General features: G+C 43.1%; 3 protein-coding genes and 1 long non-coding RNA gene across 7 annotated transcripts; 2 read left to right on the forward strand and 2 right to left on the reverse strand.

Annotated features, from left to right (window-relative positions):
- The first annotated feature begins 7,024 nt into the window (after positions 1 to 7,024).
- Positions 7,025 to 10,543, forward strand: lamtor5 (late endosomal/lysosomal adaptor, MAPK and MTOR activator 5). Of its 2 annotated transcripts, none has more exons than XM_071373119.1 (4): positions 7,025 to 7,242; positions 7,330 to 7,391; positions 8,970 to 9,087; positions 9,841 to 10,543. In XM_071373119.1, the coding sequence occupies exons 1-4, from the start codon at positions 7,208 to 7,210 to the stop codon at positions 9,875 to 9,877; spliced, it is 252 nt and encodes an 83-aa protein (XP_071229220.1). In that variant the 5' UTR covers positions 7,025 to 7,207; the 3' UTR covers positions 9,878 to 10,543. The 2 variants fall into 2 exon arrangements, with proteins under 2 accessions (XP_071229220.1, XP_071229219.1); XM_071373118.1 differs by having other exon boundaries at positions 7,080 to 7,242; positions 9,867 to 10,543.
- Positions 10,544 to 14,045: 3,502 nt separating this feature from the next.
- On the forward strand, positions 14,046 to 95,291 carry slc16a4 (solute carrier family 16 member 4). The gene is made up of 10 exons (XM_071373121.1): positions 14,046 to 14,628; positions 23,853 to 23,985; positions 49,430 to 49,568; positions 49,922 to 50,054; positions 50,678 to 50,821; positions 51,365 to 51,526; positions 51,702 to 52,391; positions 71,847 to 72,058; positions 82,417 to 82,510; positions 89,923 to 95,291. The coding sequence occupies exons 2-10, from the start codon at positions 23,963 to 23,965 to the stop codon at positions 90,147 to 90,149; spliced, it is 1,824 nt and encodes a 607-aa protein (XP_071229222.1). The 5' UTR covers positions 14,046 to 14,628; positions 23,853 to 23,962; the 3' UTR covers positions 90,150 to 95,291.
- Positions 95,292 to 105,456: 10,165 nt separating this feature from the next.
- Positions 105,457 to 111,868, reverse strand: rbm15 (RNA binding motif protein 15). The gene has a single exon (XM_071373122.1). It carries the CDS (start codon positions 111,697 to 111,699, stop codon positions 109,084 to 109,086), a length of 2,616 nt encoding a protein of 871 aa, XP_071229223.1. The 5' UTR covers positions 111,700 to 111,868; the 3' UTR covers positions 105,457 to 109,083.
- A 733-nt stretch (positions 111,869 to 112,601) lies between these two features.
- Positions 112,602 to 120,538, reverse strand: LOC139557860 (uncharacterized). Of its 3 annotated transcripts, none has more exons than XR_011671483.1 (4): positions 120,439 to 120,538; positions 114,637 to 114,844; positions 114,434 to 114,532; positions 112,602 to 114,156 (listed from the first exon to the last, which is right to left on the reverse strand). It is a non-coding gene; the product is annotated as an uncharacterized lncRNA (long non-coding RNA). The 3 variants fall into 3 exon arrangements; XR_011671482.1 differs by lacking the exon at positions 112,602 to 114,156 and adding an exon at positions 119,856 to 119,940 and having other exon boundaries at positions 114,194 to 114,532; positions 120,439 to 120,524; XR_011671481.1 differs by lacking the exon at positions 112,602 to 114,156 and having other exon boundaries at positions 114,194 to 114,532.
- Positions 120,539 to 133,262: the final 12,724 nt, after the last annotated feature.

Genomic DNA, 133,262 nt, shown 5'->3' on the forward strand with positions numbered 1-133,262 from the left:
CTAGGTCTTGTGGCATATTTTGGTTAAACTATCCCCAATTCAATGGAATTGCAACCCTCTGCATGCACAGTGCATTCTTCCATCATATGTGCAGTGCACTCTCATCACATGTACAGCATATTCTCAAGATCTTGCACACTAATGAGATGCTATTGAGCCCACACCACTACACTGTCTGAGCCAAGGACTACATGCTTTCTGGTAAGTTTTGATTACAATACTGGTTGGGGTGAATATATTTTATATGACATATGATTTTTTGTTAACTAGTAAATAGTAGCCTACAGCAAAGTGTGTTGAAATCATTTCTAACTTGATAACAATTTCTGCTAGTTCGTTTTTGCTACCATGTGGGGTTTTGCTTGCTTGAGCCTGCTAACTGAGGAGTGTTAATACACCTGTTTCCATACATGTTTCATTTTAAAACATTTATCTTACAAAGGAGTTGTTTAATCTAACTGCTTAACTATTTATCTGTACATGGAATTGTATATATATTTGTTTTTATACAAATGTTTTCTAATCTTTACAGGAGAATGGCACGGGCACTATCTGATGTGTGGAGACATTTCACTGCAGCTAATGTAGAAGGAAAAGCTGTGTACATTTGCAAATACTGTGCCAAATCATATGTGAAGAATGCAACAATGATGCAGAATCATCTGGCCAGGTGCATAAAGTTCCCTCAGCGCTCACAACAAGCAACCTCTGACAAAAGTCCTTCTACTTCTATTCAAGGTAAAAATGATGAATCAGACGCCTTATCGATAGCAACAGCTCATGGTCCTCCTGGAATCAGAAGTTTTTTGACTCAATGGAGGAACGTAATCAGAGAAATGCTGATGAATGTCTTGCTCGAGTTGTGTATGCAACTGGTTCACATCTGATGCTCACAAGCAATGGGTATTGGAAGAGATTTCTGAATGTTCTTTGCCCAGCATACACCCCTCCAACCAGACATGCTTTATCTACTAATTTGCTGGATGCAGAGTTCAACAGAGTTCAAGTGAAGGTCAAGCAAAACATAGAGAAAGCAGACTGTATTGCAATCATCTCTGATGGGTGGTTGAATGTTCGTGGGCAAGGAATAATTAACTACATCATCTCCACCCCTCAACCAGTATTCTACACGAGCACAGACACAAGGGACAACAGACACACCGGTCTCTGCATTGCAGATGAGCTGAAGGCAGTCATCAATGACCTTGGACCACAGAAGGTATTTGCACTGGTGACAGACAATGCTGCGAACATGAAGGCTGCTTGGTCTAAAGTGGAGGAGTCCTACCCTCACATCACACCCATTGGCTGTGCTGCTCATGCATTGAATCTGCTCCTCAAGGACATCATGGCACTGAAAACAATGGATACACTCTAGAAGAGAGCCAAGGAAATGGTTAGGTATGTGAAGGGTCATCAAGTTATAGCAGCTATCTACCTCACCAAGCAAAGTGAGAAGAATAAGAGCACCACATTGAAGCTGCCCAACAACACCCGTTGGGGTGATGTTGGCATCATGTTCTCCTGGAGGGGAAGGAGTCTCTCCAAGAAATGGCCATATCACAGTCTGCCGATATGGACAGCCCCATCAAGAGGATCCTCCTGGATTATGTATTTTGGGAGAGTGCTAAGCATCCTGAACCTCCTGAATCCTATAGCAGTAGCCATTGCACAGATTGAGGGAGACAATGCCATCCTGTCTGATGTTCAGACTCTACTTGCAGAAGAACGGAAGAAATCCGTACTGCCCTGCCCACTTCACTGTTGATCCAAGCAGAGGAAACTGCAGTTCTGAAATACATAAAATAGCGTGAAGACTTCTGCCTGAAGCGGCAGGTAGCCTAGTGGTTAGAACATTGGACTAGTAACCGAAAGGTTGCTAGATTGAATCCCCCGAGCTGACAAGGTAAAAATCTGTTGTTCTGCTCCTGAACAAGGCAGTTAACCCAATGACCGTCATTGTAAATAAGAATTTGTTCTTAACTTGCCTAGTTAAAAAAAGGTTAAATAAAAAAAAGCCCATACACACCGCAGTGTACATGTTGGACCCCAAGTATGCTGGCAAGAGCATCCTGTCTGGTGCAGAGATCAACAAGGCCTATGGCGTCATCACTACCATGTCTCCCCACCTTGGCCTGGATGAGGGCAAGGTTCTTGGCAGTCTGGCGAAGTACACTTCCAAGCAAGGGCTTTGGGATGGAGATGCAATATGGCAGTCGTGCCAACATATCTCATCAGCCACCTGGTGGAAGGGACTTTGTGGATCTGAGGCTCTTTCCCCTGTTGCCTCCATCATCCTCCAAATCCCACCAACATCAGCCGCCTCAGAGCGCAACTGGTCCTTGTTTGGGAACACACACACCAAAGCACGCAACAGGCTGACCAATACAAGGGTTGAAAAATTGGTGGCCATCTGGGCAAATTTGAGGCTTTTTGAGCCTGACAATGAGCCATCCTCAACAGGGTTGGAAAGTGAGTGAAGATGAGGCCTCAGAGTCTGATGTTCAAGAGGTGGACATTGAGGAGGTCCAGGGAGAAGACATGGAAGCCTGAGAGGAAGACAATCAAAGCTTTAGTTTCTAGACTATCATTTTACAGATGAATGTTGAAAACGTTTTTAGGAGATGCGATGGATCATTGGGGATCATTCAATATTCCCTTTCTTTTGGTGAGCAGTGAAATCATCCCATGTGAAGAGTCAATTCGTAACTACATTTTTTCTATTTTTTTTTTTCTATTGGAAGGATTTAATCATTTGCAATTATTTCTACTTATGATAAGGTAAAAGGTTTATGTGTCTCCATATGATATGGTAAATATATCCAATGCAAAAAACATCTACATTTAAATTGTATTCATTTGCATATATTTCTGTTAATTCCCATATTTTCCTGTTAATTCCCACGGAAAGTTTCCACCTCTGAATATTCCCCAAAATGTTGCAACCCTAGTCCTGACTGAAGCCCAGTGACTCATCCTCTGGTGTCTTGGCTATGTGATGGGAGAGTGTGCGCCATGCTGACATTCTGCTGGAGGTCAAAGTCTATTTCCTTTTGTGGCACTTCTTTCAAATCGCCATTCAATCCTGCTGCCAATCATCACTCCGTATTCCTGCGAGACAGTTGATGAAAAGAATCTGGTTCAACTTGGGTTACGGTCCGTTTTCTTAGAACTTGTCTACGTGACATAATGGGTGATCTCTAAGAAACTGATAAAGACCCAACCTGCCAATGGATATGCACGCATGAACAAAGAATTGGTGATGAATGTATTATTATCAAATTAAGCTTTTAGGGGTTCATGTTTAGTAGTAATCTCACAGGACACAGGAGAGGAAGACATTATCATAGCTTATTCAAGTTATACATCAAATGGATGGGGAGAAATGTGTATACTATATACGGTTTATCTCAATAAAATTACACTTTCTAAATAGGAAGAATGATATGATATTTATTTTAAACCTTGCATTAGTACATATTGTAGGCTTCTCATTAATGCATGAAATCAATGTGTGAAGTAGGGCCTACATGAATATTGCCTTCATAAATGACATTCTATTTCCATGATATTATAGAGCCCATTATATGAGGGAGATTCAAACTGAATCCTGAGATGAGAGTTCATAACAACACAAAGAGAGAGAGAGAGAGACATTGTTGCCGTGGCTACAGCAGGAAGTTAGCTTGGCCTGCCTGCTGCTTTTGTCCAGATAACAATCAACATCCCTTTTGAAATATTTGCCAGACACTTCTGTTGAGCTGAATAGAGTAGGTGTTTTTATAGCACCGTGATAAGGACACAGATTGGTGGTGGCTCAGATATGATCCTATCATAGAGGATATACCGAACAGCCTGTCCATCACCTGTTGAGAGTCAAGACATCACTGTCAGATGTGAGATGGGCTTAATAAGAAATGTTTGTAAAATTACATACAGTATATGGTGATGATTGTGGTAGAAGAAGCAGACTGTAGCATACACCAGGTTAATTGTTTATACAGTAAAACATACACTGAGTAAACAAAACATTTAGAAGTCAATGTTAGGAAGGTGTTCCAAATTATAAAAAATAAAAATAAACTTTATTTAACAAGGAAAGTCAGTTGAGAACAAATTCTTATTTACAATGACGGCCTACCCTGGCCAAACCTGGACGACGCTGGGCCAATTGTGCGCTGCCCTATGGGACTCCCAATCACAGCCGGATGTGATACAGCCTGGAATCTAACCAGGGACTGTAGTGATGCCTCTTGCACTGAGATGCAGTGCCTCAGACCGCTGTGTCACTCAGAAGCAAATGTTTGGTATACTCATTGTCCGTTTCATATATACGTCAAAACACTTCTTTCATGTTAAGAGATTGATTTGTTAAAGTTGAGATGCTGAGAAGAGACTTTATAACGTTGCAAATGCACTAAACAAGTGATGGGATTTCAGTCCTGGCCCGCAACAGGTAACCCTCATTGACTCTTGTTTTAAGTCACGTCCTCGTTAGAGGCATTGGCGTGGATCAGAAAACCAGTCAGTATCTGGTGTGACCAACATTTGCCTCATGTAGCACAACACATCTCCTTCACATAGGGTTCATCAGGCTGTTGACTGTGGAATGTTGTCCCGCTCCTCTTCAATGGCTGTGCGAAGTCGCTGGATATTAGCGGGAATTGGAACACACTGCCGTACACGTCGATCCAGAGCATCCCAAACATGCTCAATGGGTGACATGTCTGAGTATGCAGGCCATGGAAGAACTGAGACATTTTCAGCTTCCAGGAATTGTGTACAGATTCTTGCGACATGGGGCCGTACATTATCATGCTGAAACATGAGGTGATGGTGGCGGATGAATGGCACGACAATGGGCCTCAGGATCTCGTCACGGTATCTCTGTGCATTCAAATTGCCATCGATAAAATGCAATTGTTGTTGTCTGTATGGGGCACCATGGGGCACTCTGCTCACAACGTTGATATCAGCAAATCGCTCGCCAACAAGACGCCACACAAGACGCCACGTTGTCTGCGGTTGTGAGGCCGGTTAGACGTCTTGACAACTTCTCTAAAATGACGTTGGAGGCAGCTTATGATAGAGAAAATAACATTCAATTCTCTGGCAACAGCTCCGGTGGACATTCCTGCAGTCAACATGACAATTGCATGCTCCCCCAAAACTTGAGAACTCTGTGGCACTGTGTTATGTGACAAAACTGCACATTTTAGAGTGGCCTTTTATTGTCCCCTGCACAAGGTGCACTTGTGTAATGATCATGCTGTTTAATCAGCTTCTTAATAGGCCACACCTGTCAGGTGGATGGATTATCTTGGCAAAGGAGAAATGCTTACTATCAGGGATGTAACAGGCTATGTTAGAGATGCAATCTAACTTTGTTGCCTAACATAAAGCCCTGGTTGGTTTAAAACTTGCACTAAATACATGTTGTTCTCTAATTCTCACAAAAATTATTGGCCGATCGATTGGTTTCCCGCCTATAAATATCTGGACATTTGGATTGAGAAGGATTGAATGGTTAAAAAACATACAGATGAGCTTAAAAAACTAAGAATTAATAATAAAATAATAATTTTTATTTTATATCTTACCTCTCTCTAAATAGTAGGAAGCAGATTGTACAGTCCTGCTAGTTCTTGACTGTGGTGACACCATTTATCAGATTGCAGCAGCCACTACTCTTAACCTTTGGATGCTGTCTACCATAGCGCCCTTTGCTTTATCACAGGTGACTGTTTTTGTACTCACCAACGTATCCTGTATCAAAAGGTTGGCTGTTCCTCATTAAAGTCCCGTAGATCACTTCACTATTCCCTTTTTGTTTACTAAGCTCTACTACACAAGCTTCCAACTTACTTACCTTTGTTGTTAAAATATAAAAACATGAGGTACCAAACCCGTTGGTTAACTCGAGGTCCTCGGGTTTCCAAACTAGTGAAGTCCTCTTTTAGTTTTAAAGCCCCTCATTGCTGGAACCAACTACAAAATACATTACAATTGGATGTTCTGATGCCGCTCGGGCAATTTAAAATATTGATTGGGAACCTTCTTATTGTGGACTGTAATTGTTTTTCTTGAATATTTATGCTGTGCTGTATTTTACTTGTTTTATATTGTATTTGATTTTTGAAATTGTATATGCAGGACTCCCTTGTGAAAGAGACCCTGGTCTCAATGCTGACTCCCTGCTTAAATAACGATAAAAATGTAGTGTAAATTAAATCTGTTATCTAGGCTGCAGTCAATCCGTCAGGGTGGTTGATGGCACTGCAATCCCAGAGAGCTCTTCTCGTTTTGCTTACTGTAGCTAAATGCACAGTGGCAGCCAGGCTGTAATTCAGGGTGGGACATACACAGTACGCTATTTATAGAAAAGGTTAAAATATGAGTTTGGAATCATTTTCACCAGGTGAATCACTCTGGGATGCTGATTTGTTTATTTATCAATCACTTATGGCCTAGTTCAGGGGTATTCAACCTTAGGTCTGCGGTACTCCAGGGGGTCAGCGATTTTTATTTATTTATTTAAAAATGGGAAATGTTTTTATTTTATTTCAATGTTTTTATTTTATTTCAATGTTTTTATGAATATCGATAGCAGAATAAATGCATTTTGAATGACATACTTGCAGTAGAAAAAGATGAAAGAATATAGTTTAAAGAAGATATAGACATATATTCTCAACTACTTCTAAATTCCTTTTGAGCAAATTACACTCATTGTAGCTAATTACACTCACTGGCCTACCAGTAGTGGGGGGGGGGGAAATGCTGCTGGGCAGCTTTCTTGTCTTGGACATAAATTTTTACCAACACATGGCTAACCTTTGTTTAACCAGCTAAACAGCTGCTATTTGAAAAAATGCGTTTGGAGATGCCTTTCCAAAAAGATAGTAAATTGTTGACATTGTACATATATTGCTTTTGGAAGAAAAAAACAACAACTGTTCTTACGTTGCTTTACCACCGATGTCTGTTGAAATGTATTAACATTGTGTGATTTCTCCCCCTCCTTTCCCATTACAGAAAAAAAAACAGAAGGAATCGCGGTTGGTGTAATTTAGCCTTCGCGAGTTTCCGTAGGAATGCGTATCACGTGAGTTCGAGAAAAGTCAGGAAGCAGACAATCACAAACAATTTCTTGCACAAATATCAAATGTATTAACTGCAAGTTAACTCGATTTAGGCTTTTGTTATCATGGAGTCGACCCTCGAGCAACATCTTGATGATACGTAAGTGATTATTTGATCGAGACTCGTACAAAACCGTTACATTTTGTGTAAACTTTCCTGAAATGTGTATCCATGTCGTTTTGATAGCATGAAGAGTCCAGCCATTGTCGGAGTTCTCTGCACGGACCAACAGGGACATATTCTAGGCTGTAAGTAAAGTTAGACAAATTTCTTGTTGTTTTCATTATTTATCTTATTATTCAGCAGGCAAACATTTGACTGACAACCGCACGCAGTCGTCATCATCGTGGGTGTTTGAAAAGTGTGAAAATATCCCCTTGAAATGGCAGTAGCTACAAATATTAGACAATGCAATAAGTAAAATGAATAGTAGCTATAGCCCACGTTTGTTCTCTGGTAGGGGGTAAACCCATTTGAATTCAATCACTTTTTGACAGCACCCCTCTTTGATTTGAGCGAAACCTTACACAGTTACACAGTACACAGTTATCTTCAATATTTTACCATTGTAGAATTGCTAATAGTGACATTTTGGACCTGAATAACAAAACATTCAAGATAACTGTGTACAAAGTACACCTATTTTGCATAGCCCAATAATGTACTCCTGAAGATGTGTAGGCGAGCAAACCATTACTCCTTAAAAGGTAGACTCAGCGACATGAAATAGATGCAGAAGGTAAACAGCATAGTGTGGCAATTTCCACAACTAGGAGTGCGTGGCTCAACTTCTCCGCTATTTTGGTGCCCTGGCAACCACGCTGTGAACGAAGTCATGCATCTCATTCATCTCAATAGTTGCTCGTTGCAACGTCATCTCGTGAAGTCTACCTTGGATCTCATGTTATTTTCAGAGATAGACTGGCTCTGGCAGCCAAAACATCCAAATACTCCATCTAAACGTGAATCAATTCTCAATAGTGATACTGTTCTATAAACATAACGCCCTCTCATATCACGTCAAAATAATTTCAAATGCAAAATACACACTTACTGTTTTAACCGGCTTTATCACAGTTGCAGCCGATTGTATTTTTCTATTCCAACACGTTTCTGGTGGCATTCTTCCGTTACACACACACACGTGTCAGGAGCATGCTATAGTTCATTAGCACAGGTGATCGTCTCTCTTCTGTCGGTCTCTCGTAAGCATATGCCGTAACATGGAGATATGGCCGTGTGGGAACACTAGCCCTATAAAGGTGTGTAGTAATTGAACATTTTAGTTAAAAATATATATATTTCTCGCTGATATGAAAGATATGTTCCTTTTTATGTTTTGAAAAACCGCACAGCAAGCGATGCGTGTTCACGTTTAGACCGAGCGTCAGGTTTATTAACAAAAGTCACCTGGGAAGAAGACGCCTTGATCCATAGGCACTAAAGGTAGTTAGCGTCTATCAATGGGGTAACTCCACCATACCATGAGACATGTCTTTAACACTGGAAAAAGATAAACGGTTGAGATTTATATAATTTAAACGTTTATAAACAGGGTTGTCAAACTATTTCATAAAAAATTTTTAAAACAATTTTTTTTAGTAAACATGTCATTTTTTAACCTTAAATGTAAATGATCTAAAAACATGTCAACCCCCCCCCCCAAATTTTTTTTTCATATTCACATGCCGGTATGTTGAAACTTAGACCCTATTTTACATCATCTGAGGTTTTGTGTTGTGCCCTCTATTGAATACAGGGCCTAGCTAATGTATCAGGCCCACTTTTGATACTAGTGATACTTTGTCTTCTTGTGTTTATTTCAGGTCGTGGCTCTCTGTCTGATGAGCATGGTGGAGTGGTGTCTGTACTGGCCAGACAGGCAGCCTCTCTCACCAGAGACCCTACAGACAGCCCCACAGTGTGCCTGGAGTCAGATTCAGGGTGAGGAACCACATCCAATCAGGAGTCAATATTAGGGGCGAGTTCCTTTTTGCATCGTTTGGTGCCCCGGGTTGGTAGAGATTTCAAAATGAACTCACCTTAGTTATATAACCAGTTTAACCGGTCCAGGTACTGTTTACAAATAGAGTTTCTAGCTCCTTCCTCTTTGCCACTTGTATGGATCGTAAACTATTGGATAGATAATGATGCAAACTCTGCCCAGCCTTTCCATCAGAGGGAAAGGCCTGACATATTATTATGTTGCTGATACCTTTGCAAGTTTTTTCACATCTACATGGTGGGCATAGGTAGGAACTAGGGGTGGATTTGGGACTCGACTGGGAGCTTATCTGCAAAGTGCATGTCTTGTCTAGTTAGGTTTTCTTTGACTGTGCTGCCACCTTGTGGACATCATAGGTATGTGCACAGCTTCATATAGTTCCCTGAACTTCACCTTTACATTGCTCTGTGCATATCTGAGCAGTCAAAAGAACTCATTTGAAACTATGTTCAAGACATAGGCATAAAACACTGATCCCCAGTGGGCAACATGCTATATTTATAATGATGGACAGCTTAAATGGGAAGAGATCATGTGGCAGCATCCTGTGGATTCAAATTACACCATGACATGCTGCCTATGGTATTTAATGGCATGTCGAGCAGAGCCAGAGTTGGTCAGTTTCTGCTGATCTAGGATCAGTTTTGTAGTTTAAGTAATGTCTTGATTGAAATGCAATTGATTGGCCACAGGCCATATTGTTTTTTTCCCCCCACAGGAATATTCTAGTGAGAGCACATGGAACCATCACAGTAGCTGTTCATAAGATGTCGTCATGAAGTCGCCTGATGAAGATGGAGGAGTCTGTTTCTGTTTGTAAAGCTGTTTGTTTACTAATGCTAAATAATCCCACACAATACTGCCCTACCAAGCAAAAAAGGGCAGTAACTGCTTGGAACTGAGAAAAATTGCTTTTATTTACCTTGGTTTAGCAGTTACTGCTAACATGACCCCCATTTTCTCCAAAACGCAATACAATGGAGGCAGGATACTTGTCGACATGATTAAGCATGTATTTAGTGTGACCAAATGAGCAGTTATTGCTGTTTTGCTTGGTAGAGCAGAATACATGGTCTGGATCTAGGAGGTCACATGCAGGTGTTAGAAGATTCCATTTCTTCTTCTTCAACTGTCTGTTTGGCCAAGAGTCATATTTATCTGTCTGTTTGGCCAAGAGTCATATTTTATCTGTCTGTTTGGCCAAGAGTCATATTTAAAAGTCGAGTCCATACTATTTGAGTCATGTTTTGTGTAAGTTAATAGGTCTGATCAGTTTTTGTGCCAATATTTGTTGACCTGGCAATTACTTTTTGGGACATTTTTAATCTGCAATCATGTCTGATTTCAAATTCCTGTAGAGATATTGTATTCATATTAAAAGCAATGTAACATCAATATGCAATTTTTCACTTTTGTTATGGTGTCTGTTCTGTAGTAAAAAGCATACTGCCATGTCAGGGGGATTTAGTTATGTCACACTGTACTGGCTGGACTGAGATCCTAGTTTTTAGTGCAATTGTGAAGTATGCCAAATGAATGTACCCCTTGTTGGGATACTTGACCTGAGACAGATGAACATTGAGTCCTCATCACAGTTCACTCTCTTAAGTGCTGTCTGTTTTCAAATGAGTGGTGTGACACATTTCCCTCTTGTGGGATGAGTAAGTAAACTTGACCTACAAGCCTACAGGAGTTGAACATTGAGTCTGGCCCACCTCTCAGTCTCCATTACAGCCTGAAGGTCACCACTAAATCAAAATCAAATCACATTTTATTGGTCACATACACATTTAACAGATGTTATTGCGGGTGTAGTGAAATGCTTGTGTTTCTAGCTCCAACAGTGTAGTAGTATCTAAGAATTCACAACAATACACACACATCTGAAAGTAAAAGAATGGAATTAAGAAATATATAAATATTAGATTGAGCGATGTTGGAGTGGCATTGACTAAAATACAGTAGAATAGAATACAGTATATATACATATGAGATGAGTAAAGCAGTATGTAAACATTATTAAAGGGACTAGTGATTCCATGTCTACTTATATAGGGCAGCAGGGTTGCGTAACGGGGTGGAAGCCGGCTAGTGACGGCTGTTTAACAGTCTGATGGCCTTGAGATAGAAGCTGTTTTTCAACGGCATCCTATTCCCAATTAACTATAGTTAAGTAATTAGTGCATTAAATAGGGAATAGCATGCATTCTGTGTGTTCATGACCAGTACAGTGCTCACTCAAGTATCTCAAGTGTGTAACATTTATCACAGCCCCAGTTTGATCTATGTGTATTCCGAAAATATTTATTTTAGTGATGAGTTAATTCACATATATGGAATTTAGCCATCAGTGCTCCGTCAAAACAAGGAGTTGTATGTTCCTCTGAGTGTGATTTATGTATTGTTCAGCTGCTCTCTCTCTTTCTCTCCCTCATCTCTCTCGTTTAATGGTTAGACGTGTTTTTACTTTTGTGAACATTCACAGTTCACATGTCCCAACAGGTGCCCATGCTTCCAGTTCAATTCATTTATTTCTAGGGCGTTTCAGGTGGATCAACTTTAACTGAAATATGGATTAATCTTCTGACCTTCTCCATGTCAAGTCTTTTATTTTCTCCTTTAGATGGTTCAGTATTTCTCTTAGCAAAAGCGCGTCCTGCAGAAGTAATTCTATGCAAATAATAGGCCTAGATGTGGTAGGTGGTATTCGTGTCAAAACCTAGAAAAGTTATATGGTTTTATACAATTATATCATCTCTCATTATTACACAATTGGAGTTCAGGTCACACAGATAAAATCTTGCGCTAATGTTCCTCTGCAGTGGATGGGATGTCCCGTTAGCTGCAGAGAGAACACTGCAGTCAGCGATTCCGCCTGGGCTGGCTGGCTGTGTCAACCTGCAGAAAGACTCACCCCAATCTCCGACTCTGTAATGGTTCTCAGCTAATAGCCTAGCTCTACATTAACCCACTGGCCAAGTTTTTAGCATGATGTTTTGACAGCAGAGCAGACGTTGTTTTTCTACGTTGGGAGGTTTTCGGAGAGAGCTCCACGTTTCAATCACGTGTCAGTCCCTGTGGAGGGCGGCTTTGGTTCACGCGACCTCTCTCACTTCATCGCCAATGTGCTGTTGACTGTTGAGGTGGTGGAGTTTGAGTCGCAACTCCGAGGACGGAATTCACACGTTGAACTAAAGTTATTATGCCGCCTTCACCCTCAGTGCCATCAAGTGAACGGGTCCTGTTCTGTAGAATTATATGCAAAGGAAACTTCTCCAAATAGGCCTCCTTTCAAGTGCACTATCAAAAGGATGGATCGCGCACCTCAAGTGTAGGAATCTCCATCTCCTCGAGCGCAGAACACCACCTTTGTTGTTTACTGAAGTTCCTATGTAAAATCAAGAGGGAAATTGGTCAGAATCTTATTGAAAATTAAGGTATGTATATAAGTATACCAAATAGACTGTATTTCAGTCATAATTAATCAATAGTTATTGTTCTAGACAAGTGTTTTTGCAGTTATGTGTTTATTATATATAGGGTTTTAGTGATATGCTTTAATATATATATTTTCTACTCACAAATACACAACAATTTAGTGTTTTCCCACCGGGCACAAATTGATTGCATCAACGTTGTTTACACGTCTTTTCAACGACTCAAAATGCAATGGGGTTACGTTTAATCAACTTGAACAATTGATTGGATTAGCAAAAAGTAATCGATGTCAAGGAATTTTGGAAATGTTTCTCTTTTTTTACCTGACTTTTAACCTACAGTGAGCTCCAAAATTATTGGGAGAGTGACATTTTTTTCTTCTTCTGGCTCTGTATTCCAGCACTTGGATTTAAAATGATACAATGACTATGGGTTTAAAGTGCAGACTGTCAACTTTAATTTCAGGTTATTTTCATCCATATTGGCTGAACCGTTTAGAAATTACAGCACTTTTTGTACATAGTCCCTCCTTTTAGAAGACCAAAAGTATTGAGACAAATTCACTTATGCTGTATGTGTATGAAAGTAGTCAAAAGTTTAGTATTTGGTCCCATATTCCTAGCACGCAATGATTACATCAAGCTTGTGAAGCTCAAATATCATACAACCAAAACATGCTAACCTCTCACCCTTACAATAGGGGAGGTTAGCAGTTTTTGGGGGTATGATATTTGTGTGTTTGTGTAACAGTATAACTTTAAGCCGTCCCCTCGCCCCAACACGGGCGCGAACCAGGGACCCTCTGCACACATCAACAACTGACACCCACGAAGCGTCGTTACCCATCGCTCCACAAAAGCCACGGCCCTTGCAGAGCAAGGGGCAACACTACATATTGGTTTCAGAGCAAGTGACGTAACTGATTGAAATGCTACTAGCGCGTACCCGCTAACTAGCTAGCCATTTCACATCCGTTACATATGAGCCTCTGAGTGTGATTTATGTATTGTTCAGCTGCTCTCTCTCTTTCTCTCCCTCATCTCTCTCGTTTAATGGTTAGACGTGTTTTTACTTTTGTGAACATTCACAGTTCACATGTCCCAACAGGTGCCCATGCTTCCAGTTCAATTCATTTATTTCTAGGGCGTTTCAGGTGGATCAACTTTAACTGAAATATGGATTAATCTTCTGACCTTCTCCATGTCAAGTCTTTTATTTTCTCCTTTAGATGGTTCAGTATTTCTCTTAGCAAAAGCGCGTCCTGCAGAAGTAATTCTATGCAAATAATAGGCCTAGATGTGGTAGGTGGTATTCGTGTCAAAACCTAGAAAAGTTATATGGTTTTATATAATTATATAATTTCTCATTATTACACAATTGGAGTTCAGGTCACACAGATAAAATCTTGCGCTAATGTTCCTCTGCAGTGGATGGGATGTCCCGTTAGCTGCAGAGAGAACACTGCAGTCAGCGATTCCGCCTGGGCTGGCTGGCTGTGTCAACCTGCAGAAAGACTCACCCCAATCTCCGACTCTGTAATGGTTCTCAGCTAATAGCCTAGCTCTACATTAACCCACTGGCCAAGTTTTTAGCATGATGTTTTGACAGCAGAGCAGACGTTGTTTTTCTACGTTGGGAGGTTTTCGGAGAGAGCTCCACGTTTCAATCACGTGTCAGTCCCTGTGGAGGGCGGCTTTGGTTCACGCGACCTCTCTCACTTCATCGCCAATGTGCTGTTGACTGTTGAGGTGGTGGAGTTTGAGTCGCAACTCCGAGGACGGAATTCACACGTTGAACTAAAGTTATTATGCCGCCTTCACCCTCAGTGCCATCAAGTGAACGGGTCCTGTTCTGTAGAATTATATGCAAAGGAAACTTCTCCAAATAGGCCTCCTTTCAAGTGCACTATCAAAAGGATGGATCGCGCACCTCAAGTGTAGGAATCTCCATCTCCTCGAGCGCAGAACACCACCTTTGTTGTTTACTGAAGTTCCTATGTAAAATCAAGAGGGAAATTGGTCAGAATCTTATTGAAAATTAAGGTATGTATATAAGTATACCAAATAGACTGTATTTCAGTCATAATTAATCAATAGTTATTGTTCTAGACAAGTGTTTTTGCAGTTATGTGTTTATTATATATAGGGTTTTAGTGATATGCTTTAATATATATATTTTCTACTCACAAATACACAACAATTTAGTGTTTTCCCACCGGGCACAAATTGATTGCATCAACGTTGTTTACACGTCTTTTCAACGACTCAAAATGCAATGGGGTTACGTTTAATCAACGTGAACAATTGATTGGATTAGCAAAAAGTAATCGATGTCAAGGAATTTTGGAAATGTTTCTCTTTTTTTACCTGACTTTTAACCTACAGTGAGCTCCAAAATTATTGGGAGAGTGACATTTTTTTCTTCTTCTGGCTCTGTATTCCAGCACTTGGATTTAAAATGATACAATGACTATGGGTTTAAAGTGCAGACTGTCAACTTTAATTTCAGGTTATTTTCATCCATATTGGGTGAACCGTTTAGAAATTACAGCACTTTTTGTACATAGTCCCTCCTTTTAGAAGACCAAAAGTATTGAGACAAATTCACTTATGCTGTATGTGTATGAAAGTAGTCAAAAGTTTAGTATTTGGTCCCATATTCCTAGCACGCAATGATTACATCAAGCTTGTGAAGCTCAAATATCATACAACCAAAACATGCTAACCTCTCACCCTTACAATAGGGGAGGTTAGCAGTTTTTGGGGGTATGATATTTGTGTGTTTGTGTAACAGTATAACTTTAAGCCGTCCCCTCGCCCCAACACGGGCGCGAACCAGGGACCCTCTGCACACATCAACAACTGACACCCACGAAGCGTCGTTACCCATCGCTCCACAAAAGCCACGGCCCTTGCAGAGCAAGGGGCAACACTACATATTGGTTTCAGAGCAAGTGACGTAACTGATTGAAATGCTACTAGCGCGTACCCGCTAACTAGCTAGCCATTTCACATCCGTTACACTCACCCCCCTTTCAACCTCCTCCTTTTCCGCAGCAACCAGTGATCCGGGTCAACAGCATCAATGTAATAGTATAACTTTAAACCGTCCCCTCGCCCCGACCCGGGCGCGAACCAGGGACCCTCTGCACACATCAACAACTGACACCCACGAAGCGTCGTTACCCATCGCTCCACAAAAGCCACGGCCCTTGCAGAGCAAGGGGCAACACTACATATTGGTTTCAGAGCAAGTGACGTAACTGATTGAAATGCTACTAGCGCGTACCCGCTAACTAGCTAGCCATTTCACATCCGTTACACTTGTAACGTTCTCAATCATCATTATTCATGGTTCATTCAGGACTATCCGTAATCATGGTAGGATCCACATTAATGTCGAAGTGTTAAGAAACATATTATATTCTTATTTACAATAAAAGTGACTCTAAAATTACATTATTTACCATTAATTTACATTGGGCATAAAATAATCTAAAACACAACCAAAACAAACAGCAAATGCATCCAAAAAGTTTGTAGAGTCACAAGCTTGATGTAATCATTGCGTGCTAAGAATATGGGACCAAATACTAAACTTTTGACTACTTTAATACACATACGTTAATTTCTCCCAATACTTTTGGTCCTCTAAAATGGAGGGGACAATGTACAGAAAGTGCTGTAATTTCTAAATGGTTCACCCAATATGGATGAACATACCCTCAAATGAAAGCTGACAGTCTGTACTTTAACCTCAGTCATTGTTTAATTTTAAATGCAAAGTGCTGGATTACAGAACCAAAAATTTTTTTTAAAATGTCTCACTGTCCCAATAGTTTTGGAACTCACTGTAAATCCAATGAAATGGTTCACATTTTGAAAAGCATTCCAGGTGAAGCTGGTTGAAAGAATGCCAAGAGTGTGCAAAGCTGTCATCAAGGCAAAGGGTGGCTACTTTGAAGAATCTCAAATATAAAATATATTTAGATTTGTTTAACACTTTTTTGGTTACTCCATGATTCCATATGTGTTATTTCATAGTTTTGATGTCTTCACTATTATTCTACAATGTAGAAAATAGTAAAAATAAAGAAAAACCCTGGAATGTGTAGGTGTGTCCAAACTTTTGACTGGTACCATAGGTTGTAATCTCATCGATCAACGTCTCAACCAAATACTTCCCAATTATCCACGTTGAAATGACGTAGGGTGCCCAGTGGGATATTTGTTCCTCTAACTAAATCCAAACAGCTAGTGGGTAGTGATGATCTGTTTGTTCCAAACAGAGTTGTATGATGTCCGGTGAGTGAGGGGCAATAATGCAGCAGGAAAACTCTGATCTGAAGAGAGCAACTGGTCCAGCCGAGTTTTATACAGTACAAGACCTCTCTATGAGTTCAAATTTACAATACTGTGGTGTTGTACGGTCCAGATCTGGGTTCAAATCATACTTGAAATCATTTCAAAATGTAAGCTGTGCTTGATTGCCTGCCCGTGGGCATACAGACCTGTCCACTACCTCCTCTGACCATATGGCTATGAGCTTCCAGATCCTCTCAAGAGGCTTCAAGTGTTAAGAAACATATTATATTCTTATTTACAATAAAAGTGACTCTAAAATTACATTATTTACCATTAATTTACATTGGGCACAAAATAATCTGAAACACAATCAAAAGATCCTCTCAAGAAGCTTAACACCATCCAGAGGCTTCAAGAAGTACTCAAGCTGACTTGGATCTATCTGATCTAGCTACTGTTGTAGCCTATATATATTTTTTTACATGACTTCTGGTTGTTTATTTAGCTTAACAAGCGCTTTGAGATTCTGTCTTTAATGAAAAGCTCTATAAAAGTTGAATCTATTATTATTATTATTGTTGATTGAGCTCTCCCTGTCGCAATGGAACTAATAGAAACGTCCCAAAAGTGCAAACCCTGTGCACTTGGCACTCCAGACGAGCTAATGCAAACGCTCAAAGTTTGTGGAAGATTTAAAATAGTACTTGAACCCTTTTGAATTCTTTGGTGTATGAGTTCACAGTACTGTGGTGTATGGTCGTTCCGTTCTCTTTTTCAGGGATAATAAACTAAGCCAAAAGCTTTTCAACTAACCACCAAGCAGCTTTTTTAGCGACGTAATCTCACCATTCCTCATGACTAATGTATTTTTGCGTTTCTTATTAACACCAAAAGAGAATGTGAGAATGTCGGATTGGCTTTTAGTATGGTATTGTATTACTGGAGTCTACTGGGGAGGCAGAGCTATGGATCCGTGGTCACAAAGCTTGTTTGTACAGTAATGCCTATCAAAGTAGACTGATACAGTATCTCATTGTATTCAACACTTAATAATGTCTTAAGGTCTTCATTTCAGTTATTTGCTCTCACATAATGAAAAAACCTTGAGTTGAGAACAATTACTCTGAGATGAGAGCGTCTTTTGTTCTGTTAATTGAACTTTCGTATCGCCTGATGACCAAAAACCCTCTTCCAACCCAGGTCTACTCCGGCACAAACTCATCGACATGCTTAATTCATTGTAATGGATTGTTGACAAAACACTACAGAAGAAGTTGGATGTTGGTAACTGTAGGTAACTGAACCCACTGGGCATAGTCAACGTCAATTCAACGTCTATGTGAGTTCAAGTGAAATCAATACAATATTGAATCATTTCTTTGGATTTAGGTAAAAAGTTGGATGAGAAAGAAATACCCAAATTCTCTAAATTATTTTACGTCGATGACTTTTTGGTAAATCCAATTAGTTTCCCATTTTGATTCAATGTCATTAGAAGGAAAAACTAACTTTTTGCTGAAATGACGTGGAAACAACATTGATTCATCCAGTTTGTGCCCATTGAGAAAGTTTCTAACCACAGGAGGTTGGTGGCACCTTAATTGGGGAGGACTGGCTCGTGGTAAAGGCCGGAGCGGAATATTTTTGCTATTTTTACTATTACAATTATAGGCGCACTTGTTGGCCTTGGCGTGAAAGGGCTCGGTTTTGATGAATAAACAAGTTGTGGGTGTGTCGAGGCTTGGACCCTCGCTGGCCAATCAGTGCTCCATGGCGAAATATGTGGATGCTTCAAGCAGTTTTTTTAATGTATTGCCTTGGAATCAACTCCAACTCCAATGTTAGTCCGTTATAGTTTGTTAAATGGCTTACAGAAACAAAATAACAAAATGTACACCTATATTTGCAAAAAAACGAATCCATTAGCAGTCCAAATTGTTCTAAGCAATTGCATGGCTTCAATAGCATTCACACTCACGTAGGGGCTAGGTCTACTGTACATTACATAATGGCTGAGCAGGGACATGCCAAACATTGTCAATAAGCAAGATTAAATTAATTATTGATAAGGCCTAAAAAGAGAACAAATATTTCTAATCAAATTCTTATCAAAACAACTTGTTTTAAATAGGCTATGTCACACTTACAGGCACCATCATTTCTCCCTATGAGCATATACTATTAAAACAACGCAGACTATGGCGGCTTTTCACAGTAGCTGGACCAATGTCCAATATAAAGAGAAAGGGAGAATGTTCACTCACCGTTATATTGCTGCCAAATAGGCCTGTGTTTTATGAATATATTTGGAACCATTTTACAGATCAGATCATATTCACACATCTCTAGAAGTTGCATTGTAAGCGTGAAAAACAAGCAATCATATATATTTTTTTTAAACAACAGTAAATAAATGTAATGATGTCATAAAATCTCCGGGATAAAAAAGACAGGCGTTGCTGTTGAACCAGCCTCCGTTATAGTAGACGTAAGGGAGGGCTTGGGTTTTGAACATATGAATCGGGAAAACAAGCAATTTATTACAGGTTACAGATAGCTTATAAATAAGAGGTTCACCGTTATCTCTCGTTTCATGATGGGCATGGACTTATTGGTCTAAAGGAGACAAATAAGAAGAAAAGACTTGCTTGGGCCAAGAAACACGAGCAATGGACATTAGAACGGTGGAAATCTGTCCTTTGGTCTGATGAGTCCAAGTTTGAGATTTTTGGTTCCAACCGCTGTGTCTTTGAGAGACGCAGAGTAGGTGAGCGGATTATCTCCGCATGTGTGGTTTCCGCCGTGAAGCATGGAGGAGGAGGTGTGATGGTGTGGGGTGCTTTGCTGGTGACACCGTCTGTGATTTATTTAGAATTCAAGGCACACTTAACCAGCATGGCTACCACAGTATTCTGCAGCGATACGCCATCCCATATGGTTTGTGCTTAGTGGGACTATCATTTGTTTTTCAACAGGACAATGACCCAACACACCTCCAGGTTATGTAAGGGCTATTTGACCAAGAAGGAGAGTGTTGGAGTGCTGCATCAGATGACATGGCCTCCACAATCACCCGACCTCAACCTAATTGAGATGGTTTTGGATGAGTTGGACCGCAGAGTGAAGGAAAAGCAGCCAACAAGTGCTCAGCAATTGTGGGAACTGTTGGAAAAAAAACTGTTGGAAAAGCATTTCAGGTGAAGCTGGTTGAGAGAATGCCAAGAGTGTGCAAAGCTGTCATCAAGGCAAAGGGTGGCAACTTTGAAGATTCTCAAATATAAAATATATTTGGATTTGTTTAACACTTTTTGGGTTATTACATGATTCCATATTTGTTATTTTATAGTTTTGATGTCTTCACTATCATTCTACAATGTAGAAAATAGTACAAATTAAGAAAAACACTTGAATGAGAAGATGTGTCCAAACTTTTGACTGGTACTGTATATATTTTTGTATTATTCTACTTATTTATTATTAACCCATCCACCACCCCCTTCTTCAGAGGACACATACTGTATCTGTTTTAGTGATTTACAGCTTTTCTGCTACATATAAACTCAGCAAAAAAAGAAACGTCCCTTTTTCAGGATCCTGTCTTTCAAAGATAATTCATAAAAATCCAAATAACTTCACAGATCTTCATTGTAAAGGGTTTAAACACTGTTTCCCATGCGTGTTCAATGAACCATAAACAATTAATGAACATGCACCTGTGGAACGGTCGTTAAGACACTAACAGCTTACAGACGGTAGGCAATTAAGGTCACAGTTATGAAAACTTAGGACACTAAAGAGTCCTTTCTACTGACTCTGAAAAACACCGAAAGAAAGATGCCCAGGGTCCCTGCTCATCTGCGTGAACGTGCCATAGGCATGCTGCAAGGAGGCATGAGGACTGCAAATGTGGCCAGGGCAATAAATTGCAATATCCGTACTGTGAGACGCCTAAGACAGCGCAACAGAGAGACAGGACGGGCAGCTGATCGTCCTCGCAGTGGCAGACCACGTGTAACAACACCTACACAGGATCGGTACATCCAAACATCACACCTGCGGGACAGGTACAGGATGGCAACAACAACTGCCCGAGTTACACCAGGAAGGCACAATCCCTCCATCAGTGCTCAGACTGTCCGCAATAGGCTGAGAGAGGCTGGACTGAGGGCTTGTAGGCCTGTTGTAAGGGAGGTCCTCACCAGATATCACCGGCAACAGCGTTGCCTGTGGGCACAAACCCACCGTCGCTGGACCAGACAGGACTGGCAAAAAGTGCTCTTCACTGACGGGTCGCGGTTTTGTTTCACCAGGGGTGATGGTCGGATTCGCGTTTATCGTCAAAGGAATGAGCGTTACACCGAGGCCTGTACTCTAGAAGTAATATCAGCTTGAATGATGCTGATAAAGACAGCACTTCTACAGACGGTCCCTTAACTGCACATTTGCATTCTCTGAAGATGCTGAAAGCAATAAATCATATTTCTCCACTCCTGTTCCAAAGTCCAAATTTTGCCTACATTAGGTGTATCATTCGATTCTGCAGGAGTTAATATTAAAGCTATGTGAGAGGGTAGACCAACAGTCAGTCCACATTGCCCTTTTTGTCTCCGCAGATAGACATTAACTTTTTCTGCCCATTCCCTAAAACGATTGGCGGGTAGGCTATTTGGCGTACAGTTATAGGCCTTAAAGTGTATGCACTAATGCCAGATAGCCTAAAATAATTACATCAAAACTTTCATGTAGCCTGTAGATATAAATTCCACAAGAATGATACATTTATGGATTTTTTAAAGGTATTGTTTTCACCTTTATGCAACCCGCCTGCCACCCACCCGCCCTTCATCCACACAATATGTCATGACCCTAAACCCGCTCGCCCTGTGGATAAAACACACACATAAACACACCCTCACAATACCTCATCCTCTTGCACAATGGGCTCTGTACCTGGCTGGTTTAACCCTACAGATTGCAGCACCAGGGCTGTGGTGGTTCAATGCATGTCACGCATGCCAGAGGTAACATTTAGCTTACCTTGTAGGAAGGAATTGATCTAGTTTGAACCAGCTTTGCAAAATGTGGAGTTACATTAGGATGCACCGATGCAGTGCGATGAGTTGACAGTACTTGTGGGACAGCTCAAACCAACTTCCAAATTTTTTCTCAAATGTTAATTTTTTTCTTGTATTATCTGAGGACTATATATAGTTCATCCTGAGTGATCTTTTAGGCCTATGATAACTCTGGGAAGACATTAAGAACGTTTACCCATCCTGTCATGATGACAACTCACTTCTCTTCATGCTCATGTTTTGATGTGTTGTTATTTTAGTATGAAACTATGTCTTCAGTCAGGGAAAATTTTCTGTCGAGACAAGTCACACTGTTGCCATGATTTTCAATTTTACCTAACCTTTATCTAACTTGCCTAGTTAACTTCTTATGGCTGGGGGCAGTATTGAGTAGCTTGGATGAATAAGGTGCCCAGAGTAAACTGCCTGCTACTCAGTCCCAGAAGCTAAGATATGCATATTATTAGTAGATTTGGATAGAAAACACTCTGAAGTTTCTAAAATATGGCAGACAAAAACCTGAGAAAAAATCCAACCAGGAAGTGGGAAATCTGAGGTTTGTAGGTTTGCCTATCCAATATACAGTGTCTTTGGGGTCATATTGCACATCCCAAGGCGTCCACTAGATGTCAACAGTCTTTAGAACCTTGTTTGATGCTTCTACTGTAAAGAATGAGGGAAGGAGAGCTCTTTAATGTCAGGTGTTTGGCTTGAGTTGATCACGCGTGCTCCCGTGAGAGTTAGCTGCGTTCCATCGCATTTCTGAAGACAAAGGAATTCTCCGGTTGAAACATTATTGAAGATTTATGTTAAAAAACGTCCTAAAGATTGATTATATACATCGTTTGACATGATTCTACGAACTGTAATGGAATTTTTGGGCTTTTCGTCTGACCTGCGCATCATCAATTTGGATTTTGGAACTAAACGCGCAAACAAAAAGGAGGTATTTGGACATAAATTATGGACGTTATCGAACAAAGCAAACATTTATTGTGGAACTGGGATTCCTGGGAGTGCATTCTGATGAAGATCATCAAAGGTAAGTGAATATTTATAATACTATTTCTGACTTCTGTTGACTCCACGACATGGCGGATATCTGTATGGCTTGTTTGGGCTCTGAGCGCTGTACTCAGATTATAGCATGGTGTGCTTTTTCCGTAAAGTTTTTTTGAAATCTGACACAGCGGTTGCATTAAGGAGCAGTTTATCTGAAGTTCCATGTGTAACACTTGTATCTTTTATCAATGTTTATTATGAGTATTTCTGTAAATTGATGTGGCTCTCTGCAAAGTCACCGGATGCTTTGGAGGCAAAACATTACTGAACATAACGCGCCAATGTAAACTACGTTTTTTAGATATAAATATGAACTTTATCGAACAAAACATACATGTATTGTGTAACATGAAGTCCTATGAGTGTCATCTGATGAAGATCATCAAAGGTTAGTGATTCATTTTATCTCTATTTCTGCTTTTTGTGACTCCTCTCTTTGGCTGGAAAAATGACTGTGGTTTTCTGTGACTAGGTACTGACCTAACATAATCGCATGGTATGCTTTCGTCGAAAGCCTTTTTGAAATCGGACACTGTGGCTAGATTAACAACAAGTTTATCTTTAAAATGGTGTAAAATACTTGTATGTTTGAGGAATTCTAATTATGAGATTTCTGTTGTTAGAATTTGGCGCCCTGCACTTTCACTGGCTGTTGTCAAGTCGATCCCGTTAACGGGATCTCAGCCATAAGAAGTTTAAATTAAGGTTAAATAAAAAAAGAAAGAAATTGTCGAACCAGATAAGTCCCTTGAGGTTAAAAACCTCTTATGCAAAGGGAGATTTTCATGTTATTTCTAACTTGTCTGTGCCTGTTTGTTGTTGCAGGTTAACCTTGAGACAGCTGTAGATTTATCTCCCTATCCAGAGGAAGACGCTACAATACACAGTAGACACTTTTCAATTCTCTGCTGCTGCTTCACAAACCACCTTTCACCATGCTATCTAAAGAGCACAACAGGTATAGCACCGTACACCCACACCTGTCTTTCACCTGTCTTTCCCCCTGTCCTTCTACCTATCCTTTTCCCCCCTGTCCTTCTCCCTATCCTTCCACATATCCTTTAACCCTGTCCTTCTACCTGTCCTTTTACCTATCCTGCCACCTGTCCTTACCCCTGTCCCCCCTCCTGGGGGACAGGGGAAGTCCTTCTCCTGGGACTTCTACCTATCCTTTTCCCCTGTCTTTCTCCATGTCCTTCTACCTATCCTTCCACTTGTCCTTTCCCCCTATCCTCCCACCTGTCCTTTTACCTATCCTTTCACCTGTCCTTTCCCCCTGTTCTTCTCCCTGAGCTTCTAACTATCCTTCCACTTGTCCTTTCCCCCTGTCCTCCCACTTGTCCTTCTACCTGTACTCCTCCTGTCCTGCCCCATGCCCTTCTATCTATCCTATTACCTGTCCTCCCCCCTGTCCTTCTCATGTCATTCACCCTCCTGTCCTTCACCCTTGTGTCTTTAGCTACTTTTTGAAGAAATTACTGATGGCTAACTAATGTAAATCTGTCAAGTCTATTGATGTGTTTATGGTAATGTTCTCTGTAGCGTTTTCTCATCATCCCAGTACTTAGTGTCTCTGTGTCCACTCATAGTGAACATGATTCATATTCCTTCAGCACTTTAACCTTTAGAAGCTGTATATGTTCTGTCTCCTAACTCATGCACACACACATACACATAAGGTGAATGCACCAATTTGTAAGTCGCTCTGGATAAGAGCGTCTGCTAAATGACTTAAATGTAAATGTAATACACATTCCTTACCATTGAATTAACCAGCGTCATGTTCTAACGAGTCTGTTCCAAACATTCCCAGATCTAATGTTTATGTGGATAGTAGTAGCACGGCGACGGTAGACTTGAAATAATAATTTTTGGGGCCTCCCGGGTGGCGCAGTGGTCTAGGGCACTGAATCGCAGCGCTAGCTGTGCCACCAGAGACTCTGGGTTCGCGCCCAGGCTCTGTCGCAGCCGGCCGCGACCGGGAGGTCCGTGGGGCGACGCACAATTGGCCTAGCGTCGTCCGGGTTAGGGAGGGTTTGGCCGGTAGGGATATCCTTGTCTCATCGCGCACCAGCGACTCCTGTGGCGGGCCGGGCGCAGTGCACGCTAACCAAGGTAGCCAGGTGCACGGTGTTTCCTCCGACACATTGTCAGCTGGTTGGAGGCGTGCTGTGTTAAGAAGCAGTGCGGCTTGGTTGGGTTGTGTTTCGGAGGACGCATGGCTTTTGACCGTTGTCTCTCCCGAGCCCGTACGGGAGTTGTAGCGATGAGACAAGATAGTAATTACTAACAATTGGATACCACGAAATTGGGGTAAAAAAATAAAAAATAATACTTTTTGTTGGTAGCCCACTCTTTGAAGGTATGCACAAATTAAGGAGTGTGGCTTTAATGCTTTGTCTACAGCAGTGGTAGATGTGACCATTTCTTAAAGAGGAAGAGTTTCTCTCTCTCACCAATGTATTCCCATATAGATTATTATGTAACTATTTAATTCTATGGGTTTCCCCGTCCTGATCATCGTTCATTAACTGCCTGGGCTTGCTTGCGATTCCAACTGAGCTATTGGCTCACTGATGACGATATCGCCTGCTCGACCCCTCTCAACGTTTGAGTGATGGAATTCATCCAAACAGAGTTGCGGTTTGCAACGCTGATGCAATCTGGTATAAGTGGAGCTGAAAATAATCTCACTCCAGTGCGAGCAATAGCCTCGGTTATTGTGCTGTAGGTACAGATGTAGGATCTTAATTTGAGCCAGTTTGCTACAGCAGGAAAATAATCCTGCAGCAACAGGAAATTGTTAATTATTATGTGGATTATAATTAAATTGACATTTTTGAAGGGTTTATAGGAGCAAATCAAGCCTGACATTTCAGAGTGGAAATTTCAAACATTAGAAGTCTTTTGAAAACTCAAATACATTGTCAGCAACACAAGAGTGATCAAATCAAGATCTGAAATCTATAGGCTACAACTGTTTATGCAGAATCACTCTGTAGTAGGTCTGAAACACTTTTGAGTCCCACCGTCACGTCGGTGTGATTTATGTCTTCTAACCCCTTTTAAACATTGTGTGTTTGAGCTACAGACTGCTGGGTTGTTGCATTGGATTAGTCTATTTCTTCTGCATAGATACCAGCCAGTAGTCTGTGATTAACAGGAGCTGAGTTAGAGCGGTGTCTGTGAGACAAGGGCGGATCCCGAAAACGGTTCCTTCACAAAAACGTCTGTAGAGTCCTAACAGTTTGAGCTACAAACTGTCATGACCCATCTATGAAGCTTCATAGACTCTCACGAACATGCACTGTTTTGCCCTATGATGCTCACAAGCTACACAAAAGTATTTAGAAGGTAAAAGGTTCTACTACATCCCAGGACATAGTGTCTATAGTACTGTAAGGGGTTCTACTACATAGAAGCTCATAGGAAATCCCAGGTCATAGTGTCTATAGTACTGTAAGGGGTTCTACTACATAGAAGATCATAGTAAATCCCAGGTCATAGTGTCTATAGTACTGTAAGGGGTTCTACTACATAGAAGATCATAGTAAATCCCAGGACATAGTGTCTATAGTACTGTAAGGGGTTCTTCTACATAGAAGATCATAGTAAATCCCACGACATAGTGTCTATAGTACTGTAAGGGGTTCTTCTACATAGAAGATCATAGTAAATCCCAGGACATGGTGTCTATAGTACTGTAAGGGGTTCTTCTACATAGAAAATCATAGGCAATCCCAGGACATAGTGTCTATAATACTGTAAGGGGTTCTACTACCTAGAAGATCATAGGAAATCCCAGGACATAGTGTCTATAGTACTGTAAGGGGTTCTACTACATAGAAGATCATAGTAAATCCCAGGACATAGTGTCTATAGTACTGTAAGGGGTTCTTCTACATAGAAGATCATAGTAAATCCCACGACATAGTGTCTATAGTACTGTAAGGGGTTCTTCTACATAGAAGATCATAGTAAATCCCAGGACATGGTGTCTATAGTACTGTAAGGGGTTCTTCTACATAGAAAATCATAGGCAATCCCAGGACATAGTGTCTATAATACTGTAAGGGGTTCTACTACCTAGAAGATCATAGGAAATCCCAGGACATAGTGTCTATAATACTGCAAGGGGTTCTTCTACCTAGAAGATCATAGGAAATCCCATTACATAGTGTCTATAGTACTGTAAGGGGTTCTTCTACCTAGAAGATCATAGGAAATCCCAGGACATAGTGTCTATAGTACTGTAAGGGGTTCTTCTACCTAGAAGATCATAGGAAATCCTAGGACATAGTGTCTATAATACTGTAAGGGGTTCTACTACCTAGAAGATCATAGGAAATCCCATTACATAGTGTCTATAGTACGGTAAGGGGTTCTTCTACCTAGAAGATCATAGGAAATCCCAGGACATAGTGTCTATAGTACTGTAAGGGGTTATTCTACATAGAAGATCATAAGAAATCCCAGGTCATAGTTTCTATAATACTGTAATTATCTCACATAGTTGCTGTCAAAAATTACAAACTCACTGACTAGTTGGATATTAATTTCCCACTGAGCAGACAATTTATGTAATTACAGCATTCTTTAGATTCATTTGTATCAGGTGTTTGCTTGGTAGACCAGCTACAGGACTGTTTCTCCAGCACAGACTGGAATATATTTCGGGATTCCTCCGATGGCGTTGAGGACTTTAGTCTCCGGCTTCATTAATAAGTGCATCGACAACGTCGTCCCTACAGTGATCGTATGTACATATCCCAATCATAAACCATGGATTAAAGGCAACATCGGCACTAAGCTAAAGGCTAGAGCCTTTAGCTCTAGCGGGACACTAATCCAGACGCTTATAAGAAATCCCGCTACATCCTCCTCCGAACCATCAAACAGGCAGTGTCAATACAGGACTAAGATCGAATCTTACTACACCGACTCTGACACAGATGTGGCAGGGCTTGCATACTATCACAGAGTGCAAAGGGAAACCCAGCCGTGAGCTTCCCAGTGACGCGAGCTTACCAGATGAGCTAAATGCCTTCAATGCTCGCTTCGAGGCAAGCAACACTGAGCCATGCAGGAAAGCACCAGCTGTTCCGGATGACTGTATGGTCACGCTCTCTGTAGCCGATGTAAGACCTTTAAACAGGTTAACGTTCATAATGATTACCAGGACGTGTACTCAGAGCATGAGCTGACCATCCGGCTAGTGTCTTCACTGACATTTTCAACCTCTCCCTGACCCAGTCTGTAATACCTACATGTTTCAAGCTGACCACCATATTCCCTGTGCCCAAGAACGCCAAGGTAACCTGTCTAAATGACTACCGCCCCGTAGCACTCATATCTGTAGCCATGCAATGCTTTGAAAGGCTGGTCATGACTCACATCAACACCCTCATCCCGGAAACTCTAGACCCACTCCAATTCCCATACCGCCCCAACAGATCTACAGATGACGCAATCTCAATCACACTCCACACTGCCCTTTCCCACCTGGACAAAAGGAACACATATGTGAGAATGATGTTCATTGACTACAGCTCAGTGTTCAACAAAGCATACCTGGTAGTAGTTGTAGTTTTTTAAACAGTACCGCCAAGACCAATTTGTGAGTAATTTTTTTAACAAATTTGTAAATTTTATATTAATTTTTTTTTAATCCCATTTTCTCCCCAATTTTCGTGGTATCCAATCGCTAGTAATTACTATCTTGTCTCATCGCTACAACTCCCGTACGGGCTCGGGAGAGACGAAGGTCGAAAGCCATGCGTCCTCTGAAGCACAACCCAACCAAGCCGCACTGCTTCTTAACACAGCGCGCCTCCAACCCGGAAGCCAGCCGCACCAATGTGTCGGAGGAAACACCGTGTACCTGGCCCCCTTGGTTAGCGCGCACTGCGCCCGGCCCGCCACAGGAGTCGCTGGAGCGCGATGAGACAAGGATATCCCTACCGGCCAAACCCTCCCTAACCCGGACGACGCTATGCCAATTGTGCGTCGCCCCACGGACCTCCCGGTCGCGGCCGGCTGCGACAGAGCCTGGGCGCGAACCCAGAGACTCTGGTGGCGCAGCTAGCACTGCGATGCAGTGCCCTAGACCACTGCGCCACCCGGGAGGCCATTTGTGAGTTAATTTGACCATTGAAAAAAGAGATACTGCGTAAATACTGTATCACGTTTCAGGTAAGACCCAAGTGCAGACTGTGTTGAAGTAACAATGTTTATTACAACAACAGGGGCAGGCAAACGACAGGTCAAGGCAGGCAGGGGTCGTAATCCAGAGTAGGGGCAAAGTCACCAGATGGCAGGTAGGCACAGGGTCAGGGGCAGGCAGAGTGGTCAGGGGCAGGCAGAGGGTCAGGGGCAGGCAGGCGGGCTTTGAGTCAGGACAGGCAATGGTCTAAACCAGGAAGGTAAGAAAAGAGAGACTGGGGGAAAGCTGGAGCTGAGAAACACAAAGCTGGTTGACTTGACAAACAAGATGATCTGGCAACAGACAAACAGAGAACAAAGGTACACGTACCCGGGGGATAATGGGGAAGATGGGCGACACCTGGAGGGGGTGGAGACAAGCACAAGGACAGGTGAAACAGATCAGGGTGTGACACACTGTAATGCAGGTTGGATTGAATTGAGCCCTAATCAAAATTTTCAAGGTGATGATTGCACTTTTCTTCCCAACACAATACTGCAATAAATGTGAGTCCACATTACAAAAATGTGTTTTGTGCTACATGTGGGATTCGAGTTTACACCGCAAGTTGGCAATAGATGTTAGGAACTCAGTGCCTTACCACTGTGAGCTAACTGTCCAGAGCCTTACCACTGTGGGCTAACTGTCCGGAGCCTTACCACTGTGAGCTAACTGTCCAGAGCCTTACCACTCTGAGCTAACTGTCCAGAGCCTTACCACTGTGGGCTAACTGTCCAGAGCCTTACCACTGTGAGCTAACTGTCCAGAGCCTTACCACTGTCAGCTAACTGTCCAGAGCCTTACCACTGTGGGCTAACTGTCCAGAGCCTTACCACTGTGGTAAGTGGTAGTGACACTTCTGGTGTCTTTGGCATAAGCATTTGTGTAATTGTCTCACTGAAAAAATAAAACTATTTTCCAGGGTTAGGTTTTCAAAAGACTGAGACGTGTTTTACTTTACATTTTTACCTGGGTAAATTTTGATCCCGACAATCTCCCTAGTCTCTGCCGATGACAAGCATACCCATGACATGATGCTGCCACCACAATAATTGAAAATACAGAGGGTTTCACAGATTTGACCCAAACCTGTCGTTTTTAATTTAGGCCGAAAAGTTGGTCTTAATTATCCCAATAAGGATATTTGGTTTGCTGCTCTGTGCATACATCAAAACATATCATCAAGCATAGACAAGGACATTTACAGACAATGAACACAGATAGAAAAAGTGCAGTTCATGAGTGATTCAGTGATAATCAGTACACTATATACACTATACAAATGTTTATGGTTAGGTACATTCGTGCAACGATTGTGCTTTTTTCGCAAATTAGCTTTTGTTAAATCATCCCCCGTTTGGCGAAGTTGGCTGTCTTTGTTAGGAAGAAATGGTCTTCACACAGTTCGCAACGAGCCAGGCGGCCCAAACTGCTGCATATACCCTGACTCTGTTGCACAGAACGCAAGAGAAGTGACACAATTTCCCTAGTTAAAAGAAATTCATGTTAGCAAATCAAATCAAATGTATTTATATAGCCCTTCTTACATCAGCTGATATCTCAAAGTGCTGTACAGAAACCCAGCCTAAAACCCTAAACAGCAAGCAATGCAGGTGTAGAAGCACGGTGGCTAGGAAAAACTCCCTAGAAAGGCCAAAACCTAGGAAGAAACCTAGAGAGGAACCAGGCTATGAGGGGTGGCCATTAAGAGTATCTCTACCGCTCCTGCTAACTCTAGGCAATATTAACTAAATATGCAGGTTTAAAAATATATACTTGTGTATTGATTTTAAGAAAGGCGTTGATGTTTATGGTTAGGTACATTGGTGCAACGACAGTGCTTTTTTTGCAAATGCGCTTGTTAAATCACCCGTTTGGCGAAGTAGGCTGTGAATCAATGATAAATTAACAGGCACCGCATCAATTATATGCAACGCAGGACAAGCTAGATAAACTAGTAATATCATCAACCATGTGTAGTTAACTAGTGATTATGTTAAGATTGATTGTTTTTTATAAGATACATTTAATGCTAGCTAGCACCTTACCGTGGCTCCTTGCTGCACTCACATAACAGCCTGCCACGCAGTCTCCTCATGGAGTGCAGTGTATGATCAGATCATGATCGGTGTCCAAAAATGCAGATTGTAATGAACCGATTGTTATGAAAACTTGAAATCGACCCTAATTAATCGACCATTCCGATTAATCGATCGACCTCTACTATACACATCAGTACACTATATACACTATACCCATCAGTACACTATACACATCAGTACACTATATACACTATACCCATCAGTACACTATACACATCAGTACACTATATACACTATACCCATCAGTACACTATACACATCAGTACACTATATATACTATACCCATCAGTACACTATACACATCAATACACTATATACACTATACACATCAGTACACTATATACACTATACACATCAGTACACTATATACACTATACACATCAATACACTATATACACTATACACATCAGTACACTATATACACTATACACATCAGTACACTATATACACTATACACATCAGTACACTATATACACTATACACATCAGTACACTATACACACTATACACATCAGTACACTATATACACTATACACATCAGTACACTATATAAACTATACACATCAGTACACTATATACACTATACACATCAGTACACTATATACACTATACACATCAGTACACTATATAAACTATACACATCAGTACACTATATACACTATACACATCAGTACACTATACACATAAGTAAGTTATATACACTTCTGTACACTATACACACTATATACACTATACCCAATAGTACAATATATACACTATACACATCAGTACACTATACACATTAGTACACTATACACATCAGTACACTATATACAGTATAAACATCACTACACTGTCAACTACAATAGATAGACAGAGGACGTGCACCTTTCCACTGAGACTCACGTCCAACTCTCACTGAATTTCCTCACAGATAAACAGATAATCCCCTCTAACTCAACTCTTGACCTGGAAGCCAGTTCCACTGCGTGTTTTCATTGTTCCCCTCTAATCAGGGACTGATTTAGACCTGGGACACAAGGTGTGTGCAAATTCATTATTAGGTAAAACAGAAAACCAGCACCCTCTGGAACTCGTAGGGTAATATTTGAATAACCCTGAGATAAACCATTCGTCTTTAGCACGATCTTTACCCTGCAGTACCATTCAATGCATTTAGATCCTGTTGTCATTTATGGCCTTGTATGTCTGGCTGTCCGTTCGTCTACCTTTTGTGGAATATATTTCAGTGTTGCACGATGCAAAGTATCATCCGAGGACAGCAAAGGAATTGTGGTGAGTCATAGGGGAGGGGGCAAACACTTGGGTAACTGCCCGAAAATGCACATGTTTTCCAGTATACCTCCTGGCCAAAAGGATTCTGGAGTTCCTGTACATTCCCTTGTGATTCCGGGAGACTTCCAACTGGGGTTTTGCACCCTAGTCTGTCAGCACTCAACACTTATCAGTGTACTGATTTGAATGTCCCTCTTTGACCTCTGTCCTTAGTCCTTTGCTGTATCAGCAATCAATGGAAGTATGGAATATGTTGCAACGTGTTGGTGGTTGTATGAGAGGATATATCTTTTACTTGAAAGACATGCAGACTCAGCACTTACAGAGAGAATTGTTTATTGATGATACGGGGATCTGCAGGCAATGTTTAACAGAGATGTTTAACAGAGATGTCTAACAGAGATGTCTAACAGAGATGTCTAACAGAGATGTTTAACAGAGATGTTTAACAGAGATGTTTAACAGAGATGTCTAACAGAGATGTCTAACAGAGATGTCTAACAGAGATGTCTAACAGAGATGTCTAACAGAGATGTCTAACAGAGATGTCTAACAGAGATGTCTAACAGAGATGTCTAACAGAGATGTCTAACAGAGATGTCTAACAGAGATGTCTAACAGAGATGTCTAACAGAGATGTCTAACAGAGATGTTTAACAGAGATGTTTAACAGAGATGTCTAACAGAGATGTCTAACAGAGATGTCTAACAGAGATGTCTAACAGAGATGTTTAACAGAGATGTTTAACAGAGATGTCTAACAGAGATGTCTAACAGAGATGTTTAACAGAGATGTCTAACAGAGATGTCTAACAGAGATGTCTAACAGAGATGTCTAACAGAGATGTCTAACAGAGATGTTTAACAGAGATGTCTAACAGAGATGTCTAACAGAGATGTCTAACAGAGATGTCTAACAGAGATGTCTAACAGAGATGTCTAACAGAGATGTCTAACAGAGATGTTTAACAGAGATGTCTAACAGAGATGTCTAACAGAGATGTCTAACAGAGATGTCTAACAGAGATGTCTAACAGAGATGTCTAACAGAGATGTCTAACAGAGATGTTTAACAGAGATGTCTAACAGAGATGTTTAACAGAGATGTCTAACAGAGATGTCTAACAGAGATGTCTAACAGAGATGTCTAACAGAGATGTCTAACAGAGATGTCTAACAGAGATGTCTAACAGAGATGTCTAACAGAGATGTCTAACAGAGATGTTTAACAGAGATGTCTAACAGAGATGTCTAACAGAGATGTCTAACAGAGATGTCTAACAGAGATGTCTAACAGAGATGTCTAACAAAGATGTCTAACAGAGATGTCTAACAGAGATGTTTAACAGAGATGTCTAACAGAGATGTCTAACAGAGATGTCTAACAGAGATGTTTAACAGAGATGTCTAACAGAGATGTCTAACAGAGATGTCTAACAGAGATGTCTAACAGAGATGTCTAACAGAGATGTCTAACAGTGATGTTTAACAGAGATGTCTAACAGAGATGTCTAACAGAGATGTCTAACAGAGATGTCTAACAGAGATGTCTAACAGAGATGTCTAACAGAGATGTCTAACAGAGATGTCTAACAGAGATGTCTAACAGAGATGTTTAACAGAGATGTTTAACAGAGATGTCTAACAGAGATGTCTAACAGAGATGTCTAACAGAGATGTCTAACAGAGATGTCTAACAGAGATGTTTAACAGAGATGTCTAACAGAGATGTCTAACAGAGATGTCTAACAGAGATGTTTAACAGAGATGTCTAACAGAGATGTCTAACAGAGATGTCTAACAGAGATGTCTAACAGAGATGTCTAACAGAGATGTCTAACAGAGATGTTTAACAGAGATGTCTAACAGAGATGTCTAACAGAGATGTCTAACAGAGATGTCTAACAGAGATGTCTAACAGAGATGTCTAACAGAGATGTCTAACAGAGATGTCTAACAGAGATGTCTAACAGAGATGTCTAACAGAGATGTCTAACAAAAAAAAATAAGCATGTGTAGCTACCAGTCAATGTAGTTGCTGGGAACTAGGATAGACTGGCAGTATTCTTGGAAACGGTGTTTGTTCTTCAAATACTTTCAAATCAAATCAAATTGTATTTGTCACATGCGCCGAATACAACAGGTACATGCTGACTTACAAGCCCTTAACCAACAATGCCGTTTTAAGATATATAACAAAAATAAAAAATCAAATAAAAGTAACAAATAAGTAGTAAAATAACAATAGTGAGGCTATATACAGGGTGTACCGGTAATGAGTCAATGTGGAGGCTATATACAGGGGGTACCGGTAGAGAGTCAATGTGGAGGCTATATACAGGGGGTACCTGTCACGCCCTGACCGTAGATTGCTTTGTATGTTTCTATTTTTAGTTTGGTCAGGGTGTGATGTGGGTGGGTATTCTATGTTGTAGGTCTAGGTTTTCTATTTCTATGTGTTTGGCCTGGTATGGTTCTCAATCAAAGGCAGCTGTCTATTGTTGTCTCTGTTTGAGAGCCATACTTATGTAGCCTGTTTTACCACTTTTGGGTGTGGGTGGTTATTTTCCGGTTAGTGTTGTTGCACCTGTCAGAACTGGGGCCTGTTGCACAAAACTAGGATAAGGGATTAAGCCAGGATATCTTGGTGATCCTGGCTCAATTGATCCGTAATCCGGTTGCACTAAAGATGGATAGGGGGCAGGAGGATATGTTATGGTATAAATTACCATGGAGATTTATTCTGTGGAGCTAGCCTGCTCCAGACCAGGCTAAATTCCAGGATCTATTTAATCTCATCCCTAATGTCAGTCAGCAGTCACCACAAATGGAAACCAATAGTTATTTCACTGCTCACTATACATTGTTATCACATATAACTAGACCCACTGTTATTATTTAAATGTTTGTGATCATTAATTTCAATGATTTTGGATAAAAAATGATTTTTAGATGATGTTGCTATCATTAGATAATTTACAGTTTCCCATAGACTATAAGGCTATATATAAAATGATAGAATATTAGGGCCACAGAGGGGAAAAAAACACAAGTCATAATATTGTAACCAGTTGTTTTAAAGGAGGACAGTTGTTAAAATGACAGATGTGGGGCATTTCGTGAAATTGTACTTCAGTATGGTTTCATAAACAAAGACATGCTGATGTGCCAGAATATTAAGTATCACATTGTCATAAGTATCAAAACTGTAAAAACAATATGTAGCTTTTCTGCAGAAAGAACCAGCCTCATAAATTTATGACTTTATCCTTTTTCTTCAGTGTGGCCCTAGTACTCTGTCATATAAACAAATACACATTCCATATGAATATAAAAACACAATGTGTAACATTATGTTCCTTTATTGAATAAGGACAAAACAAAGCAGGTAAACCATCAGCTCCTTTCGAAACTGAAGTCACAGTGACTCTACAAGATGGAAAGCACAGAATCCAAGCATATTATACAAAATGATACATACACATTCAAAGGTCTGTATATAACACACCCTGCATGTCTGCACACTAAAATAAATGCAGGACAAATCCATACACATCAACTGAACAGACAAATGAATGGATGCAGTAGCCTCCCTGCAGCCTTGTATTACACACAGTATACCGCACAAACATCATAAGAGGCCAAATTCGTCAAAAAACGAACCCAAAAAAACCCAAATTCCTCTGCCACCGCAGGACATATTTAACCAAAATTGAAAGCACACATACTAACTAAAATAATTCAACACATATTGGTCCCTCAGCAGCCGACCACTGTCGTCATCAGGGAAGATTGCCGGATTGTCCCAGTCCATGGCTGGTGGCACTCTGGGGGCCCTCTCCTTCCTCAGGCAGGCCACATTGTGGAGGACAGCACAAGCCACAGTAATATCACATGCCCTAACAGGGCTGACCCTTAATTTGTGAAGGCAGTGAAAGCGTGCCTTCAGGAGGCCAAAGGTCATTTCAACTCTGGCCCTGGTCCTGGCATGGGCATGGTTGTAGGCCTGCTGTGCTTCCTGGGGGTCTGTGAAAGGTGTCAGGAGAAAAGGCTGGCAGCCATACCCCCTGTCTCCCAGCAACACACCAGAGAATTCACCTGTCAACACAAAATCTCATCATTACTACCTCATAAACACAGTGATATTCTTGACACAGCCATGATGGTTATAAATAGGGGTTGTGTGGCTTACCTTGTGATAGGCACTGATAGATTTCAGAGGCCCGAAAGATTCTGGAGTCATGGACTGAGCCAGGCCATTTTGCCACAACATTGCTGATCACACAGTCAGCATTGCAGACCATCTGAAATCATAAGATGAGGAATATTACACCAATCAATGCACATCACTGGCAATGCAGAGTGTTCGTCAATGGACAATATCAAAAAGTTATGTTCACCTGAACATTAATGCTGTGAAAGGATTTCCTATTCACAAAATCGGCCTCATGGGCACCTGAGGGGGCTTTTATCCTTATGTGTGTGCAGTCCACTGCACCAATGACATTGGGGAAACCTGTCACACAAAGTAATGAGTATCCTACTATGTGTTAACAGTTGTCCTGTAATTTGTAGATCCTCTTACCTGCAATCCTATAGAACTCCTCTTTGATGTCACAGAGTCTTCTGTGGCCAGGGAAGGAGATGAAGACATCTGCTAATGCTTTGATAGCCAGACACCCACTCCTTATTGTGCGGCAAATTGTGGCCTTGTTCAGCTGTTCTGCATCCCCCACTGAGTACAGGAAGGCTCCACTAGCAAAAAAGCGCAAGGCCACACAAACCATTTGCTCCACACTCAGTGCATGGCTCCGTGCAGTGCGGTGCTTAATCCTGGGACCCAGTAGTCTGCATAGATACCTGATGCCATCTGCAGAAAACCTGTATCTTTCATATAGATGGTCATCAGGGAAGGCCAGTGGGTCCAACCGGTCCCTGAAGACCCTTTCTCGCCTGAAGGCTCTCCTCAGCACAAGTGCTTCTTCATCCACCACATCTCGCACGAATGGGCATGCCATTGTCAGAGCAGAAAGGAACACACAATTTTGGGCCTTCATATAGGCTAGTGGCCACACCTGGTGCTGGGGGGGTGGGCAAAAGAGGGCGATGCCTTATAACGATGACTTGGTTGTACTGATTGCTGGGAAAATAAAAAAAAACTTAGAAAGATGCCACCGTCCTGTGTGCTCACAATAAGAGCTCATATGTCATGGCTCACTTGACTTTACGAGAATATACCTCATTTTTATTTTGAGCTGTGTCATCTTCTTGGAGCTGGGGGAGGAAAGAAAAATAATGATTAATACATTTGTGTTACAGTTAGCATACAGTGTACATTGAAGGCATATCTCACCTCCCTCTCAAGTTTTTTTATTTCAAGGTCCAGTTTCCTAATTGTCCTCTTTTTTATTTCGGACTCCAGTGCAAGATTTTCCATCTTTTTCTTCTTGTACTGAATGTCTATGTCTGCCAGTTCTATTTGGCGCCGGAGGTGGTTGCCATACAACTTTCTGATAGCTTGTGAGCTCTGTGAACACAATACAATTAGCGCAGCTGGAATTTGGCAGGATGTGGTGTCCTTTTATTAATACGCACTATGTTGCCAGGCTGGTTTTCCCACTGTATAGCATCTGGGTCCTGTAAAAGAAATTAGATTTTTTGATTTTGATGAGGACTCCTCACCATTGTAGAGTAAATAGTACTTTCACAGTCTTAACATGATACCTCATGCCTTCTGGAATCCAGAGAGATGGTCTCCTCCTCATCATCGTCTCCATCATGTGCTGTTGCTGCTGCACTGGGGCCTTCACCCTATCACATTTAATCGGATTCATATTGAAGCTAGTAGACAAGACATGCCAGGCCTACAGTATGCCTTTGATGGAGTACTCACTGGATCAGCATCGTCTGGTGCTTGTGCTGGTGGCTCTAACAGGAACACAGTGCTGCCAGACACTGCAAGGCAATAGGTAAACCAAAGTCAGACAGTCCAAATTGATTCAATATGAATGTGGTTGTATCCCATGTAGAGATGGAAGGACATACCTTGAATGAAGCGGGTGGCATCTTGGGAGGAACCTATGCTCGTCTCTTTCCCCCCAGGGATCCCCTCTAAGACGGGCCTGCCTTTATTTAGCTCCAAGGCCATGTCCTCTGCTGGGGTAAGGTCAGCCTTTGGTGACCCACCACCCGTGCCTTGTCTGTGGGTATTCTTTTTCACTGCTAAAACAGTACAGACAATGTGTGAGCAGGCACCTTCTGGGTACAATATATGCTTGTGCTTTGTTAAATATTAGTCAGGGACCATACCATTCTGCAGAATGTTCTTGTATTTGATTTTGACCTGCTGCCATGTCCGTTTTGGCCCGTTCATGTTTAATCTACACACACACACACACACACACACACACACACACACACACACACACACACACACATTTAATGGAGTCACACTGCAAAAAATTACTTGGTATTTTTGTCTTGTTTTCAGTAAAAATATCAAAAAATTTATCATAGCTTTATACAGTGTGATGGAGTTACTTTACACAATTTCACTCATATCTGCAGTGCATTTCAATTAAAAATTTAACCGTTTCATAATTACAGTACAACTGCATTTTTGGAGATGTGAATTAAATATTTGAATTGTAATTGTGATGTTTCAGCGGAGCGGTGAGTGTGTAATTGTGCACTACTTACGCATTCAGGCGGTCTGCAATACTTTGCCACGCTTTTTCTCTTTGCTTTATCACTGTGGCGGTGTTGCCTTTCTTCTTAATTATATCTTTTACCTCCTCGTATGCCTCCATGAGGATTTGTGCTTCCGACGGGGAAAAGTACGCGGCTCTAGTTGCCATGGTAAATCAGTTAATCTGTGATCTGTGGCGGGGTCTATTTGAGTGAGCCGTGAGCGCGCACCTATCCAGGATTGGTTTCACCTGGCTTAATGAATCCGTGTCTGCTCATCCTGGCTTGGTCTTTGTGCAACCAATTAAGCCTGGACGCACATGTTTTGGCTTCATTGAGCTCAGCTGAGTCATTTATCCCGGATGTCTTAATTCTACTTTTGTGCAACAGGCCCCTGTTCGTTGGTCGTTTTGTTGTTTTTGTTTGTGTATTCATCTTGATTAAAAGTATTATGGATACGTACCACGCTGCACTTTGGTCCTCTTCTCTTTCTCCAGACGACAATCGTGACAGAACCACCCACCAACAAAGGACCAAGCAGCGTGGGAACATGGACTCCTGGACATGGAAGGAAATTTTGGACGGCAAAAGACCCTGGGCACAGCCGGGAGAGTATCGCCGTCCTAAAAAGGAGCTGGAGGCAGCTAGAGCGGAGCGGAGACGCTATGAGGAATTGGAGGCAGCTAGAGCGGAGCGGAGACGCTATGAGGAATTGGAGGCAGCTAGAGCGGAGCGGAGACGCTATGAGGAGTTGGAGGCAGCTAGAGCGGAGCGGAGACGCTATGAGGAGTTGGAGGCAGCTAGAGCGGAGCGGAGACGCTATGAGGAGTTGGAGGCAGCTAGAGCGGAGCGGAGACGCTATGAGGAGTTGGAGGCAGCTAGAGCGGAGCGGAGACGCTATGAGGAGTTGGAGGCAGCTAGAGCGGAGCGGCGACGCTATGAGGAGTTGGAGGCAGCTAGAGCGGAGCGGCGACGCTATGAGGAGTTGGAGGCAGCTAGAGCGGAGCGGCGACGCTATGAGGAGTTGGAGGCAGCTAGAGCGGAGCGGAGACGCTATGAGGAGTTGGAGGCAGCTAGAGCGGAGCGGCGACGCTATGAGGAGTTGGAGGCAGCTAGAGCGGAGCGGCGACGCTATGAGGAGTTGGAGGTAGCTAGAGCGGAGCGGCGACGCTATGAGGAGTTGGAGGTAGCTAGAGCGGAGCGGCGACGCTATGAGGAGTTGGCGCGAGGTAACGGGCACGAGAGGCAGCCCCAGAAATCTTTTGGTGGGGGCACACGGGGAGATTGGCAGGAGTCAGGTAGGAGACCTGAACTAACTCCCCGTGCTTACCGTGGCGAGCGTCGTACTGGTCAGGCACCGTGCTATGCGGTGGAGCGCACGGTGTCTCCAGTACGTGTTCATAGCCCGGTGCGCTACATCGCAGCTCCTCGCATCTGCCGGGCTGGAGTGGGCATCGAGCCAGGAGGGATGATGCCGGCTCAGCGCATCTGGTCTCCAGTGCGTCTCCTCGGCCCGGGTTATCCTTCGCCAGCGTTGCGCACTGTGTCTCCAGTGCATCTGCACAGCCCAGTGCGTCCTGTGCCTGCGCCCCGCAGGTGCAGGGCCAAAGTCACCATACAGCCAGGACGGGTTGTGCAGGCTTTTTTCTCGAGACCTCCAGTGCGCCTACACGCCCCAGTGTATACGGTGCCTCGGCCAAGGACAAGGCCTCCTGCATGTCTCCCCAGCCTGGTGAGTCCTGTGCCTGTGCTAAGCTCTAACCCTCCTGCATGTCTCTCCAGCCCGGTGAGTCCTGTGCCTTCTCCCAGAGCCAGGCCTCCTGTGTGTCTCTCCATTCCAGTGATGATCCATGGCAAGAAGCCTCCAGTGATGATCCATGGCAAGAAGCCTCCAGTGATAATCCATGGCACGAAGCCTCCAGTGATAATCCATGGCACATAGCCTCCAGTGATAATCCATGGCACGAAGCCTCCAGTGATGATCCATGGCCCGAAGCCTCCAGTGATGATCCATGGCCCGAAGCCTCCAGTGATAATCCATGGCACGAAGCCTCCAGTGATGATCCATGACACAAAGCCTCCAGTGATGATCCATGGCACAAAGCCTCCAGTGATGATCCATGGCAAGAAGCCTCCAGTGGTGATCCATGGCACGAAGCCTCCAGTGATGATCCATGGCACGAAGCCTCCAGTGGTGATCCATTGCACGAAGCCTCCAGTAATGCTCCATGGCAAGAAGCCTCCAGTGATGCTCCATGGCAAGAAGCTTCCAGTGATGATCCATGGCACGAAGCCTCCAGTGAAGATCCATGGCACGAAGCCTCCAGTGAGGAGTTATGGCACGAGGCCTCCAGCGACGCCCTCTAGTCCGGAGCCTCCAGCGACGCCCTCTAGTCCGGAGCCTCCAGCGACGCCCTCTAGTCCGGAGCCTCTAGTGACGCCCTCTAGTCCGGAGCCTCCAACGACGCCCTCTAGTCCAGAGCCTCCAGCGTCGCCCTCTAGTCCGGAGCCTCCAGCGACGCCCTCTAGTCCGGAGCCTCCAGCGATGCCCTCTAGTCCGGAGCCTCCAGCGTCGCCCTCTAGTCCGGAGCCTCCAGCGACGCCCTCTAGTCCGGAGCCTCCAGCGACGCCCTCTAGTCCGGAGCCTCCAGCGACGGGCTTCAGTCAGGAGCAGCCAGACTCTCCCTCCTGTCCGGAGCAGCCAGAGTCTCCCTCCTGTCCGGAGCAGCCAGAGTCTCCCTCCTGTCCGGAGCAGCCAGAGTCTCCTTCCTGTCCGGAGCAGCCAAAGTCTCCCTCCTGTCCGGAGCAGCCAGAGTCTCCCTCCTGTCCGGAGCAGCCAAAGTCTCCCTCCTGTCCGGAGCAGCCAGAGTCTGCCTCCTGTCGGTCCGGGGTCGGCGGTAAGGGTCCCCGCTCCAGAGGCGCCACCTAAGTGGGCCAAGACTAAGGTGGAGCGGGGTCCACGTCCCGCACCAGAGCCGCCACCGCGGTGAAATGCCCACCCAGATTCTCCCCTATTGGTTCAGGTTTTGCGGCTGGAGTCCGCACCTTTGGGGGGGTGGGGGGGGGGTACTGTCACGCCCTGACCGTAGATTGCTTTGTATGTTTCTATTTTTTGGTCAGTGTGTGATGTGGGTGGGTATTCTATGTTGTAGGTCAAGGTTTTCTATTTCTATGTGTTTGGCCTGATATGGTTCTCAATCAGAGGCAGCTGTCTATTGTTGTCTCTGATTGAGAGCCATACTTATGTAGCCTGTTTTACCACTTTTGGGTGTGGGTGGTTATTTTCCGGTTAGTGTTGTTGCACCTGTCAGAACTGTTCGTTGGTCGTTTTGTTGTTTTTGTTTGTGTATTCATCTTGATTAAAAGTATTATGGATACGTACCACGCTGCACTTTGGTCCTCTTCTCTTTCTCCAGACGACAATCGTGACAGTACCGGTACAGAGTCAATGTGCGCGGCACCGGTTAGTCGAGGTAATTGAGGTAATATGTATATGTAGGTAGAGTTATTAAAGTGACTATGCATAGATAATAACAGAGAGTAGCAGCAGTGTAAAAGAGTGTGGGGGGAGGCAATGCAAATAGTCTGGGTATCCATTTGATTAGATGTTAAGGAGTCTTATAGCTTGGGGGTAGAATCTGTTTAGAAGCCTCTTTGACCTAGACTTGGCGCTCCGGTACCGCTTGCCATGCGGTAGCAGAGAGAACAATCTATGACTAGGGTAGCTGGAGTTTGACAATTTTTAGGGCCTTTCTCTGACACCGCCTGGTGTAGATGTCCTGGATGGCAGGAGGCTTGGCCCTAGTGATGTACTGGGCCGTACGTAGTGCCTGTAGTGCTTTTTTGGGTTCGTTTACAGAGTTTCACCAACACAAAACATTGGCCATGTTCCAGTTGATGTTTAATATAACCCGACTGCGCAGTCAATGACGTGGCACAGAACCATTGGTTGATCTAATGCAACATCTGCAATGTAGTCGGCCTGGAACCAGTACCTTCCAAGTCTGTTTCCATGTGAAGGCGTTTTTACACGGAAAAAATAAATAAACGCAACATGTAAAGTGTTTGGTCCCATGTTTCATGAGCTGAAATAAAATATCCCATAAGCACAAAAAGCTTATTTCTCTCAAATGTAGTGCACAAATTTGTTTACATCCCTGTTAGTGAGCACAATCCATCCACCTGACAGATGTGACGTATCAAGAAGCTGATCAAACAGCATGATCAATACACAGGTGCACCTTATGCTGGGGACAATAAAAGTCCACTCTAAAATGTGCAGTTTTGTCACACAACACAATGCCTCAGATGTCTCAAGTTTTTGAGGGAGCGTGCAATTGGTATGCTGACTGCAGGAATCTCCACCAAAGCTGTTGCAAGAGAACTGAATGTCCATTCCTACAGTACATCCAAGCGGCCTCACAACCACAGACCACGTGTAACCACTCCAGCCCAGGACCTCCAAATCCGGCTTCTTCCCCTTTAGGATTGTCTGAGACCAGCCACCCGGACAGCTGATGAAACTGAGTTTGCACAACCGAAGAATTTCTGCACAAACTGTCAGAAACCGTCTCGGGGAAGCCCATCTGCGTGCTTGTTGTCTTCACAAGGTTCTTGACCTGACTGCAGTTTGGCGTCGTAACCGATATCAAATCAAATGAAATGTTATTGGTTACATACACATGGTTAGCAGACGTTATTGCGAGTGTAGCGAAATGCTTGTGCTTCTAGTTCCGACAGTGCAGTAGTATCTAACAAGTAATATAACAATTCAACAACAACTACCTAATGCACACAAATCTAAGTAAAGGGATGGAATAAGAATATGTACATAAAAATATATGGATGAGCGATGACTGAGCGGCATAGGCAAGATGCAATAGATGGTATAAAATACAGTATATACGTATGGGATGAGTAATGCAAGATGTGTAAACATTATTAAATTATTAAATTAATTTAAATGATTTCAAGTCTGTATGTAGGCAGCAGCCTCTCTGTGTTAGTGACGGCTGTTTAACAGTCTGATGGCCTTGAGATAGAAGTGATTTTTCTGTCTCTCAGTCCCAGCTTTGATGCACCTGTACTGACCTCACCTTTTGGATGGTAGCGGGGTGAACAGGCAATGGCTCGGGTGGTTGTTGTCCTTGATGATTTTTTTGGCCTTCCTGTGACATCGGGTGGTGTAGGTGGCCTGGAGGGAAGGTAGTTTGCCCCCGGTGATGCGTTGTGCAGACCGCACCACCCTCTGGAGAGCCCTGCGGTTGTGGGCGGTGCAGTTGCCGTACCAGGCGGTGATACAGCCTGACAGGGCGCTCTCAATTGCGCATCTATAAAAGTTTGTGAGGGTTTTAGGTGACAAGCCAAATTTCTTCAGCCTCCTGAGGTTGAAGAGGCGCTGTTGCGCCTTCTTCACCACACTGTCTGTGTGGGTGGACCATTTCAGTTTGTCCGTGATGTGTACGCCAAGGAACTTAAAACTTTCCACCTTCTCCACTGCTGTCCAGTCGATGTGGATAGGGGGGTGCTCCCTCTGCTGTTTCCTGAAGTCCACGATAATCTCCTTTGTTTTGTTGACGTTGAGTGAGAGGTTGTTTTCTTGACACCACACTCCGAGTGCCCTCACCTCCTCCCTATAGGCTGTCTCGTCGTTGTTGGTGATCAAGCCTACTACTGTTGTGTCATCTGCAAACTTGACGATTGAGTTGGAGACGTGCATGGCCACGCAGTCGTGGGTGAACAGGGAGTACAGGAGGGGGCTGAGCGCGCATCCTTGTGGGGCCCCTGTGTTGAGGATCAGCGAAGTGGAGGTGTTGTTTCCTACCTTCACCACCTCGGGGCAGCTCGTCAGGAAGTCCAGGACCCAGTTGCACAGGGCGGAGTTGAGATCCAGGGCCTCAAGCTTAATGATGAGCCTGGAGGGTACTATGGTGTTGAATGCTGAGCTGTAGTCTATGAACAGCATTCTTACATAGGTATTCCTCTTGTCCAGATGGGATAGGGCAGTGTGCAGTGTGATGGTGATTGCATCAGTGGGCAAATGCTCACCTTCGATGGCCACTGGCACACTGGAAAAGTGTGCTCTTCACGGATGAATCCCAGTTTCAAGGCAGACAGTGTGTATGGTGTCGTGTGGGTAAGTGGTTTGCTGACGTCAACGTTGTGAACAGAGTGCCCCATGGTGGCGGTGGGGTTGTGGTATGGGCAGGCATAAGCTACGGACAATGAACACAATTGCATTTTGAATTCAAAAAGATACCGTGATGAGATCCTGAGGCCCATTGTCGTGCCATTCATCCACCACCATCACCTCATGTTTCAGCATGATAATGCATGGCCCCATGTCACAAGGATCTGTACACAATTCCTGTAAGCTGAAAATGTCCCAGTTCTTCCATGGCCTGCAAACTCACCAGACATGTCACCCATTGAGCATGTTTGGGATGCTCTGAATCGACGTGTGCGACAGCGTGTTCTGGTTTCTGCCAATATCCAGCAACTTCGCACAGCCAGTGAAGAGGAGAGGGACAACATTCCACAGGCCACAATCAATATCCGATCAACTCCATGCGAAGGAGATGTGTCGCGCGGTATGAGGCAAATGGTGGTCACACCAGATAGACTGGTTTTCTGATCCACGCCCCTACTTTATTTTTAAGGTGTCTATGATACATGTCTGTATTCGCAGTCATGAGAAATCCATAGATTAAGGCCTCAATGAATTTATTTCAATTGACTGATTTCCTTATATGAACTGTAATTCAGTAATATCAGTGTAGTATACACGTCAAAAGTCCCAATGCAAAGTTAAACCGATCAGAATGCCAAGTCATGCCGGAAAATGTTTTTTTTTTTGCGGGGTGTGACGTAATATGGTCGACCTGGCAAGCCAGCCTATTCCCAATCATTTAACCACCAACTGAAAAAACTTCAAATGTATAACTAGAAATTATACCAAATCGTTTGCATTTAGGATTATTGCTTTCAATTACATTTTCTGCCAACTTACAAGCAAAAACTTTACGAATGTATTGTTACGAATCAACTTACAAGGTTGCTAGCCAACTAGCCTGCTAACGTTAGCCCTACCAGCCTGCTAACGTTACCTTAGCACAACATGAGTCAGCCAGTTTCTATCAACATCTAGCTTACAGCAACATTAAAGTAAATCAATGTTTTGGAAATGCATAACGCCATCTAACCAGTTATAAAAGTATGTTAGTTATATGCAGTTATCTTAGCCAGGAAGCTAGCCAGCCATCTAGCCAATGTTAGTTATTTAGCCATTAAGCTTGCCAGCCATCTAACATGAGCTATTTAGCCAACTAGCTATTAGCCTAGCCAGCCTAGCCAACCACCATGGTTATGGTCGGTAAGCCAGAGCCAAACAGCTGGAGACCAGCTAGAAAACAACTAACACAACATAGCTAAAACATAACCGCAGATCAAAAGCAAAGAGAGAGCAGAGACTTACAGATTGATGGCTGGGACTCATCTGATAGTAAAACTTTTACAAGAGCACAGGCTGAGTTAGCTACCGAAGCGAGGGGAAGGCGGGCGCCACACCGGGCGAGGGGAGAGTCAGGGAAATACAATAGCTATATAGCGCAAAAAATCTAAAATAGATACACAACATGATCAAAAGTATGTGGACACCTGCTCGTCGAACATCTCATTCCAAAATCATAGGCATTAATATGGAGTTGGTCCCCCCTTTGCTGCTATAACAACTTCCACTCTTCTGGGAAGGCTTTCCACTAGATGTTGGAACATTGTTGCGGGGACTTGCTTCCATTCAGCCACAAGCATTAGTGAGGTTGGGCACTGATGTTGGGCGATTAGGCCTGGCTTACAGTCGGCGTTCCAATTCATCTTGAAGGTGTTCGATGGGGTTGAGGTCAGGGCTCTGTGCAGACCAGTCAAGTTCTTCCACACCGATCTCGAACAAATCATTTCTGTTTGGACCTTGCTTAGTGCACAGGGGCATTGTAATACTGAAACAGGAAGGGCCTTCCCCAAACTGTTGCCACAAAGTTGGAACCACAGAATCATCTAGAATATCATTATGCTGTAGTGTTAAGATTTCCCTTCACTGGAACTAAGGGGCCCGAACCATGAAAAACAGCCCCAGACCGTTATTCTTCCTCCATCACTTTACAGTTGGCACTATGCATTCAGGTAGGCAGTGCTCTCCTGGCATCCGCCAAACCCAGATTTGTCCGTTGGACTCCACTTCTCCAGAGTCCAATGGCGTCGAGCTTTATACCACTCCAGCCGACGCTTGGCATTGCGCATGGTGATCTTAGGCTTGTGTGCGGCTGGTCGGCCATAGAAACCCATTTCATGAAGCTCCCGACTAACAGTTCTTGTGCTGACGTTGCTTCTAGAGGCAGTTTGGAACGCGGTAGTGAGTGTTGCAACTGAGGACAGATGATTTTTATGCGCTTCAGCACTCAGCGGTCCTGTTCTGTGAGCTTGTGTGGCCTGAAGTATAACATATGGATACGGTTTAGTTTGACAGTGTTGCCATGTTACGGTTTACTTTGACAGTGTTGCCATGTTACGGTTTACTTTGACAGTGTTGCCATGTTACGGTTTACTTTGACAGTGTTGCCATGTTACGGTTTACCCTGACAGTGTTGCCATGTTACGGTTTACTTTGACAGTGTTGCCATGTTACGGTTTACTTTGACAGTGTTGCCATGTTACGGTTTACCCTGACAGTGTTGCCATGTTACGGTTTACCCTGACAGTGTTGCCATGTTACGGTTTACCCTGACAGTGTTGCCATGTTACGGTTTACTTTGACAGTGTTGCCATGTTACGGTTTACCCTGACAGTGTTGCCATGTTACGGTTTACTTTGACAGTGTTGCCATGTTACGGTTTACTTTGACAGTGTTGCCATGTTACGGTTTACCCTGACAGTGTTGCCATGTTACGGTTTACTTTGACAGTGATGCCATGTTACGGTTTACCCTGACAGTGTTGCCATGTTACGGTTTACTTTGACAGTGTTGCCATGTTACGGTTTAGTTTGACAGTGTTGCCATGTTACGGTTTACTTTGACAGTGATGCCATGTTACGGTTTACTTTGACAGTGTTGCCATGTTACGGTTTACCCTGACAGTGTTGCCATGTTACGGTTTACCCTGACAGTGTTGCCATGTTACGGTTTACCCTGACAGTGTTGCCATGTTACGGTTTACCCTGACAGTGTTGCCATGTTACGGTTTACTTTGACAGTGATGCCATGTTACGGTTTACTTTGACAGTGTTGCCATGTTACGGTTTACCCTGACAGTGTTGCCATGTTACGGTTTACTTTGACAGTGTTGCCATGTTACAGTTTACTTTGACAGTGTTGCCATGTTACGGTTTACCCTGACAGTGTTGCCATGTTACGGTTTACTTTGACAGTGTTGCCATGTTACGGTTTACTTTGACAGTGTTGCCATGTTACGGTTTACCCTGACAGTGTTGCCATGTTACGGTTTACCCTGACAGTGTTGCCTTGTTACGGTTTACTTTGACAGTGTTGCCTAACATGTACACAGCCAATCTGTAAATAGCACACCCAACTACCTCATCCCCATATTGTTATTTATCTTCTTGCTCTTTTGCACACCAGTATTTCTACTTGCGCATCATCATCTCCACATCTAACACTCCAGTGTTAATGCTAAATTGTAATTATTTCGCCTCTATGGCCTATTTATTGCCTTACATCCCTACTCTTCTGCATTTGCACACACTGTACATAGATTTTTCTATTGTGTTACTGACTGTTCGTTTGTTTATGTGTAACTCTGTGTTGTTGTTTTTGTCGCACTGCTTTGCTTTATCTTGGCCAGGTCACAGTTGTAAATGAGAACTTGTTCTCAACTGGCCTACCTGGTTAAATAAAGGTGAAATAAAAAATAGAAAAAAACATGTTACAGTTTACTTTGAAAGTATTACATATGGATATGGTGTACTTTGAAAGTATTACATATGGATATGAAAGTATTACATATGGCTATGGTGTACTTTGAAAGTATTATATATGGATATGAAAGTATTACATATGGATATGGTGTACTTTGAAAGTATTACATATGCATATGAAAGTATTGCATTGTTGTGGTTTGTTTGCAGCGAGCCCAAGGCTGCCAAGGTTAACCTGTTCAGGAGAAGTAATACCTGTATGAAGACTGAGGATGAAAAGAAAGAGATCCAATATGAAGACCCCCCGGATGGTGGCTGGGGCTGGATGGTCGTACTTCACTGCTTCCTGGTACGGCTTCTTCTTTCCTCATCTTTGGGTGTTTTTGGGAGGTTTACGAAATGTTTATCTATTAGACACGTTTCTAGCATTTCTTGAAATAATTGTTGATATGTTATGCAATTACACAGGGTTGTGGTCAATTTGGAAAGTAAACCAAATTCCAATTCCAGCATTGAAGTGAATTAGAATTGTAGTGTACTGTAGTGTACTGTACTTCCTGAATTGAAAAGGAATTGACCCCAACCCTGCATGGTTGTAGTGTGGCAGACCATGTGCTCACATGTTGGTTTGTGTGTTTGTGCCTGCGTGCGTCTGTCTGCCTGCCTATCTGTGTTCCTCCCTCCGTCTGTCTGTGCCTCCAGGTGAATGTGCTGGTGATGGGGACCCTAAAAAGCTTTGGGATCTTCTTCGTGGCGTTCCAGGACGAGTTCGGAGGGTCGGCAGAGAGCATCAGCTGGATCGGCTCCATCATGTCTAGCCTGCGGCTCTCAGGAGGTCAGAGTTCACATGACAGGAAAACATTCAGACTACTACTGTATGTGTGTGTGTGTGTGTGTGGAAGTCATATTTGTTTGTGTGCGTGTGTGTGTGTCTCGCTCAAGGTCAGAGTTCACATGAAACCAAAAGTCTGACCACATCACTCGTCCCTCTGGGTCTGGGGTCTGGGTCTGGGGTCTGGGGTCTGGTCTGGGGGTCTGGGGTCTGGTCTGGGGGTCTGGGTCTGGGTCTGGTCTGGGGTCTGGTCTGGGGGTCTGGGGTCTGGTCTGGGGGTCTGGGGTCTGGTCTGGGGGTCTGGGTCTGGGGTCTGGGTCTGGGGTCTGGGGGTCTGGTCTGAGGTCTGGGTCTGGGGTCTGGGGGTCTGGGTCTGGTCTGGGGATCTGGTCTGGGGTCTGGGGTCTGGGTCTTGGGGTCTGGGTCTGGTCTGGGGGTCTGGGTCTGGTCTGGGGGTCTGGTCTGGGGTCTGGGTCGGGGGTCTGGGTCTTGTGTTGCATCGCCTTAAACACTGACAACATCTGACACCTGTATTTCTAACTAAGAACTTATTGGATGGATGGATGGATGGATGAACAAATTATGGGACACATTTTCAAGTTTATCTGTTTGTTTATCCTGTGTAGGTCCCCTGGCCTCTGTAGCTTGTGCGAAGCTGGGTAACAGAGTGACCTCTATAGCCGGGTCTGTGCTGGTCAGTGTTGGCTTCCTCATGAGTATCTTTGCCACCAGTGTGGTATTCCTCTATATCAGCATGGGACTGATTGTAGGTAAGCTAACAAGTTAAAAGCTCAAACAGTTAAGACGTTAAAGTGCAGCCATAAGCCGTGCCACAAAGCAAAGTAAGCCTGGGTCCTAATTCTTAATAGTATACTTGCAATTATTTGTCTTGAGATATTTGATATACTAGAACTGAGGGGTTTTTCTGTCTAGCGTTTTTTATTTTGGTGACAAATCACAGGTTTCTAATGAAGAATTCTGAATCATAAGTATATGATTAAGCAATAAGGCCTGGGGGGGGGGGGGGGTGATATATGGCCAATATACCACGGCTAAGGGCTGTTCTTAGGCAGGACCCAACGTGAAGTGTCTGGACACAGCCCTTAGCCGTGAGATATTGGCCATATATCACAAACCCCGAAGTGCCTTATTGCTATTATAAACTGTTTACCACCGTAATTAGTGCAGTAAAAATAAATGTTTTGTCATACCCGTGATATATAGTCTGATATACCACGGCTTTCAGCCAATCAGCACTCAGGGCTCGAACCACCCAGTTTATGATCATAAACATATCATGTATCCCCTCTCAGGCCTTGGTTTTGCCCTCCTGTACCAAGCCACCTCAGTTGTCACGGCAACATATTTCCGTAAGAGGTTAGCGACGGCATATTCCATCGGAAGGTCTGGGATGGGCTTGACCTTCGCCCTCGCCCCCTTCACTCAGCTGCTGCTGGAAAAGTACGCCTGGCAAGGTACTGACACACAGACACACACACTATGTCTGTTGGGGTGTGGGAAGTATTTAATGATTCATTATTTAATGATGTGAATATTATGCATATTTCTGTGTCTGTCACACGTCTACTGTATGATTATTATAGACTGACCCTGTAAAGAGCCTGAGGCACGCCTTTGTTCTTTCCACAGGAGCTCTGCTGATCCTGGGAGGCCTGATGTTGAACTTGGTGGCCTCTGGGATGCTGCTAAGACCCATCCACGTGAAGCCTGCACCACCCCCTTCCTCATCCTCTTCTTCATCCATCCAAAAAAGCCCTCTGATAGTTTCAGAGAAGGACCGCCCTCATAATGGATGCTGCCTTAACGGATCCACGCCGTTAACCAATGGCATCGCCAAATCAGACTCTTCCCGTTCCATTCCTCCACCCCTCCACTGGGACGCTGAGACCCAAGAGAAGGCCACGACCCCTGGGCTGGGTCAGAGCAACCACAGCCCCCCACCTCCACCAAACCCTGAACTGATCAAACGTGTCCAGAACAGGCAGGTGAATGGGAACGTTCAGGAGCAGTCCCCCACGACGCCACTCACAGACACCTCCAGTCCGGTGGAACAGAATGGTACCATTAGCATAAACGGTTCCGCTGTGGTTGGGTTCTCCTCGCCGAACGGCACCACCACCGTGGACGACCCCATCCCACCGTTCGTGAAAGACCGAGTCCTGGACTTCTCCCTGTTAAAGAACCCCTTCTTCTGCATATATACCTGGTCCCTGGTGTTTAGCCAGCTGGCTTACTTCATCCCCTACTTCCACCTGTCTGCCCGGGCAAGGAACCTGGGCATCGACGCCATGGACGCTTCCTTCATCATCTCTGTGGCAGGTTAGTTTCACCTGGTCAAATGTATAAATCAACCAACAGGCAGAATCTTGTGTAACACTTGTATTTTGAGAGTCCCACATAGGTGTTGAGTTTTAGTAGATGAGACAGGAATATTGTATTTTATTTGAACCAGACCCTCATTTGTCAATAAAATACACTGCTCAAAAAAATAAAGGGAACACTTAAACAACACAATGTAACTCCAAGTCAATCACACTTCTGTGAAATCAAACTGTCCACTTAGGAAGCAACACTGATTGACAATAAATTTCACATGCTGTTGTGCAAATGGAATAGACAACAGGTGGAAATTATAGGCAATTAGCAAGACACCCTCAATAAAGGAGTGGTTCTGCAGGTGGTGACCACAGACCACTTCTCAGTTCCTATGCTTCCTGGCTGATGTTTTGGTCACTTTTGAATGCTGGCAGTGCTTTCACTCTAGTGGTAGCATGAGACGGAGTCTACAACCCACACAAGTGGCTCAGGTAGTGCAGCTCATCCAGGATGGCACATCAATGCGAGCTGTGGCAAGAAGGTTTGCTGTGTCTGTCAGCGTAGTGTCCAGAGCATGGAGGCGCTACCAGGAGACAGGCCAGTACATCAGGAGACGTGGAGGAGGCCGTAGGAGGGCAACAACCCAGCAGCAGGACCGCTACCTCCGCCTTTGTGCAAGGAGGATCAGGAGGAGCACTGCCAGAGCCCTGCAAAATGACCTCCAGCAGGCCACAAATGTGCATCTGTCTGCTCAAACGGTCAGAAACAGACTCCATGAGGGTGGTATGAGGGCCCGACGTCCACAGGTGGGGGTTGTGCTTACAGCCCAACACCGTGCAGGACGTTTGGCATTTGCCAGAGAACACCAAGATTGGCAAATTCGCTACTGGCGCCCTGTGCTCTTCACAGATGAAAGCAGGTTCACACTGAGCACGTGACAGACGTGACAGAGTCTGGAGACGCCGTGGAGAACGTTCTGCTGCCTGCAACATCCTCCAGCATGACCGGTTTGGCGGTGGGTCAGTCATGGTGTGGGGTGGCATTTCTTTGGGGGGCCGCACAGCCCTCCATGTGCTCGCCAGAGGTAGCCTGACTGCCATTAGGTACCGAGATGAGATCCTCAGACCCCTTGTGAGATCATATGCTGGTGCGGTTGGCCCTGGGTTCCTCCTAATGCAAGACAATGCTAGACCTCATGTGGCTGGAGTGTGTCAGCAGTTCCTGCAAGAGGAAGGCATTGATGCTATGGACTGGCCCGCCCGTTCCCCAGACCTGAATCCAATTGAGCACATCTGGGACATCATGTCTCGCTCCATCCACCAAAGCCACGTTGCACCACAGACTGTCCAGGAGTTGGCGGATGCTTTAGTCAAGGTTTTCCACTTTAATTTTGATTGTGACTCCAAATCCAGACCTCCATGGGTTGATACATTTGATTTCCATTGATAATTTTTGTGTGATTTTGTTGTCAGCACATTCAATTATGTAAAGAAAAAAGTATTTAATAAGAATATTTCATTCATTCAGATCTAGGATGTGTTATTTTAGTGTTCCCTTTATTTTTTTGAGCAGTGTATATAAATCCAAATGAACACCATCAAGCAATCAATTGACAATCAGTCTGGAAAGCTACACTCTTAGAAAAAAGGTTTGGTTGTCCCCTTAGGAGAACCCTTTTTGTTTCCCTCTGTCTAAATGGTTCTACCTGGAACCAAAAGGGTTCTACTTGGAACCACCAAAAAGGGTTATTCAAATGCTTCTCCTAGGGCGACAGCCAAAGAACCCTTTTAAGTTATAGTTAACTCCTTTTTTTCAAAGAGTGCAGTAATAGAACCATGGGCAGGGCGTTCGACTATTCCTCTTTTGAATGTAACCTACTGTAGCTTAACATGCACTGTTTTCAGTCTACTTAGTCAGAGGTAGAACCAGGCAACTTACTTTTCTTTGCAGTGCTGTGGTAGGACAGATTTTGTTTTAGAAGTGATGAAAAAAAGTCCTATTTTAGCCTTAGCTAGGGTATGAATTATGTATGAGTTATGTAGCAGCTCAGACCCTGCAGTAGTTTTACAGCTCAGACTCAGACCCTGCAGTAGTTTTACAGCTCAGCCTCAGACCCTGCAGTAGTTTTACAGCTCAGACTCAGACCCTGCAGTAGTTTTACAGCTCAGACTCAGACCCTGCAGTAGTTTTACAGCTCAGACTCAGACCCTGCAGTAGTTTTACAGCTCAGACTCAGACCCTGCAGTAGTCTTACAGCTCAGACTCAGACCCTGCAGTAGTCTTACAGCTCAGACTCAGACCCTGCAGTAGTTTTACAGCTCAGACTCAGACCCTGCAGTAGTTTTACAGCTCAGACTCAGACCCTGCAGTAGTTTTACAGCTCAGACTCAGACCCTGCAGTAGTTTTACAGCTCAGACTCAGACCCTGCAGTAGTTTTACAGCTCAGACTCAGACCCTGCAGTAGTTTTACAGCTCAGACTCAGACCCTGCAGTAGTTTTACAGCTCAGCCTCAGACCCTGCAGTAGTTTTACAGCTCAGACTCAGACCCTGCAGTAGTCTTACAGCTCAGACTCAGACCCTGCAGTAGTTTTACAGCTCAGACTCAGACCCTGCAGTAGTCTTACAGCTCAGACTCAGACCCTGCAGTAGTCTTACAGCTCAGACTCAGACCCTGCAGTAGTTTTACAGCTCAGACTCAGACCCTGCAGTAGTTTTACAGCTCAGACTCAGACCCTAGCTGCAGTGGTGTTACGTAACACATGCCCTTATATAAAACCTGAACTTTGGCCCAGTGGCCTGAGTCGTGGGGTTCAGCTCAGTAGTATTCCCATTGATGAGGCTGAGGCCACTCTGTATGAAAACCAGGCATGCATCCCAAACAGCACCCTATTCCCTATATACGGCCCTGGTAAAAACTAGTGCACTAAATAGGTAATAGTGTACCATTTAGGGAGCACCCCAATAATAACATATCTCTCGGCCAGCCCAGACCGTCCACTGAGTTGTGGAGTGGTGAATGTGGTACTGAGTTGTGGAGTGGTGAATGTGGTACTGAGTTGTGGAGTGGTGAATGTGGTACTGAGTGGTGAATGTGGTACTGAGTGGTGAATGTGGTACTGAGTGGTGAATGTGGTACTGAGTTATGGAGTGGTGAATGTGGTACTGAGTTGTGGAGTGGTGAATGTGGTACTGAGTGGTGAATGTGGTACTGAGTTGTGAAGTGGTGAATGTGGTACTGAGTTGTGGAGTGGTGAATGGGGTTGTCTGTAACTATTTATGGTTGTCAGTAACTAGTTCTGCCAAATGATTTCCAAGATAATGTCTGTTGCCACAGTCTGCTCCGTGTGTAGTAATGGAGGGAATGTAATGATAGGAGATGTGTAGTGTGTTGTGACAGACTGTCACGTCGAGTAGCTAGCTAGCTAGTGCACAAGCTTTGAGTTCTGGGTTGTGAGATCAGGAAGGGGAGTGTTAGGATGGGTGTTGGTACGTGTATTAATGTAGGTCTAACACAGACGTTTATGTGCCGGGGTCCAGTAGAGTCAGTGAATGCCAGCCAGACAAAGCCAACAGTGGGTATGGATGTCTCTATTTTCATCTTGACCCGAGTACCCCTAAAAGAAAGCAGAGGGCTGACGATCCGGGTGCCGCAGAGATCATTAGTGGATGTCCGGTCCTCTGAGTTTTAACCCTGTCGGTCCTTAGATCACATCTAAAATTGGCTTTTCATTTCATCTGACTTTCATTTATCTGCACGTCCAGCCTTTATATTTAGCCTCACAATGAAGTGTTTTAACATTTTATTTTCAGGACAACCAGGACACAAAACAATTTGACATAAACAGTTGCATTCGTGAGTTTTATTGACAAATGTCAAATAGAAAAATAAGGTCCATATGAATTCATATGAATGCTTTAAGTACAGTACTTGTTTGCTCAGTGGGAAATACATTTCCAACTAGTCAGAGTCAAATGTGTGGAGTTTGTGACAGCAACTATGTGAGCTAATTACAGTACTATAGACACTATGTCCTGGGATTTACTATGATCTTCTAGGTAGTAGAACCCCTTACAGTATTATAGACACTATGTCCTAGGATTTCCTATGATCTTCTATGTAGAAGAACCCCTTACAGTATTATAGGCACTATGTCCTGGGATTTCCTATGGTCTTCTATGTAGTAGAACCCCTTACAGTATTATACACACTATACCCTGGGATTTACTATGATCTTCTATGTAGAAGAACCCCTTACAGTATTATACACACTATACCCTGGGATTTCCTGTGATCTTCTATGTAGTAGAACCCCTTACAGTATTATAGACACTATACCCTGGGATTTACTATGATCTTCTATGTAGAAGAACCCCTTACAGTATTATAGACACTATTTCCTGGGATTTCCTATGATTTTCTATGTAGTAGAACCCCTTACAGTATTATAGACACTATACCCTGGGATTTACTATGATTTTCTATGTAGAAGAACCCCTTACAGTATTATAGACACTATGTCCTAGGATTTCCTAGGATCTTCTATGTAGAAGAACCCCTTACAGTATTATAGGCACTATGTCCTGGGATTTCCTATGGTCTTCTATGTAGTAGAACCCCTTACAGTATTATACACACTATACCCTGGGATTTACTATGATCTTCTATGTAGAAGAACCCCTTACAGTATTATAGACACTATGTCCTGGGATTTCCTGTGATCTTCTATGTAGTAGAACCCCTTACAGTATTATAGACACTATACCCTGGGATTTACTATGATCTTCTATGTAGTAGAACCCCTTACAGTATTATAGACACTATGTGACTCGTGTAGCTTGTGAATGTGTTCATGAGTCTCAGCTTTTCATAGATACATTTTCATAGTTTTTGCTCAAACCATTCAGACTCGACAGAAGTTTTTGTGAAAATACCTGGCACCAGGCCCCTTCAGGATCCGCCCTTGTCTCAGAAACACAGCTCCAGCTCAGCCCCTGTTAATCACACAGACTAGTGGTTGGTATCTACGGATGCAGAAGTATATAATGGTACAACCCAGAAGTCTGTGGCTCAAACCCACGTTTAAAGGGGGTTACAAGTCCTAAACACGCAAGCGTTATGGTGAAACTCATTGGGATAAAGGGTTTAGCACAGTGAGGTGGAGAACATTAGAGGATGGTCTATGCTCCTCTTGGAGTTACAGGGTTTTAATAAGTAGGTCTGTGATTGGGGGGATGATGGCATTGGGGTATTCTCAGCACACATTTGTTCTGTCTCACATTCTGCTGTCATGTCATTCCCAGAGACAGAGAGAGACAGAGAGAGACAGAGAGAGACAGCGAGAGACTGCCAACCACTCCTGCCACAACAAACCCAACATATCCCCAATGTCTCCCAGCCTCCGCCCTCCCTCCCTCTCCTCCCCACATCAATTGAAAGAGGCCCTTTCAGCTAGCTGAGCTCAGACAGAGAGGAGGGCCACCATAGTCCAGACCATATAAATTGAATTACTAGAACGCACATTCCCATTCCAGTCCATGTTCATTCATTCTATTATTTCTATTTCTATGCTCCAGACAAGGCCTCATGTCAGGCCATCGTCGCTGCTCCACTGGGGTTGCTAGGCAACGGCTTACTGAGTAAAAGTGGCTGCCGTGGCGACAGGAGGGCATCCCGATTATAATTTTTTTGTCCAATGTTGAAGTGGCTGGTTGATATTGTTCCCTCAGAATCGCTGAGGCGGAGATGTGTACAAATGGAGAGGCGAGATGAGCCAACAGAGCTTGTTCAGTAATGAGAAAGACTGGGGGAAACAGGAATGACTAACATGTGTTTTAAAACCCTGCTTTAACTGTGACCTCACTAGGGGAACCATGTGGTATAAAACCCTGCTTTAACTGTGACCTCACTAGGGAAACCATGTGGTTTAAAACCCTGCTTTAACTGTGACCTCACTAGGGGAACCATGTGGTTTAAACCCCTGCTTTAACTGTGACCTCACTAGGGGAACCATGTGGTTTAAAACCCTGCTTTAACTGTGACCTCACTAGGGAAACCATGTGGTTTAAAACCCTGCTTTAACTGTGACCTCACTAGGGAAACCATGTGGTATAAAACCCTGCTTTAACTGTGACCTCACTAGGGAAACCATGTGGTTTAAAACCATGCTTTAACTGTGACCTCACTAGGGAAACCATGTGGTTTAAAAGCCTGCTTTAACTGTGACCTCACTAGGGAAACCATGTGGTTTAAAACCCTGCTTTAACTGTGACCTCACTAGGGAAACCATGTGGTTTAAAACCCTGCTTTAACTGTGACCTCACTAGGGAAACCATGTGGTTTAAAACCATGCTTTAACTGTGACCTCACTAGGGAAACCATGTGGTTTAAAAGCCTGCTTTAACTGTGACCTCACTAGGGAAACCATGTGGTTTAAAACCCTGCTTTAACTGTGACCTCACTAGGGAAACCATGTGGTTTAAAACCCTGCTTTAACTGTGACCTCACTAGGGAAACCATGTGGTTTAAAACCCTGCTTTAACTGTGACCTCACTAGGGAAACCATGTGGTATAAAACCCTGCTTTAACTGTGACCTCACTAGGGAAACCATGTGGTTTAAAACCCTGCTTTAACTGTGATCTCACTAGGGGAACCATGTGGTTTAAAACCCTGCTTTAACTGTGACCTCACTAGGGAAACCATGTGGTTTAAAACCCTGCTTTAACAGTGACCTCACTAGGGAAACCATGTGGTTTAAAACCCTGCTTTAACTGTGACCTCACTAGGGAAACCATGTGGTTTAAAACCCTGCTTTAACTGTGACCTCACATAATGCCAAGATGGCGTAGCAGTGCAGACCTTGTTTGTCGTTCTTCCGTGTAAATTTGGTATTTTTCGTATTTTTTGTATATATTTCAATACATTTTCAATCACTTTTTCCATTATTAAATTAAATATACCTTCCGGCAACCCACCTCACCCAATGTGATACGGATCTGCTATTTTTAGACCTTCCCGCCAGAACCTCGATCAGCAGCTAGCCAGCTAATTAGCTACTAGCTATTTAGTCATTGTTAGCCACTGCTAGCGGCCTTTACCTTTATCACAGACACCAGCCGCTTTTAGCCTGGATAATACTTGCCAGCCTGCCAGTCAGCTCAGGGCGTTATCAACCCTGAGCATATCGGACTGTTTTTCTCCACGACAACACCGGATTTCTGCCGTAAGCCCTGGACCATTACTCCAAATCATCGCAGCTAGCTAGCTGCCACCGAGTGGCCCAGCCCCGAAGCTACAGTGGGGAGAACAAGTATTTGATACACTGCCGATTTTGCAGGTTTTCCTACTTACAAAGCATGTAGAGGTCTGTAATTTTTTTATCATAGGTACACTTCAACTGTGAGAGATGGAATCTAAAACAAAAATCCAGAAAATCACATTGTATGATCTTTAAGTAATTAATTTGCATTTTATTGCATATATTATAGATATAGATGAGCAGCTGTCCACATACTTTTGGTCATGTAGCGTACATGTAGCTAAATGATCTGATTCTACCCCCCTCCCCCACTTCCGTAAAGAAATCACATTCGACGTCAAAGTCCATCATAAATACCTTCCAAACACACTGCTCTGGCCTCCCAAGACCCCAAGAGTCCTTGTAATGACTTTCTCGGCACAATTTGTCTGTTAACTTATTTCATTAGGCTAATATTTACCAATGTATTTTGTTATTTAATATTGAAATTCAGGAAGAAGATTAATGTGCGCCATGATTTGGGACCTAGGTCTGGACTGCTTATCAGTAATATGAGTAATGGAAAAGGGAATTGAATCACAAAACAAAATAAAAACAAAATAGTCAGTAGGATTATGTTACCGTTACAGTAGCAAGCCAAATACAACACGAGCAAACAAATAACATTAGAAATTACTTTGTAGTGACTACAGGTTTTAGTAATTTATTTTGCAATCTACCTCGAATGGTTGGAGCTTTCCCGTCTATGGTAGAATGACGGTGGGAATAGAAGCCGGTTTCAACCGGGCCCAAAGTGATCAAAGTGATCACCTCAAACGGACAACCGCCGCTGGTGAATCACTTCAGGCTTTGTATCGACACCATAAATCAGGATGTCGGATGGCCTGCAGCCATGCCCGACACATAGTTCTATCGTGGACAGGAAAAGAGTGAAAATGTGCAATATATTTGTATCTGACAGGGACATTATTGCGCCCGGGTACAATGCCCCCGAATTCTGGACAGATATTCTGCCTACTTCCCTAAAGTTACTCAGCTACTCGAGTATGATTCGCCTACTACTTTACTTCAGAGATTGGAAACCACTACTAACCACTAGCCTAGCTACTTTGTTTACTTCTCTTTGTTAACTTCCTGTCGTCCTTACTTCCTTTCTTGAAGACCAATAGTAATATGCACCTTCATCCTGCCTCGTGTAATTATCAATCTTAGAACTACGAAGAAGAAAATCAACGGATTACAGACGATACGCTAGCATAATGCGCTAGCATAAAGTAGGTCTTATTTTAAAAATTGACTTGCCAAAATGATTTATTTGGCAAGTCAATGCCGAGTCAATGCCGAGTCACCAATTGTTGTTTATGTAACGGTAAATACACATTGTTTTTAATGCATATTTAGGTAATTTTGGAAATGTAGCATGTTTATATAAAAATACAGAAATCTACGTACTCAAGCAATGTACCTAGAAACTGTCTGTGGTACTGACAAACTTCCAGGCAAGTGTTATAAAGGGCCCAGAAGTGTTTTTGGATGAACTTCCCCTTTAAGGTTTATCGTTGAGTTGCATGGTGCACTAACACCTGCCTGTCTTATCTGTCTGTGTGACTGTCAGAGGTGAGAGCCCCACAAACATCAAGGCCACAGACAAAGCCTTGTGACTTCCCATTCCCAAGCATTTGGCTTCCAGGAAGAGTGGAGTGGAGAGATCTGTTTGTGCTGTCTTAGAGTTATCATGAGTTGGCAAGTCTGTTCTGGGTTGGCAAGACAGCACAAACAGATCTGGGACCAGGCTAGAGAGAGCGAGGCAGCTTTTTTGAAAGCCATTGTGCTGCGTTTCTACAGAAACAGCTGTTGAACAACTTCCACCAACCTGCTGCGAGTAAAACACACAAACAACCTCAGGGCTAGTCTGTTCTCCGGAGGGGGACCGTGGGGGGGGGGGACGCTCTCTGGTCACTAGGAGAGGACAGATAAACAGGAACAGGGGAAAGACAGCTGTCTGGACTCGTGGCATGTCTTTAATCATTACTGTGGAATATTCCACAGTCGGGATAGTAATGTTCTGTTACAAGACATAGAGCTCGCTAGCTTGTAGTCCTAAAAAACGTATATGAGTTAGCCATGGCTCGTTGGTCAAAGGTTACGGGGAAATTAATAGGGGTTTTGTTAGGTTTTTGGATAAACGCTGAACTTAAGGTCTGTTTTAAACACAGGTTTAGGAGATGTTATACGTTCTATGAGATAATATCTGTCAGTTAACATGACCTTCATGAATTATGAACCCTTTATGTGCTTGCTTTGATTACATCAATTCTTCAAAATGCACAAAAAAAGTGATGTTAACTGATGAAGATTATCTCATAGAACAAAACGTATAAGATATCCTAAGCCTGTGTTTACCACAGACCTTATTTTCGGCAATTATCCAAAACTCTTCCAAAAACAAACCTAATTTTATTTCCCCGTAGGCTCTGACCTTTGAACCATGGCGGAGCTAGCCTCAGTTAGTGCCGTCAAAAAGATGCCATTACTATTGCTCTCTAGTTGTAGTCACGTTTTTATGATGGTCTTTCTTCAGCAAGGAAAAAGACCATCATACAGCTGCAATCACATCCTGATAAAAGCTGTTGACCGTTTTCAACCAATAAGACTAGAAAAAGACTACCAGCTTTAAAATCTATCATTCTACTCTACTACTTTTCGAGACTCTCGCACTGTACTCTAACAAAGTGATAACCTACAATGCTGCAGAGTATCTGAACTGAAGTCCATAGTAGATTCAAGTCACTAAATGTAGTGTGTCCCTGCACTGCACCTTTATCACTGCAGTACTGTATTTATAGAGGAAATCACTATGGCTGTATCCCATAGGTCACCCCATGTGTGCCCTGGTCAAAAGTAGTAATGATCTGACTGCATTTCGTTGATCAATGGGATGATGATGCTGCCTGTCTGCCCTGAGCTATTCCTGAAACCAGGATCAATACAGCCACTGCAGCGGCGGCGGCGGCTATCACATTCACATTGACCTCAGAAAGATAGGGGAGGTCACGTCCAAAATGGCACCCTTTTCCCTATATAGTGGACTACTCTTGCCCAGGGCCCATAGAGCTGTGTTCGAAAGGAGTGCACTATATAGGAAATAGGCTGACATTTTTGATGTACCGTCATCATCGGCCACTGGAACCAATCAATTAAAAACGTAATCAATAGATTGTGGTGTGACAGACGATCGCGAATACAGTACTCGCTGCAGATCTTATCTAATCATTAGATGTTGTTGTTATCTACTGATTGTCTCTATCGTGTTCAGCTGTTGGAGTAAGCTGTTGTCAGTCAGGGCATTATGAACGAACACACTGTTGCGTATGATAAGCCACTGCACTGATCGACCTCTGTGTTCCATTGAGTAGGCAAACGGTGTGGAACCCTGCAGATTAGAAACATCACAAATAGAACTGATGTGATTCCCGAATTCTACAAAAGTTTTGTTTGTAGCCTGTTCACAGATCTTTGTGCTCATGCCAACTCCACGGCTGTCATTGTCAAGCCAAACATTACAATGAGTGACAAGGAGTTGGGATGATAGCAGAAACAGACTGGCACTCTGGCATGATAGTGTTCCACAACGTGGTGCCCTGCTGAACGCAGCCACAGCACTGGACGTTCTCTTCAACGTGACAGGGAACACAGGACTCCAGATGGGAACTCTGTGGGAGACTGAGTGGGAGGAGACTGAGTGGGAGGAGACTGAGTGGGAGGAGACTGAGTGGGAGGAGACTGAGTGGGAGGAGACTGAGTGGGAAGAGATTGAGTGGAGGGAGACTGAGTGTGAGGAGACTGAGTGGGAGGAGACTGAGTGGGAGGAGACTGAGTGGGAGGAGACTGAGTGGGAGGAGACTGAGTGGGAGGAGACTGAGTGGGAGGAGATTGAGTGGAAGGAGACTGAGTGGAGGGAGACTGAGTGGGAGGAGACTGAGTGGGAGGAGACTGAGTGGGAGGAGACTAATACATCCTCATCGTTCACCAGATGTCACACGTCATGTTTTAGCACGGTGTGAAGACTGCTGCTGCTATGTCTCTGTCTCTGTCTCTGTCTCTCTCTCTCTCTCTCTCTCTCTCTCAGATAGAGGTTGGTCTATCTCTCTTTCTATCTCTCTTAGTCTGGCTCTCGCTCGCCCAATCATGCATGCATGGGTTATTCTATACTTCAGAAAGATTAAGGCATGACGATTGATTTACTGATTGATTGAAACCAGGTCTGAATTCAGTACGTTTATTTTTTGTTCTGGAACATTCAATTGAACGGAAAGGGTTCAATTACTGAACTAACAGTTTGAAAAATGGGGAGGGGTTTGGTTGTGGGTTGGGGAACGCTGTCACCATGGCCACTCCCCTTAAAATACATCACTCATTGCATTAAGCCACACCCATCAAATGGGAGAGAATGTACATCAAAGTCTGTTCAAGAACGTACAATCAATCTAATGTATTTATAAAGCCCTTTTTACATCAGCAGATATCACAAAGTGTTATACAGAAACCCAGCCTAAAACCCCTAAGAGCAAGCAATGCAGATGTAGAAGCATGGTGGCTAGGAACAACTCCCTAGAAAGGAACCTAGAGAGGAACCAGGCTCTGAGGGGTGGCCAGACCTCTTCTAGCTGTGCCGGGTACATTGCCATTAAAGCCAGATTGTTTTTCAAGATGTTCAAACGTTTATAGATGACCAGCAGGGTCATTCAGAGGTTGAGACAGCAGGTGCGGTAGAGAGAGAGAGAGTCAAAAACAGCAGGTCCAGGACAAGGTAGCGCGTCCGGTGAACAGGTCACTGTTCCATAGCCGCAGGCAGAACAGTTGAAACCGGAGCAGCAGCATGACCAGGTGGACTGGGGACAGCCAGGAGTCATCAGGCCAGGTAGTCCTGAGGCATGGTCCTAGGGCTCAGATCCTCCGGGACGGGAGGGAGAGTGGGAGAGAGAGAATTAGAGGGAGCATACTTAAATTCACAGGACACCAGATAAGACAGGAGAATTACACCAGATAGAACAGACTGACCCTAGCCCCCTGCACATAGACTATTGCATCATAGATACTGGAGGCTGAGACATAGGGGGGTCGGGAGACACTGTGACCCCATCTGACGATACCCCCAGACAGGGCCAACTAGGCAGATTATAACCCCACCACCGTGCCAAAGCACAGGCCCCACACCACTAGAAGGATATCAACAGATCACCAACTACCATGAGACAAGGCTGAGTATAGCCCACGAAGATCTCCTCCACCGCACAAGCTGGAGGTGGACGCAGAACCAGACAGGAAGATCACGTCTGTGACTCAGCCCCCGTAACAATAACTTTTTGGGGAAACGTGTTGTTCAGTACAAATTGTTAAGCAACGTAGCAAACGTTCAAGCGAACTGAATGCACTTCTGGACAGATGCCAGCACACCTACCTTGTATTCCAAAGAGGTGTGCCAAAAAGTTGACAAAAATGCACCTTGGTTTGACATTTTGCTAGTATTGGGGAGGAGAGAACTACATGTAGTTCAACTAGTAGCTAATTAAACTACATATTGCAGTACCTTGCTGATAGTTGAACTAAATTCAAACCTTGGTAGTGTTCCCTTTCAGTCGGTCACTCGTTATAACATATTATGAGGAGTCAAAGACCAGTCCTATTCACTTGAAGCAAACTGAAATCATGCCCAACGGGCCAATGGATGCAGAGTCCGCCCTCTGGTCTCAGAACATTTCGTATTATTCTGTATGTACACTACATGAACAACAGTATGTGGACACCTGCTCATCGGACAGCTTATTCCAAAGTCATGGGTATTAATATGGAGTTGGTCCTCCTTTGCTGTTATAACAGCTTCCACCCTTCCGGGAAGGCTTTCCACTAGATGTTGGATCATTGCTGCGGGGACTTGCTTCCATTCAGCCACAAGAGCATTAGTGAGGTCGGGCACTGATGGTGGGCAATTAGGCCTGGCTCTCAGTCGGCGTTCCAATTCATCCCAAAGGTGTTCGATGGGGTTGAGGTCAGGGTTCTGTGCAAGCCAGTCAAGTTCTTCCACACCGATTTCGACAAACCATTTTTGTATGGACCTCGCTTTGTGCACAGGGAATTATCATGCTGAAACAGTAAAGGGTCTTTCCCAAACTGTTGCCACAAAGTTGGAAGCACAGAATCATCTAGAATAATGGCGCCGGAGGGGATAATGGCACCGTTTTATGGGCTCTTAACCAATTGAGCTATTTTGTGTGTTTTTTCACATTGTTTGTAACTTATTTTGTACATAATGTTGCTTCTACCGTCTCTTATGACCGAAAAGAGCTTATGGATATCAGAAAAACGGTTACTAAACTCAAACTGAACAAAGATTTTTCTTTAATGAGTCCGACGTGAATGATATACTGTCTCTGTGAGAACCAGGCCCAAATCCCCGTCATTTGCGTGAAGAGAAGACATAAATTCCTGGAGATCGGGGTGTCTTGTGAGAATTCGTCAGGGAGTCGGTAACCTGCTTCTACCATCCGTTATATTGGCCAACGTGCAATCACTGGAAAATAAACTGGAATCTCCGCTCGAGAATATCCTAACAACAGTACATTAAAAAATATATTTTGTTTCACAGAGTCGTGGTTGAACGACGATAAGGATAATATTCAGCTGCCTGGATTCTCTGTGTTTTGGCAGGACAGAACAGCTACGTCTGGTAAGACGAGGGGTGTTGTTGTGTGTCTATTTGTTAATATTAAGGAGGTCTTGAGGTATTGCTCACCTGAGGTAGAATACCTCATGATAAACTGTAGATCACACTATCTACCAAGAGAGTTTTCATCTATATTTTTCGTAGCCGCCTATAGATCACCACAAACCAATGCTGTCACTAAGCCTGCACTCAACGAGTTGTATAAGGCCATATGCAAACAAGAAAGTGCTCATCCAGAAGCGGCGCTCCTAGTGTCCGGGGACTTTATTGCAGGCAAACAAATCAGTTTTACCAAATTTTTTCCAGCATGTCACATGTACAACCAGAGGAAAGAAAATCCTAGACCACCTTTACTCCACACATAGAGATGCATACAAAGCTATCCCCCGCCCTCCATTTGCCAAATCTGACGATAATTCTATCCTCCTGATTCCTGCTTACAAGCAAAAACTAAAGCAGGAAGTACCAGTGACTCGCTCAATACGGAAGTGGTCAGATGACGCGGATGCTACACTACAGGACTGTTTTGCTAGCACAGACTGGAATATGTTTCCCGGGATTCATCCAATCGCATTGAGGAGTACACCACCTCAGTCATTAGCTTCATCAATAAGTGCATCGACGACGTCGTCCCCACAGTGACCGTACGTACATAACCCAACCAGTAGCAATGGATTACAGGCAACATCCGCATCGAGCTAAAGGCTAGAGCTGCCGCTTTCAAGGAGTGGGAGACTAATCCGGACGCTTATAAGAAATCCCGTTATGCCCTCAGACAAACCATTAAACAAGCAAAGCATCAATGCAGGATTAAGATTGAATTCTTCTACACCGGCTCTGACGCTCGTCGGACTTCAAGGGAAACTCAGACACGAGCTGCCCAGTAACGCGAGCCTACCAGATGAGCTAAATGCTTTTTATGCTCGCTTCGAGGCAAGCAACACTGAAGCATGCACGAGAGCACCAGTTGTTCTGGATGACTGTGTGGTAACGTTCACGGTCGCCGATGTGAACAAAACCTTTAAAACAGGTCAACATTCACAAAGCCGCTGGGCTGCCCCCAGGTGGTAAGAGTAGGCAACAACACATGCTGATCCTTAACACTGGGGCCCCTCAGGGGTGTGTACTTAGTCCCCTTCTGTATTCCCTGTTCACCGACGACTGTGTGACCAAATACGACTTCCAACACCATCATTAAGTTTGCTGACGACACAACAGTGGTAGGCCTGCTCACTGACAACAATGATACGGCCTATAGGGAGGAGGTCAGAGAACTGGCAGTGTGGTGCCAGGAGAGCAACCTCTCCCTCAATGTGAGCAAGACAAAGGAGCTGATTGTGGACTACAGGAAAAAGCGGGCCGAACAGGTCCCCATTAACATCGACGGGGCTGTAGTGGAGCGGGTCGACAGTTTCAAGTTCCTTGGTGTCCACATTACCAACGAACTATCATGGTCCAAACACACCAAGACAGTCGTGAAGAGGGCAGGACAAAACCTTTTCCCCCTCAGGAGACTGAAAAGATTTGGCATGGGTCCCCAGATCCTCAAAAAGTTCTACAGCTGCACCATCGAGGGCGTCCTGACCGGTTGCATCACCATCTAGTATGGCAACTGCTCGGCATCTGACCGTAAGGCACTACAGAGGGTAGTGCGTACGGCCTAGTACATCACTGGGGCCAAGCTTCCGGCCTAACTACTGGAACTACACACTACTGTTTTACCATGTAGTGGTGTAGCTAACTACTGGAACTGCACACTACTTTTTTGCCAAAATAAAATATGTGAGAAGTATTTATAAAGAATATCTTTCACTTGAAACACATTTTTAGTGTTTAGTATGCTAGATTACACATTCTGTTAACATCTGACTCCAGAGTGATCTGTTCTTGCAATTTGTAGTCCATTACATTTCAGATTTACATATAATAATTTTTCACTGAAAATAAATTATAAACGTAACATGTAAAGTTTTGGTTCCATGTTTCATGAAATGAAATAAAATATCCAAAGAATGATCCATTTCTCCCCCCCAAAATTGCACACATTAGTTTACATCCCTGTTAGTTAGCATTTCTCTTTTGCCAAGATAATCTATCCACCTGACAGGTGTGGCATATCAAGAAGCGGATCAAACAGCCTGACCACTACACAGGTGCACCTTGTGCTGGGGAGAATAAAAGTCCACTCTAAAATGTGCAGTTTTGTCACACAACACAATGCCACAGATGTCTCAAGTTTTGAGGGAGCGTGCAATTGGCATGCTGACTGCAGGAATGTCCACCAGAGTTGTTGCCAGAGCATTTCATGTTCATTTCTCTACCATAAGCTGCCTTCAATGTCATTTTAGAGAACTTGGTAGTATGTCCAAGCGACCTCACAACCGCAGACCACGTGTAACCACGCCAGCCCAGGACCTTCACATCTGGCTTCTTCACCTGAAGGGATCATCTGAGGCCAGCCACCTGGACAGCTGATGAAAATGTGGGTATGCACAACCAAAGAATTTTTGCACAAATCTCAAGGAAGCTCATCTGCGTGCTCATCGTCCTAACCAGGGTTTTGACCTGACTCCAGTTTGGCCTCGTAGCTGACTTCAGTGGGCAAATGCTCACCTTCGATGACCACTGGCATGCTGGATAAGTGGGCCCCTTACGGATTAATCCTGATTTCAACTATACCGGGCAGATGGCAGACAGCGTTGTATGGCGTCGTGTGGGCAAGCGGTTTGCTGATGTTAACATTGTGAACAGAGTGCCCCATGGTGGCGATGGGGTTATGGTATAGGCAGGCATAAGCTACGGACAATGAACACAATTGCATTTTATCGATGGCAATTTGAATGCACAGAGATACCGTGATGAGATCCTGAGGCCCATTGTCGTGCCATTCATCCGCCTCCATCACCTCATGTTTCAGCATGATAATGCACTGCCCCATGTCTCAAGAATCTGTACACAATTACTGGAAGCTGAAAATGTCTCAGTTCTTCCATGGCCTGTATACTCACCAGACATGTCACCCATTGAGCATGTTTGGAATGCTCTGGATCGACGTGTACGACAGCATGTTCCAGTTCCCTCTAATATCCAGCGACTTCGCACAGCCATTGAAGAGGAGTGGAACAACATTCCACAGCCCACAATCAACAGCCTGATCAACTCTATGAAAAGGAGACGTGTCACACCAGATACTGGCTGGTTTTCTGATCCACACCCCTACCTTTTAAAAAAAAAAGTATCTGTAACCAACAGATACATATCTGTATTCCCAGTCATGTGAAATCCATAGATTATTTATTTATTTAACCAGGCAAGTCAGAACAAATTCTTATTTACAATGGCAGCCTACACCAGCCAAACCCTAACGATGCTGGGCCAATTGTGTGCCACCCTATGGGACTCCCAATCACAGCCAGTTGTGATACAGCCTGGATTCGAACCAGGGTCTGTAGTGACTCCTCTAGCACTGAGATGCAGTGCCTTAGTTGGCTGCGCCACTCGGGAGCTTAACGATGAATTAATTTATTTAAATGGACTGATTTCCTTATATGAACTGTAAGTAACATCTTTGAAATTGTTGCATGTTGCGTTTATATTTTTGTTCACTGTAGTTTGGATGTAGTGAACTACTTTTTCAAAGTAGCTTTAGCTCAGTAAACTATATGTTTCTTAAAGATAGCTTTGGTGTAGCATAACTTCTTCCAGTGAGAAGTATTTGGTAGCTTTGGTAAACTATATTTTCAGAGTAGCTTCCCCAACTCTGCATTGTGCTAAAGTGACTTGTTATGTCTGTGCCTCTCCCACCTCTCCCACCTCTCCTTCTCCCTCCCTCTCCCACCTCTCCTTCTCCCTCCCTCTCCAACCTCTCCTTCTCCATCCCTCTCCCACCTCTCCTTCTCCCTCCCTCTCCCACCTCTCCTTCTCCCTCCCTCTCCCACCTCTCCTTCTCCCTCCCTCTCCCACCTCTCCTTCTCCCTCCCTCTCCCACCTCTCCTTCTCCCTCCCTCTCCCACCTCTCCTCTCCCTCCCTCTCCCACCTCTCCTTCTCCCTCCCTCTCCCACCTCTCCTTCTCCCTCCCTCTCCCACCTCTCCTTCTCCCTCCCTCTCCCACCTCTCCATCTCCCTCCCTCTCCCACCTCTCCTTTTCCCTCCCTCTCCCACCTCTCCTTCTCCCTCCCTCTCCCACCTCTCCTTCTCCCTCTCTCTCCCACCTCTCCTTCTCCCTCCCTCTCCCACCTCTCCTTCTCCCTCCCTCTCCCACCTCTCCTTCTCCCTCCCTCTCCCACCTCTCCTTCTCCCTCCCTCTCCCACCTCTCCTTCTCCCTCCCTCTCCCACCTCTCCTTCTCCCTCCCTCTCCCACCTCTCCTTCTCCCTCCCTCTCCCACCTCTCCTTCTCCCTCCCTCTCCCACCTCTCCTTCTCCCTCCCTCTCCCACCTCTCCTTCTCCCTCCCTCTCCCACCTCTCCTTCTCCCTCCCTCTCCCACCACTCCTTCTCCCTCCCTCTCCCTCCCTCTCCTTCTCCCTCCCTCTCCCACCTCTCCTTCTCCCTCCCTCTCCCACCTCTCCTTCTCCCTCCCTCTTCCTCCCTCTCCTTCTCCCTCCCTCTCCCTCCCTCTCCTTCTCCCTCCCTCTCCCACCTCTCCTTCTCCCTCCCTCTCCCTCCCTCTCCTTCTCCCTCCCTCTCCCTCCCTCTCCTTCTCCCTCCCTCTCCCACCTCTCCTTCTCCCTCCCTCTCCCACCACTCCTTCTCCCTCCCTCTCCCTCCCTCTCCTTCTCCCTCCCTCTCCCACCTCTCCTTCTCCCTCCCTCTCCCACCTCTCCTTCTCCCTCCCTCTCCCACCTCTCCTTCTCCCTCCCTCTTCCTCCCTCTCCTTCTCCCTCCCTCTCCCTCCCTCTCCTTCTCCCTCCATCTCCCACCTCTCCTTCTCCCTCCCTCTCCCTCCCTCTCCTTCTCCCTCCCTCTCCCTCCCTCTCCTTCTCCCTCCCTCTCCCACCCTCTCCCACCTCTCCTCTCCCTCCCTCTCCCTCTTCTTCCCCTTCTCCCTCTCCCTATCTCCCACCTCTCCTTCCCGCTCTCCTTCTGCTGCCCCCTTTCTTTCTCTCTCTACCTCCCCTTTTCCCTCTCCTTCTCCCCCTCCTTTTCCCTATCCTCTCCTTCTCCCTCCCTCTCCCACCTCTCCTTCTCCCTCCCTCTCCCTCCCTCTCCTTCTCCCTCCCTCTCCCTCCCTCTCCTTCTCCCTCCCTCTCCTTCTCCCTCCCTCTCCCACCTCTCCTTCTCCCTCCCTTCTCCCTCCCTCTCCCACCTCTCCTCTCCCTCCCTCTCCCTCTTCTTCCCCTTCTCCCTCTCCCTATCTCCCACCTCTCCTTCCCGCTCTCCTTCTGCCGCCCCCTTTCTTTCTCTCTCTACCTCCCCTTTTCCCTCTCCTTCTCCCCCTCCTTTTCCCTATCCTCTCCTTCTCCTTTTCCCTCCAGGTATCACAGAGACTATAGCCCAGCTAGGCTCTGGTTGGCTAGCGGATAAGAACCTTTTCCATAAGTACCACTACCACAAGGCCTACCTGATCCTGTGTGGACTGGTCAACCTGTTTGCCCCGCTGGCTAACACCTACATCTTGCTCATGGTTTACGCTGTCTTCTTTGCCATCTTCTGCGGCGGTTACATGGCACTGCTACTGCCTGTCCTGGTAAGAATCACACACCACACAAGGCACAAGCCTGAACATATACCAGTGTTTTGTCTATGTCTTGCGGCCATGTTCTGCGGCGGTTACATGGCACTGCTACTGCGGGTCCTAGGTTGGGATCTGGTTGAAGAATTTCAGTCAGTCAATTCAGGAAGTTAACTGAAATTCCAATTCAATAATTGGGAAAAAAAAGGGCATCAATTTTCTATTTCTAGCTGAGTAATTTGCTGATTTATTTTAAGAAAATAAAACTTGCAGACTACTTGTGAGTTTACATATCAGCAGGCGAGAGACAAGGCCATACTTAATAATCTAGTGATACTGGCGAAGCGTGCAAATTCTTATTTTCTTTCAAGGTAACTTAGATACCACTCACCAATCAATGAAGGTACATAAAATAACCATTTAGGGGAGATAAGAGAGAGATTTCTTGAGAGAAATTGCTAGTAACATTTGTTCCATGGTAATAAAGTTTTCTGATTCTGATTAGAATGCAGCACTAGTGATATCTATTGAGAGAGATAACAGTCTTTTTAAAATAGCTGACCAACCATTCGGAAACAGGGTCTTTGAAGGATCTGATCACTATTTTGCTGATCTATGCTGTTTCACACAATCCAGCCATTGAGCGGAGTTTGTGTGTGTGTGTGTGTGTGTGTGTGTGTGTGTGTGTGTGTGTGTGTGTGTGTGTGTGTGTGTGTGTGTGTGTGTGTGTGTGTGTGTGTGTGTGTGTGTGTGTGTGTGTGTGTGTGTGTGTGTGTGTGTCCGGCCTTGGACATGCGGAGTGATATGAGAGGGAGAATGTGTGTGTGGACTGATACCAGTCTAGGACGTCTGTAGATGGGATCTGTTACCTCACCTCACCACCCAGTCAAACACCCTCAGACAAAGCAAAAAAGCAAGTGTATGAAACACACAAGTCAGCCAACAGCCATCATGCTCTTGTACATCTTAACAACGTCCTTCTAACATGTTCAAAATAGAAGTCATGACACTTTGATGCCTCTAGTCTTTGATACATATAGTCTTTATTGCCTCTAGTCTTTGATACATATAGTCTTTAATACCTCTAGTCTTTAATACCTCTAGTCTTTAATACCTCTAGTCTTTAATTCCTCTAGTCTTTAATACCTCTAGTCTTTGATGCCTCTAGTCTTTGATGCCTCTAGTCTTTAATTCCTCTAGTCTTTGATGCCTCTAGTCTTTAATTCCTCTAGTCTTTAATTCCTCTAGTCTTTAATTCCTCTAGTCTTTAATTCCTCTAGTCTTTAATTCCTCTAGTCTTTAATGCCTTTAGTCTTTTTTGCCTCTCTTTGATTCTTCTAGTCTTTAATGTCTCTAGTCTTTAATGCCTCTAGTCTTTAATTCCTCTAGTCTTTAATTCCTCTAGTCTTTAATTCCTCTAGTCTTTAATGCCTTTAGTCTTTTTTGCCTCTCTTTGATTCTTCTAGTCTTTAATGTCTCTAGTCTTTAATGCCTCTAGTCTTTAATGCCTCTAGTCTTTAATTCCTCTAGTCTCTAATTCCTCTAGTCTTTAATTCCTCTAGTCTTTAATGCCTTTAGTCTTTTTTGCCTCTCTTTGATTCTTCTAGTCTTTAATGTCTCTAGTCTTTAATGCCTCTAGTCTTTAATTCCTCTAGTCTTTGATGCCTCTAGTCTTTAATGTCTCTAGTCTTTAATGCCTCTAGTCTTTAATTTCTCTAGTCTTTGATGCCTCTAGTCTTTAATGCCTCTAGTCTTTAATGCCTCTAGTCTTTAATTCCTCTAGTCTTTAATACCTCTAGTCTTTAATGCCTTTAGTCTTTTTTGCCTCTCTTTGATTCTTCTAGTCTTTAATGTCTCTATTCTTTGATGCCTCTAGTCTTTGATGCCTCTAGTCTTTAATTCCTCTAGTCTTTAATTCCTCTAGTCTTTAATTCCTCTAGTCTTTAATTCCTCTAGTCTTTAATTCCTCTAGTCTTTGATGCCTCTAGTCTTTAATGCCTCTAGTCTTTAATTCCTCTAGTCTTTAATTCCTCTAGTCTTTAATTCCTCTAGTCTTTAATTCCTCTAGTCTTTGATGCCTCTAGTCTTTAATTCCTCTAGTCTTTAATGCTTTTAGTCTTTTTTGCCTATCTTTGATTCTTCTAGTCTTTAATGTCTCTAGTCTTTGATGCCTCTAGTCTTTGATGCCTCTAGTCTTTAATGCCTCTAGTCTTTAATTCCTCTAGTCTTTAATTCCTCTAGTCTTTAATTCCTCTAGTCTTTAATTCCTCTAGTCTTTAATTCCTCTAGTCTTTGATGCCTCTAGTCTTTAATGCCTCTAGTCTTTAATTCCTCTAGTCTTTAATTCCTCTAGTCTTTGATGCCTCTAGTCTTTAATTCCTCTAGTCTTTAATTCCTCTAGTCTTTAATTCCTCTAGTCTTTAATACCTCTAGTCTTTAATTCCTCTAGTCTTTAATTCCTCTAGTCTTTGATGCCTCTAGTCTTTAATGCCTCTAGTCTTTAATGCCTCTAGTCTTTATTGCCTCTAGTCTTTAATGCCTCTAGTCTTTAATTCCTCTAGTCTTTAATGCCTCTAGTCTTTAATGCCTCTAGTCTTTGATTCCTCTAGTCTTTGATGCCTCTAGTCTTTAATGCCTCTAGTCTTTAATGCCTCTAGTCTTTAATTCCTCTAGTCTTTAATGCCTCTAGTCTTTAATGCCTCTAGTCTTTAATTCCTCTAGTCTTTAATGCCTCTAGTCTTTAATGCCTCTAGTCTTTAATTCCTCTAGTCTTTGATGCCTCTAGTCTTTAATGCCTCTAGTCTTTAATTCCTCTAGTCTTTAATGTCTCTAGTCTTTAATGCCTCTAGTCTTTGATGCCTCTAGTCTTTAATTCCTCTAGTCTTTAATGCCTCTAGTCTTTAATGCCTCTAGTCTTTAATTCCTCTAGTCTTTAATGCCTCTAGTCTTTGATGCCTCTAGTCTTTAATGCCTCTAGTCTTTGATGCCTCTAGTCTTTAATTCCTCTAGTCTTTAATTCCTCTAGTCTTTAATGCCTCTAGTCTTTGATGCCTCTAGTCTTTAATGTCTCTAGTCTTTGATGCCTCTAGTCTTTAATGTCTCTAGTCTTTGATGCCTCTAGTCTTTGATGCCTCTAGTCTTTAATGCCTCTAGTCTTTAATGTCTCTAGTCTTTAATGCCTCTAGTCTTTAATGTCTCTAGTCTTTGATGCCTCTAGTCTTTAATTCCTCTAGTCTTTAATGCCTCTAGTCTTTAATTCCTCTAGTCTTTGATGCCTCTAGTCTTTAATGTCTCTAGTCTTTAATGCCTCTAGTCTTTAATTCCTCTAGTCTTTAATTCCTCTAGTCTTTGATGCCTCTAGTCTTTAATTCCTCTAGTCTTTAATTCCTCTAGTCTTTAATGCCTCTAGTCTTTAATTCCTCTAGTCTTTAATTCCTCTAGTCTTTGATGCCTCTAGTCTTTGATGCCTCTAGTCTTTAATGCCTCTAGTCTTTAATGTCTCTAGTCTTTAATGCCTCTAGTCTTTAATTCCTCTAGTCTTTAATTCCTCTAGTCTTTGATGCCTCTAGTCTTTAATTCCTCTAGTCTTTAATTCCTCTAGTCTTTAATTCCTCTAGTCTTTAATTCCTCTAGTCTTTAATTCCTCTAGTCTTTAATGCCTTTAGTCTTTTTTGCCTCTCTTTGATTCTTCTAGTCTTTAATGTCTCTAGTCTTTAATGCCTCTAGTCTTTAATTCCTCTAGTCTTTAATTCCTCTAGTCTTTAATTCCTCTAGTCTTTAATGCCTTTAGTCTTTTTTGCCTCTCTTTGATTCTTCTAGTCTTTAATGTCTCTAGTCTTTAATGCCTCTAGTCTTTAATGCCTCTAGTCTTTAATTCCTCTAGTCTCTAATTCCTCTAGTCTTTAATTCCTCTAGTCTTTAATGCCTTTAGTCTTTTTTGCCTCTCTTTGATTCTTCTAGTCTTTAATGTCTCTAGTCTTTAATGCCTCTAGTCTTTAATTCCTCTAGTCTTTGATGCCTCTAGTCTTTAATGTCTCTAGTCTTTAATGCCTCTAGTCTTTAATTTCTCTAGTCTTTGATGCCTCTAGTCTTTAATGCCTCTAGTCTTTAATGCCTCTAGTCTTTAATTCCTCTAGTCTTTAATACCTCTAGTCTTTAATGCCTTTAGTCTTTTTTGCCTCTCTTTGATTCTTCTAGTCTTTAATGTCTCTATTCTTTGATGCCTCTAGTCTTTGATGCCTCTAGTCTTTAATTCCTCTAGTCTTTAATTCCTCTAGTCTTTAATTCCTCTAGTCTTTAATTCCTCTAGTCTTTAATTCCTCTAGTCTTTGATGCCTCTAGTCTTTAATGCCTCTAGTCTTTAATTCCTCTAGTCTTTAATTCCTCTAGTCTTTAATTCCTCTAGTCTTTAATTCCTCTAGTCTTTGATGCCTCTAGTCTTTAATTCCTCTAGTCTTTAATGCTTTTAGTCTTTTTTGCCTATCTTTGATTCTTCTAGTCTTTAATGTCTCTAGTCTTTGATGCCTCTAGTCTTTGATGCCTCTAGTCTTTAATGCCTCTAGTCTTTAATTCCTCTAGTCTTTAATTCCTCTAGTCTTTAATTCCTCTAGTCTTTAATTCCTCTAGTCTTTAATTCCTCTAGTCTTTGATGCCTCTAGTCTTTAATGCCTCTAGTCTTTAATTCCTCTAGTCTTTAATTCCTCTAGTCTTTGATGCCTCTAGTCTTTAATTCCTCTAGTCTTTAATTCCTCTAGTCTTTAATTCCTCTAGTCTTTAATACCTCTAGTCTTTAATTCCTCTAGTCTTTAATTCCTCTAGTCTTTGATGCCTCTAGTCTTTAATGCCTCTAGTCTTTAATGCCTCTAGTCTTTATTGCCTCTAGTCTTTAATGCCTCTAGTCTTTAATTCCTCTAGTCTTTAATGCCTCTAGTCTTTGATTCCTCTAGTCTTTGATTCCTCTAGTCTTTGATGCCTCTAGTCTTTAATGCCTCTAGTCTTTAATGCCTCTAGTCTTTAATTCCTCTAGTCTTTAATGCCTCTAGTCTTTAATGCCTCTAGTCTTTAATTCCTCTAGTCTTTAATGCCTCTAGTCTTTAATTCCTCTAGTCTTTGATGCCTCTAGTCTTTAATGCCTCTAGTCTTTAATTCCTCTAGTCTTTAATGCCTCTAGTCTTTAATGCCTCTAGTCTTTAATTCCTCTAGTCTTTAATTCCTCTAGTCTTTAATGCCTCTAGTCTTTAATGCCTCTAGTCTTTAATTCCTCTAGTCTTTAATGCCTCTAGTCTTTAATGCCTCTAGTCTTTAATGCCTCTAGTCTTTAATTCCTCTAGTCTTTAATTCCTCTAGTCTTTGATGCCTCTAGTCTTTAATGCCTCTAGTCTTTAATGCCTCTAGTCTTTGATGCCTCTAGTCTTTAATTCCTCTAGTCTTTAATTCCTCTAGTCTTTAATACCTCTAGTCTTTAATTCCTCTAGTCTTTAATTCCTCTAGTCTTTGATGCCTCTAGTCTTTAATTCCTCTAGTCTTTAATTCCTCTAGTCTTTAATACCTCTAGTCTTTAATTCCTCTAGTCTTTAATGCCTCTAGTCTTTAATGCCTCTAGTCTTTAATGCCTCTAGTCTTTAATTCCTCTAGTCTTTAATTCCTCTAGTCTTTGATGCCTCTAGTCTTTAATGCCTCTAGTCTTTAATTCCTCTAGTCTTTAATGCCTCTAGTCTTTAATTCCTCTAGTCTTTAATTCCTCTAGTCTTTAATTCCTCTAGTCTTAAATCCTCTAGTCTTTAATTCCTCTAGTCTTTAATTCCTCTAGTCTTTAATTCCTCTAGTCTTTAATTCCTCTAGTCTTTAATTCCTCTAGTCTTTAATTCCTCTAGTCTTTGATTCCTCTAGTCTTTAATTCCTCTAGTCTTTAATTCCTCTAGTCTTTGATGCCTCTAGTCTTTAATGCCTCTAGTCTTTAATGCCTCTAGTCTTTAATGTCTCTAGTCTTTAATACCTCTAGTCTTTAATTCCTCTTTAATTCCTCTAGTCTTTAATTCCTCTAGTCTTTAAATCCTCTAGTCTTTGATGCCTCTAGTCTTTAATGCCTCTAATCTTTAATTCCTCTAGTCTTTAATGCCTCTAGTCTTTAATGCCTCTAGTCTTTAATGTCTCTAGTCTTTAATACCTCTAGTCTTTAATTCCTCTTTAATTCCTCTAGTCTTTAATTCCTCTAGTCTTTAATTCCTCTAGTCTTTGATGCCTCTAGTCTTTAATGCCTCTAATCTTTAATGCCTCTAGTCTTTAATTCCTCTAGTCTTTGATGCCTCTAGTCTTTAATTCCTCTAGTCTTTAAGGCCTTTAGTCTTTTTTGCCTCTCTTTGATTCTTCTAGTCTTTAATGTCTCTAGTCTTTAATGCCTCTAGTCTTTAATTCCTCTAGTCTTTAAATCCTCTAGTCTTTAATACCTCTAGTCTTTAATACCTCTAGTCTTCAATACCTCTAGTCTTTAATTCCTCTAGTCTTTAATTCCTCTAGTCTTTAATTCCTCTAGTCTTTAATTCCTCTAGTCTTTAATACCTCTAGTCTTTAATTCCTCTAGTCTTTAATTTCTCTAGTCTTTAATGCCTCTAGTCTTTAATTCCTCTAGTCTTTAATTCCTCTAGTCTTTAATACCTCTAGTCTTTAATACCTCTAGTCTTTAATACCTCTAGTCTTTAATTCCTCTAGTCTTTAATTCCTCTAGTCTTTAATGTCTCTAGTCTTTGATGCCTCTAGTCTTTAATTCCTCTAGTCTTTAATACCTCTAGTCTTTAATACCTCTAGTCTTTAATTCCTCTAGTCTTTAATTCCTCTAGTCTTTAATTCCTCTAGTCTTTAATTCCTCTAGTCTTTAATTTCTCTAGTCTTTGATGCCTCTAGTCTTTAATGCCTCTAGTCTTTAATGCCTCTAGTCTTTGATTCCTCTAGTCTTTGATGCCTCTAGTCTTTAATGCCTCTAGTCTTTAATGCCTCTAGTCTTTAATTCCTCTAGTCTTTAATGCCTCTAGTCTTTAATGCCTCTAGTCTTTAATTCCTCTAGTCTTTAATGCCTCTAGTCTTTAATGCCTCTAGTCTTTAATTCCTCTAGTCTTTGATGCCTCTAGTCTTTGATGCCTCTAGTCTTTAATGCCTCTAGTCTTTAATGCCTCTAGTCTTTGATGCCTCTAGTCTTTAATTCCTCTAGTCTTTAATTCCTCTAGTCTTTAATACCTCTAGTCTTTAATTCCTCTAGTCTTTAATTCCTCTAGTCTTTGATGCCTCTAGTCTTTAATTCCTCTAGTCTTTAATTCCTCTAGTCTTTAATACCTCTAGTCTTTAATTCCTCTAGTCTTTAATGCCTCTAGTCTTTAATGCCTCTAGTCTTTAATGCCTCTAGTCTTTAATTCCTCTAGTCTTTAATTCCTCTAGTCTTTGATGCCTCTAGTCTTTAATGCCTCTAGTCTTTAATTCCTCTAGTCTTTAATGCCTTTAGTCTTTAATTCCTCTAGTCTTTAATTCCTCTAGTCTTTAATTCCTCTAGTCTTAAATCCTCTAGTCTTTAATTCCTCTAGTCTTTAATTCCTCTAGTCTTTAATTCCTCTAGTCTTTAATTCCTCTAGTCTTTAATTCCTCTAGTCTTTGATTCCTCTAGTCTTTAATTCCTCTAGTCTTTAATTCCTCTAGTCTTTGATGCCTCTAGTCTTTAATGCCTCTAGTCTTTAATGCCTCTAGTCTTTAATGTCTCTAGTCTTTAATACCTCTAGTCTTTAATTCCTCTTTAATTCCTCTAGTCTTTAATTCCTCTAGTCTTTAAATCCTCTAGTCTTTGATGCCTCTAGTCTTTAATGCCTCTAATCTTTAATTCCTCTAGTCTTTAATGCCTCTAGTCTTTAATGCCTCTAGTCTTTAATGTCTCTAGTCTTTAATACCTCTAGTCTTTAATTCCTCTTTAATTCCTCTAGTCTTTAATTCCTCTAGTCTTTAATTCCTCTAGTCTTTGATGCCTCTAGTCTTTAATGCCTCTAATCTTTAATTCCTCTAGTCTTTAATTCCTCTAGTCTTTGATGCCTCTAGTCTTTAATTCCTCTAGTCTTTAAGGCCTTTAGTCTTTTTTGCCTCCCTTTGATTCTTCTAGTCTTTAATGTCTCTAGTCTTTAATGCCTCTAGTCTTTAATTCCTCTAGTCTTTAAATCCTCTAGTCTTTAATACCTCTAGTCTTTAATACCTCTAGTCTTTAATACCTCTAGTCTTTAATTCCTCTAGTCTTTAATTCCTCTAGTCTTTAATTCCTCTAGTCTTTAATACCTCTAGTCTTTAATTCCTCTAGTCTTTAATTCCTCTAGTCTTTAATGCCTCTAGTCTTTAATTCCTCTAGTCTTTAATTCCTCTAGTCTTTAATACCTCTAGTCTTTAATACCTCTAGTCTTTAATACCTCTAGTCTTTAATTCCTCTAGTCTTTAATTCCTCTAGTCTTTAATGTCTCTAGTCTTTGATGCCTCTAGTCTTTAATTCCTCTAGTCTTTAATACCTCTAGTCTTTAATACCTCTAGTCTTTAATTCCTCTAGTCTTTAATTCCTCTAGTCTTTAATTCCTCTAGTCTTTAATTCCTCTAGTCTTTAATTTCTCTAGTCTTTGATGCCTCTAGTCTTTAATTCCTCTAGTCTTAAGTTGCTGCAGGGGGTGCTGAGATATTGGCCGGGGTATGTACATGTTCTGTGTTGTGTTCCTACATAGTTAGTTTAGTAACACTGACTAGTTAGTTTAGTAACACTGACTAGTTAGTTTAGTAACACAGACTAGTTAGTTTAGTAACACAGACTAGTTAGTTCAGTAACACAGACTAGTTAGTTCAGTAACACAGACTAGTTAGTTTAGTAACACAGACTAGTTAGTTCAGTAACACTGACTAGTTAGTTCAGTAACACAGACTAGTTAGTTCAGTAACACAGACTAGTTAGTTTAGTAACACAGACTAGTTAGTTTAGTAACACAGACTAGTTAGTTTAGTAACACAGACTAGTTAGTTTAGTAACACAGACTAGTTAGTTCAGTAACACAGACTAGTTAGTTTAGTAACACAGACTAGTTAGTTTAGTAACACAGACTAGTTAGTTTAGTAACACAGACTAGTTAGTTTAGTAACACAGACTAGTTAGTTTAGTAAGACAGACTAGTTAGTTTAGTAACACAGACTAGTTAGTTTAGTAACACAGACTAGTTAGTTTAGTAACACAGACTAGTTTAGTAAGACAGACTAGTTAGTTCAGTAACACAGACTAGTTAGTTTAGTAACACAGACTAGTTAGTTTAGTAACACAGACTAGTTCAGTAACACAGACTAGTTAGTTCAGTAACACAGACTAGTTAGTTTAGTAAGACAGACTAGTTAGTTTAGTAACACAGACTAGTTAGTTTAGTAACACAGACTAGTTAGTTCAGTAACACAGACTAGTTAGTTTAGTAACACAGACTAGTTAGTTTAGTAACACAGACTAGTTAGTTCAGTAACACAGACTAGTTAGTTCAGTAACACAGACTAGTTAGTTCAGTAACACAGACTAGTTAGTTTAGTAACACAGACTAGTTAGTTTAGTAACACAGACTAGTTAGTTCAGTAACACAGACTAGTTAGTTTAGTAACACAGACTAGTTAGTTTAGTAACACAGACTAGTTAGTTTAGTAACACAGACTAGTTAGTTCAGTAACACAGACTAGTTAGTTCAGTAACACTGACTAGTTAGTTTAGTAACACAGACTAGTTAGTTTAGTAACACAGACTAGTTAGTTTAGTAACACAGACTAGTTAGTTCAGTAACACAGACTAGTTAGTTCAGTAACACAGACTAGTTAGTTCAGTAACACAGACTAGTTAGTTTAGTAACACAGACTAGTTAGTTCAGTAACACAGACTAGTTAGTTCAGTAACACAGACTAGTTAGTTCAGTAACACAGACTAGTTAGTTTAGTAACACAGACTAGTTAGTTTAGTAACACAGACTAGTTAGTTCAGTAACACAGACTAGTTAGTTCAGTAACACAGACTAGTTAGTTTAGTAACACAGACTAGTTAGTTTAGTAACACAGACTAGTTAGTTTAGTAACACAGACTAGTTAGTTCAGTAACACAGACTAGTTAGTTCAGTAACACAGACTAGTTAGTTCAGTAACACAGACTAGTTAGTTTAGTAACACAGACTAGTTCGTTTAGTAACACAGACTAGTTAGTTCAGTAACACAGACTAGTTAGTTCAGTAACACAGACTAGTTAGTTTAGTAACACAGACTAGTTAGTTTAGTAACACAGACTAGTTAGTTCAGTAACACAGACTAGTTAGTCAGGACTAATGTTTCTGGGTTCATTTCCTCCCCAGGTGGACCTGGTAGGACAAGAGAAACTCAACAACTCCATGGGATTCTCTATGTTCTTCGTAGGCCTCGGCTGTCTGACAGGACCTCCTCTCGCAGGTGAGGGAATCTCACGCACGCACGCACGCACGCACGCACACACACACACACACACACACACACACACACACACACGTACAGTCTTGTATAACTCAATCATCTGTGTGTGTGTGTGTGTGTGTGTGTGTGTGTGTGTGTGTGTGTGTGTGTGTGTGTGTGTGTGTGTGTGTGTGTGTGTGTGTGTGTGTGTGTGTGTGTGTGTGTGTGTGTGTGTGTGTGCGTGCGTGAGAGTATGTGCGTGCGTGTGTGTTCTTGTTTCGAAAGACAGAAACAGCCAGGTGAAAAATAACCTATAGTTTAGCTGTTTGGAGGTTGATTGAAGTGCTCACATTTCATCAATCAATCAAATGTATTTATAAAGCCCTTCTTACATCAGCTGATGTTACAAAGTGCTGTTCCGAAACCCTGTCACGACAGCTGATGAAACTGTGGGTTTGCACAGCTGAATAATTTCTCCACAAACTGTCAGAAACCGAGGGAAATTCATCTGCGTGCTCCTCGTTCTCACCAGGGTCTTGACTTGACTGCAGTTCGGCATCGTAACCGACTTCAGTGGGCAAATGCTCACCTTAGATGGCCACTGGCACGCTGGAGAAGTATGCTCTTCATGGATGAATCTGGGTTTCTATTGTACCGTGCAGATGGCAGACAGCATGTATGGTGTCGTGTAGGCAAGTGGTTTGCTAATGTTAATGTTGTGAACAGAGTGCCCCATGGTGGTGGTGGGGTTATGTTATGGGCAGGCATAAGCTACGGACAACAAATACAGTTGCCTTTATCAATGGCAATTTGAATGCACAGAGATACTGTGATGAGATCCTGAGGAAAATTTCCTAGATCTTACATGGCCTGCATACTCACCAGACATGTCACCCATTGAGCATGTTTGGGATGCTTTGGATCGACGTGTTGGACAGCGTGTTCTGGTTTCTGCCAATATCCAGCAACTTTGCTAAGCCATTGAAGACGAGTGGGACAACATTCCACAGGCCGCAATCAACAGCCTGATCAACTCCATGCGAAGGAGATATGTCGCGCGGTATGAGGCAAATGGTGGTCACAACAGATAGACTGGTTTTCTGATCCACGCCCCTACCTTTTTTTTAAGGTGTCTATGATACATGTCTGTATTCCCAGTCATGAGAAATCCATAGATTAAGGCCTAATTTATTTATTTCCTATTGACTGATTTCCTTATATGAACTGTAACTCAGTAAACTCTTTGAAATTGTTACATGTTGCGTTTATACTTTTCTTCAGTGTAGTATAAACTAGCATAAACTAATCTGCATTTGATCTAATCTAAATACAGACCTAGCTATGTAAAAAACATGTTTTTTACAATGCATCTACTATAAAGATATACTGTATATGGTAAACACCTTCACATCTTGTAAACACCTTCACATCTGGTAAACGCCTTCACATCTGGTAAACACCTTCACATCTGGTAAACACCTTCACATCTGGTAAACACCTTCACATCTTGTAAACACCTTCACATCTGGTAAACACCTTCACATCTGGTAAACACCTTCACATCTTGTAAACACCTTCACATCTTGTAAACACCTTCACATCTTGTAAACACCTTCACATCTGGTAAACACCTTCACATCTTGTAAACACCTTCACATCTGGTAAACACCTTCACATCTGGTAAACACCTTCACATCTGGTAAACACCTTCACATCTTGTAAACACCTTCACATCTTGTAAACACCTTCACATCTTGTAAACACCTTCACATCTGGTAAACACCTTCACATCTGGTAAACGCCTTCACATCTGGTAAACACCTTCACATCTTGTAAACACCTTCACATCTGGTAAACACCTTCACATCTTGTAAACACTTTCACATCTTGTAAACACCTTCACATCTTGTAAACACCTTCACATCTTGTAAACACTTTCACATCTGGTAAACACTTTCACATCTTGTAAACACTTTCACATCTTGTAAACACCTTCACATCTTGTAAACGCCTTCACATCTTGTAAACACCTTCACATCTTGTAAACACCTTCACATCTGGTAAACACCTTCACATCTTGTAAACACTTTCACATCTGGTAAACACCTTCACATCTTGTAAACACCTTCACATCTTGTAAACACCTTCACATCTTGTAAACACTTTCACATCTTGTAAACACTTTCACATCTTGTAAACACCTTCACATCTTGTAAACACCTTCACATCTTGTAAACACCTTCACATCTGGTAAACACCTTCACATCTTGTAAACGCCTTCACATCTTGTAAACACCTTCACATCTGGTAAACACCTTCACATCTGGTAAACACCTTCACATCTGGTAAACACCTTCACATCTTGTAAACACCTTCACATCTTGTAAACACCTTCACATCTTGTAAACACCTTCACATCTGGTAAACACCTTCACATCTGGTAAACGCCTTCACATCTGGTAAACACCTTCACATCTTGTAAACACCTTCACATCTGGTAAACACCTTCACATCTTGTAAACACTTTCACATCTTGTAAACACCTTCACATCTTGTAAACACCTTCACATCTTGTAAACACTTTCACATCTGGTAAACACTTTCACATCTTGTAAACACCTTCACATCTTGTAAACACCTTCACATCTTGTAAACATCTCCACATCTTGTAAACACCTTCACATCTTGTAAACACTTTCACATCTTGTAAACACCTTCACATCTTGTAAACACCTTCACATCTTGTAAACACCTTCACATCTTGTAAACACCTTCACATCTTGTAAACACTTTCACATCTGGTAAACACTTTCACATCTTGTAAACATCTCCACATCTTGTAAACACCTTCACATCTGGTAAACATCTCCACATCTTGTAAACACCTTCACATCTTGTAAACATCTCCACATCTTGTAAACACCTTCACATCTTGGGAACACCTTCACATCTTGTAAACACCTTCACATCTTGTAAACACCTTCACATCTGGTAAACACCTTCACATCTGGTAAACACCTTCACATCTTGTAAACACCTTCACATCTGGTAAACACCTTCACATCTGGTAAACACCTTCACATCTTGTAAACATCTTCACATCTTGTAAACACTCTCACATCTTGTAAACACCTTCACATCTTGTAAACACCTTCACATCTTGTAAACACCTTCACATCTTGTAAACACCTTCACATCTTGTAAACACCTTCACATCTTGTAAACACTTTCACATCTTGTAAACACCTTCACATCTTGTAAACACCTTCACATCTGGTAAACACCTTCACATCTTGTAAACACCTTCACATCTTGTAAACACCTTCACATCTTGTAAACACCTTCACATCTGGTAAACACCTTCACATCTGGTAAACACCTTCACATCTTGTAAACACTTTCACATCTTGTAAACACCTTCACATCTTGTAAACACCTTCACATCTTGTAAACACTTTCACATCTTGTAAACACCTTCACATCTTGTAAACACCTTCACATCTGGTAAACACCTTCACATCTTGTAAACACCTTCACATCTGGTAAACACCTTCACATCTTGTAAACACCTTCACATCTGGTAAACACCTTCACATCTTGTAAACACCTTCACATCTGGTAAACACCTTCACATCTTGTAAACACCTTCACATCTTGTAAACACTTTCACATCTGGTAAACACCTTCACATCTTGTAAACACCTTCACATCTTGTAAACACTTTCACATCTGGTAAACACCTTCACATCTTGTAAACACTTTCACATCTGGTAAACACCTTCACATCTTGTAAACACCTTCACATCTTGTAAACACTTTCACATCTTGTAAACATCTTCACATCTTGTAAACACCTTCACATCTTGTAAACACCTTCACATCTTGTAAACACCTTCACATCTTGTAAACATCTCCACATCTTGTAAACACCTTCACATCTTGTAAACACCTTCACATCTTGTAAACACCTTCACATCTGGTAAACACCTTCACATCTTGTAAACACCTTCACATCTGGTAAACACCTTCACATCTTGTAAACACCTTCACATCTTGGGAACTGTGGTCTATGAACAGATCTAAGCCTATTTCCAGGAAAGAAAAGCTGCATTCCCCTTCCGTCAAAACGTCAACCCCCTTGAACTCAATGACCAACTGTAGAGAGGGGGATTAGAGAGGGGTAGGAGAGTCTTGAGAGCTGAGAGGGGATCTACATTGATAAACTGGTATTTTATCACCTAGTATAAATAAGTATAAACCAGTCCAAATGTAACTCTGCAGAGACCTAGCTATATCCAGGTGTCTACTAGATATAAATGGCAAACTGAAACATCTTGTAAATACTTTTCCATCTTGGAACTGTGGTCTACGCACACTGATGTAAGCCTATTTGCAGGAAAAATAACGCTACATTCCTCTTACGGGTGACTTTTGACTTCAAAACCTGTAGAAGAGGTACCCTTGAACTTATTGACACAGAGGGGGGGGTTGGTTTTGGGGAGGGGTGGGAGGGTCTCCCAATTGGTCAGGCCGTCCTGAGAGCTGAGAGGGGGATCTACATTCCAGTGTCAAAACGTGACTATTGGTGACCCCTTACGGGGTTAGGGGTCAGGAAATAGCATGCTGCTATGTTTACCATCCATGCTGCTAGTCCTGCAGGATGAACTTAACTCACCGCAGTCCACCATGACACCGACACACACACAACCCCCCCACCCCCACAACCAGCTCGCTATACAGGCTGTGTGTTAGTATTCCACCCAGACCCCCCCCCCCCACAACCAGCTCGCTATACAGGCTGTGTGTTAGTATTCCACCCAGACCCCTCCCCCCACAACCAGCTCGCTATACAGGCTGTGTGTTAGTATTCCACCCAGACCACCCCCCCCCCCACAACCAGCTAGCTATAGAGGCTGTGTGTTAGTATTCCACCCAGACCCCCCCCCCCCACACACACACACACAACCAGCTAGCTATAGAGGCTGTGTGTTAGTATTCCACCCAGACCCCCCCCCCCCCCCCCACAACCAGCTAGCTATACAGGCTGTGTGTTAGCGTTCCACCCAGCCCCCCCCCCCCACAACCAGCTAGCTATACAGGCTGTGTGTTAGCGTTCCACCCAGACCCCCCCCCCCCCACTACCAGCTAGCTATACAGCCTGTGTGTTAGCGATCCACCCAGGCCCCCCCCCCCCCCACCTCCAGCTAGCTATACAGGCTGTGTGTTAGCGTTCCACCCAGACCCCCCCCCCCCCCCCCACTACCAGCTAGCTATACAGGCTGTGTGTTAGCGTTCCACCCAGACCCCCCCCCCCCCCCCTACCAGCTAGCTATACAGGCTGTGTGTTAGCGTTCCACCCAGACCCCCCCCCCCTACCAGCTAGCTATACAGGCTGTGTGTTAGCGTTCCACCCAGACCCCCCCCCCCTACCAGCTAGCTATACAGGCTGTGTGTTAGCGTTCCACCCAGACCCCCCCCCCCCTACCAGCTAGCTATACAGGCTGTGTGTTAGCGTTCCACCCAGACCCCCCCCCCCCCCCCCCTACCAGCTAGCTATACAGGCTGTGTGTTAGCGTTCCACCCAGACCCCCCCCCCCCCCCCTACCAGCTAGCTATACAGGCTGTGTGTTAGCGTTCCACCCCCCCCACCAGCTAGCTATACAGGCTGTGTGTTAGCGTTCCACCCAGACCCCCCCCCCCCCTACCAGCTAGCTATACAGGCTGTGTGTTAGCGTTCCACCCAGACCCCCCCCCCCCCACCAGCTAGCTATACAGGCTGTGTGTTAGCGTTCCACCCAGCCCCCCCCCCCACAACCAGCTAGCTATACAGGCTGTGTGTTAGCGTTCCACCCAGACCCCCCCCCCCCACTACCAGCTAGCTATACAGCCTGTGTGTTAGCGATCCACCCAGGCCCCCCCCCCCCCCACCTCCAGCTAGCTATACAGGCTGTGTGTTAGCGTTCCACCCAGACCCCCCCCCCCCCCCCCCACTACCAGCTAGCTATACAGGCTGTGTGTTAGCGTTCCACCCAGACCCCCCCCCCCCCCCTACCAGCTAGCTATACAGGCTGTGTGTTAGCGTTCCACCCAGACCCCCCCCCCCCTACCAGCTAGCTATACAGGCTGTGTGTTAGCGTTCCACCCAGACCCCCCCCCCCCTACCAGCTAGCTATACAGGCTGTGTGTTAGCGTTCCACCCAGACCCCCCCCCCCCTACCAGCTAGCTATACAGGCTGTGTGTTAGCGTTCCACCCAGACCCCCCCCCCCCCCCCCTACCAGCTAGCTATACAGGCTGTGTGTTAGCGTTCCACCCAGACCCCCCCCCCCCCCTACCAGCTAGCTATACAGGCTGTGTGTTAGCGTTCCACCCCCCCCACCAGCTAGCTATACAGGCTGTGTGTTAGCGTTCCACCCAGACCCCCCCCCCCCCTACCAGCTAGCTATACAGGCTGTGTGTTAGCGTTCCACCCAGACCCCCCCCCCCCCACCAGCTAGCTATACAGGCTGTGTGTTAGCGTTCCACCCAGACCCCCCCCCCCACCAGCTAGCTATACAGGCTGTGTGTTAGCGTTCCACCCAGACCCCCCCCCCCCCCCCTACCAGCTAGCTATACAGGCTGTGTGTTAGCGTTCCACCCAGACCCCCCCCCCCTCCCACCAGCTAGCTATACAGGCTGTGTGTTAGCGTTCCACCCCCCCCCCACCAGCTAGCTATACAGGCTGTGTGTTAGCGTTCCACCCAGACCCCCCCCCCCCCCTACCAACTAGCTATACAGGCTGTGTGTTAGCGTTCCACCCAGAGAGTAGCCTTGTGCAGATTGTTTTTCAGTTCCAGACCAGAAAATTCTCGTAGTTGTATGATGTTCTGTCTGTAAGTATGTACGCCAGATGTTATTGTTAGTTATGTTTACCCCCCCCCACGTTTTGAGTACAGTTAACTCTGACATTGTGAGTGAGAAGTCCGTTGACGTTACTAACGGTCTCCCTTTGCTGTGGTGTCATTTGTCACTATAACGTGTGCTGTCCAGGGGGATGTCAGTTTCTCTCTGTTTGGTATTGCTAACGTTAATAAAAGGTTTCTCTCTGTGTGTGTGTGTGTGTGTGTGTCTTCAGAAAAATAGAATCTAAAATTGCAAGTAATTCTATATCTACAGTGTGTATCCATTGCTTCTCTCATTGAGTCAACAAGTGACGTTATTAGCCTGAATGGCATTACTAACGGTCTCCTCCCTTTGCAGTGGTGTCCCCTGTCATAATGTGTGGTGTCGAGGATGTCAGTTTCTTTCAGTTTGAATGACGTTATTAATGATCTCCTCCCTTTGTGGTGGTGTCTTCTGTCATTTGTGGTGTCAGGCGGGGGAGATGTCCGTTTCTCTCTTTTTAGCATCGAATGACGTCTCCCCTTTTCGCTTCCTTTGTCTTCCATCCTCTAGGTTTCCTGTATGACTACACCCAGACCTACGACTGCTCCTTCTACCTGGCGGGGGGGTGTTACCTGCTGTCCTCTGTGTCTCTCTTCCTGGAGCCCGTGGCGAGGAGGTGGCAGAGCAGGAGGAAGAGACGTGAGGCCCGGAACGCAGACACCGGCTGGAAAACCAACGGCTGCTTCTGCCCCGAACCAGAGCCCCCTGTCCTGAAGAACAGCAACGGCGTCGTCTAGATGGTGGTTTCACCACAGCTTTCACATTTGGTTCCTTGGAAGTTCTGAGAATATTGTATGCAAAATAACCATAGGGCAATCACCATGCCTTAACAATCATGACGGTCCTTAGAACGTTTTGATCTAGCTGGGACATTATCGGACTCCCCAACTCTACTTCATCAAGCCTGGAATCAAGGCTATCTAGATGGAGGGAGGGCAGGGTTGGCTTCCTGCTCTTAATAAATGCTAGACGTTTGACGATTATCCAAAGTGACTTACAGTACAGTGAGTACAGACATTTTTAGTATTTGGGATCCTAGCTGCAAATCGAACCCGCGACCTTGCTAGAGCCATTGCTCTTATTAACTGAGCCACACAGAACTGTGTGGAGGGAAGAAGGGCAGAGTTGGCTGCTTCCACCCTTTCTCTCACTCTCCTTAATAAAACAAGCATGGATCTCCATGTACCGACTGTGCCAGTTGGACCTAAGTTACCCAGCTTTTGGATGGGCTGAAATGACCGTGCTCCTTTGGATAAAGCCAAGGAATACCCAACTGGCTGACTGGCTGGATGGCTGGCTAACAGACTGACAGGCTGACTGGCTGGATGGCTGGCTAACAGACTGACAGGCTGACTGGCTGGATGGCTGGCTAACAGACTGACAGGCTGACTGGCTGGATGGCTGGCTAACAGACTGACAGGCTGACTGGCTGGATGGCTGGCTAACAGACTGACAGGTTGACTGGCTGGATGACTGGCTAACAGACTGACAGGCTGACTGGCTGGATGGCTGGCTAACAGACTGACAGGCTAACTGGCTGGATGACTGGCTAACAGACTGACAGGCTGACTGGCTGGATGGCTGGCTAACAGACTGACAGGCTGACTGGCTGGCTAACAGACTGACAGGCTGACTGTCTGGATGACTGGCTAACAGACTGACAGGCTGACTGGCTGGATGACTGGCTAACAGACTGACAGGCTGACTGGCTGGATGACTGGCTAGCTGACTGACAGGTTGACTGGCTGGATGACTGGCTAACAGACTGACAGGCTGACTGGCTGGATGGCTGGCTAACAGACTGACAGGCTGACTGGCTGACTGGCTGGCTAACAGACTGACAGGCTGACTGTCTGGATGACTGGCTAACAGACTGACAGGCTGACTGGCTGGATGACTGGCTAACAGACTGACAGGCTGACTGGCTGACTGGCTGGCTAACAGACTGACAGGCTGACTGTCTGGATGACTGGCTAACAGACTGACAGGCTGAATGACTGGCTAACAGACTGACAGGCTGACTGGCTGGATGGCTGGCTAACAGACTGACAGGCTGACTGGCTGACTGGCTGGCTAACAGACTAACAGGCTGACTGTCTGGATGACTGGCTAACAGACTGACAGGCTGACTGGCTGGATGACTGGCTAACAGACTGACAGGCTGACTGGCTGGATGACTGCTAGCTGACTGACAGGTTGACTGGCTGGATGACTGGCTAACAGACTGACAGGATGACTGGCTGGATGACTGCTAGCTGACTGACAGGTTGACTGGCTGGATGACTGACGGACGGAGGAGATGAGGACCACAGCTATATGAATAGTCTAATAATGGTTGTGGATATAATGAAGATGTTTCATTCAGTCCATAAAGAGAGACAGCAAACAGATAATCCTGTTTTGTAACTTTGAAAATAAACCAAATTTATACTTATTCTGCTAGGCCATATATGTTATCCCTCATGTTCTCATGGAATCGCCTGACGCCTGCGACACAAATGTCATTGTAGTGTCGACTAATGTGGCTGGAACACTTTTCTTTCGGTATGAGGAGGAATTGAACAAGGCAACAACCTGACACAAAACAGTCACTGTAGTCTCTACAATCACATCCATATTAATCAGAAACCATACACCCCTGTGTGTCATACAGTGCAACATACAGTACCCCATGAATATGAAGTACACCATGAAGGAGACTTGGGATGCGTCCCAATTGGTACCATATTCCCTATATAGTTTACTACTTTTGAGCAGGGCTCCCATAAGGCTCCCATAGGGCTCCCATATAGCTCCCATAAGGCTCCCATAAGGCTCCCATAAGGCTCCCATATAGCTCCCATAAGGCTCCCATACAGCTTCCATAGGGCTTCCATACAGCTTCCATACAGCTTCCATAGGGCTCCCATACAGCTCCCATAGGGCCCCCATACAGCTTCCATAGGGCCCCCATACAGCTTCCATAGGGCTTCCATACAGCTTCCATACAGCTTCCATAGGGCTCCCATACAGCTACCATAGGGCTCCCATACAGCTCCCATAGGGCTCCCATACAGCTTCCATAGGGCCCCCATACAGCTTCCATAGGGCTCCCATACAGCTTCCATACAGCTTCCATAGGGCTCCCATAAGGCTCCCATACAGCTTCCATAGGGCTCCCATACAACTTCCATAGGGCTCCCATACAGCTTCCATAGGGCTCCCATACAGCTTCCATAGGGCTCCCATACAGCTTCCATAGGGCTCCCATACAGCTTCCATAGGGCTCCCATACAGCTTCCATAGGGCTCCCATATAGCTTACATAGGGCTCCCATAAGGCTCCAGTCAAAAGTAGTGCACTGAATAGGGAATATAGCACGCAGTCCTGTTCAACAAATGTCTTGGTATACCTCTATATTTATACCTGTACACGGAAACAATTAGCATTTTGAGGCATTTTGAGATTGTTGTTTGTTCATGGTATAGGTTACATACCATATAGATTATATACCATATACTGTAGATTACACTGAGAGCACAAAACATGATCAACACTTGCTCTTTTCATGACATAGACTGACCAGGTGAATCCAGGTGAAAGCTATGATCCCTTACTGATGTCACTTGTTAAATCCACTTCAAGTAGTGTAGATGAAGGGGGAGGAGACAGGTTAAAGAATGATTTTTAATCCTTGAGACAATTGAGACATGGATTGTGTATGTGTGCCATTCAGAGGGTGAATGGGCAAGACAAAATATTGAAGTGCCTTTGAACGGGGTATGGTAGTAGGTGCCAGGCGCACCGGTTCATGTCAAGAACTACAACGCTGCTGGGTTTTTCACACTCAACACTGTCCCATGTGTGTCAAGCACAGGAGGTTGGTGGCACCTTAATTGGGGAGGACTGGTTCGAGGTAATGGCTGGAGTGGAATCAGTGGAATTGTATCAAAAACATCAAACACGTGGTTTGGTGGCGTTCCATTTGCTCCGTTCCAGCCATTATTATGAGCCGTCCTCCCCTCAGCAGCCTCCACTGGAATCAAGCATGGTCCACCACCCAAAGGACATCCAGCCAACTTCACACAACTATGGGAAGCATTGGAGTCAACATGGGCCAGCATCCCTGTGAAATGCTTTTGACACCTTGTAGAGTCCCTGACGACTTGAGGCTGTTCTGAGGGCAAAAGGGGGTGCAACTCCGTATTAGGAAGGTGTTCCTAATGTTTGTCCACTCAGTGTATATACCGTATGGTATACAGTACCAGTCAAAAGTTTGCACACACCTACTCATTCAAAGGTTTTTCTTTATTTTTACTATTTTCTACATTGTAGAATAATAGTGAAGACATCAAAACTATGAAATAATACATACTGGATTGAAATGTTGTGTAAACAACGTTGATTCAACCAGTTTTTGCCAAGTGGGATTTCAGTATGTACGGTATACAACTGAGGGGAGATGACTTTGTACACAGACCCTAATTTAGGTTAGCCTGGTCCCAGATCGGTTTGTGCTGTCTTACCTGTTTGGCGTGCCAACCAAACCATAGAAGTTGGCAAGGACCAAGCTACATACATGTAGGTAAATTAAATTGGATGAAATACCTGGCTTTACTTCGTATGTACTCGGTGGACAGCAGGGTGCATTGTGGTTGGTGCTGTTTTACTGTGTAAACTACTGACCTTTACAGACACTTTCTTTGCTTAGCCTGCGGTGCCAGTCTGTTTGTGCTGTATTGACAATAATTGAGCGACAAGGAGTTGGCAATAGAGAACAAACAGATTGGCACTCAGGCTATTATTGACTTATTATAGCCCAGATAATATATATTCTTTAGATGTTACTACCCCATGTACTGTAGTAGAACTGGTAAAATGAGGAAATGAAATGCTGTTGTAGGCTACTTCAGTGTCACAACTCCAGCCAGACAGAATGACAATGCAATGTATAATGCTATTATATATGGGAGTCTTTTTGGGGGATTTTTGGGGGGATTTTTTTTTTTTATGTTGTCATTTTTTTCAATGTTTTGTCAGTCTACTGGTTCACTGTTTATCACCACTATGTGCCTTTATTATAAATAACGGTATGTTTACTAACCCTTCTGTATACTGTGAGCCAAAGACACATCCATTATCTACACCTCAAACTCTCTCAGAAACACTAGGTTCAAATGTAGTAATGCAGTACTAGCTAGCTCAATACTAGCTCAACATGTTTAATACGAGTAATACTAGCTCAGCATGTTTAATACTAGTAATACTAGCTCAGCATGTTGAATACTAGTAATACTAGCTCAGCATGTTTAATACTAGTAATACTAGCTCAACATGTTTAATACTAGTAATACTAGCTCAGCGTGTTTAATACTAGTAATACTAGCTCAACATGTTGAATACTAGTAATACTAGCTCAACATGTTTAATACTAGTAATACTAGCTCAGCATGTTTAATACTAGTAATACTAGCTCAACATGTTTAATACTAGTAATACTAGCTCAGCGTGTTTAATACTAGTAATACTAGCTCAACATGTTGAATACTAGTAATACTAGCTCAACATGTTTAATACTAGTAATACTAGCTCAGCGTGTTTAATACTAGTAATACTAGCTCAACGTGTTTAATACTAGTAATACTAGCTCAGCGTGTTTAATACTAGTAATACTAGCTCAGCGTGTTTAATACTAGTAATACTAGCTCAACATGTTGAATACTAGTAATACTAGCTCAACATGTTTAATACTAGTAATACTAGCTCAACATGTTGAATACTAGTAATACTAGCTCAGCATGTTTAATACTAGCTCAACATGTTTAATACTAGTAATACTAGCTCAGCATGTTGAATACTAGTAATACTAGCTCAACATGTTTAATACTAGTAATACTAGCTCAGCGTGTTTAATACTAGTAATACTAGCTCAACATGTTTAATACTAGTAATACTAGCTCAACATGTTTAATACTAGTAATACTAGCTCAGCGTGTTTAATACTAGTAATACTAGCTCAACATGTTTAATACTAGTAATACTAGCTCAGCATGTTTAATACTAGTAATACTAGCTCAGCATGTTGAATACTAGTAATACTAGCTCAACATGTTGAATACTAGTAATACTAGCTCAACATGTTTAATACTAGCTCAACATGTTTAATACTAGTAATACTAGCTCAGCATGTTGAATACTAGTAATACTAGCTCAACATGTTTAATACTAGTAATACTAGCTCAGCATGTTTAATACTAGTAATACTAGCTCAACATGTTTAATACTAGTAATACTAGCTCAGCATGTTTAATACTAGTAATACTAGCTCAGCATGTTGAATACTAGTAATACTAGCTCAGCATGTTGAATAGTAGTAATACTAGCTCAACATGTTTAATACTAGTAATACTAGCTCAGCATGTTGAATACTAGTAATACTAGCTCAGCATGTTTAATACTAGCTCAACATGTTTAATACTAGTAATACTAGCTCAGCATGTTGAATACTAGTAATACTAGCTCAACATGTTTAATACTAGTAATACTAGCTCAGCGTGTTTAATACTAGTAATACTAGCTCAACATGTTTAATACTAGTAATACTAGCTCAACATGTTTAATACTAGTAATACTAGCTCAGCGTGTTTAATACTAGTAATACTAGCTCAACATGTTTAATACTAGTAATACTAGCTCAGCATGTTTAATACTAGTAATACTAGCTCAGCATGTTGAATACTAGTAATACTAGCTCAACATGTTGAATACTAGTAATACTAGCTCAACATGTTTAATACTAGCTCAACATGTTTAATACTAGTAATACTAGCTCAGCATGTTGAATACTAGTAATACTAGCTCAACATGTTTAATACTAGTAATACTAGCTCAGCATGTTTAATACTAGTAATACTAGCTCAACATGTTTAATACTAGTAATACTAGCTCAGCATGTTTAATACTAGTAATACTAGCTCAGCATGTTGAATACTAGTAATACTAGCTCAGCATGTTGAATAGTAGTAATACTAGCTCAACATGTTTAATACTAGTAATACTAGCTCAGCATGTTGAATACTAGTAATACTAGCTCAGCATGTTGAATAGTAGTAATACTAGCTCAACATGTTTAATACTAGTAATACTAGCTCAACATGTTTACTACTAGTAATACTAGCTCAACATGTTTAATACTAGTAATACTAGCTCAGCATGTTTAATACTAGTAATACTAGCTCAACGTGTTTAATACTAGTAATACTAGCTCAGCATGTTTAATACTAGTAATACTAGCTCAACGTGTTTAATACTAGTAATACTAGCTCAACATGTTTAATACTAGTAATACTAGCTCAGCATGTTTAATACTAGTAATACTAGCTCAACATGTTTACTACTAGTAATACTAGCTCAACATGTTTAATACTAGTAATACTAGCTCAACATGTTTAATACTAGTAATACTAGCTCAACATGTTTAATACTAGTAATACTAGCTCAACATGTTTACTACTAGTAATACTAGCTCAACATGTTTAATACTAGTAATACTAGCTCAACATGTTTAATACTAGTAATACTAGCTCAGCATGTTTAATACTAGTAATACTAGCTCAACATGTTTACTACTAGTAATACTAGCTCAACATGTTTACTACTAGTAATACTAGCTCAACATGTTTAATACTAGTAATACTAGCTCAACATGTTTAATACTAGTAATACTAGCTCAACATGTTTAATACTAGTAATACTAGCTCAACATGTTTAATACTAGTAATACTAGCTCAACATGTTTAATACTAGTAATACTAGCTCAGCATGTTTAATACTAGCTCAACATGTTGAATACTAGCTCAATATTAGATCAAATTGTTTGACAGTTAGCACAATGATTTCCCATTATTCACTAAATGCGGCACCGTAGCCTAGTGGTTAGAGTGTTGGACTAGTAACACCAAGGTTGCAAGTTCAAATCCCTGGGCTGACAAGGTACAAATCTGTCATTCTGCCCCTGAACAAGGCAGTTAACCCACTGTTCCTAGGCTGTCATTGAAAATAAGAATTGGTTCTTAACTGACTTGCCTAGTTAAATAATAATAAAATATTCCTAAGTACTGTATGTACATAGTTCAGTGTTTTTCAACCCCTGGACATGTGCCGGTCCGTGAGATACTGCTGACCAGTCCCCGGTCCGTGAGATACTGCTGACCAGTCCCCGGTCCGTGAGATACTGCTGACCAGTCCCCGGGAACACTGACCAGTTTGGTTCAAAATTAAGTGATGAACATTTAATTTTTGTATTTTACCGCCCTCTAGTGGCGCTAAAAAGCTTAAACTCAAAAGAACGCTGCATCATTAAAACTACTTCCAAATCTCTCTTCCCCCTCAGCTCACTCTCACAAAGCTCATCAGCATCCTGCCTGCACAGCTCTTTGTATTGTTTTAAAACATTCTCCCATTAACCGTGATGCACACGCAGCAGCTCTGTTGCTCCTAAAATGGATGCCAAGAGAGCTCAGTGTTGAAAGTCCGAAATGCCACCCTGTTCTCTATATAATGCACTTTTAACCAGAGCCCTATAGGTTCTGGTTAAACGTAGTGCTCCTATATAGGGAATAGGGTGCCATTTGGGACCTAGCTGTTTTGTTCACTTCCAGTGTGATTTCCAAGAAGTGATTGTGGGCCCACTGAATGTTAATGTTAAATCGTGTGTAAAAAGGACATTTTGATGCTTTAAAAGTAGATGTGTTTAATGTATTATTATATTATTTACTGTCTGAACCCAGTGTGGTGTATTATAAAGAAGCCATGGTTTAAGCAATATCCTGAAAAAATGTATTTTTTTTGTTTTTTCCCCCAATTGTTTTCAAGAAAACAGGAACAAATGCAACCCTTAAAAAGTCACGTTCTTAAATGTATATTGGTAACACCTAGAAATGTATTTGATGTTGATATTTTATTCAGATTGCAAGAAAACATGCTTTAACCAATCATATTCCTAATAGTTACTATTGCAATAAAATGACAGGTGACATGGAGGGTGATGTTTGTTAGGGTCATTTCTGCGTCTATTCAGACACCTGGAGAAAATCACTCTCACACACACACACACAAAGAAATTGCACCAAAATCACTTTTTATTAAGAGAATGAACAATACAAAACAATGTATATCAGACCAGATATGATGAGTCAAATTTAAACAATCATCTTATAAGCAAATTAAATCGCTTCAAAATATAACAACAAAAATATATTTGGAAAATGTTATGAGAAGTAAAGAGGTGAACAGAATGTGGATTGTTCATTTCAACAGCACTGAGTTTGTAATAGTACAGATGCAATTATATAGAAAGTAACATATTGTATGAATGGGTAGTACTTACAGTCTGAGGTGTCTGACAGTGTCTTGGATGTTCCAGAGTTCAGTATATCCTCTAGAAGTGACGATACTCTATAGGGAACAGAGAAATCGACTAGAACAGAATAGATATTTTGTTATCCATTTTGTGAGAAACATAAATTACTCTTCTGACATTCAGATCCCTCCCAGACAGACACGTAGCGAGGCTCAAGGTCAGCCACAGTGCAGCACCTTGCACAAGGGAACAACGGCAGGTGATGGTCTGGGGTCTTCACCAGGAGCCATTTTGTTGCCAGCAAACCCTCCATCTGCCTTATTGATATGCCTTAACACACGATGTATCTTTATCCGGTACTTACCATCTCAGCCTTGGGGCAATCCGTTGTCACATCTGTTTTGATCTAAACCTAACTGGAAACACTGTCAGACGCTAGTGAGTGATAATACCATGGTGGTCATCTCCAAGTATAATATACTGCTACAACTGTAGGACAGTTTGATGGAGCCTGCCTGGAGTGTTAGATGGGTGGTGTTTGAACTTTGGGGACTATTACATTGGTTCCATTGTGCCAGGCTAAATAAAGTGCACCTAAAGTATTACATAATAGGATGTCCTTTCAGCCACAGAGTACTACAATACAGTTACTGTTAGCATGTGGTACTACAATACAGTTACTGTTAGCATGTGGTGCTACAACACAGTTACTGTTAACAGATGGTACTACAATACAGTTACTTACTGTTAACAGGTGGTACTACAATACAGTTACTGTTAGCATGTGGTACTACAATACAGTTACTGTTAGCATGTGGTACTACAATACAGTTACTGTTAGCATGTGGTACTACAATACAGTTACTGTTAGCATGTGGTACTACAACACAGTTACTGTTAGCATGTGGTACTACAACACAGTTACTGTTAGCATGTGGTACTACAACACAGTTACTGTTAGCATGTGGTACTACAACACAGTTACTGTTAGCATGTGGTACTACAACACAGTTACTGTTAACATGTGGTACTACAACACAGTTACTGTTAGCATGTGGTACTACAATACAGTTACTGTTAACAGATGGTACTACAATACAGTTACTTACTGTTAACAGGTGGTACTACAATACAGTTACTGTTAGCATGTGGTACTACAATACAGTTACTGTTAGCATGTGGTACTACAATACAGTTACTGTTAGCATGTGGTACTACAATACAGTTACTGTTAGCATGTGGTACTACAACACAGTTACTGTTAGCATGTGGTACTACAACACAGTTACTGTTAACCTTGTGGTACTACAACACAGTTACTGTTAGCATGTGGTACTACAATACAGTTACTGTTAACAGATGGTACTACAATACAGTTACTTACTGTTAACAGGTGGTACTACAATACAGTTACTGTTAGCATGTGGTACTACAATACATTTACTGTTAGCATGTGGTACTACAATACAGTTACTGTTAGCATGTGGTACTACAATACAGTTACTGTTAGCATGTGGTACTACAATACAGTTACTGTTAGCATGTGGTACTACAATACAGTTACTGTTAGCAGGTGGTACTACAACACAGTTACTGTTAGCAGGTGGTACTACAATACATTTACTGTTAGCATGTGGTACTACAATACAGTTACTGTTAGCATGTGGTACTACAATACAGTTACTGTTAGCATGTGGTACTACAATACAGTTACTGTCAGCATGTGGTACTACAATACAGTTACTGTTAACAGGTGGTACTACAATACAGTTACTGTTAGCAGGTGGTAATACAACACAGTTACTGTTAACAGGTGGTAATACAATACAGTTACTTACTGTTAACAGGTGGTACTACAACACAGTTACTGTTAGCATGTGGTACTACAATACAGTTACTGTTAGCATGTGGTACTACAATACAGTTACTGTTAGCATGTGGTACTACAACACAGTTACTTACTGTTAGCAGGTGGTAATACAACACAGTTACTTACTGTTAGCATGTGGTACTACAACACAGTTACTGTTAGCATGTGGTACTACAACACAGTTACTTACTGGTAGCAGGTGGTACTACAACACAGTTACTGTTAGCAGGTGGTAATACAACACAGTTACTTACTGTTAGCATGTGGTACTACAACACAGTTACTTACTGGTAGCAGGTGGTACTACAACACAGTTACTGTTAGCAGGTGGTAATACAACACAGTTACTTACTGTTAGCATGTGGTACTACAACACAGTTACTTACTGGTAGCAGGTGGTACTACAACACAGTTACTGTTAGCAGGTGGTAATACAACACAGTTACTTACTATTAGCATGTGGTACTACAACACAGTTACTTACTGGTAGCAGGTGGTAATACAACACAGTTACTGTTAGCAGGTGGTAATACAACACAGTTACTTACTGTTAACAGGTGGTACTACAACACAGTTACTTACTGGTAGCAGGTGGTACTACAACACAGTTACTGTTAGCAGGTGGTAATACAACACAGTTACTTACTGTTAACAGGTGGTACTACAACACAGTTACTGTCAGCATGTGGTACTACAACACAGTTACTGTTAACAGGTGGTAATACAACACAGTTACTTACTGTTAGCATGTGGTACTACAACACAGTTACTTACTGGTAGCAGGTGGTAATACAACACAGTTACTGTTAGCAGGTGGTAATACAACACAGTTACTTACTGTTAACAGGTGGTACTACAACACAGTTACTGTCAGCATGTGGTACTACAACACAGTTACTGTTAACAGGTGGTACTCCAACACAGTTACTGTTAGCAGGTGGTAATACAACACAGTTACTTACTGTTAGCAGGTGGTAGGCTTACATGGACCAAGTCCCAGGACTAGGTTGAGACTGAATTTCTCCAGACTATGGTTGTACGGTAATTAACCATTTTTACCACAGCCTCTGTTTACAGTGGTAGTGAAGGTGGTAACTAGGGGGCATTGCCCTTCCCTCCCAATGCCCAGGGTAAGGGTTTCCAGAAAGTGAAGATTAATGCCGAGTCAGGTCACATGGTGCCGTTTGGAAACGGTGGACATGTTTTGGAGGCGTTTCAAATCATTCCAAAAACGTTTTATTTTGTCTTACAGAAACTGTAACCACATTTTTTATGTGCATGTATTATGGATCCCCATTAGTCCCTGCCAAGGCAGCAGCTACTCTTCCTGAGGTTTATTAAAGATCCCCATTAGTTCCTGCCAAGGCAGCAGCTACTCTTCCTGGGGTTTATTAAAGATCCATATTAGTTCCTGCCAAGGCAGCAGCTACTCTTCCTGGGGTTTATTAAGGATCCCCATTAGTCCCTGCCAAGGCAGCAGCTACTCTTCCTGGGGTTTATTATGGATCCCCATTAGTTCCTGCCAAGGCAGCAACTACTCATCCTGGGGTTTATTATGGATCCCCATTAGTTCCTGCCAAGGCAGCAGCTACTCTTCCTGGGGTTTATTAAGGATCCTCATTAGTCCCTGCCAAGGCAGCAGCTACTCTTCCTGGGATTTATTATGGATCCCCATTAGTTCCTGCCAAGGCAGCAGCTACTCTTCCTGGGGTTTATTATGGATCCCCATTAGTCCCTGCCAAGGCAGCAGCTACTCTTCCTGGGGTTTATTAAGGATCCCCATTAGTCCCTGCCAAGGCAGCAGCTACTCTTCCTGGGGTTTATTATGGATCCCCATTAGTCCCTGCCAAGGCAGCAGCTACTCTTCCTGGGGTTTATTATGGATCCCCATTAGTTCCTGCCAAGGCAGCAGCTACTCTTCCTGGGGTTTATTAAGGATCCCCATTAGTCCCTGCCAAGGCAGCAGCTACTCTTCCTGGGGTTTATTAAGGATCCCCATTAGTCCCTGCCAAGGCAGCAGCTACTCTTCCTGGGGTTTATTATGGATCCCCATTAGTCCCTGCCAAGGCAGCAGCTACTCTTCCTGGGGTTTATTAAGGATACCCATTAGTCCCTGCCAAGGCAGCAGCTACTCTTCCTCGGGTCCAAACAGGATTAAGGCAATTAAATACAAAAAAAATCTAAATAAAACAGTACATGATACAACACATTATTACACCACTACATATCTACAATACAACATTTATAACACCACAATATTACAACCTTACAATGTACGTGTAGTGTGTGTGTGTCTCTTCAGTCCCCGCTGTTCCATAAGATATAGTTTTAGGTGTTTTATAAATCTGATTCTACTGCTTGCTTGAGTTACTTGATTTTGGAATAGAGTTCCATGTAGTCATGGCTCTGTGTAATACTGTGCGTTTCCCAGTCTGTTCTGGACTTGGGGACTGCGTTTCCCAGTCTGTTCTGGACTTGGGGACTGCGTTTCCCAGTCTGTTCTGGACTTGGGGACTGCGTTTCCCAGTCTGTTCTGGACTTGGGGACTGCGTTTCCCAGTCTGTTCTGGACTTGGGGACTGCGTTTCCCAGTCTGTTCTGGACTTGGGGACTGTGTTTCCCAGTCTGTTCTGGACTTGGGGACTGCGTTTCCCAGTCTGTTCTGGACTTGGGGACTGCGTTTCCCAGTCTGTTCTGGACTTGGGGACTGCGTTTCCCAGTCTGTTCTGGACTTGGGGACTGCGTTTCCCAGTCTGTTCTGGACTTGGGGACTGCGTTTCCCAGTCTGTTCTGGACTTGGGGACTGCGTTTCCCAGTCTGTTCTGGACTTGGGGACTGCGTTTCCCAGTCTGTTCTGGACTTGGGGACTGCGTTTCCCAGTCTGTTCTGGACTTGGGGACTGCGTTTCCCAGTCTGTTCTGGACTTGGGGACTGTGAAGAGACGCCTGGTGGACTGTGTTGTAGGGTATACATGGGTGTCTGAGCTGTGTTGCTAGTCACTTGTTTATATTAATGACTGTTTCCTGACGCCACTGTAGACCTATGGCTGTAATGAGTAACAGGTTACAGCCAAGGGAGGTAGGAAAATCATGTTAGGTTGTATTTTGAGTGGACTACCAAACTAGACTGAATGGACTGTAGGTGCTAGGTAAAAAAGAGAGGAACCCCTTATATGGTACCGTACTTACTGTAGCATAATATTGGTAATATACGTACCTCTGCTTCTTCCACACTTCTGAAGGTCAGACAGCAGCAGCCACCCTCCTCCTAACTCACGAACAGGCTCTGCAGTGACAGCAACAAGCTGTCTCTCTATGGCATCAGTGTAGTGTAGTGACTCCCTATGGCACTACAGTAGTGATAGCGGCTGCCCTGGTCCTGTCTGTCAGCAGGTGCAAAACATGGGGGCGTGCAGAATGCAGATCCTTCATGATCCTCTAGAGGGCAGCATTTCTCCAGTGGCGGTTTCTTTTTTCAGCACCAGGAGCAGGCGGGATTTAAGCTCTGCTATTGCTGCACTTGTACTGGGAGGAGCTATATGTGATAAATATAAGGAAGAATTTCTTCAATAGATAGGGGGACTTTAAAACAAAGGGGGCTCTTGGTTGAACTGTCACAAAATGAAACAATACGGATCCTTTCACAACCTGTGAAAATGTTGAAGTGAAATTGAGTTTCAAATGGCTCATTTTGCCTTTTCTGCTTACGTTCCCATGTTCGAGTGGCTTACGTTCCCTTGTTCGAGTGAAATGTGAGGTAGATGATGTTGTTCTGCGGTTGTCAGGGGAAACCTGAGCAGAACAAACATGTGACTCCTGATCCTTTCTTTCAGGAAAAGCTTCAATCAAACCGCAGGAAACAATAAACAATATTCCTATTCATGAAAAGGGCCGATCCTCCATCCATTCACTGCATACATGGAGTCAAATCATAAACTGAAGACGTCAAAATTATGACGGCAACAAATAATCATTCTTCTGGGAGAACAGGGAAATGTTGTACGGTCACTTTGAGAAGGTCACAGGTCAAGGTGACTCCCTCAGCAGTGCAACAGCTTGCGGTGGTCAAGTAGAGTTGCTATGCGGGTTAAGAAACTGAAAACCCACAAGAGGTGCATCATGCGTGGCAGCCGGTGACAGGGCCTCTGCTTGTGTGGCGAACCGTGGACATGGCACAGCCCACAGCCCACAGCCCACAGCCACCCCAGGCTGTGGTCAACTCAAACAGAGAAAGACCTTATCGAAGACAACAGTGAGAGCAATGGGGGGGGGGGCGCTGCAAATCCACCCCTGTTCTCCCACATTCTGCACTAGCGTGGCAGCCTGCTACTGTGTTTCACACTGCAGAGCAGGACATGGGCTGGAGGTTGCAGACAAACAGGAGCCATAGTATACACAGTGGGGTTTGGTCACAGCAGCGACTCCTCCATGGATCCTGTGATTCACCTGCTAGAGCAGTAGAACTCACACAGGGGGCCAGCCCTGGAGGGGAGGGGTCAAAAGGTATGCTATTAATCAGCAACAACTTCTGAACAGCTCCTGTCAGGTCATCAATAGCTCCTGTTAGCTCAACAGGTCATCAACAGCTCCTGAAAAGTGTGTGTGTGTGTGTGTATGTGTGTGTGTGTGTGTGTGAGAGAAAACACACACACAGGTGATCATCACGCAGACGTCTCTCCTAGTCTCCTCGGCGCTAACAATCGGCAAAGAGATGTTTGGTTCCCTTTTCTTGTGTCACAATTCAAAGTGATAAACACAATTCCTTTTTGGAAACACAACAGACGAGATAGTCAGAACAGTTCTCGCTCTTCAATTCATTTCCACGGCAGAAACAGGTTTCCAACAAATGAACATTTATTGATATTCGGAGGACAAATAAGTGCATAAATGCACTTTGTCTCTGTGTGTGTTAAACAGCGTGGCAGTAAGCGCAGTGTGGGAAGAGGATTTTCCCTTTTCTTGTCTTCCCAATGAAACCAGGTACACAGCACAAAGCAAGAGGGTCATATTACTCCACTTAAAACAGAACACAAAAGAAGACAACTTAAAAGCTGCTTTCTCAGTGAAAACACACAAATACTAAGTAGTTTCCTTCTCTTCAGAGTTTCCTGTGAGGTTTGAGCCATAGGAAGTCCACAGTTGAGGCAAAACTTTGAGACAAATACAGATTTTTTTTCTCATACAGTTTTTCAAACAGATAAACCAGACCAACCTCATCTTAAAACATCTTAAAACTACAACTCAGTTTAGTTTTTAAAAAAATATTAAAAAACAGCCATAAAATGTTACCAACAGTAGGCTATTAAGTCTGACAAATATAGCTGTTTTCTGCTGGTCGCAAACGGGGAAAACATTGTGGTTTAAAAATACTGCAAAGTAATAGCACAACAACTTAGCAAACGTACAATTTAAGTTTTCCTCAAAAAAAAAACTAACATGATGAGTTTCTCCAAATGTTGAATAGCCTTTTAACTTATTGATTATTAGGATTACCGTAAATCATTTGTTAGCAATGATTACCAATAAAATACTGTCATATTCAGACAAACTTGGCAACAAACATTTGTATATTAATTGAATGAAACCGGACCAAAAAATGTCAACAACAACAAAAACGTACGTTTGTTTTTATCTCTAGTGTAATTTTACCACACATTATAGGTCAAAGGTTATAGGTCACAAGTTACTACCAAGGGTCAGGTGGTGCTAAAGAAAATATACACATTAAAATCTACCCTTAGCATCTCTCTTAGTGGGCTATGTGTTTGCTGCATCATTGCATTGATGGGCCCATCCTACAGTATATTAGCTGGGCAAAAATCACCTCTATATTTCTCATTCAGCCTCTCAATACGCCCAAGTATTACTGGTGAGTAGCTTAAACATTAAAATACATTTGGAAACCAATTGAATACACTATATTCACACCACAGACAAGTTAGGTTGAGTTTACACTCAGCAACTAAACCCCATTGTCTCTACCCATTTTGTAGTGTCATGAACCATTCCTTAACCATAGAGGTGTGGGCTAACCTAACCACAGTTGTACAGGCTGAAACACCAGGTGTAACCTAACCAGTTATACAGGCTGAAACACCAGGTGTAAGCTAACCAGTTATACAGGGTAAAACACCAGGTGTAACCTAACCACAGTTGTACAGGCTGAAACACCAGGTGTAACCTAACCAGTTATACAGGCTGAAACACCAGGTGTAAGCTAACCACAGTTGTACAGGCTGAAACACCAGGTGTAACCTAACCACAGTTGTACAGGCTGAAACACCAGGTGTAACCTAACCAGTTATACAGGCTGAAACACCAGGTGTAACCTAACCAGTTATACAGGCTGAAACACCAGGTGTAACCTAACCAGTTATACAGGCTGAAACACCAGGTGTAACCTAACCACAGTTATACAGGCTGAAACACCAGGTGTAACCTAACCAGTTATACAGGCTGAAACACCAGGTGTAACCTAACCAGTTGTACAGGCTGAAACACCAGGTGTAACCTAACCAGCTATACAGGCTGAAACACCAGGTGTAACCTAACCAGTTATACAGGCTGAAACACCAGGTGTAACCTAACCAGTTGTACAGGCTGAAACACCAGGTGTAACCTAACCAGTTGTACAGGGTAAAACACCAGGTGTAACCTAACCAGTTATACAGGGTAAAACACCAGGTGTAACCTAACCAGTTATACAGGGTAAAACACCAGGTGTAACCTAACCAGTTGTACAGGCTGAAACACCAGGTGTAACCTAACCAGTTATACAGGGTAAAACACCAGGTGTAACCTAACCAGTTGTACAGGGTAAAACACCAGGTGTAACCTAACCAGTTGTACAGGGTAAAACACCAGGTGTAACCTAACCACAGATAGCCTACTGTGCATAGGGACATTCGATTCCTAGGTTTGAACCATTTCCATGTATTACAGAAAGACAGGAAGTCAATTTTGTCAAGTAATGACATATCCCAACATAATTGTCCCCAATACCTTTTTTTGTGAGAAATTGAAATATGATTTATATCCTCACCATACCAAAGTTGTCAAACAGATCTGATGGTATCTTTCTCAAAATGTGACATTTAAAATAAAGGCTTCATAATTCAGGATTTTTAGAAAGGGCCTTGAGGTGAAAAATATATAATTAACTGTAAATGACACGAAATGATTGTAATGAAGCAAAAAGCAGCCTAATCTACAGAGCCTTCAAAAAGTATTCACATTCATTGACTTTTTCCACATTTTGTTGTGTTACAGCCTGAATTTAAAATGGATTAAATTGAAATGTGTCACTGGCCTACACACAATACCACATAACAGCAAAGTGGAATTATGTTTTTTAAATAAAATTAAAAAAACATTTTTACAAATTAATTAAAAATGAAAATCTGAAATGTCGTGATTCAAGATGTTATGTTATGGCAAGCCTAAATATGTTCATGAGTAAAAATGTGCTTAACAAGTCACATAATTAGTTGCATGGACTCACTCTGTGGGAAATAATAGTGTTTAACATGATGTTTTAATGACAGAGGATGGATCAACAACATAGTAGTTACTCCACAATACTAACCTATACAGCGAGAAAAGGAAGCATTATAAATGGGGTGGAAAGCTCTTAGAGACTAACCCCAGAAAGACTCACAGCTAGAACTGCTGCCAAAGGTACTTAGAAACAAAGTATTGACTAAGGGGTGTGAATACTTATGTAAATGAGATCATTCTGTATTTAATTTTCAATACATTTGGGAACATTTCTAAAAACATGTTTTCACTTTGTCGGGTATTGTGTGTAGATGGGAGAGCAATTTTTTTTAAATCCATTTTAAATTCAGGCTGTAACACAAGAAAATGTGGAATAAGTCAAGGGGTGTGAATACTTTCTGAAGGCTCTGTATATAATACGATCAGTGGAACACTAACAGTGGACCAAATGTTGGAATGGAGTCTTCTCACACACAGCGGTTGATTCAAGTTTTCCTAAATGAAAAAGGGTGCCATTTTTACCTCATTTCAAGTTAGATTGTATTTCTAGAATGTCCCCCTTTTATAATACTGGCTGGAAATGAACACACCCTTCATTAATAAAACAGGGCAGCACAATTTGCCTACACATTTGTTGACTTTCAAGAGGGCACTTCATAATTATTTTGGTGGAACAAATAGTGACATAGCCTAGAACCCCATCATACCCCTACTCTAGTAGTACCCCATCATACCCCTACTCTAGTAGTACCCCATCATACCCCTACTCTAGTAGTACCCCATCATACCCCTACTCTATAGTAGTACCCCATCATACCCCTACTCTAGTAGTACCCCATCATACCCCTACTCTATAGTAGTACCCCATGGAGCAGAACTCAACACACAGCATGCAATAGTAGTTACTGACATCTTTTTTTTCTTTTGTACAATATCACTGATGTTCTGCTTCGTCTCTTATTGTAGTTATGATGGCCCTCGCACCACGACCATCACCAGATAGTCCTCGTCCGTTTTGGCCAGAGCTTTAGCCGAGGCATCAATGAACTGCTGTGAGAACTCACAGGGAGGGAACGCGTGGAGAACACCCTGGTGGTCCTTATCCCGGCTGCCTCCAACCGGCAGGCTGATGACTCCGGCTGCCTGCTTCTGTTTCAGGTAGGACACCAGATTGCGGAGAGGACGCTGGGTGGAAGCTGCAGGGTCCGTCGACGATACCTCCTCGCCACCGGAACCCGGAACCGCCAGGAGGACAGCGTAGCCGCCGGGGCCGGCCGCTTTGATGCGTCTGGAGACCTCGTCCAGCTTGGGCTGGTCGAGGCGGAGACGCTGGGTGATCTTGAGCTCCCCTACCTGTCTCCCCGTGGGGCCGTCGACGAGGAGGTCCTTGGCCACGCCCTGGTGACCCTCCAGGAGGTGCATGTTGGCGGGGAAGTTGCTGTTCTTCAGGAGGAGCATGCCGTGCCAGGCCAGGCTAAGCTTGGATGACTGACTGCCTTTAGAGCCGCCCTGGTCTGAGGAGCGATCCCTCTTAGCTCCGGGTCCTCTGCTGCTGCTGTCGCCGGCTTTACGTTTCCGCTCCCCTGTTGAAGATGCGAGGCCACTGCTGGAGGCCCCTCTCTCGGCGAGATTCCCCTGGTTCTTCAACCTCCTGTCCCCTCCGCTAGGACGCTCCAGACTGGGGCGGCGGTCTCGTCCAGGGGAGGGTCTGTCGTCGCCGCGAGGGGGGCGCTCTGAGTCACTGAAGCGGCCTCCGTCAGGGCTACCGTCTGGGGATGGGCCACCTCTGCGCCGGCGTGCCGTGCGGTCAGTGCTGTCAGGAGAGACATCAAGATGGCGACCGTCGTCCATGAGGCGTCGTTTCCGTCCTGGGTCGCCGCCGCGCCCCACCAGCTCACGCTCCAGAGACCAGGGCTCCCTCCCCCCCGGCCGCCGGTCCCGCTGCAGGTGGTCTGGCAGCTCAAAGACCCCGGGACGTATTCGTTCACGCATAGCCGGGTTAGGGGGCCACTCAGCCCCGGGGAAGCCCAGATCTCTCTCTCTGAAGTGGAGCGGCGGTGGAGTCCTTTCCCTGTCCCTCAGGGGCTCAGCTGTGGCTCGGTGGATGAAAGCCTCTGCCACCATGTCGAAGGGGGGTAGAGGAAGAGGCTGAAGGAACTGCTGCTGGTAGTGGTGCTCTGTGTCTGCAAAGTCCACCCTGAGTCTCCTCTCGGGCCCCCCCAGAGGGAAGCCACGCATGTGAGTGCACGCAGCCTGAGCAGCGTCAAGGCTCTCGTACTGTATATAAGCCCAGGTGTCCCCCTTTCTGTAGTCAATGGTCCTTATTGTACCAAAGCGGTCAAACTCTCTGGCCAATGCTGCTAGGGGGACCCAGGGTCCGAGCCCGCCCACCCATAGGCGTGTGGTGGGGGTGGCCTTACCATAGCCAATCTTTATGGGGTTACGGCCCACTATCTTCCCAGACATGGTGAGTTTGGCGCGATGGGCCATGTCTAGGTTCTCAAACTTCAGAAATCCGTATGTGCTGGTCTGTCCCCGTGTGGGCTTTATATCCACCTCTGTTATCACCCCAAATCTGTCAAATGCCCTCCTCAGGTCCGTCTCTGTGACTGTGATGTCCAAGTTGCCCAGAAACAGCGTTCTGTTAGCTCTTTGGTCATCCTCGGGAGAGATAAAATCCTCCTCGCGGAAAGCAGCAGCTCTCTCTGCAATGAAAGCTGGACCTGGGCGCGACCTGGCTTCAAACAGGGCAAACTCCCTCTCCCGTTCTAGGTCTCTGGGCAAAGGGGGAAGTGGGGGAGGAGGGAGGCGCCCAAGGGCCAGCTGCTGTAGTCTGTAGTCTCTGTATCCAAGCCCTGATGGGGAGAGGGGTCTCTGGGTGTGAAGGTGTCTGTGCCCTGGGGCTCCAACATAGGGGTCTCTGTCAACTCTCTCAACTGGAGAGCGACTTCTCCGTCTGTTGATGTACACTGCGTCGATTTTCAGAGGACGGTCGTAAAGTACTAACCTGCCCCGGGCGTGTTTAGCTGCTCTGGCATCCTCGGGCTTTCTGAAGTTGACAAAAGCGATTCTCTCGTCGTTGCTGCGGCTTATTTTGACACTCACGTCCCCGAATTTTTTGAATTCGTGGAAAAGTCCGTCTTCGATGTCTTCATCGCTCAACTGGGTTCCCAACTCACTGATTTTAAGAGTTTTGTACTCACTTTCGTTGTTGTTGGGGGGAGGCAGAGCACGCTCGCCACGAGAATTACTAGTCCTTGCAGTGGCTAAATCGAGAGTCAAGCCCAAGTTGTGGTTCTTACCGATAGCGCTAGCGCTAGCAACAGCACCGGGATAACTATGGTTACTCACGCCGGATCGACTGGAAACATGCCCGTCAAAATCCCTGTCTCTCTTTTCGCCCAACAAACTCCTTCTTGTAGATCCTGCGTCACTTTTAGTCGAGCTATTTCCATTATTGCTCCCACTGGAAACTGAGATAGCCCCCATTTTCTTGCTGGGCGGATGGCCTCCTCCCCTGTCTCGGATATCATCCAAAGCCCGAGAGCGCTTTTTAATCGGCGACCTTTCTTTGCCTTTCATTACAGTCCACCTCGCAAACCCTTACAATGATGAAGGTTGTCGCCAACGATATTATTTATGTATTTTCTTGCAGTAAATCAGTGAAAAGGCGAACTCCGATTAGCACTGACCCTGCGGCAAAACAACAACATCCGCCATTTTGTCTGGAATACTGTCAGAGCCCGCCCCTTCGAGCTGATTGGACGAAATAGTGGGTGGAAGAAACAACTAGTGTATGTCAGTCAAATCGTAAATTGCAGAAACTGGGGCATTATTTATTTTGGGTTTATATACGATGTTTCATACAGCCTTACGTTTTATATTTTGTTATCCATTTTATTCAAATAACTGGTTCCTCATTTGAAATGAACAACAAATGATTTGCCCTGAACCTTAGGGTGTTTTCACACTTGGTCCCTTTCAGCCAATTTCTGTGAACTCAGTGCTGCTCGCCTAATTTTTTGTGTGCAGTGTGAACATTCCAAAGGAACTCAGACCCCTCAAAAGAACCACCGAAGCGAACCCGAATGAGACCATCTCAAGAGGTGTTCTGAGTTCGGTTCGCTTGAATTCCGCGGTCCGGTTACCTTTTATAGGACAATGTGAATGCAAAGCACACCAAGGTTCGCTTGTCATTATTCGCGCACCACACACTAGACTACTGCTACACCGTTTCCCCTGCCATAAACCCTCACATTGGTGATGATGATGTCCAGGTTTGCGGAAAAAAAACGTGTGCTGTTTTTGGATATTGGTTAGCGATTGTCAAGGACACAAAGAAATTCCAAAATGTGTGGAGTTTTAAGTTCATGTGATCTTAGCCTGTATGTGATCTAAAATCTATTATAAACTGGGTGGTTCGAACCCTGAATGCTGATTGGCTGACAGCCGTGGTGTATCAGATGTATACCACAGGTATGACAAACGATTTATTTGTACTGCTTTAATTACGTTGGTATACCGTTTATAATAGCAATAAGGCACATCGGGTTTGTGAAATATCAAATTAAATCAAATTGTGTTTGTCACATGCGTCGAATACAACAGGTGACAGTGAAATGCTTACTTACAAGCCCTTAACCAACAATGCTTTAAGTTAATAAAATAAAATAAGTGTTAAGTAAAAAATAGATAAGTAAAAAATAGAAAATAAAAGTAACAAATAATTAAACAGCAACAGTAGAATAACAAGCGAGGCTATATACAGGTACAGAGTCAATGTGCGGGGGCAGCAGTTAATTGAGGTAATTGAGGTATGTACATGTAGGTAGAGTTAAAGTGATATGCATATATTATAAACAGAGAGTAGCTGCAGTGTAAAAGAGAGGTCTGGGTAGCCCTTTGATTAGCTGTTCAGGAGTCTTATGGTTGGGGGTAGAAGCTGTTAATAAGCCCTTTGGACCTCGACTTGGTGCTCCGGTACCGCTTGCCGTGTGGTAGCAGAGAGACCAGTCTATGACTAGGGTGGTTAGAGTCTTTGACAATTTTTAGGGTCTTCCTCTGTCACCGCCTGATATAGAGGTCCTGGATGGCAGGAAGCTTGGCCCAAGTGATGTACTGGGCTGTATGCACTACCCTCTGTAGTGCCTTGCAGTTGGAGGCCAAGCAGTTGCCATACCAAGCAGTGATGCAACCAGTCCAGATGCTCTTGATTTTGCAGCTGTAGAACCTTTTGAGAACCTGAGGACCCATGACACATCTTTTTAGTCTCCTGGTGGGGAATAGGTTTTGTCGTGCCCTCTTCACGACTATTTTAGTGTGTTTGGACCACGGCTAATGGCTGTGTCCAGGCACTCTGTGTTGCGTCTTGCCGAACATCTCTTAGCTGTGGTATATTGGCCATATACCATATACTGTCCATGTTGTCTATAGTCAGCCACAGTGGATGCATTCTACAGATGTAATGTCATCAATCAAATCAAAGACCATCCTTACTGGCAACCGGTCCAGGGTCAGCTCCACATCACTGGAAGAGACACCTGCTGCTTCGTTGTGTGGACCACCAAAGCCTCCATCCCCATCCAGCGTGACGACCTCGGACAATGGTCCAAAAATATTCCACATAGTACACACACACACACCTTCCAGGATAGGTTATATTACATACAAGTTTTTGCTCAAAAGCAGCCAACTAAAGTAATGTAGTTAACATAAGTTAAATCACAAAGGCTGGAGATTCATTTAGTAGTACAACACAATTCACATTGCATTTTATCATGGGCACAGTGGGAATTTATATTTGTTATGGGGTGAGCCTGATGTTCTGACTGTCACGCCTCATGTCTAAAACATGGGGGGAAAAAGGGGACATACAATCAAAATTTCGATGCATCTACAAATTCAACGTTTCACATAATATTGTATCATATTTGATGTGTTACTGAGCTGTCCGTCCACAGGCTCGATGTGCTGTAGTCTCCGCTAACTGGACGCTCACTTCCCACTGGAACAGGTTGGCCATGCACCGGATTGTCACGGCTGTCGAAAGGAGAGGACCAAGGTGCACCGTGGTGAGCGTACATTTTATTTATTTATAAAAATGACGCCGAACAAAACAATAACCAATACAAAACAAACCGTGAAGCTCAACAGGCTATGTGCCCTAAACAAAGTCAACTTCCCACAAACACAGGTGGGAAAAGGGCTACCTAAGTATGGTTCTCAATCAGAGACAACGATAGACAGCTGTCCCTGATTGAGAACCACACCCGGCCAAACACAAAGAAATACACAACATAGAACATAGAAAACCCACCCCAACTCACGACCTGACCAAACCAAAATAGAGACATAAAAAGGATCTCTAAGGTCAGGGCGTGACACGGATGGTCTGAAGGATCCACTCCTGTTGGGACTGGAAAACAAAGAGACATTTGGTCAGTGGTGGGTCTTTTTAAATACCGTATCAACATCTTTATCTGGACAGAAAATGCATTGTTTATCATAACACAAACCCACCTTGGACAATGTGACAAGTTGTCCCTGAACACCCAATCGTCATGCCTCATTGTTTGTTCTTGTTTCCCAATCAACAGTCTGGATCTTTCTCTCCTGCCGTGGTAGATGAGGCTACCTTTTCTGGTAAATACAGTGCCCTTTCTCTTTCCCACAGGAAAATGGCAGCTACAGACCCGAATGTTGTCACCTGTGTTTCCGGTCCAGCCATCTGAAAGACAAAAAATTAAATACTTTTACTAGCTAGCTAAGTTGATTACTAAAATGGTAACAGCTATATTCAAATACCATAACCCACAGACTTGACTATAGTAACAGTGAAAATACCTGCACATCTAAAAATCCTACTATGTGGATGGGACGTTTCTACCGGGATGGAAGAATTATCTGGAATGATCAACTAGATGATCAGGACAGTCTAAGGGTACAATTTGCCCGAAATGGTGAAGTATTGCAATGAGCTATCCAACTGTACTTCCGATTCTAATTCTCAAGAGGAAAAGTTCAAACCCTCCGCCGGGAGGTCACCGCAGAGGACCAACGGTAATAGAGGGATCGTCTGAAAGGTACTAACATGTAGGGATGGAACATAAGGATTTTGGGCACTGACCAGCAGCCCTCCTCTTTGTAATCTTAGGCCCATTTCACAGACAACACCCCATCCAACAACTAAACACCTTGAAATGCATTCATTGTAAGAATTGTGCTATATAAATAAAATTGGAATTTGATTCATGACATATATGACACATATGTATAATATTTAAGTGTAGTTTTTCCATAAACTTTTAATTGATCGTTTAGGATTTTAATCACTTGACATATCAATTATATTGTGGAAAGGATCCTAGATATCAAAGACTGTGAGAATGCATGTACCACTCCAAAATAAATAAATACTGTCCTTTTGAAGATTTGTCTCTGGTCATGAAACTACAAGCTGGAAGTCTAAACTAAGTCCATACTGAATGTCAATAGGTAGCCTTACATTCATTCTCATCAATGACAACATTCTAGAATGGAGTTATCACTCTTGGAATTCTTGTATAAGGGATAATATCGTCAATGATTATATAATTGATTAAGCGGCTCTTTCCTTGCAGAATGTTGACAGCTGTTTACAACACATTGTACTGCTAAGATGCTAAAAATGTACTTAATAGCTACACTCACAGACACAGGATAAACGTTATCCCTCATGATGGCCCTGACCAAACCAGTAAGTTGCCCCTCACTATAGCTGTACTTCTCTACATGGCCAGACTTCTAGTGGTCTTCTCCACATGGCCAGACGTCTAGTGGTCTTCTCCACATGGCCAGACTTCTAGTGGTCTTCTCCACATGGCCAGACTTCTAGTGGTCTTCTCCACATGGCCAGACTTCTAGTGGTCTTCTCCACATGGCCAGACTTCTAGTGGTCTTCTCCACATGGCCAGACTTCTAGTGGTCTTCTCCACATGGCCAGACTTCTAGTGGGCTTCTCCACATGGCCAGACTTCTAGTGGGCTTCTCCACATGGCCAGACTTCTAGTGGTCTTCTCCACATGGCCAGACTTCTAGTGGTCTTCTCCACATGGCCAGACTTCTAGTGGTCTTCTCCACATGGCCAGACTTCTAGTGATCTTCTCCACATGGCCAGACTGCTAGTGGTCTTCTCTACATGGCCAGACTTCTAGTGGTCTTCTCCACATGGCCAGACTTCTAGTGGTCTCCTCCACATGGCCAGAATTCTAGTGGTCTTCTCCACTTTTAATGCTCTTATGCTCATCCTTAAAAATGCCTTAAGGTCTGAAATGGACACCATCGTCGACATACTGTACAAACAATTATCTAGGGTACGTAAAACAATACAAATATTTAAAAAAATATATACACACACAGTTGAAGTCGGAAGTTTACATACACCTTAGCCAAATCCATTTAAACTCACAAATCCTTACATTTAATCCTAGTAAACATTCCCTGTCTTAGGTCAGTTAGGATCACCAATTTATTTTAAGAATGTGAAATGTTAGAATAATAGTGGAGAGAATGATTTATTTCAGCTTTTATTTATTTCATCACATTCCCAGTGGGTCAGAAGTTTACATACACTCAATTAGTATGTGGTAGCATTGCCTTTAAATTGTTTCATTTGGGTCAAACGTTTCAGGTAGCCTTCCACAAGCTTCGCACAATAAGTTGGGTGAATTTTGGCCCATTCCTCCTGACAGAGCTGGTGTAACTGAGTCAGGTTTGTAGGCCTCCTTGCTCGCACACGCTTTTTCAGTTCTGCCCACACATTTTCTTTATGATTGAGGTCATGGCTTTGTGATGGCCACTCCAATACCTTGACTTTGTTGTCCTTAAGCCATTTTGCCACAACTTTGGAAGTATGCTTGGGGTTATTGTCCATTTCGAAGTCCCATTTGCAACCAAGCTTTAACTTCCTGACTGATGTCTTGAGATGTTGCTTCAATATATCCACATAATTTTCCTCCCTCATGATGCCATCTATTTTGTGAAGTGCAGCAAAGCACCCCCGCAACATGATACTGCCACCCCCGTGCTTCATGGTTGGGATGGTGTTATTTGGCTTGCAAACCTACCCCCCTTTCCTCCAAACATAACGATGGTCATTATGGCCAAACAGTTCTATTTTTGTTTCATCAGACCAGAGGACATTCCTCAAAAAAGTACGATCTTTGACCCCATGTGCAGTTGCAAACCTTAGTCTGGCTTTTTTATGGCGGTTTTGAAGCAGTGGCTTCTTCCTTGCTGAGCTGCCTTTCAGGTTATGTCGATATAGGGCTCGTTTTACTGTGGATATAGATAATTTTGTTCCTGTTTCCTCCAGGATCTTCACAAGGTCCTTTGCTGTTGTTCTGGGATTGATTTGCACTTTTCGCACCAAAGCATGTTCATCTCTAGGAGACAGAACGCGTCTCCTTCCTGAGCGGTATGACAGCTGCATGGTCCCATGGTGTTTATACTTGCATACTATTGTTTCTACAGATGAACGTGGTACCTTCAGGCATTTGGAAATTGCCCCCAAGGATGAAACAGACTTGTGGAGGTCTACAATCTTTTTTCTGAAGTCTTGGCTGATTTCTTTTGATTTTCCCATGATGCCAAGCAGAGGCACTGAGTTTGAAGGTTGGCCTTGAAATACATCCACAGGTACACCTCAAATTGACTCAAATGATGTCAATTAGCCTATCAGAAGCTTCTAACGCCATGACATCATTTTCTGGAATTTTCCAAGCTGTTTAAAGGCTCAGTCAACTTAGTGTATGTAAACTTCTGACCCACTGGAATTGTGATACAGTGAATTATAAGTGAAATAATCTGTCTGTAAACAATTGTTGGAAAAATTACTTGTGTCATGCACAAAGTAGATGTCCTAACCGACTTGCCAAAACTTAACAAGAAATTTGTGGAGTGGTTGAAAAACGAGTTTTAATGACTCAAACCTAAGTGTATGTAAATTCCAACTTCAACTGTGTGAGATTTATATATACTGCTCTGCTAACTAGCCAGCTAAAGTGTAGTCAGTGGCTAGCTAAAACAGAGGGGATGTAAATTCAGATCGGGCACAAAGGTCCGATCGCGCTGTTAAAGCGTAGCTGACAGCAGTGTTGCCAGATCACGCTCAAATTTCTAGACCAATGAACTCTGAAAACCCACCCACAAGGCCTGAAAACTATCCCCAAAAAAGGTTTCGCAGCTTAGAGAGGAGTTGCCACATTTATCCAATAAACCTTTTTTCTATAATGCTATTGAGCGAATTAAGGAATATCAACATTTTTAACAACGTAGGCTAAGAAGCAAAATTCGGTTTTCCATCAAAATAATAATTATTGCGAGTTTAAGAATGTCTCGAGAGAAAAAATAAATCCCCCTTATTAAAATCTCCAGATCATTTTCCATCAATGGATGTAGATTTAAATTGTTTTGACTGCTATGATTAAGCAATAAGGCCCGAGGAGGTGTGGTATATGGACAATATACCACAGCTAAGCTCTGTTCTTAGGAGATTGGCCTTAGCCGTGGAATCCATATACAACTTATTGCTTTATAAACTGGTTACCAACGTAATTAGAATAGTAAAAAGTACGTTTTTGTCATTCCTCTGGTACATGTCTGATATACCATGGCTTTCAACCAATTAGCATTCAGGGCTCAAACCACCCAGATGTATTATTGTAAATAAATCCAGTTTGCGCATAACTATAGGTAAATCCGATAGGAGAGTTTGAGTGATGAAATTGACAGAGGATCTCAATCTCTGTGAAGGAACACATATTTTCTGGCAATTGTGCCATTATGATGTGCCAGATGTTGAGACTACAAACCGTTGTAAATGGCCTACTTGCGAGATTGACTTGTTATTCCAATAGGCAAAGGCTTGTAAATGAGGACTTTAGGTTTTACTTTGTGTTAGCGCCTGTGTGCTGGTAAGGTGGGCGAAGCTACCGCTCTGATATGATATGTGATATGATATGATATGATATGATGAACTGACAATACTGAATTGTTTAACTACAAATACTTCATAGCCTTTGAAACAGTGGCACTGACTAAAATCTGGGCTCATAATTGTTATTCAACGTTGCCGTGATTTGCTAAGATAGATGCAGGTAGCCTATAGGCCCTGATAGGCCAACATGCCAACATCTCATTTCAGGGAGAAGTCCACAATGAAACTGACATTAAATGTGGAGAACGATACATTTACGATAGAGCTGTGACCATGATCACAATTGATAACTTCCAATTGAAATAACTAAACATGGCCATTAATAATTGCATAACAAACTATGTTATAGGCTATTTATTAAATCTGTTTGTCAGCTCCAGGTAGTCTACACAAGTGTCACAAATTGATTTGCAATGACTTAAGTGATAGTCATTTCAATATATTTATTGTATCAAATGGTAGGCTACATTAGCCCGCAATGGCATAGACATTTTTCTACTTGATGACCAACTGATGCAAATGAAAATCATTCTCCACATTTAATGTCATTTTCATTGTGGACTTTTTACCATAAACAGGGATTTACCATAAACGCGAGGGATTTCATTTCATTTCAAATTTCCACAAGCGGTCCAGACCCTAGAACTGAGCATGAGTAAAATCCGTCGCTTGATCCTGTTGATACTTTTCCATAAGAAAAGTCGACATTAGAATGCAGTTTACTGTAAACCACCACTTTAAATGACCCATCTTAATAGCCTACCTACAGCTGGTAAAAAGTTGTCACGACTTGCGGGCGTGCTGCTGTCTCCGTGACTCAGCTATGGAACAGCGTTTGCCGTTTAGGTCTTTGCATGTCAAAAAAAGATACACGTCAAACAACACTATTTTACGCGTTAAATAAGCTTTTAATTTGACACGTCAAATAACACAAGTCTACTATAGAATGTTGTGTGTGCTGAATTTGAACATGCAAGCCCAGCGCCAACACTACTATCAGTAGCACTCTCAAAGTTGTACAACAAAAAGTCTGCCAACAAGCACACACAGGCCACGAACGAAGTGTTTAAAATACCACGTTGGTAGTAATAAGCCATTATTTGTTAGACCGCTACTTTTGGGGTAGCTAGCTATCTTTAGCTTGGTACCTAGCTAGCACCAATACAACAAGCCTGAAACCAATGACCAGTAGAAACTGCAGTCATTTTCATTATTCTTAGCAATAATTTAGGAATCCTTGTAAATATTAGCTAGGTTGCCACTTGTTGTTCGTCTATCGAAACTGAAATTCAGTTCATGGAAATAAATAGCTAGCCAACTACTTAACCCTGTTACCCAAAGCTAACCTTATAAGCAAAGAGGCCAGATAGCTTCATCTGGCTGGTGAGGTTTGACTGGACCGTGGTGTGAAAATAGCCACCATAAGGATTAGGCACAATAGTGGAATTTGCGGGTTGCCTTCAAAATAAAAGTACCTCTTTGAAAGTGATGTACTGTAAAAGGTTACAATTGGTGGAATCATGCCATATATAAACAAAGGATTGCATGCATCTACCATGGCATTTGCAAACTAATGTAAGCCTACTATTCCTAATATGATGAGTAGATTGGATAGTCGTAATTTAGGCGATTAATGAGCGCGTTGGGACATTTTTATTTATTTTACTAGGCACGTCAGTTAAGAACAAATTATAATGTACAAATACGGCATACACCGGCCAAACCCGGACGACGCTGGGCCAATTGTGCGCCACCCTATGGGACTCCCAATCACGACCGGTTGTGATATAGCCTATAGGCCGATGCCAGGCTGTATCAGAGACGTTTCTTTCCTTTGCGTGGAAAAAATAGGCCTACTCTGCTGACACTGACAACATATCGATAACAACGATGTCTTGAATGCAATCATGTAATCTAGGCCTATGAAAAGGGGTCAAATTAACGTGTTTTTGTGTGCATTTTAGCTAACCCTAACCCCTTTCCGTACGTTAACCTAATTCTCCTAACCTGTTACGTTAAATTCTCCAAGCCTTTACCGTAAATTCTCCTAATCTGCTACAAAAAGTCAAATGGATGTTAAAATTTGACAAAAATATGATCCCTTCTAGCCATGTCTATAAAAAAAGGGGAGACACAAATTGTACAATATGAGGTTCATATAGCCAAGAGGTGGACATTGTCAAAAAAAGAAGATAATTTGTAGAGAACTTGATTCATAAGGAGGGAAAATGTATGATATTACAGCATAGGATAAATGTCTCACTGGGATAGGACAAAATACTGTGACTAATGCTTGTTCCAGCTCAACAATAGATTTCATCTTTATATGACACGAAAACACCGGAATTAAACGCAACCAAAACATGATGTGCCCTGATGGTACAGGTGACCTGAAGAAGTGATTTTCTAACATCAGGTGTGCTTTATTTGTTTATGTACAGTAGGTTCACCAGCTGACCTCAATCAAGACACCCACGTGGACTGGATTCCCACTGTGAAGATGAGCAGTGTTGCAGCAGCATCAGATTCTACTTCGTCCATTTCCAGATACGACACGTGACGTCCCTCAGTTACACATAACGGTTGTCACGTGCTGCACTTTGCTCAATCGGAATGATTCGGTTGTGCCATTTGAGTAGAGAGCACCGTCACCTTGTTGTCATGACAAAACAACCCATATGAATATATATAAAACGTAATTTGGAACATGTAAAATACTATTGTTTATATTGTAAACATTCTGTACTTTAATAATAGGTTATTGTTGTATGCGTGAAATGAAAAGAGTTTTGTGTGTCGTCTCTGCTTTGCCTTAACCCATTGAATAAAATAAAATGTATTTCTTATAGCCTAACTAGTCTTTATTTTACCATTTAAACACATTTATACAATGTCATTGTGGTAGTCTTAGGCAAACCATCTTCATTATCACAATGGCACCTCCAAGTGCCATTCAGACCTTCTGGGGGGGAAAGTATCTTGCATTGAACTTGGTAGTAGTAGTTAGTTGTGTGCATGTTTTAAGCTATGGATACCATCATCTCATGCTTCCAGACATTTCACCACCTAGATTACAAGGGTTGAATTTACACACAAAAAAAAAACACACAAAAAGTCCTGTCAGCACAAGGCATGTACAACATCTAGTATAATGAATAGCCTCATATGCAATACATGGTCAACTTGTATTAGATTTTTTAATGAGAACATATAGCTCAACAATATGTAAACAATGTGAGTTAAGCTATTCTCTGCATCAGATGCACAATGTCAAGGGGTGCATTACAAATGCCCATAAGCAGGGATGCAAACTACTGAGGGCCCAAAAAGGTGACACTTTTTTTCTCACTGAAACATGCAGAAAATCCCTGCTAGGGGGATAGGAAGGTTTTAACTAATCAAACAAAGAATATGATCTACATGATCAGTCTCTGTGTGTAAAATAAAGTGGTTAATGTGAACCTAACTTGCAGCTAAAAAATGTAAAGAAAGCAATCCAATGTTATTTATTGCCTAGACTTCACGGCAAATGACACTCAAGTCTGAAGAATACAATACACTAATATTGCACTTAGCCACGACAGCCTTTAAAATATAACGCTTGTGACCACAAACAATATAAATATTGCACTTGGGGGAAAAAAACATCTTACAGTAGAAATAGAATGAAACCAACGGGCATTCTATTTTTGCTCTATTATAGTGGCCACTATAGTAGACACCGAACAAGTGCACAAGGCTATATTACATGTGTGCAAAAATAACGTTCACGGAGTAAAACATTTATAAAATCCACCCTCTCACACGTGTTACTGTCAAGTTCAACACAACAAAAGCAACATCTTTGGGCTACACGGCACATTATTACATTGTACACTTTCTGCCTGTGGACATCTGTTCTACAATGTGCCAGCAGAGCATGATACCCTTTGTTGGCATGATTTATCTCATTCAGGCAGTGAGTACACATGGCATACCCCTTTTTATCCACTGTATTGAAAAAGGGAGAAAAAGGGAGAAAGTGTGTGTTGTTCCTTTCACCTCTATAGTGGCATCCAGCTCCACTTAACGGTTTAACAAGCAAAGCCTCATTTTCACCTAATTCTCCCATTCTGAAAATTAACCATATATTTAGAGGGAAAACATTAGTTCGTTAGCTAGTTAACATTTCATATATTGTCAGGGTCCAGTAAGCAACTCACGCGTTATAACTTGAGGAACGGCAAGGAGTCGTATAACGTTACCAGTTAATACTATAGCGAATTGGTTAGGTTACTAACGTTAGCTCATCTGATGTTGTAACGTTAGCTGTCTGACTTTATTAGCCAGCTAATTTTCACACAGCAAACTCAATTACCTTATCAGTTAAGTAAGCTAACACGGAACCCAAACCGGCTGCGGGCGTGCGCTATCGTGCTTAAATTTATTTTGCCCCCCCACACCAAACGTGATCACGACATGCAGGTTAAAATATCAAAACAAACAATGACATTAATTTGGGAACAGGTCGAAAAACATTAAACATGTATGGCAATTTAGCTAGCTAGCTTGCACTTGCTAGCTAACGTTAATTTGTCCTATTTAGCTAGCTTGCTGTTGCTAGCTAATTTGTCCTGGGATATAAACCTTGAGTTGTTATTTCACCTGAAATGCACAAGGACCTCTATTACGACAATTAATCCACACATAAAACGCCCAACCGAATCGTTTCTAGTCATCTCTCCTCCTTCCAGGCTTTTTTCATCTTTGAATTTATATGGTGATCCATCTAAACTTTCATAGTATTACCACGACAACCGGCAACAAAGTTTGTCTTTCAATCACCCACGTAGGTATAACCAATGAGGAAATGGCACGTGGGTACCTGCTTCTATAAACCAATGAGGAGATGACTTTCAGCGTGATCTGCGTCAGAAATAGGAACGACTTCTATTTTAGCCCTTGGCGTCGTAGACGCTCGTTGGCAGACGCTCGTTGACACGCGCGAGCAATGTGGGTGCAATAATTGAATAATATAGATTTCTAAATTTATTTTGCTACGCTCACGCACGGGACGCATGTAACATGCTGACCAGACCGGACACGTCGCGTGCGTGAGCGTCTCAAAATACATTTTGAAATCTATATTATTCAGTTATTGCACCCACACTGCTCGCGCGTGTCAACGAGCGTCTGCGACGCCAAGGGATAAAATAGAAGTCGTTCCTATTTCTGACACAGATCGCGCTGCAAGTCCTGCCTCTCCCATCTCCTCATTGGTTTACCGCCCTAAAAACCCGATTCAAATTCGACACAAACCTTCAAATAGGTATATAATGACACATTATATAAACTCTTTATAGTGTTTTATTCACATTTTAGAGGCGATAAGGTGATAAGTTGGACAGATCGAGTGAAAAAAAGCAATTTTCCCACACATCTCTCCTTCTCACTAACACACATTAGTTTCGCTTCTCCACACGCCATTTTTAAAAAGACCCGACGGGGCTCATTGTATATTGGCCATATACCACAAACCCCTGAGGTGCCTTATTGCTATTATTAACTGTTTACCAATGTCATTAGAGCAGTAAAAAATATATTTTTTTGTCATACCTGTGGTATACGGTCTGATATGCCACGGCTGTCAGCCAACTACACAATTGATAAAATTAACATTTACATTTAAGTCATTTAGCAGACGCTCTTATCCAGAGCGACTTACAAATTGGTGCATTCACCTTATGATATCCAGTGGAACAACCACTTTACAATAGTGCATCTAACTCTTTTAAGGGGGGGGGGGTTAGAAGGATTACTTTATCCTATCCTAGGTATTCCTTAAAGAGGTGGGGTTTCAGGTGTCTCCGGAAGGTGGTGATTGACTCCGCTGACCTGGCGTCGTGAGGGAGTTTGTTCCACCATTGGGGTGCCAGAGCAGCGAACAGTTTTGACTGGGCTGAGCGGGAACTGTACTTCCTCAGAGGTAGGGAGGCGAGCAGGCCAGAGGTGGATGAACGCAGTGCCCTTGTTTGGGTGTAGGGCCTGATCAGAGCCTGAAGGTACGGAGGTGCCGTTCCCCTCACAGCTCCGTAAGCAAGCACCATGGTCTTGTAGCGGATGCGAGCTTCAACTGGAAGCCAGTGGAGAGAGCGGAGGAGCGGGGTGACGTGAGAGAACTTGGGAAAGTTGAACACCAGACGGGCTGCGGCGTTCTGGATGAGTTGTAGGGGTTTAATGGCACAGGCAGGGAGCCCAGCCAACAGCGAGTTGCAGTAATCCAGACGGGAGATGACAAGTGCCTGGATTAGGACCTGCGCCGCTTCCTGCGTGAGGCAGGGTCGTACTCTGCGAATGTTGTAGAGCATGAACCTACAGGAACGGGTCACCGCCTTGATGTTAGTTGAGAACGACAGGGTGTTGTCCAGGATCACGCCAAGGTTCTTAGCACTCTGGGAGGAGGACACAATGGAGTTGTCAACCGTGATGGCGAGATCATGGAACGGGCAGTCCTTCCCCGGGAGGAAGAGCAGCTCCGTCTTGCCGAGGTTCAGCTTGAGGTGGTGATCCGTCATCCACACTGATATGTCTGCCAGACATGCAGAGATGCGATTCACCACCTGGTTATCAGAGGGGGGAAAGGAGAAGATTAATTGTGTGTCGTCTGCATAGCAATGATAGGAGAGACCATGTGAGGATATGACAGAGCCAAGTGACTTGGTGTATAGCGAGAATAGGAGAGGGCCTAGAACAGAGCCCTGGGGGACACCAGTGGTGAGAGCACGTGGTGCGGAGACAGATTCTCGCCACGCCACCTGGTAGGAGCGACCTGTCAGGTAGGACGCAATCCAAGCGTGGGCCGCGCCGGAGATGCCCAGCTCGGAGAGGGTGGAGAGGAGGATCTGATGGTTCACAGTATCAAAGGCAGCCGATAGGTCTAGAAGGATGAGAGCAGAGGAGAGAGAGTTAGCTTTAGCAGTGCGGAGCGCCTCCGTGACACAGAGAAGAGCAGTCTCAGTTGAATGACTAGTCTTGAAACCTGACTGATTTGGATCAAGAAGGTCATTCTGAGAGCGATAGCAGGAGAGCTGGCCAAGGACGGCACGTTCAAGAGTTTTGGAGAGAAAAGAAAGAAGGGATACTGGTCTGTAGTTGTTGACATCGGAGGGATCGAGTGTAGGTTTTTTCAGAAGGGGTGCAACTCTCGCTCTCTTGAAGACGGAAGGGACGTAGCCAGCGGTCAAGGATGAGTTGATGAGCGAGGTGAGGTAAGGGAGAAGGTCTCCGGAAATGGTCTGGAGAAGAGAGGAGGGGATAGGGTCAAGCGGGCAGGTTGTTGGGCGGCCGGCCGTCACAAGACGCGAGATTTCATCTGGAGAGAGAGGGGAGAAAGAGGTCAAAGCACAGGGTAGGGCAGTGTGAGCAGAACCAGCGGTGTCGTTTGACTTAGCAAACGAGGATTGGATGTCGTCGAACTTCTTTTCAAAATGGTTGACGAAGTCATCAGCAGAGAGGGAGGAGGGGGGAGGAGGGGGAGGAGGATTCAGGAGGGAGGAGAAGGTGGCAAAGAGCTTCCTAGGGTTAGAGGCAGATGCTTGGAATTTAGAGTGGTAGAAATTGGCTTTAGCAGCAGAGACAGAAGAGGAGAATGTAGAGAGGAGGGAGTGAAAGGATGCCAGGTCCGCAGGGAGGCGAGTTTTCCTCCATTTCCGCTCGGCTGCCCGGAGCCCTGTTCTGTGAGCTCGCAATGAGTCGTCGAGCCACGGAGCAGGAGGGGAGGACCGAGCCGGCCTGGAGGATAGGGAACCAACTCATCTTCAAGCTTTGATTTGAATCAGCTGTGTAGTACTAGGGCAAAAACCTAAATGTGCACCCAGGGGGGCCCCAGGACCGACTTTGGGAAACCCTGCTCTAGAATGCCATTCAAGCCAATCAGAAATTAGTGTTCAACAATGCCATGCTATATAATATTCCGGACTCTGACGTTGCTCATTCTGATATTTCCTTCTTTTTACTTTTTGGATTAGGTGTGTATTGTTTTGGAAAAATGTTTTGCTAGGGTATTATTACTGGACTGTTGAAGATAGAAACACAAGTATTTCACTACACCTGCAATAACATCTGCAAATCTGTGTACACAACCAGTAAACTTCGATTTGGTTTGACCTCTATCTTAAGCTGCACTTTTGCAATCTCGCCACAGGATGGCACCATCTGAGTAGCATACAAAAGCCACAAGCTATTTGTAACCATGCAGTAGTGTCTTGTAACCATGCAGTTGTGTTTTGTAACCATGCAGTAGTGTCTTGTAACCATGCCGTAGTTTCTTGTAACCATGCAGTAGTTTCTGGTAACCATGCAGTAGTGTCTTGTAACCATGCAGTAGTTTGTTGTAACCAAACAGTAGTTTCTTGTAACCATGCAGTTGTGTCTTGTAACCATGCAGTAGTGTCTTGTAACCATGCAGTAGTGTCTTGTAACCATGCAGTTGTGTCTTGTAACCATGCAGTAGTTTCTTGTAATAGTTTCTTGTAACCATGCAGTAGTGTCTTGTAACCATGCAGTAGTGTCTTGTAACCATGCAGTAGTTTGTTGTAACCATGCAGTAGTTTGTTGTAACCAAACAGTAGTTTCTTGTAACCATGCAGTAGTTTCTTGTAACCATGCAGTAGTGTCTTGATGAGCAAATTCATGAGCTACTGTATACAGTGGGTGCGTTCGCAAATTCACCTTGGCTATCTATTCCGATTTCAGAGCACTCATTTGAGTGTGCCAGAGCGTTAGAATAACTAATTAATTTACCAACGCTCAATACCAACACCCGCTGAATATGGCTGTGGTCAGTAAACATCATCAAAAAAGCGTCATTAAATTGTTGCCAGCAGCACAGTTACAGTCACCAACACTCTGGATAACATGAAAACAGCCTAACCAGCTCTCCTAGGGCGAGTAAAATGGTCAGAGTTAAGTGCTCTTTGTGTCTGGAAGTAGCTAGCATGCTAGCCAACATTAACCAGTTAGCTTGGGTGCTTGACTGCCGTTGTGAAGTCAGAACGCTCAGATCCACCCTAATCCTCGGCCAGAGGGTCAGAATTTACGAACACCCAGAGCGCACTCTGAGCACACTCTGGCACTCCAGATTGAATTTATGAACACACCCTGTTCCGTTTTTCAGAAGAAACATTTTGTTGTCTGTTCTTTTTTGAAATTCCCTCTCAAATCAATCCTAAGTGCTTTTGGTCGAACATTTTGTAAGACAGCTTATAAGTCTCAGTATCAGCGGCCTGCGACAGACCTAGTAATCATCGTTTGGGTCAGTGTTTACCCTGGGACCCTAACTAGGGGGAACAGGTCAAAAGGTATAAAATACTACAGTAATGTCTGCAAAAAAACTACAGTAAATACCACAGTATACTACAATTCACAAAACACTACAGTAAATACTACAGTAATGTCTGCAAAACACTACAGTAAATACTACAGTATACTACAATTAATTACTATAGTGTATATACTACAGTTTTCTTTTACTACAGTATTTATACTATAGTTAACTGTAAATACTACAGTGAATACTACAGTAATATAAATATAGTAATACTATAGTACTTTTTCATGTTTCCTTTCTCCTGTGAAAGCAACTCAATGCAACCTGACACGTATAGCTGAGCTCTCTCACCCTAATTCTATTACCTCTCATGTTTACAGTTACAGCAGGGCTTAGGCCTACACCGCAGGCTGCCAATTGTGGGCTTTACAGTATAGGTACAAAACTGTTAATGCCATTTAATCACATCAAGCGTCTCAGAGTAGGTCTCAGAGTAGGAGTGCTGATCTAGGATCAGTTCCCCCTGTCTTATATTTTATTAATTATTATCAAAAATTATACCATGGCATTGTTGAATACTCGTTTCTGATTGGCTTGAAGGACATTCTAGAGCGCGCATTATTTCCCTACAACGCACTGTATATCAGCATGGTACAATTCAATGGCTCTAGTTCATTCTTACATGGTCTATTGAGCTGCTTTTGAAAGCAAAAGTCGAATTGAAAACATTATTGGCATTGTTGAATTCAATTTTCATAATAGCAAGCTAGGACTGATGACCTGGTTAGCTAATAGTCAAGTCTGTTTGGTTACCAAGGCAGCTACTGTAGCTATCTAGTAAACTACTTTAATGGATGTTGAACACATTTCTAGCGGCAAATTAACACATTTCTAGATTGTCCCATGCAACTCCTGGCTCTATGAGTTCTCTGTAAAATAATGCAACTCCGTGGAAGGTTAGTTCCACTCCGCGAGTGCTTCGTGGAACAACAACTTCCACGTCAGTTCATTATTTTCCAGGGAACTCATAGCCCCCTCATTGATTATCGCTCACTTATAATAATGCTAAAAACTGATCTTAGATCTGTTATTCTCTTATTCTGAGATGCTTTTATTGAGTACAAGGCCTGGATTTATGGGCATGAGCCTGATGTGTGAGTTGTTCAAAATAGAAGCACAGAAACTGCTTCTCTGGTTTATGATTCAGGAACTACTCTGCAGTCAAGATACATCTCTGGCATAGATCAAAAGCTTGGTGGTACTTTTTGAAACTATGGTCGGGACGACAGCTTTGCAGATTTAATGACACGTTCAGAGGTATTTCTTTTGGGTAATGAGGTTAATATATGGATGTACAGGCGCCAGTGACAGCCCTCACCCAATGACCCTGGATAAAGAGTGTGTGTGTGTGTGTGTGTGTCGGAGATGGAACGGTTGTCACACACCTAGGACCTAAGCCGTTTGCCGCTCTGTAGTGTTTTTGATGGATGACTCTCATGCACCAATGACAAACAGCAACGCAGGGCAGGCCGGCATATTATAGCCTGGTTTACTGAGTTAATAGACACAAGCTCCTTAGTCTACTTGGAATACAACTTAGGTAGCCAATTCAATGTACTGTAGACACTATTTTCAGGTTAAAATAGTTCCATTTCACTGTGACTGACCAGGCTTTAGAGAGATGTTTAATCATTTTGTCTCAAGATTTGCAATGAACAGGGACAGTTGATGAACTACTGTTCTTATAATACAAAACATTTGTAAACTATATGACTGATGTCTTTACAACCGTCGGAAGTAAAGCAGTGTTGTAATGCTACATTTTAGACTTGTGAATGTCACTGTATCTCCCTATGTAATGGTTCAACATTTACTCTGTCTGATTTAAAGTTTAATACGTCTATTTTGAGAGTCTGATACCTCTGCATTAAACGTTACAGTAAATGTTACTTTGAGGGACCAAATGACTCATTCATTGTGATAATGGCCTATAAGCCATCTTGGCCATGTTCTGTTATAATCTCCACCCGGCACAGCCAGAAGAGGACTGGCCACCCCTCATAGCCTGGTTCCTCTCTAGATTTCTTCCTAGGTTTTGGCCTTTCTAGGGAGTTTTTCCTAGCCACCGTGCTTCTACACCTGCATTGCTTGCTGTTTGGGGGTTTTAGGCTGGGTTTCTGTACAGCACTTTGTGACATCAGCTGATGTAAGAAGGGCTATATAAATACATTTGATTTGATTTGATTTAAGCCATTATACACTATTTCCTCAGCTTGCTTTTCCACATGCCGTCCATCATTCTCCTTAGTTCCTGATCTGTTCTGAAGGCTCCCCTTATCTCTTCTACTTAATCGTATGTTTAATCAGTGCTTGGGTTGCGTAGCTGGGGTGTGAGTGCCAGGGCATATTCAGTGGGGGCGCACAACGGAAAAACGTTTTAAAACAGTCTGCAACAGAAAACGAAAATTAGCGTTTCTTAGTTCAGGTAGTCGTCCCTCTCTGTTTCAGTCCGCTTTCTTCAGTTTGGTGTCTAATGAATATGGCCCCGCGGCTGCTCTCCTTGGGTCTGGCTGGAATTTGAAGGCTGTATGTGGGTGTGGAAAGTGTCTATGACGGGTTAGCTTTACGCTCCCTCCAGTCTGCTCAGCTCCTCTATTGGAACCACATGTCGTCTTGCACAAAACACGACACAGATCAGGGGAGGCCGGGAGGGGACTGGCTGGCAGCTAATCTGTTCCAGCATTGCTGTAATAGTACTGAAGTTACTAGAGGGAGGGTAGATAGAAGGTAAAGAGTGTGCACCAAATATTTGCCCATAACAATCTAACCACTTGGGGAATAAAAGTAGCTTTGAAGGATCTATCTTTCACTGTAAATCATTTTCTTTTTAACCCAGAGAAGATGCTTTAACGAAAATCACCCAGATTATCTTGTAAAGCTAGCTGACACGGAGTGGGCATCTTGTCATGTTTACCAGATTGGGTGGTGGCACGTAACTCTACATATCCGAGCAGCACCATCCAATGATGTGAAGACAGTAGACACAGAGAGAACTTCATGAATCTTCATCTTCCTCCAATCAACAGTAGCCAGCAGCCCCACCATCCGCCTGCTTCCCACTGCTGGCTTTATTGCCTCTTAAGTTAAGCTGCCCTGCAGAGGTGGGCATGGTTGATCCTTTGGATGGGAGATGCTGCTGGACGTGTTGTCAGAAGGTCAGTAGGGGGCACTGTTCCCAATGGTCTAAGGAGACCTCAATAGCAGCGGTGAATTGAAATGGCGGCTGAACTTACAACAAATGCCTCGTTGTACGTTGTACATTCTCACCTACTCTTTTCTGTACGGTCATTAGCACAGTATACATATTCTGCATTATAACCCCAATTTCTTCAGTGAGACTTACAGGGCCTTCAGAAAGTATTCATACACCTTCCACATTTTTGTTTGTGTTACAGCCTGAATTCAACATGTATTAAATCGTGTTTCTTTCTCACCGATCTGCACACAATTCCCCATAATGACTTATTGAAAACATGTATTTAGAAATGTTAGCTCTGTATTTCATTTTCAATAAATGTGCTATCTCATACAGTGCATTCGTAAAGTATTCAGACCCCTTAACTTTTTCCACATTTTGTTTACGTTACAGCCTTATTCTAAAATTGATTAAATCGCCCCCCCCCCCCCCCCCCCCCCCCCATCAATCTACACACAATACCCCATAATGACATCACAATACCCCATAATGGCAAATTTATTAGAAAAAAAACAGAAATATCAAGTATTCAGACCTTTACTCAGTAATTTGTTGAAGAACTTTTGGCAGTGATTAAGGCTTGATTAAGCCTCTAGTCTTCTTGGGTATGACGCTACATGCTTGGCACACCTGTATTTGGGGAGTTTCTCCCATTCTTTTCTGCAGATCCACTCAAGCTTTGTCATGTTGGATGGGGAGCATCGCTGCACAGCTATTTTCAGGTCTCTCCAGAGATGTTTGATCGGGTTCAAGTCCAGACTCAAGGACATTCAGAAACTTGTCATGAAGCCAATCTTGCATTGTCTTGGCTGTGTGCTTAGGGTCGTTGTCCTGGTGGAAGGTGAACCTTCGCCCCAGTCTGAGGTCCTGAGCGTTCTGGAGCAGGTTATTATCAAGGATCTTTCTGTACTTTGCGCCGTTCATCTTTCCCTCGATCCTGGCTAGTCTCCCAGTCCCTGCCGCTGAAAAACCTCATGATGCTGCCACCACCATGCTTCACCGTAGGGATGGTTCCAGGTTTCCTACAGACATTATGCTTGGTATTCAGGCCAAAGAGTTCAATCTTGTTTTCATCAGACCAGAGAATCTTGTTTCTCATGGTCTGAGAGTCTTTAGGTGCATTTTGGCAAACTTCAAGCGGGCTGTCATGTGCCTTTTACTGAGGAGTGGCTTCCGTCTGGCCACTCTACCATAAAGGCCTGATTGGTGGAGTGCTGCAGAGATGGTTGTCCATCTGAAAGGTTCTCCCATCTCCACAGAAGTACTCTGAGTGACCATCGTGTTCTTGGTCACCTCCCTGATCAAGGCCCTTCTCCCCTGATTGCTCAGTTTGGCCGGGCGGCCAGCTCTAGGTAGAGTCTTGGGGGTCCCAAACTTGTTCCATTTAAGAATGATAAAGGCCATTGTGTGACCTTTAATGCTACAGACATTTTTTGCTACCCTTCCCCAGATCTGTGCCTCGACACAATTCTGTCTCGGAGCTCTACGGACAGTTCCTTCGACCTCAGGCTTGGTTTTTGCTCTGACATGCACTGTCAACTGTGGGACCTTATATAGACAGGTGTGTGCCTTTCCAAATCATGTCCAAACAATTGAATTTACCACAG

Source organism: Salvelinus alpinus, chromosome 28, assembly GCF_045679555.1.
Source record: "Salvelinus alpinus chromosome 28, SLU_Salpinus.1, whole genome shotgun sequence".
Classification (NCBI taxonomy): Eukaryota; Metazoa; Chordata; class Actinopteri; order Salmoniformes; family Salmonidae; genus Salvelinus; species Salvelinus alpinus.

Coding starts and splice junctions, on each gene's coding strand:
- lamtor5 (XM_071373118.1), top strand. CDS start 7,208: ATGGAGTCGACCCTCGAGCAACATCTTGATGATAC. Junction 7,392..8,969: donor ACAGGGACATATTCTAGGCT/GTAAGTAAAGTT, acceptor TGTTTATTTCAG/GTCGTGGCTCTCTGTCTGAT. Junction 9,088..9,866: donor TGCCTGGAGTCAGATTCAGG/GTGAGGAACCAC, acceptor TTCCCCCCACAG/GAATATTCTAGTGAGAGCAC.
- slc16a4 (XM_071373121.1), top strand. CDS start 23,963: ATGCTATCTAAAGAGCACAACAG. Junction 50,822..51,364: donor CAGCATGGGACTGATTGTAG/GTAAGCTAACAA, acceptor ATCCCCTCTCAG/GCCTTGGTTTTGCCCTCCTG. Junction 72,059..82,416: donor CACTGCTACTGCCTGTCCTG/GTAAGAATCACA, acceptor TTTCCTCCCCAG/GTGGACCTGGTAGGACAAGA.
- rbm15 (XM_071373122.1), bottom strand. CDS start 111,699: ATGAAAGGCAAAGAAAGGTCGCCGATTAAAAAGCGCTCTCGGGCTTTG.